The sequence below is a fragment of the Choloepus didactylus genome, chromosome 3 (genome assembly GCF_015220235.1).
Source record: "Choloepus didactylus isolate mChoDid1 chromosome 3, mChoDid1.pri, whole genome shotgun sequence".
In the NCBI taxonomy this organism is placed as follows: Eukaryota; Metazoa; Chordata; class Mammalia; order Pilosa; family Megalonychidae; genus Choloepus; species Choloepus didactylus.
Window position 1 is genome coordinate 215,115,278 of NC_051309.1, and position 144,179 is coordinate 215,259,456.

General features: G+C 41.1%; 2 protein-coding genes and 2 pseudogenes across 2 annotated transcripts; 3 read left to right on the forward strand and 1 right to left on the reverse strand.

The window, feature by feature from the left end:
- Positions 1 to 5,324: 5,324 nt before the first annotated feature.
- On the forward strand, positions 5,325 to 52,180 carry LOC119530643. Its single transcript, XM_037831533.1, has 6 exons — positions 5,325 to 5,570; positions 20,908 to 20,948; positions 23,474 to 23,588; positions 49,645 to 49,742; positions 50,276 to 50,507; positions 52,162 to 52,180. The coding sequence occupies exons 1-6, from the start codon at positions 5,325 to 5,327 to the stop codon at positions 52,162 to 52,164; spliced, it is 735 nt and encodes a 244-aa protein (XP_037687461.1). The 3' UTR covers positions 52,165 to 52,180.
- A 338-nt stretch (positions 52,181 to 52,518) lies between these two features.
- Positions 52,519 to 71,885, forward strand: LOC119530644 (serine/threonine-protein kinase MARK2-like). The gene is made up of 4 exons (XM_037831535.1): positions 52,519 to 52,624; positions 70,785 to 71,050; positions 71,154 to 71,270; positions 71,376 to 71,885. Exons 1-4 carry the CDS (start codon positions 52,519 to 52,521, stop codon positions 71,883 to 71,885), a joined length of 999 nt encoding a protein of 332 aa, XP_037687463.1.
- Positions 71,886 to 92,659: 20,774 nt separating this feature from the next.
- Positions 92,660 to 94,163, reverse strand: LOC119530645 (annotated as a pseudogene).
- Positions 94,164 to 135,748: 41,585 nt separating this feature from the next.
- LOC119530748 lies at positions 135,749 to 135,867 on the forward strand (annotated as a pseudogene).
- The last annotated feature ends 8,312 nt before the right edge of the window (positions 135,868 to 144,179 follow it).

Here is a 144,179-nt window from a genome sequence, read left to right on the forward strand (position 1 = left end):
TAACCTTCTGCCTGTTATTTATTTCCAACTTCATTCCATTATGATCTGAGAAAGTGTTTTGTATAATATCAATATTTTTAAATTTGTTGAGACTTATTTTGTGACCCAACATGTGAACCTAGATAATATTTCATGAGCTGTTGTGAGGCATAGTGTTCTATAAATGTCTGTCAAGTCTAATTCATTTTTCATGCAGTTTAACATCTCTGTTTCCTTGCTGATCCTCTGTCTAGCTGTTCTATCCATTGATGAGAGCAGTGTATTGAAGCTTCCTGCTATTATTGTAGAGGTGTCTATTTCTCCCGTTAGTGGTGCCAGTGTTTGCCTATGAATTTTGGGGCATTTTGACTTGGTGCATAAATGTTTATTATTGTTATGTTTTCTGGATGTATTGTCCCTTTTATTAATACACAGTGTCCTTTGTCTCTGCTAATTGTTTTATTTTTGAAGTCTAATTTTTCTGATATTAATATAGCTACTCCCATTTTTTTCTCACTGTTGTTTGCCTGGTAAAACTTTTCCCCACCTTTCACTTTCAGTCTATTTTTTGCTTTGTGTCTAAATTGAGTTTCTTGTAGAAACATATAGATGGGTCCTGTTTTTTAATCCACTATTCTAGTCAGTGTCTTTTTATTGGGGAGTTTATTCCATTAACATTTAGTGTTATTACTCTAATGGCAGTAATTTCTTCTACCATTTTCTTTTGGATTTTATGTCATATCTTATTTTTCTCTCTCTCTCTCCTTTTACCCTTCTTGATAGTCTTCATTTCTACTCTCCTACAAACCTCTGTCTCCTGTCATTTCCTATCAGCCTGTAGCACTCCATTTAGTATTTCTTGTAGCACCAGTCTCTTATTCAAAATCACTCTTAGTGTCTGTTTGTCTGAAAATATTTTAACCTCACCCTCATTTTTGAAGGGCAGTTTTGCTGGATATACAACTCTTGGTTGGCAGTGTTTCTCTTTCATTATCTTAAATATATCATCCTGCTGCCTTCTCACCTCCATAGTTTCTGTGGAGAAACCTGTACATAGTTTTATCGAGCTTCCCTTGTGTCTGATGGACCACTTTCCTCTTGCTGCTTTCAGGATTCTGTCTTTGTCTTTGACATTGGGCAACTGCTCGGTAAGTGTCTTGGAGTACATCTATTGGGATCTCTTCTGTTTGGGATACACCATACCACATTTTGTGTATCCACTCATCTGTTGAAGCACACTTGGGTTGTTTCCATCTCTTGGCAATTGTGAACAATAACCCTATGAAATTTGGTGGGCAATGTCTGTTTGTGTCATTGTTTCTGCTTATTGTGGATATATACCAGAATATATATACCAGATCTTAAATTGCCAGACCATAGGTTAACACGATATCTATTTTTCTGAGGAATCACCAAACTGTCTTCCACAGTGGCTATACCATTATACATTCCCACCAGCAATGAACAAGAGTTTTAATTTATCCACAACCTCTCCAGTATTTGTAGTTTCCTGTTCCTTTAATGGCAGCCATTCTTACTGGTGTGAGATGATATCCCATTGTGGTTTTGATTTGCATTTCCATAATAACTACCGAAGATGCACATTTTTTCAGGTTTTGTTTTTTGTTTTTTGTTTTTTTTTTTTAGCCATTTGTATTTCCTATTGGGACAAATATCTTTTCAAAGCTTTTGCTCATTTTATAATTGGGCTGTTTATAATATTGTCATTGAGTTGTAGGATTTCTTTATATATGCTGGATATCAGTCTCTTATCAGATATATGTTTTCCAAATATTTTCTTCCATTGAAGTGGCTGCCTCTTCACTTTCTTGACAAAGTCCTTTGAGGCACAGAAGCTTCTAATTTTGAGGAGTTCACATGTATCTATTTTTTTCTTTCATTGTGCATTGGGTGTAAGGTCTAAGAAGCTACCTTCCTAGTACAAGGTCTTGAAGATGTTTCCCTATATCATCTTCTAGGAGTTTTATCATACTGACACTTATATTTAGGCCTTTGAGCCACTTTGAGTTAATTTTCTATACAGTGTGAGGTAGGGGTCCTCTTTCGTTGTTTTAATATGGATATCAAATTCTCCCAGCCCCATTTGTTGAAGAGAATGTTCTGTCCAAGATCAGTGAATATTGGGACCTTGTCAAAATCAGTCAATCATAAATCTGGGGGTTTATTTCCAAACTCTTGATTTGATTCCATGGAGCAATATGACTATCTTTGTACCAGTTCCATGCTGTTTTGACTACTTTGGCTTCCAAGTACTCTTTAATGTCAGGAAGTGTAAGTACTCCCACTTTGCTCATTTTTAGAATCTTCTTGACAATTTGAGGCCCTTTCCCTTCCAAATAAATTTTATAACTACCTTTTCCAAGTCTACAAATTAGGTTGCTGGAATGTTGATTGGAATGGTGTTGGATCTCTAGATCGGTTTGGGTAGAATTTACATCTTAATGGCTGGGGATACACTTCCCCAGGCCCTAGTGCTCCAATTTATTTCGTGAGCTCAAGAGAGCCTGGGTCCAAAACCACTGTGGCTGCAGAGCCTAGAGGGGGTGGTGCGGGTTGGCGCCCGGAGGTGGGGAGCCGGGGTGGAGAGGGCGGGCGAGGGCTAGAGGGGGGCTGGGGCGGTGGAGCCACACCGGACGCTCATCCTGCCTCAAGAAACCGGGCGGCAGCTCCTCTGCTGCCGGGGCCTTTCACGAGTCTGCAGGCACACCCGCGCCCCGGGGGCGGGACTGGCGGCGGAGGCTCCGCCAACTCTCCCGCAGGGTTACTCCCAGCAGCTGCAGGTGCAGCGACTCCGCTGAGGCTGCCTCTGCTGGAGGCTCGGAAACCTCACCCGGATTCAGGATCCCCACGTCTCCTCGCAGAGCCACGCCCTCTGCCCGGCCAAGATCGCTGCCAGTTGCCCGCTCCGAGGACATCTAGGAGGCCACCAGAGGATGCCTGCGCAGAGGGTGCCCCCAAGCCTCCGACACGGTGGCCTCCGTTTAGGGCCCAGCCCGATGTCCCCCGTGTGTGCGGACAGGATCACAGGCGCAGCACTTCGCGGAAACCTCGGGGGGACCGGCTCTTTCGCGCCCCAAGTGGTCACCATCCGGGCACGATGGCTCCCCAAGGGGAAGGTGCAGGTCTCATGCCAGCACGGCCAGTGGCAGGTGCAGCACCGGTAGCAGGTGGCGCGGAGCACCGCGGAGAAGGCGGGACAGGCTGGGCGGGGGGGAGAAGCAATGGATCGTCTCTAGCGAGGAGACGCGCCTGTGTCTCGGGCTGCCAAGCCCTCCGCCGGCTTGCTCGTCACCCTTGCCTGCCCTGGCGCGCTCAGTGCCCTGCAGTGTGTGGGCGGGATCCTGGCGGGGATCGGGGACCCGCGCGGGCTTCAGGGGAGGGGCTGGACGGGAGGGTGGCTGCTTGATGCCAGAGTTGCCGGGATGGCACCGCGCCCTGGCGATTCCGCTCAGCGGGATGTGCAAACATGTTCCGGTCAGGGGCAGGCACCAGGGTGGGAACGGTGTTGTGCCGGGCGGTACAACCCAGCCGCTGGCCCTCTGAGGCTGCCCTGCGGGAGGCAGAACTTCCTCTTGAGGCCCCTGGCGCAGCCCCGCCCCCTCCGCGGCTCTCCCAGCCTGAAGGGGCCGGCTCGCGTCTGCCTTCGGAAGCTAAGCGGGGTCGGGCCCGGTTCACACCGGGATGGGAGACCGCCCGGGAATACCGGGTGCCGGCAGCTTTTGCTGTGCACCTCGCGTCCCCTTGCCTCCTTCCGTTCATGTTTCGGTCGCGCATCCGACCAGGGCTCCATCACCGAACGCCAGGCGCCCCCCTACCGCAGAACCCCGCCCTCAACTTTACCTCCGCTGCCCCAACTCCTACACCCGCGCCAGAGGCAGGAAGACGGCTGCGTTCCTGCTCTCCATGTCCATCGGTCCCCGAAGAAACCCCGGCGTGGCAGGGGTCGGGGACTGTGCGACCCCTGGGACAAGGGCAAAACTCGTACCCAGTACACTCCTTCTCCGCCTTGGGCCCCGAGTCATTTGCAACTGCCTTCAAACCGTGCCCTCCAAGGCTGCTCCCATCCTCGCCTGCAGAGGCCGTCGGCGCCATCCACGTTCACTTCCCGGAAAATATTGCACTAAAATCCAATCAAAGAGAAGTGAAAAATGGAAGTCCATGTTTCATGGTTTCACAAAAGTAAATAGAATTTAGTACTTAGACTTGCTTTTCCCAGCCTCGTGCCTCTACATTTTATTGAAATTCTCTGTTGCACTGTGTTTGAAATGGCCAGTATTTAGCTTGGTTATTTACGGAAGAGTTCATTGTTATTCAGACCACTGTCTGGTAAGACTGTGTTCACTCAAGTGGGTCTGCTTGCTTAGATTTTGGTAACAAATAAAAGTTCATAATAAACATAAGTAAATTAACCAAACTCTTGCTGCGTCGTGTAATAGGATGGAAATAGAAGACAAATTCTCCTCTGGCTTCTAAATGTGCAGCTATGTGGTCTTTTCCTGAGTATGTCATCTGCCCAGTCGACCAGTTTTTCCAAATTTGTGTAATAACGTATCCTTTCCTGAAAATAATGAATGCATGCAATGAAAATATTCTCTTCTCCAAAAATGCAAGGACTAAAAACATAAATCGACAACTTCGGTGAATCTGCTTGGTAGGGTAGTGCCTTCCCCAAAAGCCTCCAGCCCTGTCACCAGCTCCCCTCTTGCCAGGGCCTCTCCCAGCTACAGCGCTCTTTCCTTGCGCACCGGCAGGACACCGGATCAGAGACCGCCCTCGGAAGCCTTGGGCCGGCCCCATATCTGTCCGCATCCCTAGACTTCATTGCTTTGGACTGGGAGAGACCCTACTGGGTGAACGTCTACCATGGGCGCTGATCTCCTGTCTGCGAGAGCGTTGTGGGCTGAATCAGTGCTTCCCACGCGCCTGCTAGGCGACTAGGTGGACTTGGACTGATCCAGGGGATCAGGGAGACAGTAGAGCCCGAGGTTGGCAGAGGGGTGGCTCCCCTGCCGCGGTGATCGGTAAGGCGCACTCTAAGGGCACTCCCCACCAAACCCGGAAGTGACAGCCCAGTTGAGGGAGCTACAAGCGCCTGTGACTCTAGGGGCCTGGACCATTTCGCCAAGCTTGGAAATGCCCGGGAAACACTTCCCCTGGCCCTGGTGCTCCCATTGATTTCGCGAGTGCAAGAGAGCCTAGGTCCAAAACCTAAGTGGCTGCAGAGCCTAGAGGGGGTGGTGCGGGTTGGCGCCCGGAGGTGGGGAGCCGGTGCGGGGAGGGCGGGCGAGGGCTAGAGCGGGGCTGGGGTGGTGGAGCCTCACGGGATGCTCAGCCTACTCAAGAAAGGTTTGGAGGCTCCTAAGCTGCCGGGGCCTTTCACGAGTCTGCAGGCACACCCGCGCCCCGGGGGCGGGGTTGGCGGCGGAAGCTCTGCCCACTCTCCCCCAGCCTTCCTGCCAGCAGCTGCTGGGCCCGGGCCTCTGCTGAGGCAGTCTCTACTCCCCGCTGGGAAATCCCACCCGGATTTAGGATCCCCGCGTCTCCTCACAGAACCCGCGCCCTCTGCCCGGGTTGAGCTGCACACCAAGGAACAGATAGAGAACAAAACCAATGAACAAGAAAACCGTGGGTAAAAGAGGGAAAACAAACTCCACAATAAACTAATCAAGAAAATCAGAAAATAAGCAATGACTGCCCTTACAGTAATAATATTAAATGATAATGGATTAAGCTTCTCAATAAAAAGACATAGACTGGCAGAATGGATTAAAAAACAAGACCCATTTATTAAGTCTACAAGAAATTCACTTCAGACACCAGGAGAAACTTTAATTCTTAACTCTTCCCTTGCTCAGGACAGTGCTGAAGAGGAGCAAAAAAAGCATAAAAAATCCTTTTCATGGCCAGACCCCAGCTCCCCAGGTTTGGAAGCCAGAGCCCGATTTGCTAACCATGTCTATGTTCTGCCTTTTCTTGGAGCCCAGCCCTTTTCCAGGATTCTGAAGACCTCTGACTCCAAAAGTCTCTGGTGGTGGTGGTGGTGGTCGTGGTGGTGCTGGTGGTGCTGGTGTCCGCCCCACCTCGTCTGTGACAGACAGATTCCTCCTGGCTCCGTTGATGCCCACTCCTGTTTTATCTGGGCTTGGAACTTTTATTCAGTCATCTGGATTTGTTAATTCTGCAATTGGGGCTGGGTTGAGCCCTCCTCCTTGCTCCCAGCACAAATTTCTTTCTCCCTTTAGGGAACTAGCTCCATGACAGTTTGCCGTATTGGGGGTGGGGGTTCCAGTGCCATGGCCAGTGAAACTGAACAGTTTTTGCTGCAATCTCAGCCATTCCACCCATTCCACTCATTCCACATTGTTGTATAATGTATAACCTGTCACTGAAGTCCCTGAAGTGGCTGTTCCATACAGTCCCTGGATATTTGCCAGCTGGCCTAGAGAAGTAACTCGATTCCACAGCTCACTAGGCTGACATTTGCCCCATCTTTTTCTCCCTGATTTTTGAAGGATGACTTTGCCAGATATAGAATTATTGGTTGGCAGTTTTTCTCCTTCAGTATCTTAAGTGTGTAATATCACTGCCTTCTTGCCTCCATGGTTTCTGCAGAGAAATCTGTACATGGTCTTATCAAGCTTCCCTTGTATGTCATGAATCACTTTTCTCTTGCTGCTTTCAGAATTGTCTCTTTGTCTTTGACATTGGACAATGCGATCAGTAAGCATCTTGGACCATGTCTGTTGGGATCCATTCTATTTGGGGTAGGCTGTACTTCTGGCATCTGCAATTTTATGTCTCTTGTAAGAGATGGGAAATTTTCAGTGATTATTTCCTCCATTATTGTTTCTGCCCTTTTCCCCTTCTCTTCCCCTTCTGGGACAGCCATGACACATATAATAATGTGCTTCATGTTGTTATTTAGTTCCCTGAGATGCTGCTCATAAGTTTCCATTCTTTTCCCTATTTGTTCTTTGTGTGTAGGATTTCAGATGCTCTGTCCTCTAGCTCATGAATCCTTTTCTCTGCCTCTTCAAATCTGCTTTTGTACATCTCCATTGTGTTTTTCTTCTATTGTGTCTTTCATTCCCACAAGTTCTGCCAATTGTTTTTTCAAACTTTCAAGTTCTTCCTTATGTTTGCCCAATGTCTTCTTTGTATCCTTCATTTCTTTTGCCATATCTTACCTCAGTTTCTTGATTTGGTTGTTGAGTTGATTTACCATATTTGTTTGAGCATCTTTAATTAGGTGTTTCAACTCCTGTTTCTCATTTGAAGTGTGAGTTTGTTCCTTTGACTGTGCCATATCTTTGTTTTTCCTATGTGAGTCATAATTTTTGTTGTCTAGGCATCAGATTTCCTTGATTATCCAAATCAGAATTTCCCAGACTAGATGGTCCCAGGTCTTAGAAGGAGGGTGTAATTTGTATCATGTATCCCTGAGGATGAAACCCAACAGACTGTCAGGCTTTCCAATGAGGCCTATACTTTGTTATTTTCCTATCCTGCTCAGTATGTTTGCTTCTCAGCCTGCAGCTCCCCACTGTCGTAAAGATGTGCATATCCTTTAATTCTCAGCAGACACAGTTCCTGCCATGGAACAAGGATGAGTCAGAAGCCAAGCTTGAGCTGCTTATGTTTATTCCCCCAGTCCCTTGGGTCTGAATTCTCTGAAGGAGAGCAGTCACTAAAGCTGGGTCCTGCCTCCTCCTCATTCCCGAGGAAAGCTAAGCCCTTTAGGGAATCATCTCCTTCACTTGACTTCTTCTTTTGTCTCTCTGCCTCTTTTAACTCCACCCTTGCCATTATTTCTTTGACTATTCCTTCTGCCCTTTTCTCTCTTTCTTTTTCTTCTGGGACTCCCATAATGGTATGTTTGGTGGTGTCCCTCCGGTCTCTTGGGTTCTGTTCACTCTTTTTTATTCTTTTATTTTTCTGCTCCTCAGCCTGAATCATTTCAGTTGTCTTGTCTTTAAGTTCACTGATTCTTTACTCTGCTAATTCCAATCAGCTGTTGAAACTGTGCATCTAGGGAATTTTTCATTTCAGTTATTGTTTTCTTCAATTTCATTATTTCCTTGGAGAGACTCCCATATTATTCATTCCTTATTTTCCTGATAGCATTTATTTCTTTTTCCATGTTTTCCTTTATATCCTTGACCATATTGAGGATCATTACTTTGAAGTCTGTGCCAAGTAAGTCCAAAGACTGATCCTCTTCATTGATGGTTTCTGGATTTTCATCTTGTGGGATGGGCCATCATTTCCTGTTTCTTTGTTTGCCTTGCAATCTTTTGCGGCACACTGTACCTTTTAATATTTTAAAGTGTTAACTCTTGGATTTATTCCCTGGGCTGTCCCTTAAGTTTGTATCCAGCTGGTGATTTGACAGATATTTTCTTGCATGCCAGACACCAGTCAGATCAAACAAACCAAGGGAAAAAAGCACCTTTAACTCTCTTTCAAAACTGGCTCTGCTTTGTCTGGTTGTCTCCTTCAGAACTTAGCCCTCCTATCAAGCATAACAGCGTGAGGCAAATGGGAAGTGCCTTATTTGAGCCTGCATGGAGCTTTCTGGGCCTGTGCTCACTGCAGGCCGGGTCTTACCCCTTACAGTGCACAGGAATTTAAGGAAACTTTTGGAATAGACCTCCTCCCCCACCTGGGTTTCTAATACAGGTAGGACTTTGCCCTAATCTTTCGCAACTTAACTGGTTCTCATGCTGTCCCAGCTGTCTGCAAGGGGCATTCCTGCTCTATAGGTGAACTCTGGGAGGGCCAGCCCAAGAATTATTCCCTGACTCAGTCTCTCAGACTTCTACCTGATAGATTGGCACTGACATATGTGCACCCCAGGATGCACACGGGCCCCTCTGCTCCCTCAGGAACAGGGCCAGTGACCACAATGGGAGCACAAGGTGATTCCACTGTGTTGTGGAGGGGGTGGGGCTCAGCAAGGGAACCGAGATCTATGGCTTTTGAAGCTGTGTTTTCTCACTTCAGCACTCACCCAGCGAATGCAGCTCTTTTACTGTTTTCTGTACTTTTGCGGAAGGTTACTGTCTTCTAGATTCCTCTGCTGCCTTTCCCCAGGGGCTTTGAACAATGGGTGCCTCAGAGCTGGCTGTCAGTAATCTGAAATAGCTGATCACAGGTAGAGACTTGGGATCAGATACACATCCCTGGAGTTTGGAGGACTAACACTTTATGTCCCGCCTTGGCACCAGTAAGCTGAGTCAGGAGCAGGAGCTCCAGTCCCCACTGCTGCTGGGATGAGGCTGGGGAAGGGGAGTGTAGCTGTTGCACACAGGGTGGGACTCACCACTATTTCTCACAATTTACCAGCCTCTTTGTCCTGCTCCTCCTTGGAGGCTGCACAGTGTTCCACTAGAGCCCAGAGTTTCAAGGTGGTTGTCAGACAGTTCCTGCCACTTCAGTAGTTGTTTCAGTAGCTGGACTGATTCCTGAAGCTCCTACTCTGCCATCTTCCTACAGTCCTCTGTATATGTACTTTTTGAAACCTACTTTTTTCTGTAGGATCATATCTTGTAATATATTGTATCAGCTGTATGCATAATTAAATTTATAATTACTTTTACTGATGTAATGCTTAAATTAGTTATTTAATTGAAGAAATATTTTAAACCAGATTACTTTAAACTCAAAATATTTCTGTTATTATTTAGAGTTTGTTGTGAGACAGCCTTACAAATGGGACAAGCCTTATATCTTTTGAAATAACTAATTATTCCTGGGAAAGATACAAGCAAGTCCTGCCTTATGTTAAATTCCACTTTCTAGTAATTAGAGTTAAGAGAAGCTTTCACTACATTTCTTGTTTTTAACAGAATGAAGGGGTTTGACTTATTAATCTCTTGGGTTCCAACTCTAAAATTTGCTGGTTTATATAATTTCTCATGCATAATAACAAATAGGAAAGATTAAAGGTTTGGCCCTAAAGACCTAGCTGGCATGTTTTGTGATGGTACTATAGCTTTAAAAAAGCATTTGTGGTGAATTAACAAAGCCCCATTCAGCCATCATTTCAGCAGACTGGGAGCCTCCCTACATAGCCCAGCAGCCCAGAACTGCCCTGGGGGGACGGCACGCACCTGTGACATAGCACAGTCATCCCTCAACAGAGGACCCGGGGTGCACAGCCTGGAAGAGGGGCCCACTTGCAAGTCTCAGGAGCCATATGCCAATACCAAGGACTTGTGGGTCAGTGGCAGACACAAACTGTGGCAGGACTGAACTGAAGGATTAGACTATTGCAGCAGCTTTAAAACTCTAGGATCACCAGGGAGATTTGATTGCTAGGGCCACCCCACCTCCCTGACTGCCCAGAAACACGCCCCATATACAGGGCAGGCAACACCAACTATACACGCAAGCTTGGTACACCAATTGGACCCCACAAGACTCACTCCCCCACTCACCAAAAAGGCTAAGCAGGGGAGAACTGGCTTGTGGAGAACAGGTGACTCGTGGACGCCACCTGCTGGTTAGTTAGAGAAAGTGTACTCCACGAAGCTGTAGATCTGATAAATTAGAGATAAGGACTTCAATTGGTCTACAAATCCTAAAAGAACCCTATCAAGTTCAGCAAATGCCACGAGGCCAAAAACAACAGAAAATTATAAAGCACATGAAAAAAACAGATGATATGGATAACCCAAGCCCAAGCACCCAAATCAAAAGATCAGAAGAGACACAGCACCTACAGCAGCTACTCAAAGAACTAAAGATGAACAATGAGACCATAGTACGGGATACAAAGGAAATCAAGAAGACCCTAGAAGAGCATAAAGAAGACATTGCAAGACTAAATAAAAAAAATGGATGATCTTATGGAAATTAAAGAAACTGTTGACCAAATTAAAAAGATTCTGGACACTCATAGTACAAGACTAGAGGAAGTTGAACAATGAATCAGTGACCTGGAAGATGACAGAATGGAAAATGAAAGCATAAAAGAAAGAATGGGGAAAAAAATTGAAAAAATCGAAATGGACCTCAGGGATATGATAGATAATATGAAACGTCCGAATATAAGACTCATTGGTGTCCCAGAAGGGGAAGAAAAAGGTAAAGGTCTAGGAAGAGTATTCAAAGAAATTGTTGGGGAAAACTTCCCAAATCTTCTAAACAACATAAATACACAAATCATAAATGCTCAGCGAACTCCAAATAGAATAAATCCAAATAAACCCAATCCGAGACATATACTGATGACACTGTCAAACACAGAAGAGAAGGAGCAAGTTCTGAAAGCAGCAAGAGAAAAGCAACTCACCACATACAAAGGAAACAGCATAAGACTAAGTAGTGACTACTCAGCAGCCACCATGGAGGCAAGAAGGCAGTGGCACGATATATTTAAAATTCTGAGTGAGAAAAATTTCCAGCCAAGAATACTTTATCCAGCAAAGCTCTCCTTCAAATTTGAGGGAGAGCTTAAATTTTTCACAGACAAATAAATGCTGAGAGAATTTGCTAACAAGAGACCTGCCCTACTGGAGATACTAAAGGGAGCCCTACAGACAGAGAAACAAAGAAAGGACAGAGAGACTTGGAGAAAGGTTCAGTACTAAAGAGATCTGGTATGGGTACAATAAAGGATATTAATAGACAGAGGGGAAAAATATGACAAACATAAACCAAAGGATAAGATGTCTGATTCAAGAAATGCCTTCATGGTTATAACGTTGAATGTAAATGGATTAAACTCCCCAATTAAAGGCTATAGATTTGCATAATGGATCAAAAAAAATGAACCATCAATATGTTGCATACAAGAGACTCATCTTAGACACAGGGACACAAAGAAACTGAAAGTGAAAGGATGGAAAAAAATATTTCATGCAAGCCACAGCCAAAAGAAAGCAGATGTAGCAATATTAATCTCAGATAAAATAGACTTCAAATGCAGGGATGTTTTGAGAGACAAAGAAGGCCACTACATACTAATAAAAGGGGCAATTCAGCAAGAAGAAATAACAATCGTAACTGTCTATGCACCCAATCAAGGTGCCACAAAATACATGAGAGAAACACTGGCAAAACTAAAGGAAGCAATTGATGTTTCCACAATAATTGTGGGAGACTTCAACACATCACTCTCTCCTATAGATAGATCAACCAGACAGAAGACCAATAAGGAAATTGAAAACCTAAACAATCTGATAAATGAATTAGATTTAACAGACATATACAGGACATTACATCCCAAATCACCAGGATACACATACTTTTCTAGTGCTCATGGAACTTTCTCCAGAATAGATCATATGCTGGGACATAAAACAAGCCTCAATAAATTTAAAAAGATTGAAATTATTCAAAGCACATTCTCTGACCACAATGGAATACAATTAGAAGTCAATAACCATCAGAGATTTAGAAAATTCACAAATACCTGGAGGTTAAACAACACACTCCTAAACAATCAGTGGGTTCAAGAAGAAATAGCAAGAGAAATTGCTAAATATATAGAGCCAAATGAAAATGAGAACACAACATACCAAATCCTATGGGATGCAGCAAAAGCAGTGCTAAGGGGGAAATTTATAGCACTAAACGCATATATTAAAAAGGAAGAAAGAGCCAAAATCAAAGAACTAATGAATCAACTGAAGAAGCTAGAAAATGAACAGCAAACCAATCCTAAACCAAGTAGAAGAAAAGAAATAACAAGGATTAAAGCTGAAATAAATGACATAGAGAACAAAAAAACAACAGGGAGGATAAATATCACCAAAAGTTGGTTCTTTGAGAAGATCAACAAGATTGACAAGCCCCTAGCTAGACTGACAAAATCAAAAAGAGAGAAGACCCATATAAACAAAATAATGAATGAAAAAGGTGACATAACTGCAGATCCTGAAGAAATTAAAAAAATTATAAGAGGATACTATGAACAACTGTATGGCAACAAACTGGATAATGTACAGGAAATGGACAATTTCCTGGAAACATATGAACAACCTAGACTGACCAGAGAAGAAATAGAAGACCTCAACCAACCCATCACAAGCAAAGAGATCCAATCAGTCATCAAAAAGCTTCCCACAAATAAATGCCCAGGGCCAGATGGCTTCACAGGGGAATTCTACCAAACTTTCCAGAAAGAACTGACACCAATCTTACTCAAACTCTTTCAAAACATTGAAGAAAATGGAACACTACCTAACTCATTTTATGAAGCTAACATCAATCTAATACCAAAACCAGGCAAAGATGCTACAAAAAAGGAAAACTACCGGCCAATCTCCCTAATGAATATAGATGCAAAAATCCTCAACAAAATACTTGCAAATCGAATCCAAAGACACATTAAAAAAATCATACACCATGACCAAGTGGGGTTCATTCCAGGCATGCAAGGACGGTTCAACATAAGAAAATCAATCAATGTATTACAACCCATTAACAAGTCAAAAGGGAAAAATCAATTGATCATCTCAATAGATGCTGATAAAGCATTTGACAAAATCCAACATCCCTTTTTGATAAAAACACTTCAAAAGGTAGGAATTGAAGGAAACTTCCTCAACATGATAAAGAGCATATATGAAAAACCCACAGCCAGCATAGTACTCAATGGTGAGAGACCGAAAGCCTTCCCTCTAAGATCAGGAACAAGACAAGGATGCCCGCTGTCACCACTGTTATTCAACATTGTGCTGGAAGTCCTAGCCAGGGCAATCCGGCAAGACAAAGAAATAAAAGGCATCCAAATTGGAAAAGAAGAAGTAAAACTGTCATTGTTTGCAGATGATATGATCTATATCTAGAAAACCCTGAGAAATCAACGATACAGCTACTAGAGCTAATAAATTTAGCAAAGTAGCTGGGATACAAGATTAATGCACATAAGTCAGTAATGTTTCTATATGCTAGAAATGAACAAACTGAAGAGACACTCAAGAAAAAGATACCATTTTCAATAGCAACTAAAAAAATCAAGTACCTAGGAATAAACTTAACCAAAGATGTAAAAGACCTATACAAAGAAAACCATGTAACTCTACTAAAAGAAATAGAAGGGGACCTTAAACGATGGAAAAAATATTCCATGTTAATGGTTAGGAAGGCTAAATGTCATTAAGATGTCAATTCTACCCAAACTCATCTACAGATTCAATGCAATCCCAATCAAAATTCCAACAACCTACTTTGCAGACTTGGAAAAGCTAGTTATCAAATTTATTTGGAAAGGGAAGATGCCTCGAATTGCTAAAGACACTCTAAAAAAGAAAAACGAAGTGGGAGGACTTACACTCCCTGACTTTGAAGCTTATTATAAAGCCACAGTTGCCAAAACAGCATGGTACTGGCACAAAGATAGACATATAGATCAATGGAATCGAATTGAGAATTCGGAGATAGACCCTCAGATCTATGGCCGACTGATCTTTGATAAGGCCCCCAAAGTCACTGAACTGAGTCATAATGGTCTTTTCAACAAATGGGGCTGGGAGAGTTGGATATCCATATCCAAAAGAATGAAAGAGGACCCCTATCTCCCCCCCTACACAAAAATTAACTCAAAATGGACCAAAGATCTCAATATAAAAGAAAGTACCATAAAACTCCTAGAAGATAATGTAGGAAAACATCTTCAAGACCTTGTATTAGGCGGCCACTTCCTAGACTTTACACCCAAAGCACAAGCAACAAAAGAGAAAATAGATAAATGGGAACTCCTCAAGCTTAGAAGTTTCTGCACCTCAAAGGAATTTCTCAAAAAGTTGAAGAGGCAGCTAACTCAATGGGAAAAAATTTTTGGAAACCATGTATCTGACAAAAGACTGATATCTTGCATATATAAAGAAATCCTACAACTGAATGACAATAGTACAGACAGCCCAATTATAAAATGGGCAAAAGATATGAAAAGACAGTTCTCTGAAGAGGAAATACAAATGGCCAAGAAACACATGAAAAAATGTTCAGCTTCACTAGCTATTAGAGAGATGCAAATTAAGAGCACAATGAGATACCATCTAACACCGGTTAGAATGGCTGCCATTAAACAAACAGGAAACTACAAATGCTGGAGGGGATGTGGAGAAATTGGAACTCTTATTCATTGTTGGTGGGACTGTATCATGGTTCAGCCACTCTGGAAGTCAGTCTGGCAGTTCCTTAGAAAACTAGATATAGAGTTCCCATTCGATCCAGCGATTGCACTTCTCGGTATATACCCGGAAGATCGGAAAGCAGTGACACGAACAGATATCTGCACGCCAATGTTCATAGCAGCATTATTCACAATTGCCAAGAGATGGAAACAACCCAAACATCCTTCAACAGATGAGTGGATAAATAAAATGTGGTATATACACACGATGGAATACTACGTGGCAGTAAGAAGGAACGATCTCGTGAAACATATGACAACATGGATGAACCTTGAAGACATAATGCTGAGTGAAATAAGCCAGGCACAAAAAGAGAAATATTATATGCTACCACTAATGTGAACTTTGAAAAATGTAAAACAAATGGTTTATAATGTAGAATGTAGGGGAACTAGCAATAGAGAGCAATTAAGGAAGGGGGAACAATAATCCAAGAAGAACAGATAAGCTATTTAACGTTCTGGGGATGCCCAGGAATGACTATGGTCTGTTAATTTCTGATGGATATAGTAGGAACAAGTTCACAGAAATGTTGCTATATTAGGTAACTTTCTTGGGGTAAAGTAGGAACATGTTGGAATTTAAGCAGTTATCTTAGGTTAGTTGTCTTTTTCTTACTCCCTTGTTATGGTCTCTTTGAAATGTTCTTTTATTGTATGTTTGTTTTCTTTTTAACTTTTTTTTCATACAGTTGATTTAAAAAAGAAGGGAAAGTTAAAAAAAAAAAAAAGAAAAACAAGGAAAAAAAAAGATGTAGTGCCCCCTTGAGGAGCCTGTGGAGAATGCAGGGGTATTCGCCAACCCCACCTCCATGGTTGCTAACATGACCACAGACATAGGGGACTGGTGGTTTGATGGGTTGAGCCCTCTACCATAGGTTTTACCCTCGGGAAGACGGTTGCTGCAAAGGAGAGGCTAGGCCTCCCTATGGCTGTGCCTAAGAGCCTCCTCCCGAATGCTCTTTGTTGCTCAGATGTGGCCCTCTCTCTCTGGCTAAGCCAACTTGAAAGGTGAAATCACTGCCCTCCCCTCTATGTGGGATCAGACACCCAGGGGAGTGAATCTCCCTGGCAACGTGGAATATGACTCCCGGGGAGGAATGTAGACCTGGCATCGTGGGATGGAGAACATCTTCTTGACCAAAAGGGGGATGTGAAAGGAAATGAAATAAGCTTCAGTGGCAGAGAGATTCCAAAAGGAGCCGAGAGGTCACTCTGGTGGGCACTCTTACGCACACTTTAGACAATCCTTTTTAGGTTCTAAAGAATTGGGGTAGCTAGTGGTGGATACCTGAAACTATCAAACTACAACCCAGAACCCATGAATCTCAAAGACAGTTGTATAAAAATGTGGCTTATGAGGGGTGACAATGGGATTGGGAAAGCCATAAGGACCACACTCCACTTTGTCTAGTTTATGGATGGATGAGTAGAAAAATAGGGGAAGGAAACAAACAGACAAAGGTGCCCAGTGTTCTTTTTTACTTCAATTGCTCTTTTTCACTCTAATTATTATTCTTGTTATTTTTGTGTGTGTGCTAATGAAGGTGTCAGGGATTGATTTAGGTGATGAATGTACAACTATGTAATGGTACTGTAAACAATCGAAAGTACGATTTGTTTTGTATGACTGCGTGGTATGTGAATATATCTCAATAAAATGAAGATTAAAAAATAAAAAAGCATTTGTAAGTTTATATATTGAGTAGGTGAAGCAGCCTTCTGATACAAAATTCAAAGAACCCAAAGAATATAAAATTAAAAGTTTCCTCCTACCCTTGTCTCCTAGTCGCCCAGTTCCCCTTTAGAGGAAATTAGTGTATCATTCTAGAGAGCTGTGCATATGTATGCAGTAGGCATTTGTGTGAAATACTTTGTCTTTTCTTTTTTAAAGTACACATTTGTAACCTACAGTGCATGCTGTTCAAAACCTTGCTTTTTTCACTTAATCTAATCAGGAGTATACACCATATTTCTTTGATTTTAAGGGCACATTTTTTTCCTCACCTTATACCAACTCTGAAATTAAATATTAAATCCATCTAGAATTAGTTTTGGAGCAACGAGTTAGGTATAAATCCAAGTTAATTTTTTTCCCACCTGGCAACCCGGTCGTTCCAGCATCATATATTGAATCTCCATACAGATTTATTCTTGCACATATTTGTAACTATTTCTTGTTTTTCTTGCCATTTAAAAAATATTTTTAAAAATTATACAGATGTTACACATGAATACAACCACACTGTGAAAAAGTTCAGTCAATACTGATGTGTACAGAATAAAAAAGGGCCCTTTGCTCCTTTTACTTTCCTTCCTCCCATTTCCTTATTGTTTTTCTGAGATAATCATTGTAACAAATCACTGTGTGTTCCTTTTAGCCCTTTTTTCCTATTAGTTCTGTATAGATTCATATATATAACATCATTGATGTAGTTTAGGGGGATATATGTAAATATGTATACATGTATGCATGTACATTATACAATCACATTATATGCAAATTACTTTTTTCCCAGCATGTCTTGGAGTTCTAAGATAGTCCATCCAGCTCTACCTCATTATTCTTTTTACCCTCTGCATGGATTTCATAGTATGGAGGTATACTTTATCTAACCACTCCTCTGTTAATGCAGGTGTAGGTTGTTTCCAGTTTTTTCTTACTCCTATCACGTTGGGGTAGCTTACATTTATGAAGTGCATAGCATTGCTTCTCTTTACATTGTGATTTGCTTCTCTTTAATTTGTAATCAACTTAATCATATTGATTCATATGATTAACAGTGTTGTATAGTTCATGAGAAAGAAAATCTGAGCAGCATTCAGTAACATGTTATTAATATTTTGTGGTGTTCTTATCTGTCTAGATAAAATTTGATGCCTGGGCCATCCGTCTCAGTACATGTAGACTCATTTTGGGAGATCTGAAAAATCATGTAAGATACAGCCTTTTTGCATCTGTTCTAGGTTTTAAATCACTTAAGATTTTCTTTCTGTCTTTCTTTTTTCCTTTCTGGCCAAACTACAAATAGATGCAATATGTTTTTATTTTCAGAATGTTGTATGTCCCGTTTGATCTCTTTGAATGGAATGCAAATAGGGTAAGTAGGGTGTTGTCCCTCATTCAATTCTGGAAAAGTCTGTGTAGCTACTGGATTGGAGAATCACGTTTTTCAACACCAGTCAAACCCTGCTCTATACCCAAATGTTCTGCATGTAATATGGGAGTAGTTCTCCCATCAGTTGTAAGGGATCCTTGAAAGTGTCTTTTACATTTTCAAAACAACCCTTTCTCTCAGGTTGTTGGTAGTCAAGTGGATATGTCTGCTATGCAGTGCACACTTTTGCCCACATGTTAGGGAGAAGTGCCTTTATATGTATATATAAAATTCATTGTTGCCACTAAGATAAACTTTATCTTCTGCATTTTAATTTTCCTAAGTACCCCCTATTCCCATGAAAATTTAATACCACAAATATATATATACTGTACTGTGGCCCTCTGAAAGGGCCACAAACCATTTGAGACCTTTTTTCACCAAAGAACCAATTTTTGCCCACTTGGGAGTACCATTACCCCCATTGAGAATGCTTGCCTTAGACTGTTAACATTGTTTAATTCTTTAAATATATATACATTCAGGAAAGAAAACTTTTTTTAGGATGGGTTGGGTTATCATTTTTCCCCCTTTTTATGTATGTATGTATGTATTTATTTATTTAAATTGAATATTTATTTTAAGTGAATTGTTTTATTGAAATATATTCACATACCATACAATCATCCATGGTATACAATCAACTATTCACACTACAATTATATAGTTATGCATTCATCACCACAATCTATTTGTTAACATTTTCCTTACATCAGAAAGAATCAGAATAAAAAATAAAAGTGAAAAAGAACACCCAAACCATCCCCCCATCCCATGCTATTTTTCATTTAGTTTTTGTCTCCATTTTTCTACTCCTCCACCCATACACTAGATAAAGGGAGTGTGACCCACAAGTTTTTCACAATCACACTGTCACCCCTTGTATCTACGCTATTATACAATCATCTTCAGGAATCCAGACTACTGGTTTGGAGTTTGATAGATTCAGGTGTTTACTTCTAGCTATTCCAACACATTAAAACCTAAGAGGTGTTATCTATATAGTGCATAAGAATGTCCACCAGAGTGACCTCTGGATTCCATTTGAAATCTCTCAGCCACTGAAACTATTTTGTTTCATTTCACTTTCCCCTTTTGGTCAAGAAGATGTTCTCAATCCCATGATGCCAGGTCCAGATTCATCCCCGGGAGTCATATACTGCATTGCCAGGGAGATTTACACCCCTGGGAGTTGGGACCCATGTAGGGGGGAGGGCAGTGAGTTCACCTGCTGAAATGGCTCAGTTAGAGAAAGAGACAGAGGGCCACATCTGAGCAACAAATAGGTACTCAGGGGGAGATCCTTAGGCACAATTATATGCAAGTTTAGCCTCTCCTTTGCAGTAACAAGCATCATAAGGGCAAGTCCCATGATACAGGGCTCAGCACATCAAACCTCCAGTCCCAATGTTTGTGACATCAACACCAGTCCAGGTGAGGAAATCCAACACTTCCACATCTTCCCCCAGCTCCTTGGGGGGGGGGGGGCTGTGAATATATTTTGTATTCTATACCCAGATTACTTTGGGATGTGTCACTATTTCACTCTAACCTATAGTAACCTACTGTATCTCACTTCCTATTCAAAGTTCCATGTAATTGTGGTGTTTGAACAAACCAACTGTAGAGTTATACCGTTTAGAAAATATAGATCCTGCACCAAATAGACATGTCTTCCCTGGGTCTCACATGGAAGTTGAAGTTTTAAAACACAGTAAGTTTTGACTTTTACCCTTTGGCCCAGTTTGCCCTAGTCTTAACCAGATCTGCTTCATTCATATCACTAATTGAAGTTTGGGCTCTTTTTCCACTTTTTTTTTTTAACAGTTGCTGAATGTGCTAATACTGATATTCATATCTGCTGAGGTCTAGCTCTAAGTTTCAGGTGTCTCAGAGATACCCACTGTTCCAGAGACCAATCAGTCATACACTAAGGGATCAGCATCTCTAAGTTTAGGGATAGCTGTTACAATTCAGGAATAGAGTTGACTGCTGTAAGAGCTTACAATCTAGGGACTATTACAATAATCATTTGGGGTTGGGTTATCTTTAAGCCATGTATTTATAAATTATTTAATCTTAATATAATTTTTTACTGCCATATTATGAGGCAAATTTGGATAAACCCTTAGACCCATTACATGCAGTCATGTATAATTTTTAAAATTAGATTTAGAAATAAGGGGAAAATATCTCAGTATTTTCTTTTAAAAATCGTGTGTTTGTGTATGGGTGAAGAACAATTATAAAGAAGAAAAACCACCCCATAATACTCCTTAACATTGTTTTGATTTCTCTGTTTCATTTTTGTTTTCTGTATAAGTTAATATTGTATGTAAAAAGTTTTCATATAAATATTTTTTAAAATACACCCACTATGAAATTAAAGGTAGTTAAACTTTTAAACCTTTAATGATCTTCCACACAGCAAAATGACATCACAGTATTATTTAATTATTCTTTAATTATTTTCATTATTAAGTACTTGATAGGTATAAAACACTGTATTAAATGTGATAAAGCAGGCATTTCTGACAAGTCTCAGAAGTCCTGTTTTCTGTTGAATTCATCCTAGGAATGCTGCATGGCCATTCCTCTTTCCAGATTGTGTTCATTGAAGAACAGGCAGCTGGCATTGGGAAAAGGTAAGGGCCATAGATTACAGTCTTTATTCACAGTCAAAACACATTTCCAATCATGCTTAACTTAGCTGTCTTATTGCTATGCCATGACTGCATACGTGGGAATGAATCTAATATTAATGTTTTGGGGTTTTATAAATAGTCCATGATCAGGAAGAAAATAACTTTAAGAAGGTGTCTTCATACATTTAGATTCATTGGGGTATGAAGTCCTTCTTAAAGAATGAATAAAATACTAAGGTTTGCTGTAATATATTCTTGGGTTATTATAAAGAAATATGGACTAGCTATCCTTGTATATATTTCCACAGACACCTGTTTTCACATCTGTGTACCTGTTGTTCAGTATATAAAATCAGAAATTATCCATCTAAGAGAAATAGTTTCTAATTTAGCATTAAGTTTATTTCTCAACTTTGACATTTTCAGCTATCGGCGTGAAATAGATATCATAATAGTTATGGTCCAAGCTGGGACATGAATAAGAATAATATGAAGATTGGATTATATGAATAATAGAATATTATATGAATAATATATATTAATATCATCTATATAACATATATGAATATTACATGAATACTGGGGCAACAAGTCTAGAATGGGACTGTTCCCAGCAAACCGGGTGCTGTGGTCACCCTGATATAAAGCCATAGGTTCACATGTTTTTGTTTATTCAAGTGTACCCCAAATTTGGGCTTGTATTTTAAGTGCATGTAATTCAGGGAGCTATATGAACAAATACTGCTGGTATGAGATCTTTTCCTGCATAGATACTTCTTTAAGTTTAGCATAATTGTACACTTTAATAGAAGTTAAATAAAGATTGTACTTCACTGGCAATGCAATGCATGCCTTAAATCTAATGTTATAACCACCATAAAATATTGCTTGTTTGGCATAAAAGAAACTAACCAACATGTTGAAAAGATTAATAAACCATATATTTTTAGAGCTAATGGTTCCTATAATTTATGTTTTCTGCCATGTTACTTTCCTCTAACTTATTAAGTTATAGAAAGTAAAATTTAAAGGCGTTCCAATCATTTGAATTCTTTCTCTGCTATGTTCCTAGGAAATATAAGCTGAATAACAAAAAAATACTTTAAATATTTATCTTCACATTGATGTCTTATTTTTAAAAATATCTCCAGTGAGGAGGAATTTAATGCGATTCCAGTTTAACTTTTCTCAGACTTCTCTTTAGTTTCCAACCCTGCCTCTTCAATTACCATATCTTATTGATTCTGCAACATATGTATTTTTCCACCTTCTAACATCTCTGAACTCAGATGCTTCTTTCATTTGGTGGATTTTAAGTTTGATAAATATGATAATTGAATGATTCAATAAATGAATGTAGGAAAAACTGGCATGGATCTTTTAATGCTTACTGTGGAATTTTAAAATGTTATTTTGTATCATTTAGCTTTTCATTGGACTTCTTTTGGCAGAATCTGATAGTAGGGCTTAGGTTATTTAGCTTTCCAGACCATGTGACCCTATCCTAATTGTTGTTTTTTGCTTTATTTGGTGATTTATTTCCAACTGTCCTGTGATTCTGCTTATGCTGCTAATTTGCTCACCTCACTTACTGATGCTTACCACAAAGTAATAGAGGAAGAGTCCTTACAAGGCTGGCCAGAGTTCACTAACCAAAGCATGTGTTACATTGAAAAGACCTAAAACTTGTGGTTTCCTTCTGACAGTGATATTTAGGCAAACATGTGGGTCTAAACAACGGAAAGTAGAACTTAGTAATAGGCTTATCTATAATTGATCATGAAGAAAATGCTATAAACTAGATATTCAGAATATTTTGAATTATGAGTTTCATGATTTCTCTAATCTTTATAGAGCACTGTGTATTCAATATATAGGGAAAAAAGGGAAGAAAACAGATTTATAAAGCTGAATAAATATGGTGGCATTTTTAATAGCATAGCAGGGAATGGTAATCCTAAAGATAATGGTGGTTTGTTTTCCAAGAGCAGCAGCATTTTGAGAATTGCTTTTGCTACTGGGTATCTTTCTAAATCATGCTGTTGACTTAGTGAATTTTCCAACAAATGACATTGTAGAATGTTAGTCTTGAAGGGAATTTTAATGAATTGTCAGCTGGCCGTTTAAACACAGATAAGTTTTTACATTTTGTTTTCAAAATGACTATGGTAGTATGATTTGGCAGAAGTTACAGGCCCCTTTATAACTTCTGGCAATGACTCTCTAGAAGGAAAACCCTAATCATACACCACCCAAAATTTAGCTGGCTTTCTTTGAACTTATTTTCTAAAATCACATTTTTATTTAATCCATAGAGCTAGTAACTTGAAACTTTATGGTTCATAACTTGTAAGTGTTATGTAGAGATCTTTTCAAATTAATACAGTTTAAAAAGGATGCTTTTCAGGATGGTCTTTGTTTCTACAAGAACTTTAAAAGTGATATACAGGATATTATAATTTATAATAATAGAATTAATGATTTTTAAAAGGCAACAAAATGCATTCAATTTGTTCTTTCTTTAGTGCCACAATAGTGGTTCATCTTCACCCAGCACCTCCTAACAAAGAACCAGGTCCTTTCCAAAGTAGTGAGAATTCCTATATCAAACTCTCCTTCAAAGAACATGGCCAGATTGAGGTAAGTTTCTTTATGAATAAAATTGGACTTAGGAATATGTGTATTTTTTGTTGTTTCTTAATATGATAGAGGACAATATTGTACAGTATACAATGTTTTGCCCTATATATTTTTTTTACTTAGAGAATTTGTGGGTTTACGGAACAGTCATGCATTACAATACTGGCTTCCCATATACTGCTCCTCCACTAACAACTGGCACTGCTTTGGACCATTTGTTACAATTGATAGCACATTTTTATGATTGTACTATTAATTAAAGTCAGTGGATTAACTTGGGGTTCACTGCTAGTAGTAGTAGTATAGTTCCAAGGATTTTTTTCTTTGAATTTTTTTTCTTTTACCAAATGTAACATTTCTCCTTTTAATCATATTCAGATATATATTTGAGTGCTGTTAATTGCATTGTTAATGTTGTGCTGCCATCATCACCATCCATTACCGAAACATTTCCATCATTCCAGATAGAACTCTGAACATTTTAAGCCTTAACTTCCCATTCTCTATCCCCACTCCATCCCCTAGTAACCTATATTCTAGACTCTAACCCCATGAGTTTGCTTATGCTAATTGTTTCAGAACAATGAGATCATGCTAGATTTCTCCTTTTCTGTCTGGCTTATTTTACTCAACATGATGCCTTCAAGGTTCATCCATTTTGTTGCATATATCAGGACTTCATTTCTTTTTATGACTGAATAATATTCCATTGTATATGTATACCACATTTAATTTATCTATTCATCAGTTGATGGACACTTGGGTTGCTCCCATCTTTTGGCACTTACGAATAATGCTACTGTGAACATTGGTGTGCAAATATCTGTTCTAGTTCCTTTTTCTTTTGGGTATATACCTAGTAGTGAGATTTCTTGGTCATATAGTAGTTCTATACTTAGCTTTCTGAGGAACCACCAAACTGTCTTCCTCAGCAGCTGCACCATTTTACTTTGCCACCAGCAATGAAGGAGTGTTCCTATTTCTTCACATCATCTCCAATACTTATTTTCCATTTTTTAAAATAGCAGCCATTCTAATGGGTATGCAATGGCACCTGATTGTAGTTTTGAATTACATTTCCATGATGGCAAATGATGTTGAGCATCTTGTCATGTACTTTTTTGCCATTTGTGTATCTTCTTTGGAGAGATGTCTGTTCAAGTCTTTTGCCCATTTTTAATTGGTTGGTTTACATGGGTCTTCTCTCTTTTTGATTTTGTCTGTCTAGCTAGTGGCTTGTCAATCTTGTTGACCTCAGAGAATCAACTCTTGGTGTTATTGATTCAATTTTTTTTTTTTTTTTTTTTTTTTGGTTCTCTATGTCATGTATTTCTGCTTTAATCCTTGCTTTTCTTTTTTCTTCTACTTGGTTTAGGATTAGTTTGCTGTCATTTTCTAGCTTCTTCAGTTGCTCCATTAGTTCTGTGATTTTAGTTCTTTCTTCCTTTTTGATGTATGCATTTAGTGCTATAAACTTCCCCCTCAGGAGCAATTTGCTGTATCCCATAGGTTTTGATATATTGTGTCCTCATTTTCATTCATTTCTATATATTTAGCAATTTCTCCTGTTATTTCTTTTTTAACCCACTGATTGTTAAGGAGTGTGTTGTTTAACCTCCAAGTATTTGTTAATTTTCTGTCTCTGATGGCTGTTTACTTCTAATTGTATTCCATTGTGGTCAGAGAATGTGCTTTGAGTAATTTCAATTTTTTAAAATTTATTGAGGCTTGTTTTATGACCCAGCATATGGTCTATCCTGGAGAAAGTTCTGTGAGCAATAGAGAAGAATGTGTATCCTGGTGATTTGGGATGTAATGTTCTATACATGTCTGTTATATCCAATTCATTTATCAGATTGTTTAGGTTTTCAGTTTCCTTTTGGTCTTCTGTTTGGTTGATCTATCTATAGGAGAGAATGATGTGTCAAAGTCTCCCACAATTGCTTCCTTTAGTTTTGCCAGTGTTTGTCTCATATATTTTGTGGCACCATGATTGGGTGCATAAACATTTATGATTGTTAATTCTTCTTGTTGAATTGCCTCTTTTATTATTATGTAGTGGCCACCTTTTTCTCTCATAACATCCTTGCATTTAAAGTCTATTTCATCTGAGATTAATATTGCTACTCCTGCTTCCTTTTGGCTGTAGCTTCCATGAAATATTTTTTTCCATCCTTTCACTTTCAATTTCTTTGTGTCCTTGTGTCTAAGATGAGACTCTTGTATGCAACATATTGATGGTTCATATTTTTGATCCATTCTGCCAATCTATATCTTTTAATTGGGGAATTTAATCCATTTACATTCAACATTACTGTGAAGGCATTTCTTGAATCAGCCATCCTATCTTTTGGTTTATGTTTGTCAGATATATTTTTTCTCTCTTTCTCTTATTGTCCTTGAATGAACCAATGTTAAAACTCTTTATTACTGAACCTTTCTCCATCTCTCCCTCTCCTTTCTTTGTTTGTCTGACAGTAGGTCAGCCTTTAGTATCTGAAGTATGGGAGGTCTTTTATTAGCAAAATCTCTCAGCATTTGTTTGTCTGTGAAAAATTTAAGCTCTCCCTCAAATTTGAAGGAGAACTTTGCTGGATAAAGAATTCTTGATTGGCAATTTTTCTCTCTCAGAATTTTAACTATGTAATGCCACTGCCTTCTCACCTCCATGGTGGCACTGAGTAGTCACTACTTCATCTTAAGCTGTTTCCTTTGTATGTGGTGAATTGCTTTTCTCTTGCTGCTTTTAGAACTTGCTCCTCTTCAGTATTTGACAGTGTGATCAGAATATGTCTTGGAGTGTGTTTATTTGGATTTATTCTATTTGGAGTTCACTGGGCATTTATGCTTTGTGTAGTAGGTTTTGGAAGTTTTCACCATCAATTTCTTTGAATACTCTTTCTAGACCTTTATCCTTCTCTTCCCCTTCTGGGACACCAATTAGTCTTATATTTGGATGTTTTATTTTATCTATCATATCCCTGAAGTCCATTTTGATTTCTTTGATTTTTTTCCCATTCTTTCCTTTGTTCTTTTTGTTTTTGTTTTTTTAATAATTCAATTTTATTGATATGTATTCACATGCAGTCATACAAAGCATGCAATTGTACACAATAACACCATATAGTTGTGCATCCATCACCAAAATTAATTTTTGAACATTTTCATTACCACACACACAAAAGTAATAAGAATAAAAATTAAAGTGAAAAAGAACAATTAAAGTAAAATGAACACTGGGTGTTTTGTTTTGTTTTGTTTTTGTTTCTGTTTTGTTTTTTGTCCCCATTTTTCTACTCATCCATCCATAAACTGGAGAAAGGGGAGTGTGATCCACATGGCTTTCCCAATCACATTGTCACCCCTCATAAGCTACACCTTTATACAATTGTCTTCAAGATTCAAGGGTGCTGGGTTGCAGTTTGATAGTTTCAGGTAATCACTGCTAGCTATTCCAATTCATTAGAACCTAAAAAGGGTTATCCATATTGTGTGTAAGAGTGCCCACCAGAGTGACCTCTCAGCTCCTTTTGGAATCTCTCAGTCACTGAAACATTTCATTTCACATCCCCCTCTTGGTCAAGATGTTCTCCATCCCATGATGCTCGGTCTAGAGTCCTTCCCCAGAGTCATATTCCAAATTGCCAGGGGAATTCAGCCCCCTGGGTGTCAGATCCCATGTATGGGGGAGGGCAGTGCTTTCACCTGCCAAGTTGGCTTAGCTAGAGAGAGAGGGCAACATCTGAGCAACAAAGAGGCATTTGGGAAGAGGCTCTTTGGCACAATTTTAGGCAGGCCTGGCCTCTCCTTTGTAGCAAGAAATGGCCAAACTGTCTGAAAATGACTGTACCATTTCACATTCCCAGCAGTGAATGTGTGTTTCTGTTGCTCCTCATACTCCCCTATATTTGGAGTTCTAAGATTTTGGGATTTTAACCATTTGAGTAGGTTTGTAGTGGTAACCCATTTCTTTAAATTTTCATTTTGCTAATGACATGATGAGAATCTAATCATGTTATTTGTCATCTGTATATCTGCTTGTGGGGGTATCTCTTCAGAGCTTTTGTACATTTTAAAATCGGGTGGTTTGTTTTGCTATTCTTGAGTTTTAAGTGTTCCTTGTGTATTTTGGATACAAATCTTTATGGGATATATGCTTTGATTATATTTCCTCCCAGTATGTATATTATCTTCCATTTCTTACAGTTTCTTTTGTAGAACAGCTTTAATAATAAATAAGTCCAACTTCTGTTTTCTTACACAAATCTTCTGATGTTTTTTATGTTGTGTATAAAAAGGTATTACCAAACTCAAGGTTCCTTAGTTTTTCTCCTATGTTTTACCTTGTGAGTCTGAAAGACTTCCTTTGGCATTTCTTGTAGGGAAGGAATGCTAGCACCAAACTCATTCACCTTTGTTTATCTATGAATATTTTAAGTCCTCTTTTATATTGTAGAATTTTCTTTTTCCTGGATGTAAAATTTTTGTTTGATAGTTTTATGCTGTTCTACTTTGTATGTTACTGCTGTGAAATCAGCTGCTAATGTTATCAAGGAACCCAATAATCTGATGAGACACTGCCCTCTTGTTTCTTTCAAAATTCTCTTTGACTTTGTCTTGTAACATTTTGATTATAATACATCTGAATATTATTGAATTCATCATCCTTGAAGTTCATTCGGCTTCTTCAATGTATAGATACTGGCTTTCATTGAATTTGGGATGTTTTGTTCATTTTCCCACATATTCTGTCTACCTCTTAATTTCCTGTTTTTCTTGCACATGTGTATGCAAATTTTGTAAGCTTGATGATATCCCACAGGCTGTACTTTTCTTCCTTCATTTTTGAGCCTCACATTAGACAATATTGTCTCCAAATATTCTGAATTGCTTTTGTTTGCTTTTATTTTGAATGCTCTAATCTTTTCTTGTAGGTCTCTAGTGAAATGTTAATTTCAGTTACTGTACTCCTCTGCATCAGAGTTTTTTTTCTTTTTATGATTTCTTTCCCTTTATAGATATTCCCTATTGAGTAAAACACTCTTGTTCTGGTTTCTTTTATTTCTTTGCCTATGATTTCACTAGATCTGTTAGAATATTTCAGAGATAAATTTAGTAATTGTCTAGTAAATCCAGTGTCTGTGCTTCTTTGTAGACAGTGTCTGTTAGTTCCTTCTTAGTCTTCCTAAAAATTGGCCATACCTTCTTATTTCTTTGCATGGCTCCTAATTATTTTTGAAAACTGAAAATTTTGATTATTATAATGGGGGAATCTGTTTATCTCCCCTCCCTATGTTTCTGTTGCTGCTTGTCTGTAGTTGTTCGTGACTTTTCTAAACTATTTTTAGAAACATATACATCATGTGTGGTCATTGAATTTTTTGTCAGATTTCCTTACTGGGTAGCAATTATTAGAAAGATATTTCCATAAATGTCTAGATCCAAAACCAAAATGAAATAAAACAAACCAAGAGAAATATTCTCCTGGTATTTTCTGAGCATATATATAGCCCTGGACATGTACTTTCTTCCTTATTTCCCTGATTTATAGAGAAGCTTGGCAAGACCTTAATCCCTCCATCTATTTTTTGCACCAGGCTCTTCCATCTAAGGCATTCAGTTCTCTCTTCTCCTTTCCCTGTTAACCTTCACCTCAGTTGGCTATGGCTAGGATATGACTTTATTTCTTTTCCACAACAACCGTCTAGCAGGTGCCACCAACCATTTGGAAACAAACTTTCAAAAGCTAATAAAATATTACAAAATGAGTTTGTCAGTGCATAAAAAGTAGAATGCCTCTTAACCAATTATGTTTCTCTCAGGTACACAAAGATAATTTAATAGCAGAAAATCAATATGTTATTACTGCGAAAACATTTAAAAAAGGAAAAATACTAATACATTTAACTCAATAAGAGTCAATAAAACATTCTGATAAAATTGAACATCAATTTAGTTTGAAAAACACGTCTTAGTAAATTAGGAAACAAAGGTTACTACTTTGATTTAAAGATAAATATCTACAGAAAACACAATCCTAGACCATTGACCATATTCTCTTTAATGCCAGGGACAAGATATAAGAATAGGATGCTCTGTAAGAAATCTATTCAACATTATATTGTCAGTCCTTAGGGAGAGCAAAAAAGATTAGAAAAAGAAAGTAAAGGCATAAGATTTGGGGAGGAAGAAATAAATTTGTTTATTATATTTTAATTTACACGGAGAACTCAAAAGAATCTACTGGAAAATATTAGGATACAAAGTAAGTGACTATAAGAATAATATAGACAATCATTTGCATTTCTGTATCTTGATGTCACAAACTAGAAAATGTATATGCTTTCAAAATATAGCAAATATATACAGATTAATGTAACCAAAGTTATGCAAGACCTCTTAGGAACAAAATTGTAAAATATTAAGAGAGATGAAGGAGGTCAACAGTAAATAGAGATACATGATTTCATGATTAGGAAAGAATATGTTGTGTCAGAGAAGAAACATCCAGGCCTCAGTGCCTGAAGAGAATGGTTGGTGATGACATGTGTCCTCAGCCTGGCCACAGAGGTCTCTCCAGACGAGTGCACCTGTGGTCCCTTCAGGCCTGAGGCAGTTGGATCTGCTGTCCTCTCCCCACAGTCTCTGCTCTCACCTGCTTCTCTTTCCTATCCTGTAACCCAGGCAGGGTTCCCACCTTGGGTACTTCTTTTTTGTCCCCTCTGTGGGTACTGTGTATGACATCACATGCCTCATCTTTATACCATGAGCTACACACATGCATACGCACCACCTTTATTCCCCATCTCTTTCCCACACAGTTATTCTCCCAGCATTTCATTTTGAAAAATTTCAAATGCAGAAAAGATGAAAAGATCCTACAGAAAAGAACCATAGACCCACCACTTGTAGTCTGTAGTGGCTGGGGTTTGCCCTGTTTCCTCATTTTTGAAGGACATTTTTGCCAGATATAGAATTCTTGATTGGCAGTTTTTCTCTTTCAGTATCTTAAATATATCATACCACTGTCTTACCTTCATGGTTTCTCTTAACAAATCTGTACATAGTCTTATCAAGCTTCTCTTGTGTGTGATGGATTGCTTTTCTCTTGCTGCTTTCAGAATTCTCTTTGTCTTTGACATTCACAATCCTATCAGTAAGTTTCTTTGAGTAGGTCTATTGGGATCTATTCTGTTTGGGGTAAGCTGTACTTCTTGAATCTGTAATTTTCTGTCTTTCATAAGAGTTGGGAAATTTTCAGTGAGTATTTTTTCTGTTATTCTTTCTGCCCCTGTTCTCTTCTCTTGTCCTTCTGGGACACTTGTAACACTTTCTGCACTTCTGCTCATTAATCTCCCTGACACCATGCTTGTATTTTTCCATTCTTTTTACTATCTGTTCTTTTATGTTTATGAATTCAAATGTCTTGTCTTCCAGTTCACTGACCCTATCCACTGTGTGTTGAAATCTACTGTTGTGCCCTCCATTGTGTTTTTCATCTCTTCTATTGTGCTTTTCAGTCCCTTAAGTTCTGCCATTTGTTTTTTCAAGCTTATGAATTCTTTATATCCTTCATCTCTTTTGCCATATCTTCCCTAAATTCATTGAGTTGATTTTTTTGAATTTATTTAGATTTGTTTGAACATCTTTAATTAGTTGCCTCAATTGAACTATTGTTCCTTTGGCTGGTCCATATTTTCATGTTTCCTAGTATGGCTCTTTACATTAAGTTGTCTAGGCATCTGATTTCCTTGATTAGTTTATTCTGGTACTCATTCTCACTCTCTTAACTAGGGATTTCTTCTTGGTTGGCTTTTTTCTCTATCCTTTGGTGTTCAGTTCAACTTATTCTGGACCTCTAACTTAGGTTCTATTTTGTTGATCAGTATTTTCACCTCTTGGTTTTCTGTTTCTTGCCCTGCCTATATGTAGCCTTTTTGTGACATGGTCTCCTCAGATATGGTTGACTCCAGTCAGTTTTTCCCAATCCCTAGAGGCCCTGGCCTCAGGAGGAGGATATGGAGTTTCCCTGAGGATGAGACCCTCCTGTGAGGGTTAGGCTCTGTGTTTTTCCTATCCTGTCCAGCAGTTGGTGCTTGCCAGCCCGCAACTTCCCCACCAGCAGAAAGAGTTGCAGGGCCTTTAGTTTTCCAGCTGACTCTGTTACTACTGGGAGCCTTGTTGACTGAAGGTGGTTTCTGATTTGCAGATCCTGGGATCTGAGTTCTTGGAGGGCTGCCTATTGAGCTGGACCACATCCCCTTTTCCTTGGGGAAGGTATCCCCTTCAGGGAACTGTCTCCCCCACTGGGTACATTGCTTTTTTATTTTATTTTATTTTACTTCATTTTGAAATAAATTCACAGTTATAGGAACAGTTGCAAAAACAATACTAACCCCATACAAAGAATTCCATCATACCCTGACCCCCCTCCCCCAATAGCTCAATCCACCAACCTTAACATGCTGTCACATCACTATTTCTTTCCCTCCCTCCTTATCATCCATCATCTATTGCTCTGTCTTCTGAACATATGAGAGCTAGCTGCATACATCCTTGAACATACACTATAATTAATGTATACACTTCCCATGAACAAGAACATTCTTTTATGCAATCCCATTAAGTGCAGCTCAGAAGTACAAAAGATTCAACAATGACACAAAGCTTACATTTTATATTTCCTTTACCTATGTCTCAACTGTGTCCCTTTGAGCCACCTGTCCGCTATCCTCTAATTCCATCCAAGTTCATCCTTGGCATCCAATAATCTATTTAGACTTTTTTTTAGTTGTGGAAACATATATACAGCCCAAATCTTCCCATTCCACCCCCTCCCTAGCCTTCCATTAGTGGGGTTAATCACCTTTAGAATGTTGTAATGCTCTTTCCCACCACCCATTACTAGAAATTTCCCTTCACCTCAAACAGCAACTCCACCCTCATTTCTTAACTCCCCATTGCCCCTTCCCCCATTTATCTTAACCCAAACTCTACATTTCAACTCTATGGTTATATTCTCTGATAATTTCTTCGTGTTTGCTGTGGAGGTTAAAATTAACCTCTTAAATCCATATAAATCTTGTTTTTCTTTGATACCACTTTCACTTCAATAGGACACATAAACTATGATCCTATACTCCTCCATTCCCCTACCTTTATATAGTTGTCTAAAATTGCATATTTTACATTGAGTTCAAAACCACTGATTTGTCATTAGAGTTTGTGTAATTTATATCATGTAGGAAGTAAATAGTGGAGTTACAGTTCAAAAATTATTGACTTCTATTTGTATTCCATTGTGGTTGAAGAATGTGCTTTGAGGATATTCAAATTTTTTTCTTTTTAATTTCTTGAGGCTTGTTTTGTGTCTCAGCTTATGGTCCCTTCTGGAGAAAGAGCCGTGATCACTAGAGGAAAATGAGTGTCCTTGTGCTTTGGGATGTAAGGTACTATATATTTCTGTTAAAATTCTCTACATCTCTTTCTCCTTTCTGTTGTTTCTCTGTTGGTAGGGCTTCCTTTAGAAACTGAAGTAGGGCAGGTCTTTTATTGGCAAAGTTTCTCAGGATTTGTTTGTGAAAAATTCTCCTCTCAAATTTGAAGGAGAATTTTGCTGGATAAAAAGTATTCTTGGTTGGAAATTTTTCTCTCTCAGAATTTTAAATATGTCATGCCACTGCCTTCTTGCCTCCATGGTGGCCACTGAGTAGTCACAACTTAGTCTTCTGTTGTTTCCTTTGTATGTGGTGAATTGCTTTTCTCTTGCTGCTTTCAGAATTTGCTCCTTCTCTTCAGTATTTGAGAATCTGATCACAATATGTCTTGGAGTGGGTTTATTTGGATTTATTATATTTGGAGTTCATGGGGCATTTATGCTTTTTGTATTTATATTGTGTAGAAAGTTGGGGAAGTTTTCCCCAACAATTTCTTTGAATACTCTTTCTAGACCTTTACCCTTCTCTTCCCCTTCTGGGACGACGAGTCTTAGGTTTGGACACTTTATTTTATCTATCATTTCCCTGAGCTCCATTTTGATTTTTTCAATTTTTTTCTCCATTCTTTCTTTTGTACTTTCATTTTCTGTTCTGTGGACTTCTAGGACACTGAGATGTTGTTCAGCTTCCTCCAGTCTTGTATTGTGAAAATCCAGTCTTTTTAATTTGGCCAACAGTTTCTTTTATTTCCATGAGATCTTCTATTTTTTTATTTACTCTTGCAATGTCTTCTTTATGCTCTTCTAGGGTCTTCTTTATGTAGCTTATATCCTGGGCCATGGTCTTCTTGATGTCCTTTAAATCCTTTGCCATGTTTTTGTTCCTTGATTGCATTTCTTTTGATTAATTCTGTGAGGAACTTTGTTTCTTCTGATAACTTGATTTGTATGTTTGGAGTTGGATTCTCCATATTGTCTATTTTTTTCATATGCATTGAGATTTTCTGTTGTTTTTGGCCTCTTGGCATTTGCTCTGCTAGACAGGGTTCTTTCAATTTGTGAACAAAAAAAAAAACCCTAATTTTTCAGAAACACTGGTGATGTACACTTTCTCTAACCAGCAGATGGCATCTGTGAGTCACCTATACCTCTCAAGTCAGTTCTCCACCTTGTCCCTGCAGTATGTGGGGAAATGATTCTTGTGGGGTCCAGCCGGAGAACTCAGCCTGGGTGTGTTGCTGGAGCCATCCTCCCTGAAAGCAGGGTTCTTGTACACGTGGCCAGGGAGGAAGGACAACCTCAATATTCAAATCCCCCCGGTTCCCAGAGATTCAAGGCAGGAGTTCAAGCCTTCATTTCATTTCAGCCCCAGCCCCTCTCTCTCACTGTCCCACAAACCACCGGACTTTGTGTAGTGTCCCTGGAATCTCCAAGTGGGTCACCCCGCCCAGCTGCAATCCTCCAGGACCTCTGGAGGGAATGCTGTGCTACGTCATCAGTGCGCGCCATCCCTCAAGGGAAGCCCCAGGCCGCCGGGCCCAGCTGGCTTGCTTTCAGCCTGATGCAAAAATGTCCAAATGGGGTGTCTCCACACCCCCCTCCTTGCACAGTTCCTCCTTCCCAGCTCCGGGACAACTGGCGGGGCTCTGGGCTGTGGGCACGGCCTCAAGCAGGAGTTTATCCAGCCCTCCCTGGAGCGAGCTGCTAGTCGCAGGGTTTCATTCGGCTTCTGGCACTTACCTCCATTCCCCCGGTCTCAGAGATATCTGCAGCGGGCTATCTTCCAGGCCAGACACTGAGAGGCCGGCCCAGCCCCCTCTTGCTGTGTTTTACTGTGTGGTTCCCACAATTGCACCTGCAGCTGCTCCTGGGTTTTTCCCTTTTATTTATCTTTTTTTTTTTTTTAATTAAAAGAGCCCTTTGGTCTCCAGACGCCAAACCCTGGCTTCCCCAGATTGCCACATGGCTGTGGGACTTCCAGCCAGCTTACTCACTTGTTTCAGAATGCAGACTCGCAGTTTCACCAAGTATACAGCCCCTGGGAACTAGCAGATCTTGTCCAGCTGGCACATCACTGTAACCGGTACTCTGGGTCACTCTCTGGTCCTTATCTAGTGTTTTCCATGGAGGTGTTCCTTAGCCCTGTCTCACCTAGCCTCCATGTTGGTTTTTTGGTACATTGCTTTTTATGTCAGACCTTTCTCAGCTCCCCCTTGCAGAGGTCAGTTGCAAATACCTGATGCTTTCTGTATCATGCTTAGAATATTTTTTTAAAATAAAAGGGAGAGAGAAAAAAAAATAAGAAATCCCCTTTTAAGGCTCTTCCCCTGACCTCAAGCCTTGCCTAGTGCTTTAAGCTGTATAGTTACTGTCCAAGAGCTTTAATTCCACCCTTTCCAGGGGGCTATTGAAGTGTAAAAAGATAATGGAGTCAGAGACTGATAAAGGAAAATAAACAAGATGCAGAAAAAATACCAAGCCTTTTTGGAGCCATCTAATGGGTGCCCCTTTTTTTGTGCTCCTCCCCTTCCAGGAGCTCAGCTTTCTGTAAAAAGCTACTTGAAATAGGTATTTTCACAAAAAAGAGGAAGAAAAGGGAAAGGAAAAAAAAATCCATTTTTAAGGCTCTTCCCCAGCTCCCTAGCTTTGCCTAGTGCTTTAGGCTGTTGTCTGGATAGTTACTCTCCAACACTTTTCATTGGCCCTTACCAGGGGACTATTGAAGTGTTAAATGATAAGGGGTCAGAGAGCAAGTAAAGAAAAGGGACAAATTGTAGAAAAAAAGAACAAGAAGTGTTGGTGCGAAGGAAAGGGTGTCCACTTCTATGTGCCCCCCCTTCCCAGAGCCTAGCCCTTCTCTAGCACCCTGAAGTCCCCCAACTTCAAAAGCTAATTAATTAATTTGTTAATTCTGGGCAGCGAGAGACATGAGACCCGTGGCCAGGGAACTTACAAGTTTGGGATCTCAGCTGTTCCACCCATTCCAGTCTGTTGTCTGATGCGTGACTCATCCCGGGAGACCCTGAAAATGCTGTTTCATGCAGTTCCTGGCTAATTACCATCTTCCCTAGAGGAGTGATTAACTCCACAGCTCACCGCTCCACCATCTTGCCCTGCCCATTCTGTTAATTTTTTTAATTAAGTTTTATTGAGATACACTCACACACCGTGCAGTCATCCATGGCGTGCAATCAACTGTTCACAGCACCACCACATAGTTGTGCATTTATCACCCCAATCCATCTTTGAACACTTTCCTTACACCAGAAAGAATCAGAATAAGAATAAAAAATAAACGTAAAAAAGAACACCCAAACCATCCCCCCATCCCAGCCAATTTAAGTTTTTGTCCCCATTTTTCTACTCATCCATCCATACATTGGATAAATGGTGGGCAATCCACAAGGCTTTCACAATCACACAATCACCCCTTGAAAGCTACATTGTTATGCAATCATCTTCAAGGGTCAAGGCTACTGGGTTGGACTTTGGTAGTTTCAGGTATTTACCTCTAGCTCTTCCAATACATTAAAGCCTAAAAAGGGTTATCTATATAGTGCATAAGAATGTCCACCAGGGCGGCAATCCAGTGAGGAAGTCCAATACCTCCGCATCCTCCCCAACTCCTCAGGGGGACCCCAAATATATACTTTTATTATCCACTCAAATTACTTTGGGATGTGCTGCTATTTCACTTTAACCTATACAGACTTACCATATCTCACTTCCTAGTCAAACTTCCATGTAAAATGTGTTTGAACAAACTGACTGTAGAAGTTATATAGTTTAGAAAATATAGATCCTACAGCAAGTAAACATCTCTTTCCTTGGTCTCACATGGAAGTTGAAGTTTTCACACACAGCTTCAACCTTTACCTTTTGGCCCTATTTGCCCTAGTCTTAACCAGATCTGCTTCATTCATATCTCTAATTGAAGTCTGGGCTCTTTTTCAGCTTTTTTTTTTTAACAGTTACTGTATGCATTAACACTGACATTCATACCTGCTGAGCTCTAGCTCTTAGTTTCAGGTGTGACACAGATACCCAATAATCCAGAGACTAATCAGGTTATACACCAAGGGATCAACATCTCAGAGTTTGGAGACAGCCATTATAATTCAGGAATAGATTTGACTGCTGTAAGAATTTACAATCTAGGGACCATTACAATAATCATTTCCCTGTTAGGCTGTGCCTTGAGATTCAATTCTGAGTTTGTACACTGTAGTTAGTCCATATTGCTGACGCATTATAGTGTTTGCCTTTGTTTCTGGCTTACTTCATTCAAAATGCTGCCTACAGTTGCCATTCACCTTGTTACCTGTCTCACAACTTCACTCCTTCTCACAGTTGCTCAATATTCCATTGTATGCATACACCACAGTTCACCATTCTGTTCCTCATTCAGTGTACCCTTAGGCCACCTCAATCCACTGCAAATCATGAATACTGCCTCCATAAACATCAATGTGCAAACATCCATTCATGTCTCTGTCTTCGGATCTTCCAAGTACATACCCCATAATGAGGTTGCAGGATCTTATGACCCCACAAACTTAGCTTTTTGTGGCACCACCACAGTGACCTCCAGGAAGTCTATACCATTCTGCCTCAACAACATTAAATAGGTACATCCCTCTCTCCATGTTTTCTTCAGCACTTTTACCCCATTTATATTTTTTCCTACAATTTTATATTTATATTCACATAACTTACAATAATCCACCATGTACAATCAGTTGTTCAAGGTATCATCATATAGTTGTGCATTTATCACCAAAGTCAGCACTTGAACATACTATTATGAAAAAGTTGTGTTTTTTATCTTTGGTGACTAATAAAGATAATAAAAAGAAAAAATAAAATGTCATACAATATAATAGTAAGGACAGAAAACACCACCACTAGCAAGAATCCCATAGCCATCCCTTATTTCCCCCTTTCATACACATTTAGCTTTGGTATATTGCCTTGGTTACATTTAATGGAAGCATATTACAATGTTACTGTTGACCATAGACTCCAGTTTGCTTTGATTATTTTTTTCCCAAATACCATCCCTTTTCCAACACTCTGCATGGTTGACATTTATTTGTTCTCCCACATGTGAGAATATTTTTATATTTGTTCATTTACTACTGTTGATTGTTAATGGCAGTTTTTCTGCAACATTGTTAGTTGAAATTTATTGAAACATTGAGAACTAAGTGAAATTAGAAATAAAACATTTCAAGTTTATAATTGTATTTATTACAAATCCTGTATTTATTGTAATGTTAATTTCTTGCGCTTAGTGAAAATTAACTTCTCAAAAATATTTTTAAATTTTCTTATTTTTGCTCATGTTTTCAGTGGGCATAACCATAATGTTTAAAAATTTCTCATGAACCAGTAATGGTGGTAAATATGTTTTCATTCATATTAGCTTCCTAAAATGTCTTCTGAAGGTCCCCTTCCTTTTAGGTATCTCAGCAAAATTTTAGTTTTCAGGTTACAAAGGTTGCACATCTTTCATTAGATTTCTTCCTAACTATTTTGCTCTTTCTTATGCTATTGTAAAAGTAGTTTTTATTCATTTCCCTTTAAGATTATTTGCTGTTGTAGTAGAGAAATAACAGATTTTTGTGCAACTTTGGTGACATTTTTTATTATAACTAATTGTATTTTTGTGAATTGTGGAGGGTTTTTACAAAAACAGGTTTTTCTTAGTGAACAAAAAAGAGAATAGAAAGAAAACTAAAATGTCATAAATACAGCATGATAGTAACAACAGAAAACAACACCACTTCCAAGAATCCCGTATCCCTTCCTTATATCCCCCTCTCAGGCACATTTAGCTCTGGTATATTCCCTTTGTTACATTTAATGGAAGCATATTGCAAAGTTACTGTTGACCATAGACCCAGTTTGCTTTATGTTTTTTCCCAAACACCATCCCTTTTTTCAACACTCTGCATGGGTTGACATATATTTGCTCTACCACATGTAAAAACATGTTCATAGTTGTACATTTAGTGACAGTCATTGGCCATTCCAGTTTTTTCCAAGTTACACAATCCCAGTCTTTATCATCTGTCTTTACCTCTGGTGTCATACATTCTCCTATCCCAGCTATTTCAGCTTTATTCACAGATGTCTTTGTTCAGTGTACTTCTAATATTGTGCTACCATCACACTGTATTATGCTATTTCTGGATCTCTACAATCAATCCTGCTGAACATTCTGTAGTCTTTCAGCCTCAAATGCCTGATCTCTACCCTTTTTCTATCTCCTGGTAACATGTGTTATCAGCTTTTAAGTCTCAAAGTTTACTCATTAATTTTAGTTCATATTAGTGAGACCATACAGTATTTGTCCTTTTGTTTTTGGCTAACTTTGTTCAACATAATGTTCTCCACATTATTGTGTTCCATGTCTTTGTTCTGTCTTACAGCTGCATAACATTCCATCATGTGTATATAATGCAGTTTGTTTATCCACTTGTCCACTGATGGACAGTTGGGCTGTTTCCATCTCTTGGGAATCTTGAGTAATGCCACAATAAACACTGATTAACAAATGTCCATTTGTGTCTTAACTGTCAGTTCCTCTGAGTATATACTTAGCAATGGAATAACTGGGTCATGTGGCAAATCTACACTCAGCTTCCTGAGGAACCTCCACACTGTCTTTCAGAGTGGTTCTACCTTTCTACATTGCCACCAACAATGAATAAGTTTGCCTCTTTCTTGTGGTGGGTTTTTAATATATAAATCATGTCATCTGCATATAGCGTTTAATTCTTCCTTTCCAATCTGGATGCTTTTTCTTTTTCTTGCCAAATTGCTCTGGCCAGAACATCCAAGACAATGATGAATAGCAGTGATGAAAGTAGGCATCTTTGATTTATCCCTGATATTATCATGAAAGCATTTATTCTTTCACCATTGAGTATGATGCTTGCTATGCATTCTTTGCTTTGTTTGTTTGCTTTTAATCGTGAAAGTGTATTGGATTTTCTCAAAAGGAGTATCTGCAGCAATTCATGGGATTACATTTGTTTTTCATTCTTGAACTAATGTTGCATGTTACTTTGCTTTTTTATAGAGTATTTTCAAACATTTTCATTAGAGAACTTCTAGTTTATAGAAAACTTATGCACATATTTCATCCCAGGCTGTAGCTTATCTCTTCATTTTCTTAACAGTGTCTATTGCAGAACAAAGTGTTCTCTTTTTTTTATTTTAATAAAGTCAAATTTATCTTTTTTTTAAAAAAACACAAATCATGCTTTTGGTATGTGGTATAAAATGTTATTGCCATATTCATCATCACCTAAATTTTCTCCCATGATTTATGTGGTAGAAGTTGTGCTCTTTTTTAATTCTAGATTTATGATAGTTTTTGAGTGAATTTTTGTGAAAGTTGTAAAGTCTATGTTCGAGTTCCATTTTTTTACATTTTGCGTTGCATTTTCTAGCACCGTTTGTTTTAAAAACTATGCTTCCTCCCTTGAATTGCCTTTGGTCCATTTCAAAGATTATTTGACTATTGACTGTATATTCTTTGCTCTCTTTCTTTTCCAATTTTCTCCTTGTCTGGTGTTTCACTACTACCATAGAGTTTTAATCCCTAAAGCTTTATAGTGAGTCATTACTGGTTAATTTTTTCATATTGAACCATTCTTGCATTCTTGGGTTAAATCTTCCTTGGCCCTGTTGTATAAGAATTTAAATATGCCATTGGATTTTTTTGCTGGTGTGTTCTTCAAGATTTTGCATCAACTTCAAATTTACTATAGGTCTTTTCTAGGCATGCCCTGCACCCTGTGGCCTCTGGGGATGTCTGACAAACTGACTTGAAAGCGCACATGCCCACCACCCCCCTCAACGTGGCTGGAAGTGTCCAGGCTCCTTCCACCAGCATGGCAGCATCCTCACATTACCCCCAGCTGCTGAGTGGGAGCTCCCTTGGTGGCCCCCTCTTGTCCAGAAAGACTGCCACTCTCCCCACATGGACGTTTCACAGATTCCCCCCATTACTGCTGGCAGTTCCTTGGTCTCCCAGCTGGCACACCAAATCTGCCAACCCAGATTAGACCCAAGACCAGAGAACACACCTGGCATGGAGTTACCCATAAGTTTAGTTAGGGGCTTACAAACAAGGAGACGATTTTTCCAGATGGCAGTGGGCTGGGAAAGTGCAGTCAGTGTTCCACCATTCTGTGCAGAGAGAGAGAGAGAGGAGAGAGAGGAGTGCCAAGGAGAGGGGTCTTATAAAGTTCATGACAGTGGAGTTTCTTGCAAGATTTAGTTACAACAGTTTCTTTTAAAATTTGGTTATAGGCCCTGGGTCCTGATGTTACCTAAATTGTTCTTTGTTCCATTTCACAATCTAATATAACTTTAAGGATTCTGTTTTTAGTAAACACTGTCAACATACTTTACTTAGTAACTGGTTCCAGTTTTGCAGTACAATGCAGAGTCTCCTTAATAGAGATTCTTCTTTGCTTAAGCATATGCATAAGTATTAGTACTTTGAAGTCAATTAAAAAGTGCACACATTATAAATACAGGAGAAAGAGCATCCTACCATAGGTAAAAAGGATCCCTGAAAATTTTCATACTGAGACTGTATGTAGATTTCTGTTCTGTGTTTCCTGTAAGTTCATCAAAATGTCCAGGAAAAAATGACTAAAACTCTTTGGATCTTTGTCTTTATTACTAGATATAATAAAGCTTATGTTCATAAACAAAAAAAAAAAAAGTGTCAAGGGTTTTTGAGACCAAAAAGTAAGGAGAAGCCAGTGTGGTTGATCCACAGACTGGACTGGTCCACTGGTTATGATATCCTCACAAGGAGCCATTGTTAGAGAGCTCTGAGCCCCTATATAAGGCCCTGCATCTTTGGTTCATGGTCCGCTCACCCAGGAAGCTGTTTTTGGTGACCTGTGGGACTAGGACTAATCATAGTTTGTTTATATCTTGTTCTTGTGGTTTTCTGTTTATTTTGGGTTTTTTTTGTTTGTTTTCCTTAGTCTTTTTGTTTTCCTTATTCTTTCCATCTTCTTTATTTTTCCATTACTTATTTTTCCTCAGATTTTCTTTTTTTCCTTTTTGTTATTTTTTAAATTCCTTTACATTTTCACTTTTTCTTTTATTTTAAAAAGTTTCCTTTTCCTTTTTCAATCCTGTTTTTTTCTGTTCTATTTTTATTTATTTTATTTTTTAATATTGTTCTTTTTCTCTTCTATTTGGTTTCATTGTTTATCAGTTCATCTAGTAGACTTTGGAAGAGTTGTGTTTTTGGTGATTTTTACCAACTTGTCACCACCTCTTCCCATTTGAAAGTCTACCTAGAGCTACCGGGTCCTCAGCCAGGCAGTAGCTCACTACGCTGCAGGCTCTTTCAGCCATGTATGCTGAGGAGGAGACTCACATTGGGAAATATGGGTTCCTGACAACCATCAGAAAGGGTGGCTTTTCTGAAGTCAAACTGACAGGGCACCTGCTCACCGGCCATGCGGTCACTGTGAAAATCATCCAGTAAAACAAAGCTGACTCCACCAGCCTCTGCTTGCTTTCCCTAGAGGTGAGCATCTTAAAGACCTTAAAACATCCAAATGTGACCCAATTATTTGAAGTCATCGAGAATGACAAGACCCTGTACCTCTTCATGGAGTACGCTAGAGGAGAAGAGCTCTTTGAATACATAGTGGACCAAGGCCCTCTGGGAGAACAAGAAGCCAAAGCCAAATTTAGGCAAATACTATCTGCTCTGTATGACTGCCACAAAAAGGGTATTGCCCACTGGGACCTGAAAACAGAAAACTTGCTCCTGGATGCCAACAGGAATGTAAAACTAGCAGATTTCAGGTTAAACAGCCCATTCACCAGTAGCCAGATGCTGAAAACCTTGTGTGGCAGTCTCCTTTATACTGCTCCTGAAATAATCCAGGGAAAGAAGTATGACGGCCCCATGATCAATGTGTGGAGCTTGGGGGTGATACTCTACACCATGGTGAGCAGGGATTTGCCCTCTGATTCTGACAACTTCCATGACCTGCGGGATCAGGTACTGAGTGGGCAGTTCTGTGTCCCCTCATACATTTCCATGGACTGTGTAGGCCTGATAAAATAACATCTTACAGTAGATGCCTGTAAGAGAGCTACCCTCCAGATCATAGTCAGTGATCTTTGGGTAAATCTGGGCTATGAAGAAGAGTTAATGCCCTATGTGGAGCCCTTCCCAGATTATGAAGATGCACAGTGCACCGCACTGCTATCAATGGGGTACACTAACGACGAAATTAGGGAATCCCTAAGCAAACAGCACGACAATATTATGGGCACGTATCTGCTGTTGGGCAGTCAGAAGCAGGAGGACTCTGCCATCCCCCTGCAGCCCCAGCCCTCACCTGTTCAGAAGCACAGTGGCTCTCCATCCCCACACCACAAGGAACAGCATGGTGTGTCTGCCAAGCCCATGCAGCAGATACAGCGAGCCCATAATCCTTCCCTCAGATTCCTTCGTGAAAAACGGACAGGAGTACATGCAGTTCAAGTCCAGGAGGAAGGCCTGGAGCACAGCCAACATTCCTGCCAGCCCCCTTCCAGGCCAGGATGGGGGGAAGCCCACCACTGTCTCCTGCACACACAACCTCTCCCCCAGAACCAGTCAACCCTGTGATACCCTCTTCTAGAGAGAGGATCAGCCTTGAGCAGGCCCTCATTGATGAGGTTAGGGAAAGATAAAAGACACCAGAGGCAGGAACCTTCAAAACTGCTGCATCTGTGGAAGGCCTGGTCCTGCCCCACCTGCACCAGGAATCCCTGATGGACACGGTGCAGCCCAGCCCAGCATCAGGGCTCAGCCCCGGGGAGAATCCCTCGGAAGGGCCCCAGCCCAGCACAGGTCCCCAGCTTGGCCCTGTGGCCTCACCCCCTGCCCACAGCAGCTGCAGTGGGGAGGGCCACCCTGAGAGAACTAATTCCCCCCTAGGTGTTTCCTGGGAAAACTGTTTTTGTGGGGCAGTGCCACTTGGGTGAGCAGCAGAATTTTCCCCATGAGATACGGCCAGTCTCTCCTTCCGGTAACAACCAGGGCAGGCGAGGGACTATGAGGCAGTTCTTGGAATATATCTGCAGCAATGTTTGCTTAGGATGTGCTGGGGGAAGCAAGAGAGAGGGGAGAGGAAATACAAAAAAAAGAGATTCTATCGTGAGGAGGATCAGCCACTGTCAAGGTACTTTAAATTAGGGATGAAGATCATGAGCTCCCTGGATCCACACTGGGCCGGGAGGACTTTGTTCACTGGAGGGTGGAGGTCTGCAGACTGCCATGGTGGGGTCTTCAAGGGATCCAAGTGAAGAAAATATCTGGGACCTCCAGGGCCTTCAAAAACATTTTCACCAACCTAGAGAAATGGCTCCAGGTTTAAAGGGTGGGGGACGACTGGGAGACAAGAGGAGGGGCCTGTGGGCCATTGCTGCCACGTGTCCACTCCACACACCACCTGGCTGGAACTCTAGAGACTGGATACAGGTCTTTAATCTCCTTGGCAAAATTTGTCCCCTAGGACTTTATTCTTCCAGATGATACTGTACATGCAATTGCTTCCTTAATTTCCTTTTTGGACTGTTCATTGAAGGTTTATGGAAAAAAAAAACAGATTTTTTTTTTTCCTCCCAGACCCACTCACCAGCCCCCACTCACCAGCATATAAACTGAAAGACAAATCATGTTCATGTGTGGGAAGACTTCTTATGGTGCAATGTCTGTAGAACGTAGCGCAATCTACTTACTCAATACCGTCTCAAATTTATCAAAAGCATTATTTTTAAGAATTGGAAAAGTGGATCTTTAAATTCATACGAAATTGCAAAAGACTGCATAGATAAGACCATTTTTCAAAAGAAGTAAGCAGGAGAACTCACACCTCCTGGGTCTGTTCTTTTGTTCTTCCAGCATGGTGGCGAGGGCCAGTGGCCCTCATCTTGTCTCTCACGTCGTCTCCTGGGAGCCTGTTAAAGCAGAAGCTCCTTAGTGATTTGGTGGCAGTGTTTCCGAAGGCTCTGGAAGTTGTGAATTCCTTCTCGGTGGAACCCCGCTGAGACCCCACCAGTGCATCTTCACACTTCCATCCTGCCCTGCAAAACTTCCTGCAGCCCAGCATGACACATGTCACAGCAGCATGTGGTGGTGGTTCAGGTCCCACTCATGGCTGTTTGTGTTCAGCCACTGTCAATCTCCCAGAACATCTCTTTGGGTTCTGTGGGGCTCATGAGACCTTCATCCTCAATGGTAAGTCTAGTGAGTGTACCTTGGCCTCCTGTGGATTGAATATCTCCTGTAGGTATTTCCTTTGAATTTCCTTCTGGTCAACTTGAGATGCATATTTCTGTGGATAACCTGAAAGAAAATCCCATCAGCCCTATGCCTGGCTGTTGGTAGAGCAAGAAGCTGGGTTCCCACTGCAGGGGAAACACTCCTGTCCCCTGTACCTGTGGGAGCTGCCCAGCACAGACAGGGCTCGCTTGCAGCTCAGCCCAGGGAACAGTGGTCTTCTTTCAGGTTCCATTCCTGCTGTTGCTGTTGTGGACGGGTGGGAGGCCACAGGACCATGCTCCAGGCTTCCTTGGATTACAGCTCTTCCTTGTATTATGGTGCCATCCAGAGTCTCCGATGCGGTGTTGTGAGCTCTGCTGCCACCTGTCTCCATTTCCTGGTGCTGGTGAGTGGGTCTGGGAGAAAAAAAAAATCTGTTTTGTTTCTATACACCTGCAATGAACAGTCCAAAATGGAAATTAAGGAAGCAGTTGCGTGTACAGTATCATCTGGAAGAATAAAGTCCTAGGGGATAAATTTTGACAAGGAGCTTAAAGACCTACATGCTGAATACTACAAAGCATTGCTATATGAAATTAAAGACATACATACATAAACTGAAGGACAAATTGTGTTCATGGGTGGGGAGACTTCTTATGGTGTAATGCATACAGAACATAGAACAATCTACTTACTAAACACCGTCTCAAATTTCTCAGAAGCATTATTTTTAAGAACTGGAAAAGGAGATCTTCAAATTCATATGAAATTGCAAGAGACTCTGCATAGGTAAGATCATTTTTCAAAAGAAGCAACTAGGAGAACTCACACCTCTGTATTTCAAAACTTTCTACAAAGCTACTGTAATCTTACAATATTGCACTGGCCTAAGGACAAGCATATAGTTCAAAGGAATAGAATTGACAGCCTAGAGATCAATTCAGACATCTATGAGTAATTGTTATTTGAAAAGGATTCCAAGTCCATTCAGTGGGACAACTGCATGTCTACATGCAAAAAATGAAGATGGATACCTCCTTTAAGCTATGAACAAAAATTAACTCAAAATAGATTGTTGACTGAATATAAGACCTTTGTCAAAAAGACTCTTAGTTTGAAATGTAGGAATAAATCTCAATGACCTTGTATTAAACAATGAATGTATTATCAAAACCACAAGCCACAAAAAATGTAACTAAATGGTACTTTATCCAAACTAAAACATTAATAATTCCAGGGAGTATCAAAATGTGAGAAGACAAGCTACAGTGTTGGAGAAAATAACTGTAAATTGTATATCTGATAAGAGTTTAGTTTCCAAACTATATGAAGAACTTCAACAACTGAACAAGATGATGTGGAAGAGAAAAAAAAAATGAAAATGGCCCCAGTCCTTCCCCAGGCAACAAGGGACAGCATAGCATCTCTGCCAAGACTGAGCCAGATCAGTCGACATCTCTAATCAATATGCTAATAATACTGAGAAGTACACAGGAAACAAGTCACCTGTGGAGGGCCAGAGATGAGGTCAGTAGGCCTGGAGCCCAAGCTATGTGCCTGCAAAGCCCCTCCTTTTCATGGAGAGGAAGACCACCACCCCTCTTTCCTCAGGGAACAGTGACCTCAACACCTGCACAAATCAAAGGAAATCCCCACTTGGACTCCATCCAGAAGACATTCCAATGCAGCCTGTGGCCAGGGCTCTAGAGCTTCTGGTTTTGAATCTGAAAGCAACAAGTGAGAAGAGATGTTCCCTCCACATTTGGTGGGCAGCAGAGGCAGTGACTAAAAGATAAAACCACATCAAGAGGTCAGGCTGTGCTCACTAGACCTTCCATGGACTACAAGGACCACAGGCTCCACAGAGCACAAAAAGGTGATGCCAGAGATTGGAAGGTGCTGGATGCACAGCTGTAGGTTGGAGCCAAATAAAGTCTGTCTGCTGGGCATGTGCAGCACACCCATCTGCAGGACTTGGGGCACTGGAGATTGGAGATGAGCAGATGCTGTGGAAACCTCCATAGTCTTGGAAAGCATTGACTCCAAAGTATGCAAGAGCCTTCAACTTTCAGTTTGTGAGGAAGCATCTGGGAGACCAGAGGAGGGGACTGCAGACACCAGCTGCCATGTGGACACTCACTCCACCGGGGGGGCTGCAGAGACTGTCCTGGTGTGTTTCCCCTGCTGCCTACTCCCCTCCTGATTTTCTGCATCTTTTTGTCTTTTTCTAGGAGAATGGAGTTGGACAGGGAGACATAAATTGAATTCAAATGAGAACAGAATCTTTTCTTCAAATCTACCTTTAGCAAGGGGGTCAGCCACAATCTGATGCATTTGGAGAGAACCCAAGGTCAGCAGGACCAAAGGAACACTTTTTAGCGAGCAGCAATAAGGCTCAGGTATGCTCCCATGGAAAGGTGTTGGCAAGGAATCCGGAGGAGGGCTAACTAAAAGGCATCTTCTGCGATGGCTTGGGGAGCTTGAGTTGCCGTGACAGGCCCTCATTTGGAATAGTGGGTGGGTGCTGCATGGCAGAAACAGGGAGGCTACTTGTCATACAGCAGTTTGCTCCCCTCCTGGTCCTGAGGCTTACAGAGGTTTGGGGTCTCTCCCTTCTCTTCCCCTGCCCAGAAATGCCCTCTCCCATCCCGTCCCCTATGACCATCCAAGGAAGTGGAAGAGGGGAAGGGGTTTCAGGGCTCTCCCACAAAACCGGTTTTACAGAGAATTTCCTCTGATAAAAAATAATTAAGAATAAAACACCTTTTCAGGGCCACTTCTTTCTGGCTCCAGGGAGAAAGTGGAGACTGTATCTCTGGGTTTCCTGTGAGGCTGGCTCAGGGTGGAGCACTGTCAGTTCTAGTGATGGAGTTCCCTGTCGGTCCCCTCCAGCTCCCTTAGGCTTCTACCCTGTCCTCCTTCCCTCCCCTCCACATGAACCATCAGCCTGGCCTGTCCTGACCTCAGGACCCTCGGCTCCATGCCTGGGCACCTGTGGACTTGGCCCAGTGCAGTCCTGAGCAGGTGGGGCTGGCAGGTGCTCTGGGCTTCAGAGGTGAGGGTGAGGGGCTCTGACCACCCTCCATACTGAACCCCGTGTCCTGCCTCCTTCCCCAGACCTGGGCATGTTCTTGCCCAAGCCTCTGAGCCTGGGTTCTTGTCCTCTAAGGATCCTGTGCCCTCACCTCCCACAGCCCTCCTGGGTAGATGGTGGTGGCCCAGGCTGGGAGTGGGCAGGGGCTGCAGGGCTGATGGGCTCCTCTAGTCCCCCAGGAGGCTGCTCGGGTTGCTTCTCTCCCTGGTGCAGGGACACTGAGTGTCTCCTCTTCCGGGAGACTCTCTGCCTGGGACACCCCGTCCTCCTCTTCTCCAGGGGATGTCTGCAGTGGTTATTCCAGCGCACTCCACACAGTGGCTTCCCCCCACCCCCACCCCACTGTCCCCTCTCTCCGTTTCCTTCCTTCCCTTCCTGACTGGGGTCCTCCCGTGGGCTGGCTCACAGGCGGGATGAAGTAGCTCCCACCTGCTCCCCTCGGGGCCACTGTGGCAGTGGGTGGTTGTGGGCACTCAGCTGGCAGAAACCACAGGGTCCTTGCTTATTTCTCTGGTATTTTGGTTTTGAGGTGTTGGGGAAGGAAGCCGTACACCGACATGCTCCCACCCTCACCTGGACTGTACATTTATTTTTGAGAGATTATTTTTTTCCTTTAATAATATTTTATTTGACAAGCCCTAACCCGTTCATCACACGCCCTCTCCCCTGCTCTCAGTCCAGGCTCTGAGGAAGGTCAAGCTGCTGGGAACGTGAAGGGGCCTCGCCACCCCCAGCCGTCAGCTCCATCCCCACCCTAGACATGCCCTCCCGCCCTCCCTTCCTGCCCCGTGGAAGTGCCCAATGCTCCGAGGGTCCCGGAGGGCACAGCTTGTCTCCTGAAGTGGGCGGGGGCCAGGGGTACCCCAGCAAGGTAGAGAGTCAGCATCGGCTTCCCATCCTGCCCTAGCTTCTCGGGGCTTCAGACATACAATATGGATTTTTTGGAAAGAAAAACGTTGGACTTTAGACCTCATGGAGACTTTTTTTAAAATTGTTACATGTATTTATTAAAGGAGTACTTCAGGTAAAAGGAATAGGTTTACTGATACTTATAATCCCATTAACAAATCATCACCCCTGTCCGTTCCTATACCCTTAAGTCCCCCCTCATCATCATGCCTGTCCACATTAGGTCATCAGTCCCCCTTCCCTAGCTTCTGTCTATATCTAGGCTCCCTGTATTCTGCAGTATAAGATGTTTATTTTTCGTTGTTCACAGAGTTTACATCAGAAAACTCACAGCTTCCCGCCCGGCGCTCCCCTGTCTCTACCTGCTCATGATCCAGCCATAAGGTCCTGTATGGTGCTGCTTGAGAGGTGCGGGTCTTTGGTCCTCAGCTGGGTGTCAGTGCGGCTGGGGCGCAGTCAGCTGTGGCACCTGCATCAGGGTGGGGCCTGTGCCTGTCAGCTGGTGGGACCGAGAGCCTTCCGTTGCGGGAGCCGAGTCCTGCCCGTTGAAGGCCCCTGTGTCCACGTGGCTTCTCCTTGGTGACCGCAGCTGGAGCTGCTCCCACCACTAGCCCGAGAGCCCTGTCTGCCCTGTGCCCGGCCTGTGCCATGGTTGTGCTCCCTTCCCCTGGCACAGGATTCTTGTGGCTTTATCCACACGTGTCTTTAATGATGTTGTAGCTCGCAAGGCTCTTATCACCTTCTTTCCCTAAAATTGGCTGAAATGTTAAGTGAGATGTGAAAAATATGGAATGTCAGCTTGGCTTTCCCTTGCTCTTCCTTTATTCATTTTAATGAAACCGTCTTGTTTGTTATGTGACAACCAGGAAGGATGCTGTGAGGAGGGGAGGGTTGGAGGCCGCCTTTCTGCCTCTCCTTCCAGTGCTCTCCGTGTCTTCCAGGTGGAGGCTGACAGAGGAGGCAGGAGGAGGGGAGGAGCCCGGACGCTGCTGCTCTCCCAGTGCTCCCGGCCTTGCAGCTGCGTGTGTGAGCCCGAAGGGAAGGCCTGCAGCTGGGGGACAGGCTGCGGAGGGGCCCACGCTGGTGCTGCTGGAGGACGCGGCCACCGAGATCTCAGACTGGATGAGAAGTTCCCTCCCAGGCAGCAGTGTGGGCTGGGCCTCCCACAAAGAGGTGACGTTTCTCCCAAAGTGAGGTCTGCTGATCCAGTGAGGTCTTTTTTTCTAGCCAGTGACAAGTTTCTTTCAGCTTCTCTTTAAAACAGTCTCAAACTTTGGAAAGGTTGCTGGTACAGAATATTTGAGAGTAAGTTGGGGACCAGCTCCCCATCAGCTTTAAATACCTCATTGTGTATTTTTGAAACACCAGGTCATTTGCCAGCCCAGCCCCAGCACAGCCATCCAAGTCAGGAGGGCAAACACTGCTGCCTTACTCCCAGCTAGTCTCCACACCCCACTGCAGTTTTCCCATTTGCCCTGGAAGGTGCTTCATCACAGGAGAGCCTGGTTCAGAACTGTGCGTAGCTTTCGGTCTGCCCCAGGCAGGGTCTGATCCTCCAGCTCATGTGGCCATATTAAATGTCCATCGCATGCCAGGCATCATGCCTCCCCCTTTCCTGGGGCAGTGGGGTGAGTCCCGCTGGCAGGAACATCATAGTGTGGGGCTGCATCTTCCTCCTGGCACCTGCAAGTGGTCAGAGCTGCTGTCCTGAGTGCTCCACTGGGTCAGTGATCCGGCGTGTCTGGCTTGGGTCAGTGATCTGGGGTGTCTGCCCTGCAGGCTCCTCCAGTGGGAAGTCCATCCTCAGGCCCCACACACATGCACCACACACAGACTCCTGCATGAAACTGAGGTATGTACATGCTCTCACACACACACACTACACACATCGGGCAGCTGGGTGGGTGTGCACACACTGTAGACGAGGAGGGATGTGAACATTCGCACACACACCCCACTTCCATGAACATACATGGTAGAGTGAGGAGAGATGTGTATCCCTGCACACTGTGGTGGCTTGAAGTTGTTTGTACCCAAGAAAGTCATGTTCTTATATCATGTCCTTTCTTAAGGGTGTGTACATATTTGTTTTCTTTGCTTTTGTTTTTCTTTTCTAGTTCTGTTACATAGATGTATGGTTTAGAGATGCTTGTATAAGTGGTAGACTAGATATTAGGAAAAGGAAAGAAATTCTTCTCACATATCCACTATACCTGATGTTACCACCAGGTGAGGAAGGAGAGGAAGGGAATAGGGAGTGGGGGTGGGCAGAAAGCTGACACCTGGACAAAGATGGAAGGGACCCTCCAGGAAGCATGGAGGCCTCAGGTTTCTTATGTATTAGGGGTGGTGATCAGCTGGGTTTTCAGTTGGTTTTTGTTATTGTAAATGAATGTTTTATCCATTCTTCTGCATATAAGATATATTTCACACTAGGAATATCAGAAAATAACCTATGTGTAGTCAATAAAGTAATTTCTACACTTTCTGGCAGCTGGAGCAAAGTGGATCAGGTCTGTGTAGGAGGGTCGCCTTGCTGGCGGTGAGGGGGCAATCTGAGAACTGGCTGTGAATGGGGGCTCCCTGCCTGAACCCATGCGTTCCATCCAGAAACCAGCTCCATCAATTTCCCCCAGCAAAGTGACAGCAGCCATCCCAAGGTGCACCTTGATAAGCTTCTCTGTGCACCCCAGCCACATCCTGGGCTCCCTCACAAATGGATTAAGCTCCACCTGTGGTCTGAGGGACCTGGGGTGCTTGAAAGACACAGCCCCTCTTCTGTAGACTTTCCTCGTAGCATGTTACTGTGTTTTCTTTTTTTTTGCAGTAGGACAGCCGCTCTGCCTGCCAGGTGTTCAATGTTGCCCTCTGGGACCTTCAACCTGCAGGCCTTGCTGCTGTCCTCCAAGGAAACCTTGCCTGAGGATTCAGCCCTGTAGAGACCCTGATGTTGAACTTGCTGAACTCTGGCAGCCCCAATGTTTTGCCACTAAAGCATCAGGATGCCATCCAGAGTAATCAGATTCCCCACAGTTTGGGGTTGACATTAGCATCGGCAAGAAGCAGAGGAGTGACAAGTTGTCCAGGCAGGCAGCTGTCAGCAGGACCAAATGCCAAAGACTAAAGAGGATGCAGCTCCGAGCAGGGAGTAAGCATCAGGTGAGGACATTCTCCAGATGCTGACATGACTATGAATGTGGTCACCACTGCAGATGGGTACTTGGGACCAGATGGGGATGGGGCACATCTGAATGTGGTTGAGGCCTCTGGTGGCCTTGAGGATGTTGATGGTGACATGGCTGTGGCTGAGTTTTGGCCAAGGATGGGGACATGCCATCCAGCTAGAAGACCAAAGGTCCCCCTGGTATGCAAAGTGGGGTCAGGATTGACTTGTTCTCTCTCCAAGGCTAGGAGGATGGTGGACTTTCCCAAGACACCCTGGAGCCAGGGTCAGACATGCCAATGCTCTCTGTGTTCATTCCAATGGGTGATGACTTAGGAATGTGAGAAACAGTTTTGCCAATTTTTCAAATTTAAGGGCATCTTCAAGGATCTCTAAGGTGCTCAGCCTTCCCTCCCTGGAGTAATTGCAGGCACCCATGGGAGGGAGCCTGGGCACCCCATGGTCCTTGACCTGATCTCCTGGGCTTAGAACAGGCCTGTTTCTTTTCATAAATGAAGACTGGGGGAAAGAAGGAGCCATCACTTTGTCTTTTGTGTCTTTGTCTACTTTGGAAGATTTTAATAAGCTTTATGTTTTACATAGCTTAGGGCCAAGTTTTATTTTTGGATGTTAATTACAATTTTCTAAACATATGTCCATTGTGAAGCTCTTTAGATAGGTGGAACAAGGATGAGCAACACTAGAGATTTGTTAAAGAAAAGTTTTTTAAACCTCAAAGGTCCTAGAACATGAAGGAGTGGTGTGCCCTGCAGGACTGTACAGGGAAACACATCAGGAGTGTGGTCTCCACCAAGTTTGTGGGGACCATAAGGTTACAGTGGTCCTGGGCCTGTGCTTCTAGTGTTATAGTCACAGCAGTTGATCAAGCAAGAGTGGGGACTGGGGAGTTTGCATTTGATTTTTGCAGGGGCTCAACCCACGTGGGATGTGACAAGGAGAGGAAGATATTTGTCTTGTTTAAGCAGGTGTCAGGGGTGGTCACTGAGGATTCTAGGATGCAAGCGAACATTGCTTCAGTCAGCCACGCCCCCGACAGGATCAGAGTCACCAGGAGAACTAAAGGCTCCACACCTCCTTACACTGGTGGGGGAGCTGCGGGCTGGCCAGCGCCACCTGCTGGACAGGAGAGGAAAAGCACCAATTCTAAAGGCCTCATAGGAGGGTCTCATTCTCAGGAAAACTCCATACCCTCCCACTGAGACCTGGGCCTCACTAGACTGGGAAAATCTGACTAGGGTCGACCATATCTGAGGAGACCCACTCACAAAAAGGTTACATAGAGGCAGAGCAAGAAACAGAAAAAACAAGAGGGGGAAAAATTCTGATCAACTAAATAGAACCTAAGTTAGAGGTCTAGAATAAGCTGAACTGAATAACAGAGGCCAGAAAACAAAGCCAACCAACAAGAAAACCACTAGGTAAAAGACAGAAAACAAGCTCCAAAATAAACTAATCAAGAGAATCAGATGCCTAGACAACTTAAGATAACAAGCCATACCAGGAAACACGAAAACATGGACCAGCCAAAGGAACAAACTTATAGCTCAGCTGAGACACAGGAGTGGAGGCAACTAATGCTAAATAAATTTGATGAAATGAAGGAAGATATAGCAAAAGAGCTGAAGGATATAAAGAAGACACTGGCTGACCATAAAGAAGAATTCATAAACTTAAAAAAACAAATGGCAGAACTCATGGGAATGAAGGCCACAATGGAGGAGATGAAAAACACAATGAAGGGACACAACAGTAGATTTGAACAGGCAGAAGAAAGGATCAGTGAACTGGAAGACAGGTCATTCGAATTCATACACACAAAAGAAAAGATGGTGAAAAAAAATGGAAAAATATGAGCAGGGTCTTAGGGAGCTCAGTGACAACATGAAACGCACAAATATACGTGTTATGGGTATCCCAGAAGGAGAAGAGAGGGGAAAAGGGGCAGAAAGAGTAATAGAAGACATATTCACTGAAAACTTCCCAACTCTTATAAAAGACAGAAAATTAGAGATTCAAGAAGTACAACGTACCCCAAATAGAATAGATCCCAATAGACCTACTCCAAGACACTTACTGGTCAGATTGTCCAATGTCAAAGACAAAGAGAGGATTCTGAAAGCAGCAAGAGAAAAGCAATCCATCACATACAAGGGAAAGTCAATAAGACTATGTACAGATTTCTCTGCAGAAACCATGGAGGCAAGAAGACAGTGGCATGATATATTTAAGATACTGAAAGAGAAAAACTGCCAACCAAGAATTCTATACCCAGCAAAACTTTCCTTCAAAAATGAGGGAGAGATTAAAACATTTTCAGACAAACAGACACCGAGAGAGTTTGTGAATAAGAGACTGGCACTACAAGAAATACTAAAGGGAGCGCTACAGGCTGATAGGAAAAGACAGGAGAGAGTGAGTTGGAGAAGAGTGCAGAAATGAAGATTATCAGGAAAGGTAAAAGGAGAGGAAAAAATAGGATATGACATATAAGTTCCAAAAAACAAAATGGTAGTAGAAAGTACTGCCCTTACAGTAATAACACTAAATGTAAATGGATTAAACTCCCCAATAAAAAGACACAGACTGGCAGAATGGATTAAAAACAGGACCCATCTATATGCTCTCTACAAGAAACTCACTTTAGACACAAGGACAAACATAGACTGAAAGTGAAAGGTTGGAAAAAGATATTTCATGCAAACAACAACCAGAAAAAAGCGGGAGTAGCTATATTAATATCAGACAAGTTAGACTTCAAAAGCGAAACAATTAAAAGAGACAAAGAAGGACACTATATATTAATAAAAGGGTCAATTGATCAAGAAAACATAACAGTCATAAATATTTATGCACCAAACCAGAATGCCCCAAGATTCATGAGCCAAACACTGCGATCACTGAAAGGAGAAATAGATACCTCTACAATAATAGTTGGAGACTTCAATACACCACTCTCATCAATGGATAGAACATCTAGACAGAGGATCACTAAAGAAACAGAAATGTTGAATTGTATGATAAATGAACTAGACTTGACAGACATTTATAGAACACTACATCCAACAACAGCAGGATACACTTTTTTCTCAAGTGCTCATGGAACATTCTCTAGGATAGACCACGTTGGGTCACAAAGCAAGTCTCAACAAATTTAAAAATATTGATATTATACAAAACACTTTCTCAGACCACAATGGAATGAAGTTGGAAATAAATAAAAGGCAGAAGGTCATAAAATTCACAAACATATGGAGGCTAAACAACACCCTCTTAGAAAACCAGTGGGTAAAGGAAGAAATTACAAGAGAAATTAGTAAATACCGCGAGGCAAATGACAATGAAAACACAACTTATCAAAACTTATGGGATGCAGCAAAGGTGGTGCTGAGAGGGAAATTTATTGCCCTAAATGCCTATATTAAAAGAGAAGAGAGAGCAAAAATTGAAGAGTTCACTGCTCACCTGGAGGAATTAGAGAAAGAACAGCAAACTAACCCCAAAGCAAGCAGAAGGGAAGAAATAACAAAGATTAGAGCAGAAATAAATGCAATTGAGAACAGGAAAACAATAGAGAGAATCAACAAAACCAGAAGTTGGTTCTTTGAGAAAATCAATAAAATCGATGGACCACTGGCTAGGCTAACAAAAAAAAAAAAAGAGAGAGCAGATGCAAATAAATGCAATCAGAAATGGGAAAGGAAATATAACTACCGACCCTGCAGAAATTAAGGAGATAATGAGAAGATACTATGAGCAACTATATGCTAATAAACTAGACAACTTACATGAAATGGACAACTTCCTAGAAAAGCATAAACAACCAACATTAACTCAAGAAGAAATAGATGACCTCAACAAACCAATCACAAGTAAAGAGATTGAGTCAGTCATCAAAAAGCTCCCAAAAAGGAAAAGCCCAGGACCAGATGGTTTCACATGTGAATTCTACCAAGCATTCAAGAAAGAATTAGTACCAATCCTGTTCAATCTCTTCAAAAAAATTGAACAAGAGGGAAAGCTACCTAACTCTTTCTATGAAGCCATCATCACCCTAATACCAAAACCAGGCAAAGATACTACAAAAAAACGAAAATTATAGACCAATTTCTTTAATGAATATAGACGCAAAAATCCTCAACAAAATACTCGCAAATCGAATCTAGCAGCACATTAAAAGAATTATACACCACGACCAGGTGGGATTTATTCCAGGTATGCAAGGCTGGTTCAACACAAGAAAATCAATTAATGTAATACACCACATCAATAAATCAAAGCAGAAGAACCACATGATCATCTCGCTTGATGCAGAAAAGGCATTTGACAAAATTCAACATCCTTTCCTGATGAAAACACTTCAAAGGATAGGAATAGAAGGGAACTTTTTCAATATGATAAAGGCAATATATGAAAAAACCCACAGCTAACATCACACTCAATGGGGAGAGACTGAAAGCTTTTCCTCTAGGATCAGGAACAAGACAGGGATGCCCACTATCACCATTGTTGTTCAACATTGTGTTGGTAGTTTGAGCTTTAGCAATTAGGCAAGAAAAAGAAATAAAAGGCATCCAAATTGGAGAGGAAGAAGAAATGCTTTCACTGTTTGTGGATGACATGATTCTATATGTAGGAAATCCAGAAAAATCTACAGCAAAGCTACTAGAACTAGTCAATGAATACAGCAAAGTAGCAGGCTACAAGATCAAAAATCTGTAGTGTTCCTATACACAAGTAATGTGCAACAAGAGGAGGAAATCAAGAAAAAAATCCCATTTACAATAGCAACCAAAAGAATCAAGTATTTAGGAATAAACTTAACCAAGGACACAAAAGACCTTTACATAGAAAACTATAAGAAACTGCAAAAAGAAATTGAACAAGACCTGAAACAATGGAAGAACATACCATGTTCATGGATTGGAAGACTAAATATAGTTAAGATGGCAATTTTACCTAAACTGATTTACAGATTCAATGCAATACCAATTCAAATCCCAACAACTTACTTTACAGAAATAGAAAAACCAATAACTAAATTTATTTGGAAGGGTAAGGTGCCCCGAATAGCCAAAAATGTCTTGAGAAGAGGAGTGAAGTGGGAGGTCTCACACTACCTGACTTTGAAGCATATTACAAAGCTACAGTGCTCAAAACAGCATGGTACTGGCATAAGGACAGATATACTGATCAATGGAATCGAATTGAGTGTTCAGAAGTAGACCCTCACATCTATGGACAACTGATATTTGATAAGGCAGTGAAGCCGAAGCAACTGGGAAAGAGCAGCCTGTTAATAAATGGTGTTTGGAGAACTGGATATCCATTTCCAAAAGAATGAAAGAGGATGTCCATCTCACACCTTATAACAAAATTAACTCAAAGTGGATCGAAAGACCTAAACATTAGCACCAAGACCATAAAACTCTTAGAAGAAAATGTAGGGCAATATCTTAAAGATCTTGTGAAAGGAGGTAGGGTTTCTTAGACCTCACACCCAAGGCACGAACAACCAAAGAACAAATAGACAAATGGGATCTCCTCAAAATTAAACACTTTTGTACATCAAAGGACTTTGTCAGAAAAGTCAAAAGGCAACCTACACAATGGGAGATGATATTTGGAAACCACATATCAGATAAGGGTTTAATATCCAGAATATATAAAGGAATCCTGCATCTCAATAACAGAAAGAACAAACAATCCAATTAAAAATGGGCCAAAGACATGAACAGACATTTTTCTGAAGAGGAAATACAAATGGCTCAAAAGCATATGAAAAATGCTCAACTTCACTGGCTATTAAGGAAATGCAAATCAAAACCACAATGAGATATCATCTCACACCTACCAGAATGGCCATGATCCAAAAAACAGAAAATGACAAGTGCTGGAGAGGATGTGGAGAAAGAGGCACACTTATTCATTGTTGGTGGGAATGTAGAATGGTGCAACCACTCTGGAAGACAGTATGGAGGTTCCTCAGGAAGCTAAATATAGATTTGCCATATGACCCAGCTATTCCATTGCTGGGTATATACTCAGAGGAACTGAAACTTAAGACACAAACAGACATTTGTAAACCAATGTTTATTGCAGCATTATTCACAATTGCCAAGAGATGGAAACAGCCCAAATGTCCATCAAAGGACGAGTGGATAAACAAACTGTGGTATATACACATGATGGAATATTATGCAGCTGTAAGACAGAACAAAGACATGGATCATGTAATAATGTGGATGAACCTTGAGGACATCATGTTGAGTGAAGTTAGCCAGAAACAAAAGGACAGATTCTGTATGGTCTCACTAATATGAACAGACATTAATGAACAAACTTTGGGAGTTAAAAGCTGACAAACACAGGTGACCAGGAGATAGAAAGAGGGCAGAGATCAGCCATTTGATGCTGAAGGACTACAGAATGTTTAGGATTGATTGCATAGATCCAGAAATAGACAGGATAATACTGTGTGATGGTAGCACGGTATTGTAAGTACACTGAACAAAGATGTCTGTGAGTAAAGCTGAAAGAGGTGGGATAGGAGAATGTATGACACCAGAGGTAAAGATACATGATAAAGACTGGGAGTGTATAACATGGCAAAAACTGGAATGGCCAATGACTGTTTACTAAATATACAAATATAAAAATGTTTTTGCATGTGGGAAAGCAAATGAATGTCAACCATGTAGAAATTTGAAAAAGGGATGGTATTCAGGAAAAAACATAATCAAAGCAAACTGGAGTCTATGGTCAACAGTAGCATTGTAATATACCTCCATTAAATGTAACAAAGGCAATACACCAATGCTAAATGTATATGAGAAGGGGATATAGGGGGAGTAATATGGGATTCTTGGTAGTGGTGTTATTTGCTGTCCTTAGTAGTATATTGTATTGTATGACATGTTATTTTTCTTTTTATCATTTTTTCTTATTGCTAAAAAAAAAACAAAAAACAAAAAAAAATTTTTTTCTTGTAGTAATAAGTATGTTCAAATGCTGATTGTGGTGATAAGTGTACAACTTTATGATGATACCATGAACAACTGATTGTACACTGTGGATAAATGTATGGTATGTGAATATAACTCTATAAAATTGTAGGAAAATATATATATAGGAGTAAAGTGTTGGAGGAAAACATGGTGAGAGGGATGATGCCTCACCAATATGGACTAACTACAATGTGTAAACTCAGAATTGAATCTTAGAACATAGCCTAACGTGGACACAATAATTGTAATAGTCCCTAGATTGTAAGCTCTTACAGCAGTTAACTCTATCCCTGAAGTGTAAGGCCTATCTCTAAACTTTGAGATGCTGATCCCCTAGCATATGTTGTCACAAACATTGGGACTGGCGGTTTGATGTGCTGAGCCCTCGAGCATGGGACTTGCCCTTATGAAGCTCATTACCACAAAGGAGAGTCTAAACTTGTATGTAATGGTGCCTAAGAGTCTCCCCCTGAGTACCTCTTTGTTGCTCAGATGTGGCCCTCTCTCTCTCTAACTGAGCCATCTCGACAGGTGAACTCGCTGCCCTCCCCCCAACGTTGGACCCGACTCCCAGGGGTGTAATCTCCCTGGCAACACAGAGTATGACTCCCGGGGATGAATGTGGACCCGGCATCGTGGGACTGAGAGTATCTTCTTGACCAAAAGGGGGATGCAAAATGAGACGAAATAGTTTCAGTGGCTGAGAGATTCCAAATGGAGTCGAGAGGTCACTCTGGTGGACATTCTTATGCACTATATAGATAACACCTCTCAGGCTTTAATGTATTGGAATAGCTAGAAGTAAATACCTGAAACTACCAAACTCCAACCCAGCAGTCTGGACTCCTGAAGACAATTATATAATAATGTAGATTACAAGGGGTGACAGTGTGATTGTGAAGACCTTGTGGACCACACCCCCTTTATCTAGTGTATGGATGAGTGGAGGAATGGGGATAAAAACTAAGGACAAATGGGGTGGGGATGGGGGGATGATTTGGGTGGTTTTTTTCACTTTTATTTTTTATTCTTGTTCTGGTTCTTTCTGATGTAAGGAAAATGTTCAGAGACAGATTGTGGTGATGAACACATAACTATGTTATCATACTGTGGACAGTGGATTATATATCATGGATGATTGTATGGTGTGTAAATGTATTTCAATAAAACTGAATTTAATAAAAAAAAAAAGAAATTAACAAAAAAAAAAAAAAAAGATTACAAGGCAAACAAAGAAACAGGAAGCAATGACCCATACAACAAGATGAAAATCCAGAAAGAAACCATCAATGAAGAGGATTCAACTTTGGACTCAATGGATAGAGACTTTAAAGTAATGTTCCTCAACATGGACTAGGTGATTAAGTAAAACATGGAGAAAGAACTAAAGGATATGAGGAAAACAATGAATAAATAATATGGGAGTCTTTCCAGAGAAATAATGAAATTGAAGAACACAATAAGTGATATGAAAAAATTCCCCAGATGAACAGTTTCAACAACACATTGGAGTTAGCAGAGGAAAGAATCAGTAAACTTGAAGACAAGACAATCAAAATGATTCAGGTTGAGCAGAAAAATAAAATAAAAAGGAATGAACAGAGCCTAAGAGGCCTGTGTGACACCATCAAACATACCATTATGTGCTTTATGCCAGTCCCAGAAGGAAAAGAGAGAAAGAGGCAGAAGGAATATTCTAAGAAATGATGACAGAAAATTTCCCCAAATTTAATGAAAGACACGATCATGCACATTCAAGGAGGCCAGAGAATGCCAAGTAGTATAAATTCAAAGAAATCTAAGTCCAGACTCATAGAAGGGAAATTGTCTAATGCCAAGGCCAAGAAGAGAGTTCTGACAACCGCAAGAGAAAAGCAAGCTATGTTGTACAAGGGATTCCCAATAAGATTAATGTCTATATCTCATCAGAACCATAGAGACCAGAAAGCAGAGGCACAAAGTATTTAAAATGCTGACAGAAAATTGTCAACCAAGAATTTTGTATTTGACAAGATTTTCTTTAGGTCTTGCTGCTTTCAGAATTGCTCCTTCTCTTCAGTATTTGAGAATCTGATCACAATATGTCTTGGAGTGGGTTTATTTGGATTTATTATATTTGGAGTTCCTGGGGCATTTATGCTTTTTGTATTTATATTGTGTAGAAAGTTGGGGAAGGTTTTCCCCAACAATTTCTTGAATACTCTTTCTAGACCTTTACCCTTCTCTTCCCCTTCTGGGACGACGAGTCTTAGGTTTGGACACTTATTTATCTATCATTTCCCTGAGCTCCATTTTGATTTTTTCAATTTTTTTCTCCATTCTTTCTTTTGTACTTTCATTTCTGTTCTGTGGACTTCTAGGACACTGAGATGTTGTTCAGCTTCCTCCAGTCTTGTATTGTGAAAATCCAGTCTTTTAATTTGGCCAACAGTTTCTTTTATTTCCATGAGATCTTCTATTTTTTTATCTACTCTTGCAATGTCTTCTTTATGCTCTTCTAGGGTCTTCTTTATGTAGCTTATATCCTGGGCCATGGTCTTCTTGATGTCCTTTAAATCCTTTGCCATGTTTTTGTTCCTTGATTGCATTTCTTTTGATTAATTCTGTGAGGAACTTTGTTTCTTCTGATAACTTGATTTGTATGTTTGGGAGTTGGATTCTCCATATTGTCTATTTTTTTCATATGCATTGAGATTTCTGTTGTTTTGGCCTCTTGGCATTTGCTCTGCTAGACAGGGTTCTTTCAATTTGTGAACAAAAAAAAAAACCCTAATTTTTCAGAAACACTGGTGATGTACACTTTCTCTAACCAGCAGATGGCATCTGTGAGTCACCTATACCTCTCAAGTCAGTTCTCCACCTTGTCCCTGCAGTATGTGGGGAAATGATTCTTGTGGGGTCCAGCCGGAGAACTCAGCCTGGGGTGTTGCTGGAGCCATCCTCCCTGAAAGCAGGGTTCTTGTACACGTGGCCAGGGAGGAAGGACAACCTCAATATTCAAATCCCCCCGGTTCCCAGAGATTCAAGGCAGGAGTTCAAGCCTTCATTTCATTTCAGCCCCAGCCCCTCTCTCTCACTGTCCCACAAACCCACCGGACTTTGTGTAGTGTCCCTGGAATCTCCAAGTGGGTCACCCCGCCCAGCTGCAATCCTCCAGGACCTCTGGAGGGAATGCTGTGCTACGTCATCAGTGCGCGCCATCCCTCAAGGGAAGCCCCAGGCCGCCGGGCCCAGCTGGCTTGCTTTCAGCCTGATGCAAAAATGTCCAAATGGGGTGTCTCCACACCCCCCTCCTTGCACAGTTCCTCCTTCCCAGCTCCGGGACAACTGGCGGGGGCTCTGGGCTGTGGGCACAGGCCTCAAGCAGGAGTTTATCCAGCCCTCCCTGGAGCGAGCTGCTAGTCGCAGGGTTTCATTCGGCTTCTGGCACTTACCTCCATTCCCCCGGTCTCAGAGATATCTGCAGCGGGCTATCTTCCAGGCCAGACACTGAGAGGCCAGCCCAGCCCCCTCTTGCTGTGTTTTACTGTGTGGTTCCCACAATTGCACCTGCAGCTGCTCCTGGGTTTTTTCCCTTTTATTTATCTTTTTTTTTTTTAATTAAAAGAGCCCTTTGGTCTCCAGACGCCAAACCCTGGCTTCCCCAGATTGCCACATGGCTGTGGGACTTCCAGCCAGCTTACTCACTTGTTTCAGAATGCAGACTCGCAGTTTCACCAAGTATACAGCCCTGGGAACTAGCAGATCTTGTCCAGCTGGCACATCACTGTAACCGGTACTCTGGGTCACTCTCTGGTCCTTATCTAGTGTTTTCCATGGAGGTGTTCCTTAGCCCTGTCTCACCTAGCCCTCCATGTTGGTTTTTTGGTACATTGCTTTTTATGTCAGACCTTTCTCAGCTCCCCCTTGCAGAGGTCAGTTGCAAATACCTGATGCTTTCTGTATCATGCTTAGAATATTTTTTTAAAATAAAAGGGAGAGAGAAAAAAAAAATAAGAAATCCCCTTTTAAGGCTCTTCCCCTGACCTCAAGCCTTGCCTAGTGCTTTAAGCTGTATAGTTACTGTCCAAGAGCTTTAATTCCACCCTTTCCAGGGGGCTATTGAAGTGTAAAAAGATAATGGAGTCAGAGACTGATAAAGGAAAATAAACAAGATGCAGAAAAATTACCAAGCCTTTTTGGAGCCATCTAATGGGTGCCCCTTTTTTTGTGCTCCTCCCCTTCCAGGAGCTCAGCTTTCTGTAAAAAGCTACTTGAAATAGGTATTTTCACAAAAAAGAGGAAGAAAAGGGAAAGGAAAAAAAAATCCATTTTTAAGGCTCTTCCCCAGCTCCCTAGCTTTGCCTAGTGCTTTAGGCTGTTGTCTGGATAGTTACTCTCCAACACTTTTCATTGGCCCTTACCAGGGGACTATTGAAGTGTTAAATGATAAGGGGTCAGAGAGCAAGTAAAGAAAAGGGACAAATTGTAGAAAAAAAGAACAAGAAGTGTTGGTGCGAAGGAAAGGGTGTCCACTTCTATGTGCCCCCCCTTCCCAGAGCCTAGCCCTTCTCTAGCACCCTGAAGTCCCCCAACTTCAAAAGCTAATTAATTAATTTGTTAATTCTGGGCAGCAAGAGACATGAGACCCGTGGCCAGGGAACTTACAAGTTTGGGATCTCAGCTGTTCCAACCCATTCCAGTCTGTGTCTGATGCGTGACTCTTCCCGGGAGACCCTGGAAATGCTGTTTCATGCAGTTCCTGGCTAATTACCATCTTCCCTAGAGGAGTGATTAACTCCACAGCTCACCGCTCCACCATCTTGCCCTGCCCATTCTGTTAATTTTTTTAATTAAGTTTTATTGAGATACACTCACACACCGTGCAGTCATCCATGGCGTGCAATCAACTGTTCACAGCACCACCACACAGTTGTGCATTTATCACCCCAATCCATCTTTGAACACTTTCCTTACACCAGAAAGAATCAGAATAAGAATAAAAAATAAACGTAAAAAGAACACCCAAACCATCCCCCCATCCCAGCCAATTAAGTTTTTGTCCCCATTTTTCTACTCATCCATCCATACATTGGATAAATGGTGGGCAATCCATGAGGCTTTCACAATCACACAATCACCCCTTGAAAGCTACATTGTTATGCAATCATCTTCAAGGGTCAAGGCTACTGGGTTGGACTTTGGTAGTTTCAGGTATTTACCTCTAGCTCTTCCAATACATTAAAGCCTAAAAAGGGTTATCTATATAGTGCATAAGAATGTCCACCAGGGCGGCAATCCAGTGAGGAAGTCCAATACCTCCGCATCCTCCCCAACTCCTCAGGGGGACCCCAAATATATACTTTTATTATCCACTCAAATTACTTTGGGATGTGCTGCTATTTCACTTTAACCTATACAGACTTACCATATCTCACTTCCTAGTCAAACTTCCATGTAAAATGTGTTTGAACAAACTGACTGTAGAAGTTATATAGTTTAGAAAATATAGATCCTACAGCAAGTAAACATCTCTTTCCTTGGTCTCACATGGAAGTTGAAGTTTTCACACACAGCTTCAACCTTTACCTTTTGGCCCTATTTGCCCTAGTCTTAACCAGATCTGCTTCATTCATATCTCTAATTGAAGTCTGGGCTCTTTTTCAGCTTTTTTTTTTTAACAGTTACTGTATGCATTAACACTGACATTCATACCTGCTGAGCTCTAGCTCTTAGTTTCAGGTGTGACACAGATACCCAATAATCCAGAGACTAATCAGGTTATACACCAAGGGATCAACATCTCAGAGTTTGGAGACAGCCATTATAATTCAGGAATAGATTTGACTGCTGTAAGAATTTACAATCTAGGGACCATTACAATAATCATTTCCCTGTTAGGCTGTGCCTTGAGATTCAATTCTGAGTTTGTACACTGTAGTTAGTCCATATTGCTGACGCATTATAGTGTTTGCCTTTGTTTCTGGCTTACTTCATTCAAAATGCTGCCTACAGTTGCCATTCACCTTGTTACCTGTCTCACAACTTCACTCCTTCTCACAGTTGCTCAATATTCCATTGTATGCATACACCACAGTTCACCATTCTGTTCCTCATTCAGTGTACCCTTAGGCCACCTCAATCCACTGCAAATCATGAATACTGCCTCCATAAACATCAATGTGCAAACATCCATTCATGTCTCTGTCTTCGGATCTTCCAAGTACATACCCCATAATGAGGTTGCAGGATCTTATGACCCCACAAACTTAGCTTTTTGTGGCACCACCACAGTGACCTCCAGGAAGTCTATACCATTCTGCCTCAACAACATTAAATAGGTACATCCCTCTCTCCATGTTTTCTTCAGCACTTTTACCCCCATTTATATTTTTTCCTACAATTTTATATTTATATTCACATAACTTACAATAATCCACCATGTACAATCAGTTGTTCAAGGTATCATCATATAGTTGTGCATTTATCACCAAAGTCAGCACTTGAACATACTATTATGAAAAAGTTGTGTTTTTTATCTTTGGTGACTAATAAAGATAATAAAAAGAAAAAATAAAATGTCATACAATATAATAGTAAGGACAGAAAACACCACCACTAGCAAGAATCCCATAGCCATCCCTTATTTCCCCCTTTCATACACATTTAGCTTTGGTATATTGCCTTGGTTACATTTAATGGAAGCATATTACAATGTTACTGTTGACCATAGACTCCAGTTTGCTTTGATTATTTTTTTCCCAAATACCATCCCTTTTCCAACACTCTGCATGGTTGACATTTATTTGTTCTCCCACATGTGAGAATATTTTTATATTTGTTCATTTACTACTGTTGATTGTTAATGGCAGTTTTTCTGCAACATTGTTAGTTGAAATTTATTGAAACATTGAGAACTAAGTGAAATTAGAAATAAAACATTTCAAGTTTATAATTGTATTTATTACAAATCCTGTATTTATTGTAATGTTAATTTCTTGCGCTTAGTGAAAATTAACTTCTCAAAAATATTTTTAAATTTTCTTATTTTTGCTCATGTTTTCAGTGGGCATAACCATAATGTTTAAAAATTTCTCATGAACCAGTAATGGTGGTAAATATGTTTTCATTCATATTAGCTTCCTAAAATGTCTTCTGAAGGTCCCCTTCCTTTTAGGTATCTCAGCAAAATTTTAGTTTTCAGGTTACAAAGGTTGCACATCTTTCATTAGATTTCTTCCTAACTATTTTGCTCTTTCTTATGCTATTGTAAAAGTAGTTTTTATTCATTTCCCTTTAAGATTATTTGCTGTTGTAGTAGAGAAATAACAGATTTTTGTGCAACTTTGGTGACATTTTTTATTATAACTAATTGTATTTTGTGAATTGTGGAGGGTTTTTACAAAAACAGGTTTTTCTTAGTGAACAAAAAAGAGAATAGAAAGAAAACTAAAATGTCATAAATACAGCATGATAGTAACAACAGAAAACAACACCACTTCCAAGAATCCCGTATCCCTTCCTTATATCCCCCTCTCAGGCACATTTAGCTCTGGTATATTCCCTTTGTTACATTTAATGGAAGCATATTGCAAAGTTACTGTTGACCATAGACCCAGTTTGCTTTATGTTTTTTCCCAAACACCATCCCTTTTTTCAACACTCTGCATGGGTTGACATATATTTGCTCTACCACATGTAAAAACATGTTCATAGTTGTACATTTAGTGACAGTCATTGGCCATTCCAGTTTTTTCCAAGTTACACAATCCCAGTCTTTATCATCTGTCTTTACCTCTGGTGTCATACATTCTCCTATCCCAGCTATTTCAGCTTTATTCACAGATGTCTTTGTTCAGTGTACTTCTAATATTGTGCTACCATCACACTGTATTATGCTATTTCTGGATCTCTACAATCAATCCTGCTGAACATTCTGTAGTCTTTCAGCCTCAAATGCCTGATCTCTACCCTTTTTCTATCTCCTGGTAACATGTGTTATCAGCTTTTAAGTCTCAAAGTTTACTCATTAATTTTAGTTCATATTAGTGAGACCATACAGTATTTGTCCTTTTGTTTTTGGCTAACTTTGTTCAACATAATGTTCTCCACATTATTGTGTTCCATGTCTTTGTTCTGTCTTACAGCTGCATAACATTCCATCATGTGTATATAATGCAGTTTGTTTATCCACTTGTCCACTGATGGACAGTTGGGCTGTTTCCATCTCTTGGGAATCTTGAGTAATGCCACAATAAACACTGATTAACAAATGTCCATTTGTGTCTTAACTGTCAGTTCCTCTGAGTATATACTTAGCAATGGAATAACTGGGTCATGTGGCAAATCTACACTCAGCTTCCTGAGGAACCTCCACACTGTCTTTCAGAGTGGTTCTACCTTTCTACATTGCCACCAACAATGAATAAGTTTGCCTCTTTCTTGTGGTGGGTTTTTAATATATAAATCATGTCATCTGCATATAGCGTTTAATTCTTCCTTTCCAATCTGGATGCTTTTTCTTTTTCTTGCCAAATTGCTCTGGCCAGAACATCCAAGACAATGATGAATAGCAGTGATGAAAGTAGGCATCTTTGATTTATCCCTGATATTATCATGAAAGCATTTATTCTTTCACCATTGAGTATGATGCTTGCTATGCATTCTTTGCTTTGTTTGTTTGCTTTTAATCGTGAAAGTGTATTGGATTTTCTCAAAAGGAGTATCTGCAGCAATTCATGGGATTACATTTGTTTTTCATTCTTGAACTAATGTTGCATGTTACTTTGCTTTTTTATAGAGTATTTTCAAACATTTTCATTAGAGAACTTCTAGTTTATAGAAAACTTATGCACATATTTCATCCCAGGCTGTAGCTTATCTCTTCATTTTCTTAACAGTGTCTATTGCAGAACAAAGTGTTCTCTTTTTTTTATTTTAATAAAGTCAAATTTATCTTTTTTTTAAAAAAACACAAATCATGCTTTTGGTATGTGGTATAAAATGTTATTGCCATATTCATCATCACCTAAATTTTCTCCCATGATTTATGTGGTAGAAGTTGTGCTCTTTTTTAATTCTAGATTTATGATAGTTTTTGAGTGAATTTTTGTGAAAGTTGTAAAGTCTATGTTCGAGTTCCATTTTTTTACATTTTGCGTTGCATTTTCTAGCACCGTTTGTTTTAAAAACTATGCTTCCTCCCTTGAATTGCCTTTGGTCCATTTCAAAGATTATTTGACTATTGACTGTATATTCTTTGCTCTCTTTCTTTTCCAATTTTCTCCTTGTCTGGTGTTTCACTACTACCATAGAGTTTTAATCCCTAAAGCTTTATAGTGAGTCATTACTGGTTAATTTTTTCATATTGAACCATTCTTGCATTCTTGGGTTAAATCTTCCTTGGCCCTGTTGTATAAGAATTTAAATATGCCATTGGATTTTTTTGCTGGTGTGTTCTTCAAGATTTTGCATCAACTTCAAATTTACTATAGGTCTTTTCTAGGCATGCCCTGCACCCTGTGGCCTCTGGGGATGTCTGACAAACTGACTTGAAAGCGCACATGCCCACCACCCCCCCTCAACGTGGCTGGAAGTGTCCAGGCTCCTTCCACCAGCATGGCAGCATCCTCACATTACCCCCAGCTGCTGAGTGGGAGCTCCCTTGGTGGCCCCCTCTTGTCCAGAAAGACTGCCACTCTCCCCACATGGACGTTTCACAGATTCCCCCCATTACTGCTGGCAGTTCCTTGGTCTCCCAGCTGGCACACCAAATCTGCCAACCCAGATTAGACCCAAGACCAGAGAACACACCTGGCATGGAGTTACCCATAAGTTTAGTTAGGGGCTTACAAACAAGGAGACGATTTTTCCAGATGGCAGTGGGCTGGGAAAGTGCAGTCAGTGTTCCACCATTCTGTGCAGAGAGAGAGAGAGAGGAGAGAGAGGAGTGCCAAGGAGAGGGGTCTTATAAAGTTCATGACAGTGGAGTTTCTTGCAAGATTTAGTTACAACAGTTTCTTTTAAAATTTGGTTATAGGCCCTGGGTCCTGATGTTACCTAAATTGTTCTTTGTTCCATTTCACAATCTAATATAACTTTAAGGATTCTGTTTTTAGTAAACACTGTCAACATACTTTACTTAGTAACTGGTTCCAGTTTTGCAGTACAATGCAGAGTCTCCTTAATAGAGATTCTTCTTTGCTTAAGCATATGCATAAGTATTAGTACTTTGAAGTCAATTAAAAAGTGCACACATTATAAATACAGGAGAAAGAGCATCCTACCATAGGTAAAAAGGATCCCTGAAAATTTTCATACTGAGACTGTATGTAGATTTCTGTTCTGTGTTTCCTGTAAGTTCATCAAAATGTCCAGGAAAAAATGACTAAAACTCTTTGGATCTTTGTCTTTATTACTAGATATAATAAAGCTTATGTTCATAAACAAAAAAAAAAAAAAGTGTCAAGGGTTTTTGAGACCAAAAAGTAAGGAGAAGCCAGTGTGGTTGATCCACAGACTGGACTGGTCCACTGGTTATGATATCCTCACAAGGAGCCATTGTTAGAGAGCTCTGAGCCCCTATATAAGGCCCTGCATCTTTGGTTCATGGTCCGCTCACCCAGGAAGCTGTTTTTGGTGACCTGTGGGACTAGGACTAATCATAGTTTGTTTATATCTTGTTCTTGTGGTTTTCTGTTTATTTTGGGTTTTTTTGTTTGTTTTCCTTAGTCTTTTTGTTTTCCTTATTCTTTCCATCTTCTTTATTTTTCCATTACTTATTTTTCCTCAGATTTTCTTTTTTTCCTTTTTGTTATTTTTTAAATTCCTTTACATTTTCACTTTTTCTTTTATTTTAAAAAGTTTCCTTTTCCTTTTTCAATCCTGTTTTTTTCTGTTCTATTTTTATTTATTTTATTTTTTAATATTGTTCTTTTTCTCTTCTATTTGGTTTCATTGTTTATCAGTTCATCTAGTAGACTTTGGAAGAGTTGTGTTTTTGGTGATTTTTACCAACTTGTCACCACCTCTTCCCATTTGAAAGTCTACCTAGAGCTACCGGGTCCTCAGCCAGGCAGTAGCTCACTACGCTGCAGGCTCTTTCAGCCATGTATGCTGAGGAGGAGACTCACATTGGGAAATATGGGTTCCTGACAACCATCAGAAAGGGTGGCTTTTCTGAAGTCAAACTGACAGGGCACCTGCTCACCGGCCATGCGGTCACTGTGAAAATCATCCAGTAAAACAAAGCTGACTCCACCAGCCTCTGCTTGCTTTCCCTAGAGGTGAGCATCTTAAAGACCTTAAAACATCCAAATGTGACCCAATTATTTGAAGTCATCGAGAATGACAAGACCCTGTACCTCTTCATGGAGTACGCTAGAGGAGAAGAGCTCTTTGAATACATAGTGGACCAAGGCCCTCTGGGAGAACAAGAAGCCAAAGCCAAATTTAGGCAAATACTATCTGCTCTGTATGACTGCCACAAAAAGGGTATTGCCCACTGGGACCTGAAAACAGAAAACTTGCTCCTGGATGCCAACAGGAATGTAAAACTAGCAGATTTCAGGTTAAACAGCCCATTCACCAGTAGCCAGATGCTTAAAAACCTTGTGTGGCAGTCTCCTTTATACTGCTCCTGAAATAATCCAGGGAAAGAAGTATGACGGCCCCATGATCAATGTGTGGAGCTTGGGGGTGATACTCTACACCATGGTGAGCAGGGATTTGCCCTCTGATTCTGACAACTTCCATGACCTGCGGGATCAGGTACTGAGTGGGCAGTTCTGTGTCCCCTCATACATTTCCATGGACTGTGTAGGCCTGATAAAATAACATCTTACAGTAGATGCCTGTAAGAGAGCTACCCTCCAGATCATAGTCAGTGATCTTTGGGTAAATCTGGGCTATGAAGAAGAGTTAATGCCCTATGTGGAGCCCTTCCCAGATTATGAAGATGCACAGTGCACCGCACTGCTATCAATGGGGTACACTAACGACGAAATTAGGGAATCCCTAAGCAAACAGCACGACAATATTATGGGCACGTATCTGCTGTTGGGCAGTCAGAAGCAGGAGGACTCTGCCATCCCCCTGCAGCCCCAGCCCTCACCTGTTCAGAAGCACAGTGGCTCTCCATCCCCACACCACAAGGAACAGCATGGTGTGTCTGCCAAGCCCATGCAGCAGATACAGCGAGCCCATAATCCTTCCCTCAGATTCCTTCGTGAAAAACGGACAGGAGTACATGCAGTTCAAGTCCAGGAGGAAGGCCTGGAGCACAGCCAACATTCCTGCCAGCCCCCTTCCAGGCCAGGATGGGGGGAAGCCCACCACTGTCTCCTGCACACACAACCTCTCCCCCAGAACCAGTCAACCCTGTGATACCCTCTTCTAGAGAGAGGATCAGCCTTGAGCAGGCCCTCATTGATGAGGTTAGGGAAAGATAAAAGACACCAGAGGCAGGAACCTTCAAAACTGCTGCATCTGTGGAAGGCCTGGTCCTGCCCCACCTGCACCAGGAATCCCTGATGGACACGGTGCAGCCCAGCCCAGCATCAGGGCTCAGCCCCGGGGAGAATCCCTCGGAAGGGCCCCAGCCCAGCACAGGTCCCCAGCTTGGCCCTGTGGCCTCACCCCCTGCCCACAGCAGCTGCAGTGGGGAGGGCCACCCTGAGAGAACTAATTCCCCCCTAGGTGTTTCCTGGGAAAACTGTTTTTGTGGGGCAGTGCCACTTGGGTGAGCAGCAGAATTTTCCCCATGAGATACGGCCAGTCTCTCCTTCCGGTAACAACCAGGGCAGGCGAGGGACTATGAGGCAGTTCTTGGAATATATCTGCAGCAATGTTTGCTTAGGATGTGCTGGGGGAAGCAAGAGAGAGGGGAGAGGAAATACAAAAAAAAGAGATTCTATCGTGAGGAGGATCAGCCACTGTCAAGGTACTTTAAATTAGGGATGAAGATCATGAGCTCCCTGGATCCACACTGGGCCGGGAGGACTTTGTTCACTGGAGGGTGGAGGTCTGCAGACTGCCATGGTGGGGTCTTCAAGGGATCCAAGTGAAGAAAATATCTGGGACCTCCAGGGCCTTCAAAAACATTTTCACCAACCTAGAGAAATGGCTCCAGGTTTAAAGGGTGGGGGACGACTGGGAGACAAGAGGAGGGGCCTGTGGGCCATTGCTGCCACGTGTCCACTCCACACACCACCTGGCTGGAACTCTAGAGACTGGATACAGGTCTTTAATCTCCTTGGCAAAATTTGTCCCCTAGGACTTTATTCTTCCAGATGATACTGTACATGCAATTGCTTCCTTAATTTCCTTTTTGGACTGTTCATTGAAGGTTTATGGAAAAAAAAACCAGTTTTTTTTTTTCTCCCAGACCCACTCACCAGCCCCCACTCACCAGCATATAAACTGAAAGACAAATCATGTTCATGTGTGGGAAGACTTCTTATGGTGCAATGTCTGTAGAACGTAGCGCAATCTACTTACTCAATACCGTCTCAAATTTATCAAAAGCATTATTTTTAAGAATTGGAAAAGTGGATCTTTAAATTCATACGAAATTGCAAAAGACTGCATAGATAAGACCATTTTTCAAAAGAAGTAAGCAGGAGAACTCACACCTCCTGGGTCTGTTCTTTTGTTCTTCCAGCATGGTGGCGAGGGCCAGTGGCCCTCATCTTGTCTCTCACGTCGTCTCCTGGGAGCCTGTTAAAGCAGAAGCTCCTTAGTGATTTGGTGGCAGTGTTTCCGAAGGCTCTGGAAGTTGTGAATTCCTTCTCGGTGGAACCCCGCTGAGACCCCACCAGTGCATCTTCACACTTCCATCCTGCCCTGCAAAACTTCCTGCAGCCCAGCATGACACATGTCACAGCAGCATGTGGTGGTGGTTCAGGTCCCACTCATGGCTGTTTGTGTTCAGCCACTGTCAATCTCCCAGAACATCTCTTTGGGTTCTGTGGGGCTCATGAGACCTTCATCCTCAATGGTAAGTCTAGTGAGTGTACCTTGGCCTCCTGTGGATTGAATATCTCCTGTAGGTATTTCCTTTGAATTTCCTTCTGGTCAACTTGAGATGCATATTTCTGTGGATAACCTGAAAGAAAATCCCATCAGCCCTATGCCTGGCTGTTGGTAGAGCAAGAAGCTGGGTTCCCACTGCAGGGGAAACACTCCTGTCCCCTGTACCTGTGGGAGCTGCCCAGCACAGACAGGGCTCGCTTGCAGCTCAGCCCAGGGAACAGTGGTCTTCTTTCAGGTTCCATTCCTGCTGTTGCTGTTGTGGACGGGTGGGAGGCCACAGGACCATGCTCCAGGCTTCCTTGGATTACAGCTCTTCCTTGTATTATGGTGCCATCCAGAGTCTCCGATGCGGTGTTGTGAGCTCTGCTGCCACCTGTCTCCATTTCCTGGTGCTGGTGAGTGGGTCTGGGAGAAAAAAAAAATCTGTTTTGTTTCTATACACCTGCAATGAACAGTCCAAAATGGAAATTAAGGAAGCAGTTGCGTGTACAGTATCATCTGGAAGAATAAAGTCCTAGGGGATAAATTTTGACAAGGAGCTTAAAGACCTACATGCTGAATACTACAAAGCATTGCTATATGAAATTAAAGACATACATACATAAACTGAAGGACAAATTGTGTTCATGGGTGGGGAGACTTCTTATGGTGTAATGCATACAGAACATAGAACAATCTACTTACTAAACACCGTCTCAAATTTCTCAGAAGCATTATTTTTAAGAACTGGAAAAGGAGATCTTCAAATTCATATGAAATTGCAAGAGACTCTGCATAGGTAAGATCATTTTTCAAAAGAAGCAACTAGGAGAACTCACACCTCTGTATTTCAAAACTTTCTACAAAGCTACTGTAATCTTACAATATTGCACTGGCCTAAGGACAAGCATATAGTTCAAAGGAATAGAATTGACAGCCTAGAGATCAATTCAGACATCTATGAGTAATTGTTATTTGAAAAGGATTCCAAGTCCATTCAGTGGGACAACTGCATGTCTACATGCAAAAAATGAAGATGGATACCTCCTTTAAGCTATGAACAAAAATTAACTCAAAATAGATTGTTGACTGAATATAAGACCTTTGTCAAAAAGACTCTTAGTTTGAAATGTAGGAATAAATCTCAATGACCTTGTATTAAACAATGAATGTATTATCAAAACCACAAGCCACAAAAAATGTAACTAAATGGTACTTTATCCAAACTAAAACATTAATAATTCCAGGGAGTATCAAAATGTGAGAAGACAAGCTACAGTGTTGGAGAAAATAACTGTAAATTGTATATCTGATAAGAGTTTAGTTTCCAAACTATATGAAGAACTTCAACAACTGAACAAGATGATGTGGAAGAGAAAAAAAAAATGAAAATGGCCCCAGTCCTTCCCCAGGCAACAAGGGACAGCATAGCATCTCTGCCAAGACTGAGCCAGATCAGTCGACATCTCTAATCAATATGCTAATAATACTGAGAAGTACACAGGAAACAAGTCACCTGTGGAGGGCCAGAGATGAGGTCAGTAGGCCTGGAGCCCAAGCTATGTGCCTGCAAAGCCCCTCCTTTTCATGGAGAGGAAGACCACCACCCCTCTTTCCTCAGGGAACAGTGACCTCAACACCTGCACAAATCAAAGGAAATCCCCACTTGGACTCCATCCAGAAGACATTCCAATGCAGCCTGTGGCCAGGGCTCTAGAGCTTCTGGTTTTGAATCTGAAAGCAACAAGTGAGAAGAGATGTTCCCTCCACATTTGGTGGGCAGCAGAGGCAGTGACTAAAAGATAAAACCACATCAAGAGGTCAGGCTGTGCTCACTAGACCTTCCATGGACTACAAGGACCACAGGCTCCACAGAGCACAAAAAGGTGATGCCAGAGATTGGAAGGTGCTGGATGCACAGCTGTAGGTTGGAGCCAAATAAAGTCTGTCTGCTGGGCATGTGCAGCACACCCATCTGCAGGACTTGGGGCACTGGAGATTGGAGATGAGCAGATGCTGTGGAAACCTCCATAGTCTTGGAAAGCATTGACTCCAAAGTATGCAAGAGCCTTCAACTTTCAGTTTGTGAGGAAGCATCTGGGAGACCAGAGGAGGGGACTGCAGACACCAGCTGCCATGTGGACACTCACTCCACCGGGGGGGCTGCAGAGACTGTCCTGGTGTGTTTCCCCTGCTGCCTACTCCCCTCCTGATTTTCTGCATCTTTTTGTCTTTTTCTAGGAGAATGGAGTTGGACAGGGAGACATAAATTGAATTCAAATGAGAACAGAATCTTTTCTTCAAATCTACCTTTAGCAAGGGGGTCAGCCACAATCTGATGCATTTGGAGAGAACCCAAGGTCAGCAGGACCAAAGGAACACTTTTTAGCGAGCAGCAATAAGGCTCAGGTATGCTCCCATGGAAAGGTGTTGGCAAGGAATCCGGAGGAGGGCTAACTAAAAGGCATCTTCTGCGATGGCTTGGGGAGCTTGAGTTGCCGTGACAGGCCCTCATTTGGAATAGTGGGTGGGCGCTGCATGGCAGAAACAGGGAGGCTACTTGTCATACAGCAGTTTGCTCCCCTCCTGGTCCTGAGGCTTACAGAGGTTTGGGGTCTCTCCCTTCTCTTCCCCTGCCCAGAAATGCCCTCTCCCATCCCGTCCCCTATGACCATCCAAGGAAGTGGAAGAGGGGAAGGGGTTTCAGGGCTCTCCCACAAAACCGGTTTTACAGAGAATTTCCTCTGATAAAAAATAATTAAGAATAAAACACCACTTCAGGGCCACTTTTTCTCTGGCTCCAGGGAGAAAGTGGAGACTGTATCTCTGGGTTTCCTGTGAGGCTGGCTCAGGGTGGAGCACTGTCAGTTCTAGTGATGGAGTTCCCTGTCGGTCCCCTCCAGCTCCCTTAGGCTTCTACCCTGTCCTCCTTCCCTCCCCTCCACATGAACCATCAGCCTGGCCTGTCCTGACCTCAGGACCCTCGGCTCCATGCCTGGGCACCTGTGGACTTGGCCCAGTGCAGTCCTGAGCAGGTGGGGCTGGCAGGTGCTCTGGGCTTCAGAGGTGAGGGTGAGGGGCTCTGACCACCCTCCATACTGAGCCCTGTGTCCTGCCTCCTTCCCCAGACCTGGGCATGTTCTTGCCCAAGCCTCTGAGCCTGGGTTCTTGTCCTCTAAGGATCCTGTGCCCTCACCTCCCACAGCCCTCCTGGGTAGATGGTGGTGGCCCAGGCTGGGAGTGGGCAGGGGCTGCAGGGCTGATGGGCTCCTCTAGTCCCCCAGGAGGCTGCTCGGGTTGCTTCTCTCCCTGGTGCAGGGACACTGAGTGTTTCCTCTTCCGGGAGACTCTCTGCCTGGGACACCCCGTCCTCCTCTTCTCCAGGGGATGTCTGCAGTGGTTATTCCAGCGCTCCACACAGTGGCTTCCCCCCACCCCCACCCCACTGTCCCCTCTCTCCGTTTCCTTCCTTCCCTTCCTGACTGGGGTCCTCCCGTGGGCTGGCTCACAGGCGGGATGAAGTAGCTCCCACCTGCTCCCCTCGGGGCCACTGTGGCAGTGGGTGGTTGTGGGCACTTAGCTGGCAGAAACCACAGGGTCCTTGCTTATTTCTCTGGTATTTTGGTTTTGAGGTGTTGGGGAAGGAAGCCGTACACCGACATGCTCCCACCCTCACCTGGACTGTACATTTATTTTTGAGAGATTATTTTTTTCCTTTAATAATATTTTATTTGACAAGCCCTAACCCGTTCATCACACGCCCTCTCCCCTGCTCTCAGTCCAGGCTCTGAGGAAGGTCAAGCTGCTGGGAACGTGAAGGGGCCTCGCCACCCCCAGCCGTCAGCTCCATCCCCACCCTAGACATGCCCTCCCGCCCTCCCTTCCTGCCCCGTGGAAGTGCCCAATGCTCCGAGGGTCCCGGAGGGCACAGCTTGTCTCCTGAAGTGGGCGGGGGCCAGGGGTACCCCAGCAAGGTACAGAGTCAGCATCGGCTTCCCATCCTGCCCTAGCTTCTCGGGGCTTCAGACATACAATATGGATTTTTTGGAAAGAAAAACGTTGGACTTTAGACCTCATGGAGACTTTTTTTAAAATTGTTACATGTATTTATTAAAGGAGTACTTCAGGTAAAAGGAATAGGTTTACTGATACTTATAATCCCATTAACAAATCATCACCCCTGTCCGTTCCTATACCCTTAAGTCCCCCCTCATCATCATGCCTGTCCACATTAGGTCATCAGTCCCCCTTCCCTAGCTTCTGTCTATATCTAGGCTCCCTGTATTCTGCAGTATAAGATGTTTATTTTTCGTTGTTCACAGAGTTTACATCAGAAAACTCACAGCTTCCCGCCCGGCGCTCCCCTGTCTCTACCTGCTCATGATCCAGCCATAAGGTCCTGTATGGTGCTGCTTGAGAGGTGCGGGTCTTTGGTCCTCAGCTGGGTGTCAGTGCGGCTGGGGCGCAGTCAGCTGTGGCACCTGCATCAGGGTGGGGCCTGTGCCTGTCAGCTGGTGGGACCGAGAGCCTTCCGTTGCGGGAGCCGAGTCCTGCCCGTTGAAGGCCCCTGTGTCCACGTGGCTTCTCCTTGGTGACCGCAGCTGGAGCTGCTCCCACCACTAGCCCGAGAGCCCTGTCTGCCCTCTGCCCGGCTTTGCCATGGTTGTGCTCCCTTCCCCTGGCACAGGATTCTTGTGGCTTTATCCACACGTGTCTTTAATGATGTTGTAGCTCGCAAGGCTCTTATCACCTTCTTTCCCTAAAATTGGCTGAAATGTTAAGTGAGATGTGAAAAATATGGAATGTCAGCTTGGCTTTCCCTTGCTCTTCCTTTATTCATTTTAATGAAACCGTCTTGTTTGTTATGTGACAACCAGGAAGGATGCTGTGAGGAGGGGAGGGTTGGAGGCCGCCTTTCTGCCTCTCCTTCCAGTGCTCTCCGTGTCTTCCAGGTGGAGGCTGACAGAGGAGGCAGGAGGAGGGGAGGAGCCCGGACGCTGCTGCTCTCCCAGTGCTCCCGGCCTTGCAGCTGCGTGTGTGAGCCCGAAGGGAAGGCCTGCAGCTGGGGGACAGGCTGCGGAGGGGCCCACGCTGGTGCTGCTGGAGGACGCGGCCACCGAGATCTCAGACTGGATGAGAAGTTCCCTCCCAGGCAGCAGTGTGGGCTGGGCCTCCCACAAAGAGGTGACGTTTCTCCCAAAGTGAGGTCTGCTGATCCAGTGAGGTCTTTTTTTCTAGCCAGTGACAAGTTTCTTTCAGCTTCTCTTTAAAACAGTCTCAAACTTTGGAAAGGTTGCTGGTACAGAATATTTGAGAGTAAGTTGGGGACCAGCTCCCCATCAGCTTTAAATACCTCATTGTGTATTTTTGAAACACCAGGTCATTTGCCAGCCCAGCCCCAGCACAGCCATCCAAGTCAGGAGGGCAAACACTGCTGCCTTACTCCCAGCTAGTCTCCACACCCCACTGCAGTTTTCCCATTTGCCCTGGAAGGTGCTTCATCACAGGAGAGCCTGGTTCAGAACTGTGCGTAGCTTTCGGTCTGCCCCAGGCAGGGTCTGATCCTCCAGCTCATGTGGCCATATTAAATGTCCATCGCATGCCAGGCATCATGCCTCCCCCTTTCCTGGGGCAGTGGGGTGAGTCCCGCTGGCAGGAACATCATAGTGTGGGGCTGCATCTTCCTCCTGGCACCTGCAAGTGGTCAGAGCTGCTGTCCTGAGTGCTCCACTGGGTCAGTGATCCGGCGTGTCTGGCTTGGGTCAGTGATCTGGGGTGTCTGCCCTGCAGGCTCCTCCAGTGGGAAGTCCATCCTCAGGCCCCACACACATGCACCACACACAGACTCCTGCATGAAACTGAGGTATGTACATGCTCTCACACACACACACTACACACATCGGGCAGCTGGGTGGGTGTGCACACACTGTAGACGAGGAGGGATGTGAACATTCGCACACACACCCCACTTCCATGAACATACATGGTAGAGTGAGGAGAGATGTGTATCCCTGCACACTGTGGTGGCTTGAAGTTGTTTGTACCCAAGAAAGTCATGTTCTTATATCATGTCCTTTCTTAAGGGTGTGTACATATTTTGTTTTCTTTGCTTTTGTTTTTCTTTTCTAGTTCTGTTACATAGATGTATGGTTTAGAGATGCTTGTATAAGTGGTAGACTAGATATTAGGAAAAGGAAAGAAATTCTTCTCACATATCCACTATACCTGATGTTACCACCAGGTGAGGAAGGAGAGGAAGGGAATAGGGAGTGGGGGTGGGCAGAAAGCTGACACCTGGACAAAGATGGAAGGGACCCTCCAGGAAGCATGGAGGCCTCAGGTTTCTTATGTATTAGGGGTGGTGATCAGCTGGGTTTTCAGTTGGTTTTTGTTATTGTAAATGAATGTTTTATCCATTCTTCTGCATATAAGATATATTTCACACTAGGAATATCAGAAAATAACCTATGTGTAGTCAATAAAGTAATTTCTACACTTTCTGGCAGCTGGAGCAAAGTGGATCAGGTCTGTGTAGGAGGGTCGCCTTGGTGGCGGTGAGGGGGCAATCTGAGAACTGGCTGTGAATGGGGGCTCCCTGCCTGAACCCATGTGTTCCATCCAGAAACCAGCTCCATCAATTTCCCCCAGCAAAGTGACAGCAGCCATCCCAAGGTGCACCTTGATAAGCTTCTCTGTGCACCCCAGCCACATCCTGGGCTCCCTCACAAATGGATTAAGCTCCACCTGTGGTCTGAGGGACCTGGGGTGCTTGAAAGACACAGCCCCTCTTCTGTAGACTTTCCTCATAGCATGTTACTGTGTTTTCTTTTTTTTTGCAGTAGGACAGCCGCTCTGCCTGCCAGGTGTTCAATGTTGCCCTCTGGGACCTTCAACCTGCAGGCCTTGCTGCTGTCCTCCAAGGAAACCTTGCCTGAGGATTCAGCCCTGTAGAGACCCTGATGTTGAACTTGCTGAACTCTGGCAGCCCCAATGTTTTGCCACTAAAGCATCAGGATGCCATCCAGAGTAATCAGATTCCCCACAGTTTGGGGTTGACATTAGCATCGGCAAGAAGCAGAGGAGTGACAAGTTGTCCAGGCAGGCAGCTGTCAGCAGGACCAAATGCCAAAGACTAAAGAGGATGCAGCTCCGAGCAGGGAGTAAGCATCAGGTGAGGACATTCTCCAGATGCTGACATGACTATGAATGTGGTCACCACTGCAGATGGGTACTTGGGACCAGATGGGGATGGGGCACATCTGAATGTGGTTGAGGCCTCTGGTGGCCTTGAGGATGTTGATGGTGACATGGCTGTGGCTGAGTTTTGGCCAAGGATGGGGACATGCCATCCAGCTAGAAGACCAAAGGTCCCCCTGGTATGCAAAGTGGGGTCAGGATTGACTTGTTCTCTCTCCAAGGCTAGGAGGATGGTGGACTTTCCCAAGACACCCTGGAGCCAGGGTCAGACATGCCAATGCTCTCTGTGTTCATTCCAATGGGTGATGACTTAGGAATGTGAGAAACAGTTTTGCCAATTTTTCAAATTTAAGGGCATCTTCAAGGATCTCTAAGGTGCTCAGCCTTCCCTCCCTGGAGTAATTGCAGGCACCCATGGGAGGGAGCCTGGGCACCCCATGGTCCTTGACCTGATCTCCTGGGCTTAGAACAGGCCTGTTTCTTTTCATAAATGAAGACTGGGGGAAAGAAGGAGCCATCACTTTGTCTTTTGTGTCTTTGTCTACTTTGGAAGATTTTAATAAGCTTTATGTTTTACATAGCTTAGGGCCAAGTTTTATTTTTGGATGTTAATTACAATTTTCTAAACATATGTCCATTGTGAAGCTCTTTAGATAGGTGGAACAAGGATGAGCAACACTAGAGATTTGTTAAAGAAAAGTTTTTTAAACCTCAAAGGTCCTAGAACATGAAGGAGTGGTGTGCCCTGCAGGACTGTACAGGGAAACACATCAGGAGTGTGGTCTCCACCAAGTTTGTGGGGACCATAAGGTTACAGTGGTCCTGGGCCTGTGCTTCTAGTGTTATAGTCACAGCAGTTGATCAAGCAAGAGTGGGGACTGGGGAGTTTGCATTTGATTTTTGCAGGGGCTCAACCCACGTGGGATGTGACAAGGAGAGGAAGATATTTGTCTTGTTTAAGCAGGTGTCAGGGGTGGTCACTGAGGATTCTAGGATGCAAGCGAACATTGCTTCAGTCAGCCACGCCCCCGACAGGATCAGAGTCACCAGGAGAACTAAAGGCTCCACACCTCCTTACACTGGTGGGGGAGCTGCGGGCTGGCCAGCGCCACCTGCTGGACAGGAGAGGAAAAGCACCAATTCTAAAGGCCTCATAGGAGGGTCTCATTCTCAGGAAAACTCCATACCCTCCCACTGAGACCTGGGCCTCACTAGACTGGGAAAATCTGACTAGGGTCGACCATATCTGAGGAGACCCACTCACAAAAAGGTTACATAGAGGCAGAGCAAGAAACAGAAAAAACAAGAGGGGAAAAATTCTGATCAACTAAATAGAACCTAAGTTAGAGGTCTAGAATAAGCTGAACTGAATAACAGAGGCCAGAAAACAAAGCCAACCAACAAGAAAACCACTAGGTAAAAGACAGAAAACAAGCTCCAAAATAAACTAATCAAGAGAATCAGATGCCTAGACAACTTAAGATAACAAGCCATACCAGGAAACACGAAAACATGGACCAGCCAAAGGAACAAACTTATAGCTCAGCTGAGACACAGGAGTGGAGGCAACTAATGCTAAATAAATTTGATGAAATGAAGGAAGATATAGCAAAAGAGCTGAAGGATATAAAGAAGACACTGGCTGACCATAAAGAAGAATTCATAAACTTAAAAAAACAAATGGCAGAACTCATGGGAATGAAGGCCACAATGGAGGAGATGAAAAACACAATGAAGGGACACAACAGTAGATTTGAACAGGCAGAAGAAAGGATCAGTGAACTGGAAGACAGGTCATTCGAATTCATACACACAAAAGAAAAGATGGTGAAAAAAAATGGAAAAATATGAGCAGGGTCTTAGGGAGATCAGTGACAACATGAAACGCACAAATATACGTGTTATGGGTATCCCAGAAGGAGAAGAGAGGGGAAAAGGGGCAGAAAGAGTAATAGAAGACATATTCACTGAAAACTTCCCAACTCTTATAAAAGACAGAAAATTAGAGATTCAAGAAGTACAACGTACCCCAAATAGAATAGATCCCAATAGACCTACTCCAAGACACTTACTGGTCAGATTGTCCAATGTCAAAGACAAAGAGAGGATTCTGAAAGCAGCAAGAGAAAAGCAATCCATCACATACAAGGGAAAGTCAATAAGACTATGTACAGATTTCTCTGCAGAAACCATGGAGGCAAGAAGACAGTGGCATGATATATTTAAGATACTGAAAGAGAAAAACTGCCAACCAAGAATTCTATACCCAGCAAAACTTTCCTTCAAAAATGAGGGAGAGATTAAAACATTTTCAGACAAACAGACACCGAGAGAGTTTGTGAATAAGAGACTGGCACTACAAGAAATACTAAAGGGAGCGCTACAGGCTGATAGGAAAAGACAGGAGAGAGTGAGTTGGAGAAGAGTGCAGAAATGAAGATTATCAGGAAAGGTAAAAGGAGAGGAAAAAATAGGATATGACATATAAGTTCCAAAAAACAAAATGGTAGTAGAAAGTACTGCCCTTACAGTAATAACACTAAATGTAAATGGATTAAACTCCCCAATAAAAAGACACAGACTGGCAGAATGGATTAAAAAACAGGACCCATCTATATGCTCTCTACAAGAAACTCACTTTAGACACAAGGACAAACATAGACTGAAAGTGAAAGGTTGGAAAAAGATATTTCATGCAAACAACAACCAGAAAAAAGCGGGAGTAGCTATATTAATATCAGACAAGTTAGACTTCAAAAGCGAAACAATTAAAAGAGACAAAGAAGGACACTATATATTAATAAAAGGGTCAATTGATCAAGAAAACATAACAGTCATAAATATTTATGCACCAAACCAGAATGCCCCAAGATTCATGAGCCAAACACTGCGATCACTGAAAGGAGAAATAGATACCTCTACAATAATAGTTGGAGACTTCAATACACCACTCTCATCAATGGATAGAACATCTAGACAGAGGATCACTAAAGAAACAGAAATGTTGAATTGTATGATAAATGAACTAGACTTGACAGACATTTATAGAACACTACATCCAACAACAGCAGGATACACTTTTTTCTCAAGTGCTCATGGAACATTCTCTAGGATAGACCACGTTGGGTCACAAAGCAAGTCTCAACAAATTTAAAAATATTGATATTATACAAAACACTTTCTCAGACCACAATGGAATGAAGTTGGAAATAAATAAAAGGCAGAAGGTCATAAAATTCACAAACATATGGAGGCTAAACAACACCCTCTTAGAAAACCAGTGGGTAAAGGAAGAAATTACAAGAGAAATTAGTAAATACCGCGAGGCAAATGACAATGAAAACACAACTTATCAAAACTTATGGGATGCAGCAAAGGTGGTGCTGAGAGGGAAATTTATTGCCCTAAATGCCTATATTAAAAGAGAAGAGAGAGCAAAAATTGAAGAGTTCACTGCTCACCTGGAGGAATTAGAGAAAGAACAGCAAACTAACCCCAAAGCAAGCAGAAGGGAAGAAATAACAAAGATTAGAGCAGAAATAAATGCAATTGAGAACAGGAAAACAATAGAGAGAATCAACAAAACCAGAAGTTGGTTCTTTGAGAAAATCAATAAAATCGATGGACCACTGGCTAGGCTAACAAAAAAAAAAAAGAGAGAGCAGATGCAAATAAATGCAATCAGAAATGGGAAAGGAAATATAACTACCGACCCTGCAGAAATTAAGGAGATAATGAGAAGATACTATGAGCAACTATATGCTAATAAACTAGACAACTTAGATGAAATGGACAACTTCCTAGAAAAGCATAAACAACCAACATTAACTCAAGAAGAAATAGATGACCTCAACAAACCAATCACAAGTAAAGAGATTGAGTCAGTCATCAAAAAGCTCCCAAAAAGGAAAAGCCCAGGACCAGATGGTTTCACATGTGAATTCTACCAAGCATTCAAGAAAGAATTAGTACCAATCCTGTTCAATCTCTTCAAAAAAATTGAACAAGAGGGAAAGCTACCTAACTCTTTCTATGAAGCCATCATCACCCTAATACCAAAACCAGGCAAAGATACTACAAAAAACGAAAATTATAGACCAATTTCTTTAATGAATATAGACGCAAAAATCCTCAACAAAATACTCGCAAATCGAATCTAGCAGCACATTAAAAGAATTATACACCACGACCAGGTGGGATTTATTCCAGGTATGCAAGGCTGGTTCAACACAAGAAAATCAATTAATGTAATACACCACATCAATAAATCAAAGCAGAAGAACCACATGATCATCTCGCTTGATGCAGAAAAGGCATTTGACAAAATTCAACATCCTTTCCTGATGAAAACACTTCAAAGGATAGGAATAGAAGGGAACTTTTTCAATATGATAAAGGCAATATATGAAAAACCCACAGCTAACATCACACTCAATGGGGAGAGACTGAAAGCTTTTCCTCTAGGATCAGGAACAAGACAGGGATGCCCACTATCACCATTGTTGTTCAACATTGTGCTGGAAGTTTTAGCTAGAGCAATTAGGCAAGAAAAAGAAATAAAAGGCATCCAAATTGGAGAGGAAGAAGTAAAACTTTCACTGTTTGCAGATGACATGATTCTATATGTAGGAAATCCAGAAAAATCTACAGCAAAGCTACTAGAACTAGTCAATGAATACAGCAAAGTAGCAGGCTACAAGATCAAAAATCTGTAGTGTTCCTATACACAAGTAATGTGCAACAAGAGGAGGAAATCAAGAAAAAAATCCCATTTACAATAGCAACCAAAAGAATCAAGTATTTAGGAATAAACTTAACCAAGGACACAAAAGACCTTTACATAGAAAACTATAAGAAACTGCAAAAAGAAATTGAACAAGACCTGAAACAATGGAAGAACATACCATGTTCATGGATTGGAAGACTAAATATAGTTAAGATGGCAATTTTACCTAAACTGATTTACAGATTCAATGCAATACCAATTCAAATCCCAACAACTTACTTTACAGAAATAGAAAAACCAATAACTAAATTTATTTGGAAGGGTAAGGTGCCCCGAATAGCCAAAAATGTCTTGAGAAAGAGGAGTGAAGTGGGAGGTCTCACACTACCTGACTTTGAAGCATATTACAAAGCTACAGTGCTCAAAACAGCATGGTACTGGCATAAGGACAGATATACTGATCAATGGAATCGAATTGAGTGTTCAGAAGTAGACCCTCACATCTATGGACAACTGATCTTTGATAAGGCAGTGAAGCCGAAGCAACTGGGAAAGAGCAGCCTGTTAATAAATGGTGTTTGGAGAACTGGATATCCATTTCCAAAAGAATGAAAGAGGATGTCCATCTCACACCTTATAACAAAATTAACTCAAAGTGGATCGAAGACCTAAACATTAGCACCAAGACCATAAAACTCTTAGAAGAAAATGTAGGGCAATATCTTAAAGATCTTGTGAAAGGAGGTGGTTTCTTAGACCTCACACCCAAGGCACGAGCAACCAAAGAACAAATAGACAAATGGGATCTCCTCAAAATTAAACACTTTTGTACATCAAAGGACTTTGTCAGAAAAGTCAAAAGGCAACCTACACAATGGGAGATGATATTTGGAAACCACATATCAGATAAGGGTTTAATATCCAGAATATATAAAGGAATCCTGCATCTCAATAACAGAAAGACAAACAATCCAATTAAAAAATGGGCCAAAGACATGAACAGACATTTTTCTGAAGAGGAAATACAAATGGCTCAAAAGCATATGAAAAAATGCTCAACTTCACTGGCTATTAAGGAAATGCAAATCAAAACCACAATGAGATATCATCTCACACCTACCAGAATGGCCATTATCCAAAAAACAGAAAATGACAAGTGCTGGAGAGGATGTGGAGAAAGAGGCACACTTATTCATTGTTGGTGGGAATGTAGAATGGTGCAACCACTCTGGAAGACAGTATGGAGGTTCCTCAGGAAGCTAAATATAGATTTGCCATATGACCCAGCTATTCCATTGCTGGGTATATACTCAGAGGAACTGAAACTTAAGACACAAACAGACATTTGTAAACCAATGTTTATTGCAGCATTATTCACAATTGCCAAGAGATGGAAACAGCCCAAATGTCCATCAAAGGACGAGTGGATAAACAAACTGTGGTATATACACATGATGGAATATTATGCAGCTGTAAGACAGAACAAAGACATGGATCATGTAATAATGTGGATGAACCTTGAGGACATCATGTTGAGTGAAGTTAGCCAGAAACAAAAGGACAGATTCTGTATGGTCTCACTAATATGAACAGACATTAATGAACAAACTTTGGGAGTTAAAAGCTGACAACACAGGTGACCAGGAGATAGAAAGAGGGCAGAGATCAGCCATTTGATGCTGAAGGACTACAGAATGTTTAGGATTGATTGCATAGATCCAGAAATAGACAGGATAATACTGTGTGATGGTAGCACGGTATTGTAAGTACACTGAACAAAGATGTCTGTGAGTAAAGCTGAAAGAGGTGGGATAGGAGAATGTATGACACCAGAGGTAAAGATAGATGATAAAGACTGGGAGTGTATAACGTGGCAAAAACTGGAATGGCCAATGACTGTTACTAAATATACAAATATAAAAATGTTTTTGCATGTGGGAAAGCAAATGAATGTCAACCATGTAGAAATTTGAAAAAGGGATGGTATTCAGGAAAAAACATAATCAAAGCAAACTGGAGTCTATGGTCAACAGTAGCATTGTAATATACCTCCATTAAATGTAACAAAGGCAATACACCAATGCTAAATGTATATGAGAAGGGGATATAGGGGAGTAATATGGGATTCTTGGTAGTGGTGTTATTTGCTGTCCTTAGTAGTATATTGTATTGTATGACATGTTATTTTTCTTTTTATCATTTTTTCTTATTGCTAAAAAAAAAACAAAAAACAAAAAAAAATTTTTTTCTTGTAGTAATAAGTATGTTCAAATGCTGATTGTGGTGATAAGTGTACAACTTTATGATGATACCATGAACAACTGATTGTACACTGTGGATAAATGTATGGTATGTGAATATAACTCTATAAAATTGTAGGAAAATATATATATAGGAGTAAAAGTGTTGGAGAAAACATGGTGAGAGGGATGATGCCTCACCAATATGGACTAACTACAATGTGTAAACTCAGAATTGAATCTTAGAACATAGCCTAACGTGGACACAATAATTGTAATAGTCCCTAGATTGTAAGCTCTTACAGCAGTTAACTCTATCCCTGAAGTGTAAGGCCTATCTCTAAACTTTGAGATGCTGATCCCCTAGCATATGTTGTCACAAACATTGGGACTGGCGGTTTGATGTGCTGAGCCCTCGAGCATGGGACTTGCCCTTATGAAGCTCATTACCACAAAGGAGAGTCTAAACTTGTATGTAATGGTGCCTAAGAGTCTCCCCCTGAGTACCTCTTTGTTGCTCAGATGTGGCCCTCTCTCTCTCTAACTGAGCCATCTCGACAGGTGAACTCGCTGCCCTCCCGCCTACGTGGGACCCGACTCCCAGGGGTGTAAATCTCCCTGGCAACACAGAGTATGACTCCCGGGGATGAATGTGGACCCGGCATCGTGGGACTGAGAGTATCTTCTTGACCAAAAGGGGGATGCAAAATGAGACGAAATAGTTTCAGTGGCTGAGAGATTCCAAATGGAGTCGAGAGGTCACTCTGGTGGACATTCTTATGCACTATATAGATAACACCTCTCAGGCTTTAATGTATTGGAATAGCTAGAAGTAAATACCTGAAACTACCAAACTCCAACCCAGCAGTCTGGACTCCTGAAGACAATTATATAATAATGTAGATTACAAGGGGTGACAGTGTGATTGTGAAGACCTTGTGGACCACACCCCCTTTATCTAGTGTATGGATGAGTGGAGGAATGGGGATAAAAACTAAAGGACAAATGGGGTGGGATGGGGGGATGATTTGGGTGGTTTTTTTCACTTTTATTTTTTATTCTTGTTCTGGTTCTTTCTGATGTAAGGAAAATGTTCAGAGACAGATTGTGGTGATGAACACATAACTATGTTATCATACTGTGGACAGTGGATTATATATCATGGATGATTGTATGGTGTGTAAATGTATTTCAATAAAACTGAATTTAATAAAAAAAAAAAAGAAATTAACAAAAAAAAAAAAAAAGATTACAAGGCAAACAAAGAAACAGGAAGCAATGACCCATACAACAAGATGAAAATCCAGAAAGAAACCATCAATGAAGAGGATTCAACTTTGGACTCAATGGATAGAGACTTTAAAGTAATGTTCCTCAACATGGACTAGGTGATTAAGTAAAACATGGAGAAAGAACTAAAGGATATGAGGAAAACAATGAATAAATAATATGGGAGTCTTTCCAGAGAAATAATGAAATTGAAGAACACAATAAGTGATATGAAAAAATTCCCCAGATGAACAGTTTCAACAACACATTGGAGTTAGCAGAGGAAAGAATCAGTAAACTTGAAGACAAGACAATCAAAATGATTCAGGTTGAGCAGAAAAATAAAATAAAAAGGAATGAACAGAGCCTAAGAGGCCTGTGTGACACCATCAAACATACCATTATGTGCTTTATGCCAGTCCCAGAAGGAAAAGAGAGAAAGAGGCAGAAGGAATATTCTAAGAAATGATGACAGAAAATTTCCCAAATTTAATGAAAGACACGATCATGCACATTCAAGGAGGCCAGAGAATGCCAAGTAGTATAAATTCAAAGAAATCTAAGTCCAGACTCATAGAAGGGAAATTGTCTAATGCCAAGGCCAAGAAGAGAGTTCTGACAACCGCAAGAGAAAAGCAAGCTATGTTGTACAAGGGATTCCCAATAAGATTAAATGTCTATATCTCATCAGAAACCATAGAGACCAGAAAGCAGAGGCACAAAGTATTTAAAATGCTGACAGAAAATTGTCAACCAAGAATTTTGTATTTGACAAGATTTTCTTTAGGAAATGAGGCAGAGATTAAGATATACCCAGATAAACAAAAACTGAGGGAATTCGTTACCACTAGACCAGTCCTACAAGCTATGCTAAAGGAAGCTTTTCAGACTGAAAGGAAAGGACACCAGACAGTGGATCAAAGCAGCATAAAGAAGTAAAGACCTCTGGTAAAGGCAACCGTTTGGGTAATGATCAATTCCAGTATTACTGTATTGTTTGTTATGTAACTCCACTTCCTGCTTCATACAGGCGCTAAAATGCAAATGCATATAAAGTATGATAAATTGATGACTTTGGACATACAGTGATAATTTGTGTAACACATACATGATAATACATAATTTGTAACAAGTATCAAAAAACTGGGGGGATGGAGGGGTTTAGGAACAGTGTATATGTGTGTTATTGAAAATATGTTGGTGTGATGGCTCAGAGTTGTACTTATCCAAGAAAAAACATGTTCTTAAACTTAATCTATTTCTGTGGGTGTGAACCTATTGTAAACAGGACCTTTTGATGAGGCTACTTCAGTTAAGGAGTTGCAAACTTCAATCAGAATGGATCTTAATCCTACTACTTGAGTCATTTATGAGCAGAATGAAATTCAGACAGAAATGGAGAAAGACACAAAGGGAGCAGTTAGCAGCTGAACATCAACAGAAGCCAGAAGAGAATGGAGAGGAAGGGTGACACTGCAATGTGTCTTGCTATGTGACAAGCTTAGGACCAAGCAACACCAGCAGCCAGCCCCAGAATGCCACACTCTTTGGGGAGAAAGCATCATCTTCATGGTGGCTCGATTTGGACTTTTTCCTAATCATTGGAGCTCACAGAAGAAAGAATCAGTGACCTCAAAAGACAAAACAACTGAAATTAGTCAAACTGAAAGCAGAAATAAAAAAAATAATTAGAAAAGGTAAGAAGTGGCCCAATGCCAGGACCCCTCCTAAAAGCCCATAACAAACCTGCTGCACTAAGGGGTCATGATTAGCCCTTCATCCCTGGCTCCTGCAACAAAAACTACTCCAGGGCAGAAAGCTTCAGGGTGTCCCATCCCTAGTAGGTGGGCATCTGCAGAATGAGAGGGCCACGAAGGTCCAAATTCCCACAAACAGGGCAGGACACAGTCTAGCACTGTTCCAGCTATTGGCCAGCAAATTTGGAGTGTTGCAATATGAGGTTTCAACCCACCTGACCCGGCACTGTTATGTGATTGCCTGGAATTAGCAGAGAGCTTAGAATAACCAGCCTGCTGAGGGCTGAGGGTAACAGAATGCCAAACAGCACCATCTGCTGCAGGAAAGGAAGTGCACCTTCTGCAAGACATCCAAAGGCTTTTTACCTGACCCTGTCTCCCCAGGGTACTATGGAGCTACACCCCCTTCATGGGCCCCATGCCCTGCCCTGGTTGGGTAATACTGATAACACAAGTGTCAAAGAAGATCATTAACAGAAAGCCAACCAATCACAAACCTTAGAAAAGAGAGAATCTGGTCTTCAGAGTAGACTTACCAAGACAACCTGATGTCCAAGCCACACTAAGAAATAGGAAGATATGGTTCAGTCAAAAGAGGAAATTAAAAAGTTAGAGGAGACACATAATTTGGAACAACCAATCAATGATGTTCAAACAATCTCCTAAATCAATTCAAGGGACTGATTTGGGATGCAATGATTTATATATGTCTGGTAGGTGTAATTCTTTTATCATATTATTTAGGATCACTATTTCCTTGATCCTCTGTCTAGCTGTTCTATCTCTTGAAGACAGTAGTGTATCAAAGTCTCTCAGTGTTAATGTACAAACATCTATTGCTGCCTTCAGTTCTGCCGGTGTTTCCCTCATGTACTTTGGCGCACCTTGACTGGGTGCATGGACACTTAGGATTCTATCTTCTTGGTGGGTTATTCCTTTTATCAATATATAGTGTCCTTCTTTGTCTTATGACATCTTTGCATTTCAAGTCTATTTTATCTGACAGTACAGCTACTCCTGCGTTTTTTTTTTTGTTTGTTTGTTTGTTTGGTTGGTACTTGAATGGAATATATTTTTCCTTCCATTCACTTTCAACCTATTTGTATCTTTGGGTCGATAGTGAGTATCTTGTATATAGCATAAAGATGGATCATATTTTTTGTCCATTCTGCAAATCAGTGTCTTTCTTTTTATTGGGGAGTTTAATCCATTAACATTCAATGTTATTACTGTAAAAGATGTCCTTGCTTCATCCATTTTATCCCTTGGCTTTTATCTGTCAGATCTAGTATTTTCCTCTCTTTTTATACTTCGGTTACCATTACTGGTAATCATCTTTTCTATTTTCTCTGCCAAGTCTCTCTTCTGTCTTTCATTTTTCAGGCAACAGAATTCCCTTTAGTATTTCTTGCAAGGAAGTCTCTTGTTAACAAATACCATCAGATGTGTTTATCTGTGAAGATTTTAAATGCACCATCACTTTTGAAGGACAGCTTTGCTGGACAGTAATTCCTGGCTGGCAATTTTTCTGCTTGAAAACATTAAAAATATATATATACCATATCACTACCTTCTTGCCTCCATGGTGCCCAATGAGTTGTCAGTGCTTGGTCTTATGTGACTTCCCTTCTAAGTTGTGAATCACTTTTCCCTTTTTTTTCAATTTCAAAATAGCATTATTATATAAAAAAGTAAAAATCCAGCAAAACTAGAAATAGGATATATTTTCCTGGGCTTTCACATTTGTTGATTTTTATTTACAAACTCTTTTTCAACACAACTTATAACCTCATCCTCATTTCCAGTCTGATTATACAAGTGCTAAGTGGCAGAAAGGTCTGAAATAAATACCTCAAAAGAGAGGGGAAAAAAGACAAAGCTGTGAAGCTAAATGCATGCAAAAGTTTCTATGAAGGTGGGGGAAAGTGTCTTAGAAATAAACTAGAGGAAGACAAAGTAACTGGAAGGTTTTATCTGAAGTTCTTTCAGTCATCCTTGTCCTTTGCTTTGTGTTTAAGGATGCACGTGAACTCAATGTAGTTGAAGGTCCCCATTTTGTTGCTCAGCACTTCTCGGTACAGCTCATCCACTTCCTCATCTGTAAACCAATCCCCCAGGGTTGTCAGCAGTTCTCTCAGGTAATCCTCCTGGGTGGTGCCTGCTGCTTCTTCATCAAAGCACACAAAAGCATTTCAGATGACATTCTCTGGGTCTGTGCCATTTCACTTCTCACCAAACATAGTGAGGAACATGGTAAAATGTATGGTCCCTGGAGCCTCATTCATCATAGCCTCAAGGTGTGCATCCACTGGATTCTTTCCCAGAGAAGCAAGCATGTCACGCAAATCTTCCTTGGTGATGAAACAGTCTCTGTTCTATTCGATCATGTTGAAAGCATCTTTGAACTCCTGAATCTGTGACTGGTCCAACATGGCAAACACCTTGGATGCTGTGCGCTGAGGGTGGTTCTTGGTGGTCTTGTTTTTTGCCTTTTTGCTCAATATGGTGGCTGCTTAATTCTGTTACAGAGTCCAGAACCAGGCTGCCCTGTGTGAGTCCACTGTTGGTGGCAAGTGAAGTGGGGGGAGCTCCCAGCACTTCCGGTCCTGGGGATGGGTCAGAAGTCACGGTGGATCCAACTCAGAGCTAGAGGAATGGTGTTAGTTTTCTCACTCCACACTGATACCAGGTGTGTCCACCGAGGAACTGGGCTAAATGAACCGAGCGAACAAAGCACAGGTTTCAGTTTCTGTGGTTTTACTTTCTTTGCTTGTTGGCACCCTGTTCCCCCACACTCCCCTCCCCCCCAGGATTGTCCTGGTGGTAGATCTTGCAGCCCTTCCATTAATCGCTTTTCTCTTAGAGCTCTAGGAGTCTCTTCAGTGTTCGATATTCTAATTACTAAATGTATGGAGTGTATTTATTTGGATTTATTCGATTCTATTTGGACTTCATTAGGCTTCTTTGATTTGCATATTTATGTCTTTAATAAGAGTTGGGAAATTTTCACCGATTATCACCTGAAATAATCATCCTAGACCTTTACTCCTCACTTCTTCTGGGGCACCAATGATTCTTGTAATTGTGTGCTTTGTGTTGGCCATCATTTCCTGAGATCCAATTCAATTTTTCCCATCTTTTTCACCATTTGTTCTTTTGTGCACTCAAATTCAGGTGCGGCTTTCCAGTTTGCTGATTCTTTCTTCTGCCTGCTCAAATGCTGTCGTGTGTCTCTAGTACATTTTTAAGTTGATCTACAGTATCTTTCATGTTTGTAAGATTTGCTATTTTTCTATTTATTCTCTCAAATTCTTCTTAATGCTCATCTAACATTTTCCTGATATCCTTTTTCTCTGTAGCCAGCTCACTGAAATTATTTTAGAAATTTGTCTGAACATCTTTTATTAGTTTTTCCAAATTCTATCTTATCTGGCTTTTTACTTTGATCATTTGGCTTGGCCATATCTTCTTTCTTCTTCACATGGTGTGTGATTTTTTGTTGGTTTCTTGGCATTTGATTATCTTGATAAAGTTATTTTGAAAGTTGGTGAAACCACTTATTAATGTCAGGTTAGGTGTGAGGGAAGGAAAAACTCTCTGGCAAGGATTCAGTATCAGCCTTGATCATGAACATGTACTTTTCTCTCTCGGTCTCCTTCTTCCATGGACAAGGCCAAGAATCCCAGAAGTGATTTCTCAGTACAAAGGGGCCGGTTCTGCTCCCTATTACCCCAAGAAATGCAGTTTCTGCATGTGGTGGCAATTTCTGGTATCAGAAGATCAAAATTGCAATGGAGGAAGGTAATTCCATTTGTCCTATAATCCATGCTTCTTCACCATTCTCCATAGTGCTGGGAAAAGATGCTGCTTTCTTCATCCACAGTAACCGGATATTCTTTCAGACTCAGGCTGGGTATTTTTAAAGGAAAGCTGTCCCACAAATGAGATGTAAATTGTTTCTGTGAGTCTCCAAGATGGAGGAAGGATATGACTTCCAGCTGCTGAGAAAGACACAAGGAAACATGGCAGCCTGATGATAAAAAAATGGAAAAGTCTCCTCACCCAGTCTTGAGGAAATAGAGTCTGCAAAAAGTATATCAGTAATCAAGTTTTATATACAAAATGAAATGCATGAATAATGAAAGAAAAAAAGTTGAATTCCATTAAATAATTTCAAAAAACCTTCTCTTCTTCAAAAGACAAATCACAGACTGGGAGGAAATATATTAAAAACACTTACGCGATAAATAATTTGTATCCTAAATATCCAAGGAAACTTAAAACTCAACAAAAAGGAACAAACAACACAATTAAGAAATCAGTAAAAGGTCTGAACAGACACTTCACCCAGGATGATATCCATGTGGAAAATAAGCACAGCAAAAAATTCTCATCATATGTCATTGGTGAAATGCAATTTTCAAAAAAATGAGGTAGTAGAGTACTCCTAATTGAATGGAAATCCCCAAAACTGTCAAATCCAAATGCTGGCAAGGATGTGGAGAACAGGTACTCTCATTCACTGCTGGTGGGAATGCAAAATAGTAAGCCACTTTGAAAGACTGTCTTGCTAAACACAGGCCAACCGCACTACCCCAACATGTGTGCTCCTAACTTTTTACCTATATGAGTGGTAATCATATGTCCATATGAAAAACTGCACAAAAATGTTTGCAGAAGCATATTCTTAATTGCTGAAAATTGGAAGTAATGGATATGCCCCTCAGTGAATGCATGGATAAACAACCTGTGGTACATCCTTACAATGGAGCATTAAGCAGTGATGAAGAACAGAAAAAGCCCTCCAGTTCCTCTTTTAGTTCCTCTTCCTTTTTCACACAGCCATATTGATGCCCAGGAAGAAGGTGGCAGCAACAGTCAAGGAGGGGCTGAGCTAAGGCAAAGACATGGATTGGGCTGGGCCATAGAAGCATGAGCAGCCCACACCCTGCAGGAACAGGAGTAGAGGTGACAGCAGAGTTGACCAGGCTGGTCAGGGACTCGATGTGGCCACAGCACGGGAAAGGTGGGTGGCTTGGCTCTGGTCATCACTGAGCCTGAGCACACCAAGGAGTGCATCACATTGAAGGGTCTAAGTGTCAGGGGCAGCTTTTGATTTTTGGGGCAACCAATGGGGACTTGATCAGTTGAAAAGAAGTGCCACATCAACAAGCTGCTTACTGCAATCTTGGTCAAAATTTTGGGGAACCCCAAAGATATGGGTTACTTGTGGGGATCCAGGTGCAGACAGTGCTTTTGGATTTGTTTTCTACCAAGTCTCCTCATCAGCACAGAAGGGAAGCTGTTGAACTGGAATTGAAATGAGAATGGGCACCTGAATCATGGTGATATCAAGAGAGATGAAGCCCCCGAAATCATCCAGAATCTCAGACATAAGGTGTTTCGAGAAAAAGATCCTGACCTTGACAAAAGGGCTCTACATTATCATTTTGAGAGAAAAAGTTGGGCATCTGGGTCTCAGAAATCAGACAGATGCCAACCCAGCCCTGCATAATGTACAAGGGTCTGCCACTTACAAAAATGGCCTCCGGGTCTGAACTCAGAATGACAGTGGACTGCAAATGAAACCTCTATCTCCTTTGGAGGCACTGAATATGGCCAGATAGGACCCAAATCTGATAGGAAGTTCATCATGCAGGTGCAGGAAACAGAATAGGATTGCAATGGTTCCCAGTGAGTAGCCATCTTCATCCAGGAGACAAAACATCAAATTTTTCCATTCCCAGTTGGAGGGCAAAATGTGGCCACTGGTCCCAATCACACACAAGTGCTATATCCTCAGACATTATGTCTTATCCTGGGTGTTTGGTGGCTATGGATGCCTGGGCCACACAGAGAAGGCAGAGATGGACCTAGACCTAGTAAATTTGTTTGACTTTGCTGTTCCTGGGGAAGCCCAAGTCTATGCTGGCTACACCTGCCCCAGTCAGTAAAATGGGGGGTCCATTTTCCTGGGAAGCCATGAGCACCACTCATGAGTCCACAGTGCTCCCAAAAGTAAGGCAGGACATTTGTGCTAGAAAATACAACACCTTGTTGCAGGAAGAGCAGAATTCAGGCTGTCAATGAGGGCACAATCAGCTGGGCCCTCTCCAACATTTGGGGAGCTGGGTTAGGGGATCACAACCCCAACTCTGCCATCATAGCCCAAGAGGGGATGACACCCGACAGCATTTTCACAGAGCAGGCTGCCATGGGCTACTCACACTCCTTGGTGGTAGTGAGAGATGAAAATGAAACTGAGAAGGAGAACATCAGAAAATACCAGAGCAGAACCCTCAAATCCTCTGATTCTCCCTCCCAGAGTCTTCCTCCAACCCCACACCTCAGCAATTCTCATGTCCATGTGCATTGTGTGGGAAGAGAGACAAGAAACTTTAAAAAGCAAATGTCAATTGAACATACATGTTTGTTAAGACATCCTTAGGTTCCATATATAAATGGCACAACCTTCACTATCTTTTAAAGACAACTAATGTTAGAGAGCCAGAAAACACCTATGCCAAGGGAAAGGGAGCCCTGAAGACCAGCTGCTGTCTCTGCCAGATGAGCAAAACTGGGGGGCTGTGGACTTGCTCAGAAAGGGGGCTTTCTTTCCCTTTTTCCCTCTCTAACCCTGAGTGGCTCAGTGGGGAAAGCCTCAGCCATTTTCATTTCTCAGCCCTCTGACCCACACAAGGGTGGAATTAATAGCCAGAGAGACAAAGGAATAATTCAAATGCAGAAGATAGTCCCCTAGAGAATGCATCTACCCTAAGAGGAAGGAGGTGGGGCCCAACTCAGACCCCAGGGCCTGAGGGAAACAATCGAAACACCCCAAGCAGAGAATTATAGGGGCTACACTTCCTTATACCAGTTGGGAGCAACAGGCTGACAGGCACCACTGATGGGCAGGTTAGGAAAAGAACAGTGGCTACAGACCCCACAGAGAAGTCTGTCAATCTTCTAAGACATATCTCATGGAAACTAGACACTGAATCTAGCCCGCTTTTGAGACACGAACTAGTTCTGGTTTGGGAAAATATGATTGGGGTAACCAAAGAAACCAGATGCCTAGACAACAGAAAACTACAAATTATACTAGGAAAAATGAAGACATGGCCCAGGCAAAGGAAGAAACTTACACCTCAATTAAGATGCAGTTGTGAATACTATTCACTTTAATGAAACAATCAATTAAAGATCTTCAAAGAACTATGCTAAATCAATTCAAAAACTAAGTCAGTGACTTCAGGGAAGATATGGCAAAAGTGATGGAGGATATTAAAAAAACACTGGGTGAACATGAGGTAGAAATCAAAAGTTTGAAAAAAATAACTGGCAGAATCAATGGAAATGAAAAGCACAACACAAGAGATGAAAAGCACAATGAAGATATACAACAGCAGATTTCAAGAGGCAGAAGAAAATGCTCAGGAACTGGAGAAGATGACACCTGAAATCTTACACACTAAAGAACAGATAGGGAAATGAATGGAAAAATATGAGCAATGTCTCAGGAAACTGAAGGACAACATGAAGCACATGAATGTACATACCATGGGTGTCCCAGAAGGAGAACAGAAGGGAAAAGGGACAGGAGCAATAATGGAGGAAACAATCAATGAAAATTTCCCATCTCTTATGAAAGACATAAAATTACAGATCCATGAAGCACAGCATACCCCAAACAGAATAAATCTGAATACACCTACATCAAGACACTCAATAATCAGATTATCAAATGTAAAAGACAGGAGGCGGGGCAAGATGGCAGACTGGTGAGCTGTATGTTTTAGTTACTCCTCCAGGAAAGTAGGTAAAAAGCCAGGAACTGCGTGGACTGGACACCACAGAGCAATCTGTCTTTGGGCATACTTCATACAACACTCATGAAAACGTGGAACTGCTGAGATCAGCGAAATCTGTAAGTTTTTGCGGCCAGGGGACCCGCGCCCCTCCCTGCCAGGCTCAGTCCCGGGGGAGGAGGGGCTGTCAGCTCCAGGAAGGAGAAGGGAGAATTGCAGTGGCTGCTCTCATCGGAAACTCATTCTACTGATTCAAACTCCAACCATAGATAGACTGAGGCCAGACACCAGAGACTCTGAGAGCAGCCAGCCCAGCAGAGAGGAGACGGGCATAGAAGGAAAACAACACGAGAAGCTCCAAAGTAAAAGCAGAGGATTTTTGGAGTTCTGGTGAACACAGAAAGGGGAAGGGCGGAGATCAGGCCTTGAGGCGCATATGCAAATCCCGAAGCAAGGCTGATCTCTCTGCCCAGGGCACCTTTCCTTAATGGCCCTGGTTGCTTTGTCTATTAGCATTTCAATAACCCATTAGATCTCTGAGGAGGGCCGTTTTTTTTTTTTTTTTTTTTTTTTTAAATCCTTTTTGCTTTTTCTAAAACAATTACTCTAAGAAGCTCAATACAGAAAGCTTCAAAGAATTGAAATTTGGGCACGTCAAGTCAAGAGCAGAAATAAGAGAGCTCTGAGACAAAAGGCAATAATCCAGTGGCTGAGAAAATTCACTAAACAACACAACTTCCCAAGAAAAGGGGGGTGTCCGCTCACAGCCACCATCCTGGTGGACAGGAAACACTCCTGCCCATCGCCAGCCCCATAGCCCAGAGCTGCCCCAGACAACCCAGTGTGACGGAAGTGCTTCAAATAACAGGCACACACCACAAAACTGGGCGTGGACATTAGCCTTCCCTGCAACCTCAGCTGAATGTCCCAGAGCTGGGAAGGGGGAGCAGTGTGAATTAACAGAGCCCCATTCAGCCATCATTTGAGCAGACTGGGAGCCTCCCAACACAGCCCAGCAGCCCAGAACTGCCCTGGGGGGACGGCACTCACCTGTGACATAGCACAGTCATCCCTCAACAGAGGACCCGGGGTGCACAGCCTGGAAGAGGGGCCCACTTGCAAGTCTCAGGAGCCATACGCCAATACCAAAGACTTGTGGGTCAGTGGCAGAGACAAACTGTGGCAGGACTGAACTGAAGGATTAGACTATTGCAGTAGCTTTAAAACTCTAGGATCATCAGGGAGATTTGATTGTTAGGGCCACCCCCCCTCCCCGACTGCCCAGAAACACGCCCCACATACAGGGCAGGCAACACCAACTACACACGCAAGCTTGGGACACCAATTGGGCCCCACAAGACTCACTCCCCCCAAAAAGGCTAAGCAGGGGAGATCTGGCTTGTGGAGAACAGGTGGCTCGTGGACGCCACCTGCTGGTTAGTTAGAGAAAGTGTACTCCACGAAGCTGTAGATCTGATAAATTAGAGATAAGGACTTCAACTGGTCTACAAACCCTAAAAGAACCCTATCAAGGACAGCAAATGCCACGAGGCCAAAAACAACAGAAAATTATAAAGCATATGAAAAAACCAGACGATATGGATAACCCAAGCCCAAGCACCCAAATCAAAAGACCAGAAGAGACACACCTAGAGCAGCTACTCAAAGAACTAAAGATGAACAATGAGACCCTAGTACGGGATATGAAGGAAATCAAGAAGACCCTAGAAGAGCATAAAGAAGACATTGCAAGACTAAATAAAAAAATGGATGATCTTATGGAAATTAAAGAAACTGTTGACCAAATTAAAAAGATTCTGGACACTCATAGTACAAGACTAGAGGAAGTTGAACAACGAATCAGTGACCTGGAAGATGACAGAATGGAAAATGAAAGCATAAAAGAAAGAATGGGGAAAAAAATTGAAAAACTCGAAATGGACCTCAGGGATATGATAGATAATATGAAGCGTCCGAATATAAGACTCATTGGTGTCCCAGAAGGGGAAGAAAAGGGTAAAGGTCTAGGAAGAGTATTCAAAGAAATTGTTGGGGAAAACTTCCCAAATCTTCTAAACAACATAAATACACAAATCATAAATGCTCAGCGAACTCCAAATAGAATAAATCCAAAAAAACCCAATCCGAGACATATACTGATCACACTGTCAAACATAGAAGAGAAGGAGCAAGTTCTGAAAGCAGCAAGAGAAAAGCAATTCACCACATACAAAGGAAACAGCATAAGACTAAGTAGTGACTACTCAGCAGCCACCATGGAGGCGAGAAGGCAATGGCACGATATATTTAAAATTCTGAGAGAGAGGAATTTCCAGCCAAGAATACTTTATCCAGCAAAGCTCTCCTTCAAATTTGAGGGAGAGCTTAAATTTTTCACAGACAAAGAAATGCTGAGAGAATTTGCTAACAAGAGACCTGCCCTACTGGAGATACTAAAGGGAGCCCTACAGACAGAGAAACAAAGACAGGACAGAGAGACTTGGAGAAAGGTTCAGTACTAAAGAGATTCGGTATGGGTACAATAAAGGATATTAATAGAGAGAGGGAAAAATATGGCAAACATAATCCAAAGGATAAGATTGCCGATTCAAGAAATGCCTTCACGGTTTTAACGTTGAATGTAAATGGATTAAACTCCCCAATTAAAAGATATAGATTCGCAGAATGGATCAAAAAAAATGAACCATCAATATGTTGCATACAAGAGACTCATCTTAGACACAGGGACACAAAGAAATTGAAAGTGAAAGGATGGAAAAAAATATTTCATGCAAGCTACAGCCAAAAGAAAGCAGGTGTAGCAATATTAATCTCAGATAAAATAGACTTCAAATGCAGGGATGTTTTGAGAGACAAAGAAGGCCACTACATACTAATAAAAGGGGCAATTCAGCAAGAAGAAATAACAATCGTAAATGTCTATGCACCCAATCAAGGTGCCACAAAATACATGAGAGAAACATTGGCAAAACTAAAGGAAGCAATTGATGTTTCCACAATAATTGTGGGAGACTTCAACACATCACTCTCTCCTATAGATAGATCAACCAGACAGAAGACCAATAAGGAAATTGAAAACCTAAACAATCTGATAAATGAATTAGATTTAACAGACATCTACAGGACATTACATCCCAAATCACCAGGATACACATACTTTTCTAGTGCTCACGGAACTTTCTCCAGAATAGATCATATGCTGGGACATAAAACAAGCCTCAATAAATTTAAAAAGATTGAAATTATTCAAAGCACATTCTCTGACCACAATGGAATACAATTAGAAGTCAATAACCATCAGAGACTTAGAAAATTCACAAATACCTGGAGGTTAAACAACACACTCCTAAACAATCAGTGGGTTAAAGAAGAAATAGCAAGAGAAATTGCTAAATATATAGAGATGAATGAAAATGAGAACACAACATACCAAAACCTATGGGATGCAGCAAAAGCAGTGCTAAGGGGGAAATTTATAGCACTAAACGCATATATTAAAAAGGAAGAAAGAGCCAAAATCAAAGAACTAATGGATCAACTGAAGAAGCTAGAAAATGAACAGCAAACCAATCCTAAACCAAGTAGAAGAAAAGAAATAACAAGGATTAAAGCAGAAATAAATGACATAGAGAACAAAAAAACAATAGAAAGGATAAATATCACCAAAAGTTGGTTCTTTGAGAAGATCAACAAGATTGACAAGCCCCTAGCTAGACTGACAAAATCAAAAAGAGAGAAGACCCATATAAACAAAATAATGAATGAAAAAGGTGACATAACTGCAGATCCTGAAGAAATTAAAAAAATTATAAGAGGATATTATGAACAACTGTATGGCAACAAACTGGATAATGTAGAAGAAATGGACAATTTCCTGGAAACATATGAACAACCTAGACTGACCAGAGAAGAAATAGAAGACCTCAACCAACCCATCACAAGCAAAGAGATCCAATCAGTCATCAAAAATCTTCCCACAAATAAATGCCCAGGGCCAGATGGCTTCACAGGGGAATTCTACCAAACTTTCCAGAAAGAACTGACACCAATCTTACTCAAACTCTTTCAAAACATTGAAAAAAATGGAACACTACCTAACTCATTTTATGAAGCTAACATCAATCTAATACCAAAACCAGGCAAAGATGCTACAAAAAAGGAAAACTACCGGCCAATCTCCCTAATGAATATAGATGCAAAAATCCTCAACAAAATACTTGCAAATCGAATCCAAAGACACATTAAAAAAATCATACACCATGACCAAGTGGGGTTCATTCCAGGCATGCAAGGATGGTTCAACATCAGAAAAACAATCAATGTATTACAACACATTAAAAACTCGAAAGGGAAAAATCAATTGATCATCTCAATAGATGCTGAAAAAGCATTTGACAAAATCCAACATCCCTTTTTGATAAAAACACTTCAAAAGGTAGGAATTGAAGGAAACTTCCTCAACATGATAAAGAGCATATATGAAAAACCCACAGCCAGCATAGTACTCAATGGTGAGAGACTGAAAGCCTTCCCTCTAAGATCAGGAACAAGACAAGGATGCCCGCTGTCACCACTGTTATTCAACATTGTGCTGGAAGTGCTAGCCAGGGCAATCCGGCAAGACAAAGAAATAAAAGGCATCCAAATTGGAAAAGAAGAAGTAAAACTGTCATTGTTTGCAGATGATATGATCTTATATCTAGAAAACCCTGAGAAATCAACGATACACCTACTAGAGCTAATAAACAAATTTAGCAAAGTAGCGGGATACAAGATTAATGCACATAAGTCAGTAATGTTTCTATATGCTAGAAATGAACAAACTGAAGAGACACTCAAGAAAAAGATACCATTTTCAATAGCAACTAAAAAAATCAAGTACCTAGGAATCAACTTAACCAAAGATGTAAAAGACCTATACAAAGAAAACTACATAACTCTACTAAAAGAAATAGAAGGGGACCTTAAAAGATGGAAAAATATTCCATGTTCATGGATAGGAAGGCTAAATGTCATTAAGATGTCAATTCTACCCAAACTCATCTACAGATTCAATGCAATCCCAATCAAAATTCCAACAACCTACTTTGCAGACTTGGAAAAGCTAGTTATCAAATTTATTTGGAAAGGGAAGATGCCTCGAATTGCTAAAGACACTCTAAAAAAGAAAAACGAAGTGGGAGGACTTACACTCCCTGACTTTGAAGCTTATTATAAAGCCACAGTTGCCAAGACAGCATGGTACTGGCACAAAGATAGACATATAGATCAATGGAATCGAATTGAGAATTCAGAGATAGACCCTCAGATCTATGGCCGACTGATCTTTGATAAGGCCCCCAAAGTCACCGAACTGAGCCATAATGGTCTTTTCAACAAATGGGGCTGGGAGAGTTGGATATCCATATCCAAAGAATGAAAGAGGACCCCTACCTCACCCCCTACACAAAAATTAACTCAAAATGGACCAAAGATCTCAATATAAAAGAAAGTACCATAAAACTCCTAGAAGATAATGTAGGAAAACATCTTCAAGACCTTGTATTAGGAGGCCACTTCCTAGACTTTACACCCAAAGCACAAGCAACAAAAGAGAAAATAGATAAATGGGAACTCCTCAAGCTTAGAAGTTTCTGCACCTCAAAGGAATTTCTCAAAAAGGTAAAGAGGCAGCCAACTCAATGGGAAAAAATTTTTGGAAACCATGTATCTGACAAAAGACTGATATCTTGCATATACAAAGAAATCCTACAACTCAATGACAATAGTACAGACAGCCCAATTATAAAATGGGCAAAAGATATGAAAAGACAGTTCTCTGAAGAGGAAATACAAATGACCAAGAAACACATGAAAAAATGTTCAGCTTCACTAGCTATTAGAGAGATGCAAATTAAGACCACAATGAGATACCATCTAACACCGGTTAGAATGGCTGCCATTAAACAAACAGGAAACTACAAATGCTGGAGGGGATGTGGAGAAATTGGAACTCTTATTCATTGTTGGTGGGACTGTATAATGGTTCAGCCACTCTGGAAGTCAGTCTGGCAGTTCCTTAGAAAACTAGATATAGAGCTACCATTCGATCCAGCGATTGCACTCCTCGGTATATACCCGGAAGATCGGAAAGCAGTGACACGAACAGATATCTGCACGCCAATGTTCATAGCAGCATTATTCACAATTGCCAAGAGATGGAAACAACCCAAATGTCCTTCAACAGATGAGTGGATAAATAAAATGTGGTATATACACACGATGGAATACTACGCGGCAGTAAGAAGGAACGATCTGGTGAAACATATGACAACATGGATGAACCTTGAAGACATAATGCTGAGCGAAATAAGCCAGGCACAAAAAGAGAAATATTATATGCTACCACTAATGTGAACTTTGAAAAATGTAAAACAAATGGTTTATAATGTAGAATGTAGGGGAACTAGCAGTAGAGAGCAATTAAGGAAGGGGGAACAATAATCCAGGAAGAACAGATAAGCTATTTAACGTTCTGGGGATGCCCAGAAATGACTATGGTCTGTTAATTTCTGATGGTTGTAGTAGGAACAAGTTCACTGAAATGTTGCTATATTATGTAACTTTCTTGGGGTAAAGTAGGAACATGTTGGAAGTTAAGTAGTTATCTTAGGTTAGTTGTCTTTTTCTTACTCCCTTGCTATGGTCTCTTTGAAATGCTCTTTTATTGTATGTTTGTTTTCTTTTTAACTTTTTTTTTCATACAGGTGATTTGAAAAAAGAAGGGAAAGTTAAAAAAAAAAAAAAAAGAAAAAAAAGAAAAAAAAAAAACAAGGGGTAAAAAAAAAAAAAAAAAAAAGATGTAGTGCCCCCTTGGGGAGCCTGTGGAGAATGCAGGGGTGTTCGCCTACCCCGCCTCCATGGTTGCTAGCATGACCACAGACATGGGGGACTGGTGGTTTGATGGGTTGAGCCCTCTACCATAAGTTTTACCCTTGGGAAGACGGTTGCTGCAAAGGAGAGGCTAGGCCTCCCTGTATTTGTGCCTGGGAGTCTCCTCCTGAATGCCTCTTTGTTGCTCAGATGTGGCCCTCTCTCTCTGGCTAAGCCAACTTGAAAGGTGGAATCACTGCCCTCCCCCCTACGTGGGATCAGACACCCAGGGAAGTGAATCTCCCTGGCAACGTGGAATATGACTCCCAGGGAGGAATGTAGACCTGGCACCGTGGGACGGAGAACATCTTCTTGACCAGGGGGGGGATGTGAAAGGAGATGAAGTAAGCTTCAGTGGCAGAGAGATTCCAGGGGGAGCCGAGAGGTCACTCTGGTGGGCACTCTTACGCACAATATAGACAACCCTTTTTAGGTTCTCAAGAATTGGGGTAGCTGGTGGTGGATACCTGAAACTATCAAACTACAACCCAGAACCCATGAATCTCGAAGACAGTTGTATAAAAATGTAGCTTATGAGGGGTGACAATGGGATTGGGAAAGCCATAAGGACCCCACTCCACTTTGTCTAGTTTATGGATGGATGAGTAGAAAAATAGGGGAAGGAAACAAACAGACAAAGGTACCCAGTGTTCTTTTTTACTTCAATTGCTCTTTTTCACTCTAATTATTATTCTTGTTATTTTTGTGTGTGTGCTAATGAAGGTGTCAGGGATTGATTTAGGTGATGAATGTACAACTATGTAATGGTACTGTGAACAATCGAAGGTACGATTTGTTTTGTATGACTACGTGGTATGTGAATATATCTCAATAAAATGAAGATAAAAAAAAAAAAAAAAAAAAAAAAATGTAAAAGACAAAGAGAGAATCCTGAAAGCAGCAACAGAAAAGTGATTCATCACATACAAAGGAAATGTGATAAGACTTGATGTGGATTTCTCAGTAGAAACCATGGAGGCAAGAAGGAAGTGGTGTGCTATATTTAAGATACTGAAAGAGAAAAGCCACCAACCAAGAATCTTATATCCAGCAAAACTTTCTTTCAAATATGAGGGAGAGTTCAAAATATTCTCTGACAGACAAGGAGAGAGTCTGTGAACAAGATACCTGCTCTACAGGAAATACTAAAGTGAGCACTACAGACTAATAGGTAAAGATGGGAGTGACAGGTTTGGAACACAATTTTGGGTGATGATAGCACAACAATGTAAGTACACTGAACAAACATGACTGTGAGTATGGTTGAAAGCGGAAGGTTAGGAGCATGTGGGACACCAGCAGGAAAGAGGAAGGATAAAGACTGGGATTGTATAGACCAGTGAAACCTAGAATTCTCAACAATTGTGATAAAATGTACAAATATGTTTTCACATGAAGGAGAACAAATGAATGTCAACTTTGCAAGGTGTTAAACATGGGGTGGTACTGGGGAAAAATATAATCAATGCAAACTGGAGACTACCGTTAACAGAAACATTGTAATATGCTTCCTTTAATGTAACAAAGACAATATAACAAAGCTAAATGCCTATAAGAGGGGGATATGAGGGAGGGATATGGGACTCTTGGCATTGGTGATGTCTGACTTTTTATGTACTTTAGTCTTACTCTATGTTTCCTTTTGTTGCTTTTTAGCTGTCACTTTTCTTTCTTTTTCTTTTATCTTTCTACCTTCTTTGACTCTTCCTCCTTCTTTGTGGAAGAAATGTAGATGCCTTTATACAAATAGTGGTGATGGTTGTGAATGCATACATACATGATTATACAGGGAACCAGAGTGTTCACTTAGGATGGAATGTATGGTGGGGAAACAAAACTGTCTTTAAAAAAAAAAGCTGATGAAGAAACCTTAAGGGCACTATATTGAGGTAAATGTCAGACACAAGAGGACAAATATTGTATGGTGTCACTAATATGAACTAATTATAATATGTAAACTCATAGACATGTACTATAAGTCATCAGAACAAAGAACAAGGCTAAAAAAGGGGGATCAGTTGCTTATTATGAGCAGAACGTTTAGGTTGAACTTAAGTGTTTAGAAATGGACACAGGTGACAGTAGCATATTATTGTGAGAATAACTAACAGTGCTAAGTGGTGTGTGAATGTGGTGGAAAGGGGAAGCTCAGAGTCACATATGTCACCAGAAGGAAAGTTGGAGGGTAAAATATGGGAATGCATAAAACAGTGAATCTTGTGGTGGATAATGTCCATGATTACATGTACAAATATTAGAAATCTCTTTCATGAACTAGAACAAATGTATGACACTGTAAGTAGAAGTTAAACATAGAGGGGTATATAGGGAAAAATATACATATTGCAAACTGTGTAGTAGTCAGTAGTTTAACATTCTTTCATCGAAAGTAACAAACATACTATACCAATACTATGAGTCAGTAATGGAGGGGGGTGGTTAGGGGTATGGGAGGATTTTCAGCTTTCTTTTTTGTTTCTATTTATTTTCTGGAGTAATAAAAAAAGTTAAATTTGGTGATGGATGCACAGCCATATAATGGTCTTGTCGGCAACTGTAAACTATGGATGATTGTATGGTGTGTGAACAATCTCAATAAAATTGAAAAAAAAAAGCCAATGCCCACTGAAGGTGCATTTTTCTTAGACTCCCTGAGGTTCCATATTATAAATGGCACAAACTTCACTACTGTTTTCTGTATGCTTTCTAAAGTGTTTTTCTCCTCCTAATGGTTAACTAAAATATTTACACATAAAAAAAGTGATCAAAAGGTATGAGCTACTGAGACATGAAAAAGCACGGAGAATCATTAAATGCATATCACTAACTGAAGGAAGGCAGTCTGCAAAAGCCTACATTCCGTCTAATTCCAACCACATGACACTCTGGAAGGGGCACTACTATGGGCACAGGTGAAACTTCAGTGGCTGCCGAGGTTTACAGGGGAGAGAGGGGGGATGGACTGGGGGAGCACTTGGCATTTTGAGGAGACTGAAACTGTTCTGTAAGATGGTATAATGGACTCATGAACTCAGGGATTTGTCAAAACTCACAGAACTGTACAACACAAAGAGGAACTCGAATAAAAACTGTGCATTTTAGTTGATAAAATGCATCAATATTCATTCATCAACTGTGAAAAGTGCACCACACTAATGCAAAGCATTAATAAAAAGAGAACCTTGTGAAGAGGCTGCAGAAAGGGATATGAGAACTAACTGTACTTTCCGCATAGTTTCTCCATAAACCTAGGAGTGATTTAAAAAGTAGTGTCTATTTTCAGAAACTAGAATATCGGTTATAGTGGGCTGGGGTAAGTGTAGGAAGTGGGGAGTTAGTGCTTAATTGGTAGAGAGTGTCCGTTTAGTGTGAGGAATAAATTGGGGTATGGATGGCAGGGACGACAGTATGAATGTAATTGACACCACTGAATTGTATATTTGAAAGTGGTTTAAATGGAAAATTTTAGGCTGTGTATATGTTACCAGAACAAAAACTTTAAAAATCAAAAAACTTTACATCACAAGCAGTGAATTCCAATGTACTATAAACTACTGTTAACAGTATGATTATAAGAATACCGTAACAATTGTACTACATTAAAGCAAACTGTTAATAATAGGGAAAATGAGTGGGTGGGATGCATATAAGGGAACTCTCCATTATGCATGATTTTTCTGTAAATCCTCAACTCAACTACTCAAGCCTCAACTACTTCTTAATAGAAGGTAGTCTATTAAGAAGGTAAAGTAACATGTAACCTCAATTTGACAAAGATAGAAAAAATAAATGACCATGTTGTAATACTTAGGGTTCTCTAGGGAAACACAACCAACAAGAGATATCTATAAATAAAAGATTTTATAAAAGTGTCTCACACAACTGTGGGGATGCACAAGGCCAGATTCTGTAGGGCAGGCAGTGAAGTGTCAACTCTGATGAAGGTGTTTGATGAACTACCCAACAGACCCTGGCTAGAAGGAGTGAAGGTTTTCTCTCTTCTTCCTCAAAAGTCTTCAACTGATTAGATTAAGTCCAGCTGATTGAATTCTCTCATTGTGGAAGACAAGCCCTCCAGTGATGTAACCAGTCAGTTGACTGAGGATTTAATAAACCAGCTTTCTGGTTTATTAACCAGCCACAAAACTCCTTGCAATAATGCTTACGCCAGTGCTGTTTGCCTCGTTTGATGAGACACCTGCGCACTACCACCTGTCAAATTTAATACATTAACATAATCACACATGTCATTGACAGAGAAAAACTACTTGACAAAAAACAATACCTTTTCATGATTGAAAATCAAAAAGACAAGTCAATAAAACTAGGACACATAGTTAACATCATACTCAAGGATGAAAGACAAACTTTTATCAACAGGCTGAGGAATAAATCAAAGAAGGCTGCCTTTGTGATTGATATTCATCATTGTCATGGATGTCCAAGACAGGACAATGACTCAAGAAAAGGAAAGAAAAGGCATCCAAATTGGAAAGGAAGAAGTAAATCACTATTACAAAATGGCATGATTTATCTATAAAAATTCTCCAAAATTCACAAATATACTGTTAAAGCTAATAAATGATGTTAGCAAAATTACACAAAATTGTATTTCTATACTCTTAACAACCCACATCTGAAACAAGAAAGTGATAAAGCAATTTCTTTTACAAACCACCAAAAGGAAGAAAATACTCAGGAAGAAATATTACCAAGGAGGTACAAGATTTGTAACCTGAAATCTACTGAACATTGCTGAAAAACATTAATGGAGGGTGGGCCGGTAAGACATTTTGGGAATCTAACATTAATGAAAACTTATTTAAACCCATTTCTGGTTGAAGAGAAATTGTTAAACATTGCAAGCATGCCAATTGAGAAGAAGATGCACAAAATTGTAAAATTAAATTTTTTTATAAGTTCATTTTCATTAAACTCAAAAGAAAAATTAAAATAAATTTTGGATTTATTTCAATTGAAGTTTTAAAATTAAAATGTTTTATTTTAAATTACACCTAGTTCTCAATTTTTCAATATTTCCAACTATTTTAGTGTTGCAGGAAAAACTGCCCATTAAAAACTAATGGAAGCATGTAAACAGGGACACACACTTTTCCTTTCTCCATGGCTTCATTGTGGGTCAACTTACCCAAATGGATGCTCCCACCATTTTGCACATTTGCAATAGGATTGTATGTATTTTCCCACTCTCTGAATCATTCAGAATTTTTCACCAGATCAATTCTGAATCAGTAAAACATGTTGCAGCATGTCAAAATTTCCAGCCATGAAAGCCCTGAATGAATGGCAATTTGCCTGAGTCTTGCTAAATTATTCCATTAAAACTAAAAAAGAAAGTAAATGGGTCAAGGGGAGAAAATGAAATGTTCTGTGCTCCCTGTTCAAGAAAAATCACTTCAGTTCAAATTTGGGTATGGCAAATCCCCAGCTCAACATTAGGGATCAGTACGAGTATCCTTACTCACTGTGTCCACTGCCCAAATCCTCCCAGAGCCATGGGCATCTGCATGTCACTCCCGGGGGAAGAATAACTCATCTTCAATGTGGACACAGCATTACAGTCCACAGGGCCCAACAGGGGGGGCTTTGCAACATAGTCAGAGGGTTGTTCTGTCAAAGAAAAACAAAGGAAAGAAAGAAAGCGGGTCAGTCACCCTCTCCTGACCCAATGGTGCAGCACAGGAAGCTTGGTGCTGAAGGTTTAGCTGTGGAAAATGCAACTGTCTACAGGCCTCTCCCTGAATCACTGAAATTATGTTTTTATATTAAAAAGTGCCACAAATTTGGAAGTTAGAGAAAATAGTACTTTCAAGAGCCTTGATAAGAATGCCGTGGAGATAGTAAGATGCAAAGCACTAAATCAACATAGAAAAGTCAATTGATTTACCCTTCCCAGCAATGAAAAATTAAGTAAAAAACAAACAAATGCATTTAGGATAGTTAACATATGCAATGCAATGAGTTCTACTGGATCTCCATGCCAACAGTTCTATGGGGCATCTCCATGTCACTCCCGGGGGAGGAATATCTTGTCTTCATTGTGGACATAGCATCACAGTCCACAGGGGCCAACAAACTAATATGTAAATATCTTAATCTTGTAAACTATGAAAAACTTGAGAAACCAAACAAAATCAAAATAAATTGAGCAATATTCCTTTTCCATGGTGGAGTGCCATCATATTTTTAAGATCTCAACTGTTCCAAACTTGATCTCCACACTCAATGCAATCTCAATAAAAATCCAAATATCTTATGGTAGATGCTGACAAACTGTTTTTACTCCTAGACACATGCACAAATTGCTTAAGAAGAACAATGTCAAAGAACTCACATCTCCTGATTCCAATATCTTATGAAATATTTTATAATTAAACCTGTATAAATAGAGTATAACCTTGGGGAAGCAGGGCAAGATGGCCGTATAGTTAGGTGTTGGACTTAGTCCCCTACAGCAACTAGTAAACAGCCAGGAACAACTAGAAAACTCTGGAACAAATGATGGGGGACATCTGTGACTGGACAACGTAGGACATGAGTCAAGAATGGTTGAACGGCTGAGACTGCAGCATAGAACTGTAAGCAAAGCTCCCCAAACTGCAGAGCTTGTGCCTCTCCCCATGGGCATGGCAGGCTGAATTGCAAAACCTCACTGTGGGAAAAAGCAGCAGTCCCTGCCAGGAGTAAGAGAATGTAGCTCAACCAAGTTCCAATCATGGTTTTAATTAAGAAATTTGAACTACTGAATACATGCCATGAGCACAGACAAACCTGGAGCAAGCAGGAAAGGAACCCAGAGGTTTATCATGGCAGAGAGGAGGCAAGGCTGATGGAAAAATTAAATAAAAACAGAGGCTTTTGAAGTCTGCTGAGCTCAGAATATTGAAAAAGGGCTGTGTCCCAAGAAAAGGGGCACACAGAAATGCGTATCAACTCTGGTCCTCACATGGTGAACTGGAGGGCTGGGGATTGGCTCTGAAAAGGGGAATTCTTGCTTCTATTTATTCTGTCATTCTAAGTGGCTCATTAGACAAAGGCTCAGGCATTTTCAATTATCATTGACCGAGGGAGGGGTGCAGTCAAGATGGTCCAGTGAGTCAAAAGAAAATCTCAAGTGTAGGAGAAAATTCCCTAAATGGCTTGTCTTCTCTAAGGAAAGGTGGGAGGATTCAGAACCCAGGGCCTTGGGGGAAAAAAAACAGAAACAGCTTAAGCTTCATTTCTGAAGCCCTCCGTCCCTGGCTGGGGCAGGGTCCCCTGAGAATTAAATACACCACATGTCTTTAGGCCAGTGAGGAGCTGTAGAACAAGAAGCACCACCTGTTGGGCAGGATAGGAAATGCACAGGGTCTAGAGGCCTCACAGAAAAGTCTGACAATCTTCTGGGTCTCACACTCAGGAAAACCTTATAATTAAAACATCCTGCTTATAATTGTGCCTAAGTGTCTCCTCCTGAATGCCTCTTTGTTGCTCAGATGTGGCGCTCTCTCTCTAGCTGGGCCAACTTGGCAGTTGAAATCACTGTCCTCCCCGCTACACATGATCTGACACCCAGGGGAGTGAATCTCCCAGGCAACTTGGAATATGATTCCCGGGGAGGAATCTGGACTCTGCATTGTGGGATGGACAACATCTTCTTGACCAAAAGGGGGATGTGAAAGGAAATGAAATAAGCTTCAGTGGCAGAGAGATTCCAAAAGGAGCTGAGAGGTCACTGTGGTGGGCACTCTCATACACAATATAGACAACCCTTTTAAGGTTCTAATGAATTGGAATAGCTAGCAGTAAATACCTGAAACTATCAAACTACAACCAAGTACCCATGAATCTTAAAGATGATTGTATGAAAATATAGCTTATGGGGGTTGACAATGTGATTGGGAAAGCCATGTGGATCACACTCCCCTTTGTCTAGTTTATGGATGGATGAGTAGAAAAATGAGGGAAGAAAAAAAAAACAGCAAAAAAGGCACCCAGTGTTATATTTTACTTTAATTGCTCTTTTTCACTTTAATTTTTATTCTGATTATTCTTGGGTGTATGGTAATGAAAATGTCAAACATTAATTTTGACTATGTAACTATATAATGGTACTGTAAACAACTGAATGTACGCTTTGTTTTGTACGACTGCATGGTATGTCAATATATCTCAATAAAATGAAAACAAACAAACAAACAAATTCTCGTCCTTGAAGACCAAGAGTGTGCTACTAGCCAAGAAACATGAAGAATCTTACTGGTCAGAAATGGAAAAGAAACTTTGTGAAGTGTACAGAAACACGAACTTCTCATATCAGTAGCACACCTTCTATGACAAGATGGCTCAAGAAGTGAAAAAAGAATTGGAAAGAACCACCTCCTCCTATTACAACCAAAATAAATACCATGAAAAGAAAGCTCAAGAAAGGTAGCTTGAAACAGTGGGCACTCAGAGAAAGATCAGCAAACTAAGAAAGGAAAATGATTACAACAGGATCATACTGGCAAAGGTAGAGTTGCAGCTCCATTTATTCTGTGGTGGCCCTTTTGCCACCTGGGCCAGTCTCCCCTGGTTGTCATCAACCATTTCCCTTTTCCTTAATGCACAGTTAAGATTAAGTCCACTTTTTAATTGTACAGTGGTAAGAGCAATGTTAGAGGACCCTGTTTAATAGAAACTTGCTGTCCTGCCCTTACCCCTGCCAAATTAGCAGTGTTTCTTGGTTGCCAGGCACTTGTTTGCACCCTCCACACCTGATATGTAATACTATGGTTGTTCCTATTGTGTACTGTCAATATACTATCAGGAGGCAAAAACAGCAAAAATTTGTTCTGTGCTGAAGAACATCAAAAAGACTGTGAGAAGACATACCTGATGACATCAGCCTACAAAGCCCTTGAGTCCTCCATGGTAGACGCCTATCCTCTGACACTGCAGACTCCATGTATGGCACTGCTCAATACAAATCTGAACACAACAAGAAATAGAAGACCTCAAAAAACCAATCACAAGTAAAGAGACTGAATCAGTCCTCAAAAAACTCACAAATGTTTTGAGTTCTCTTTTTTACTTTTATTTTCTACAGTAATGCAAATGTTCTAAAATTGATTACAGTGATGAATGCTCAACTACATGATGACACAATGAGCCACACATGGTGTACGTGGGATGCATTATACAGTGTATGAATATATCTTAATAAAATTGCATCAAAAAAGGAAAACTCCCAAAAAAGAAAAGTCCAGTACAAGATGGCTTCACATGTGAATTCTATTAAACATTTAAGATAGAATTACGGAGGTGAGGAAAGATGGCAGATTAGGAGAGACAGGGCAAAAAAAGTCCCCATGAAAAATACTAGACACAAGACAGAAAGTGCTCCAGAATACCAGTTCCAGTGACCCACAAGCTGGTCAAGGTCTGTTAAATCCACAGGGCCTGTGCACTTGGTGAAACTGAGAGTCTGCATTCTGAAATGAGTGAGTGATAGGAGAAACTGGGGATTCGCATTTGGAAAGATTAGTTTAAAAACCCAAAAGCAGCTGTAGATCTGACAGCAAGAGCCACACAACTATGCACAGCTGGAACCCTTTCCACAAATGCACACAGCTCAGTAGCTGGTATGGATGACAGCCTTTCGCACATCTGCAGTCACTTCTCCCAGAGCTAGGAAGCCAGAGGTCCATGAAAAGGGGGAAATTACCATGCTCCATGAAGCCATCTTTTTGGTGGGCTGGGAATGCCTTTGCAGGGTGCCTTGGGCCACACCAGTGCCTCAGGAGTGCTTTCAACAAAATGCATGAATGCCACAGTATCTGTCATGGGTGACAGCCTTTCACACACTCGCAGCTAAATGTCCAGGAGTTCAGAAGGTGGAGGTCCATGAAAAGGGGGAAATTACCACACCCCATACAGCATCTTTTCAGTGGGCTGGGAATGCCCCTGAGCAATGTAGTGGCCCAGAGCTTCCCTTGCAGACCACACTTACCTGTGATGTGTTGATAAACGACCAGGAACAACTAGTAAATAATCTGGAACTGCTGGGGGACAGCCATGACTGCCCACATAGCATACACCAACCTGGAATGGGTGTAATGGCTGAGATTGCAGCATGAAAGCTGTATGTACAAACTGCCATACTGTGCTGGGATCCCCTTCCCCACCATGGCAGGCTGAGCTGCAAGACCTCACTGTGGGAGAAGGCAGCAGTCCAAGAGCAAGGAAATATAACTCAATTAATTCCAACTGGGGTTTTAATTAACAAATGTGGATTGCTGAATACAAGCTACAAACAGAAAAACCACTAAGCAATGAAGTACTACTCTGAATTCCTCCCACTGGAGAGAAGGTGGGGTTAACAGAAAAATAAATACAGAGGCTTTTAGAGATGGGTGACTTTAAGAGAACCAGGAAACATCTGTGTGCCAGGAAAGGAGCCCAGAAGACTGGGTGCTCCCTCTGGCTAACGGGCAAAACTGGGAACCATAGACTGACTCTGAAAAGGGTTTTCTTTCCCTTTTTGTCTCTCTCAATCTGAGTGGCTCAGTGGAAAAAGCCTCAGCTATTTTCAGTTCACAGAACTCTGACCCAGACAGAGGTGGACTTAATGGAGTCAGAAAGACAAAGGAGTAACTTACCTGCAGAAGGTATCTCCCTTGGGTGGTGTATCTTCACTAACAGGAAAGAGGTGGGGTCAGCTCTAGTTCCTACCTGCCCTTTAGAACTCAGACCCCAGGGTCTGGGAAAAACACTCAAAACTGAAACAACTTAAGCTGAGAATTAAAGGGACCACACCTCTTTACACCAGTGGGGAGCAACAGGCTGACAGGAGCCACCTGGGCAGGTTAGGAAAAGCACAGTGGCTAGAGGCCTCACAGGGAAGTTTGTTAATCTGTTAAGATACACCTTCAGGGAAACCTGACACTGAATATAGTCCCATTGTTAGACCTGAACCCATCTGGTCCGGGAAATTCTGATTGGGGTAACCAAGGAAACCAGATGCCTACGTAAAAGAAAACTGCAAATCACACTAGGGAAAAAAAAAAAGATATGGCCCAGTCAAAGGAACAAATCTACACCTCAACTGAGTTACAGACAAGATACTGTTTCACTTTAATGAAACAATTAATTAAAGATTTTCAAATAAATACGCTAAATAAATTGAAAGACCAGGTCAATGAGTTTAGGGAAGACATGGCAAAAGAGACAAAGGATATAAAGAAAACACTTGACAAACATAAGGTAGAAATCAAAAGTTTGAAAAAACAACAGGTAGAATCTATGGAAATGAAAGGCACAATATAAAAGATGAAAAAGCAATGGAGACATACAACAGATTTCAAGAGGCAGAAAACAATGTTCAGGGACTGCAGAGTGAAACACCTGAAATCCCCCACACAAAAGAACAGATGTGGAAAGGAATGGAAAAATATGAGCCACATCTCAGGTAACTGAATGAAAACATGAAGCACATGAATGTACATGTCATAGGTGTCCCAGAAGGAGAAGAGAAAGGAAAAGGGGCAGAAGCAATAATAGAGGAAATAATCAATGAAAATTTCTCATCTCTTATGAAAGACATAAAATTACAGATCCAAAAAGCACAGCGTACCCCAAACAGAATAGATCTGAATAGACCTATGCCAAGACACTTAATCAGATCATCAAATGCAAAGACAGAGAATCCTGAAGGCAGCAAGAGAAAAGCGATCCATCACATATGAGGGACGCTAGATAACGATGTGTGGATTTCTCAGCAGAAACCATGGAGGCAAGAAGGAAGTGGTGTGATATATTCAAGATACTGAAAGAGAATAACTGCCAACCAAGAATCCTGTATCTGTCAAAACTGTCCTTCAAATATGAGGAAGAATTTAAGATATTCTCTGACAGACAATGACAGAGTTTGTGAACAAATGCCTGCTCTACAGGAAATAATAAAGAGGGCACTACAGACAGAAAGACAGGAGTGAGAGGTTTGGAAAACAATTTTGGGTGATGATAGCACAACAATGTAAGCACACTGAACAAAGACGACTGTGAGTATGGTTGAAAGAGGAAAATTAGGGGCATGTGGGACACTAGAAGGAATGAGGAAAATAAAGACTGGGATTGTATAAATTAGTGAAACCTAGAGTGCTCAACAATTGTGATAAAATGTACAAATATGTTTTTACATTAGTGAAAACAAATGAATGTCAACCTTGCAAAATGTTAAAAATGGGGTGGTATTGGGGAAACAATACGATCAATGCAAACTGGAGACTATCGTTAACAGAAACATTGTATTATGCTTCCTCTAATGTAACAAAGGTAATATATTGAAGCTAAATGCCTACAAGAGGGGCATACAAGGGAAGGGTATGAGACTCTTGGCATTGGTGCATCTTTTATTGCACTTTAATTCTATATTTCCTCTTGTTGCTTTTTAGCTGTCATTTTTTCTTTCTTCTTTTTTTTCTTTTATCTCTCTACCTTCTTTGACTCTTCCTCCTTTGTGGAAGAAATGGAGATGTCCTTATACACAGTGGTGATGGTGGTGAATGCATAAATGCATGATTATACAGGGAACCATTGACTGTTGACTTAGGATGGAATGTATGGTGGGTGAACAAAACCATTTTAAAAAAAAGGGTTGATGAAGAAACCTTGAGGGCACTACATTGAGTGAAATAAGTCAGACACAAGGACAAATATTGTACGGTTTCACTGATATGAACTAATTATAATATGTAAACTCATAGACATGAAATATAGATTATCAGGATATAGAATGAGACTGAATAACAGTGAGTAGTTGCATATTATGAGCAGAACATTTAACTAGGATGAATTTAAGTGTTTGTAAATGGACAGAGGCAATGGTAGCACATTATTATGTGAATAACTAACATGTTGAATAGTGTGTGAATGTGGTGGAAAGGTGAAGCTTAGAGTCACATGTGTCATGAGAAGGAAAGTTGGAAGTTAAACTACTGGAATGTATAAAACAGTGAATCTTGTGGTGGACAATGTCTGTGATTAAATTTACAAATATTAGAAATCTCTTTCATGAACTAGAAAAAATGTATGGCACTTAACTAGAAGTTTTAAAAGAGGGGTATATAAGGAAGAAAATACACATATTGCAAGGTATGTACTACAGTTAGTAGGATTTTAACATTCTCTCATCAACAGAAACAAATGTACCATACCAACACCATGAGTCAGTAATGGAGGGGGGCAGTTAGAAGTATGGCAGGATTTCAGTTCTTTTTTATTTTTATTTCTTTTCGGGATTAATGAAAATGATCTAAAAATTGAAACCAAAATTAATTGTGACAAACACACAACTATATAATGGTACTGTGAACAACTGAATGTACCATTTGGAAGACTGCATGGTATGTGAACAATCTCAGTAAAATTGAATTAATAAAAAGACTTATCTTTTAGTGTTGCATACTAAAAGCTTCAAGAAAGAAGTTATATGATCTTTGTGACTTGTTTCAAAAGAATACGGGAGAGAAGGATTTCAGTCAGGGTACAGACAAAAAAAACACTGACTCAGGGTTGATAACTGTTGAAGCTTGGAAAATGGTACATGGAAACTCATGTTACTATTTTTCTACTTTTATATGTTTGATATTTTTCATAGTGAAAGATACAAGATAAAATTTTTTAGATTGGACTAAATTTTTTTCTATTTATGATTTTGTTTGTCACATTTTCTTTGTTATTTCACTTTATATATTTCAAGGATATGTTATCTCATATTTTCAATGATCATAAGCGTAGAATTAAACTATGACTAATAAAAAAAAACATGTTATCAGGAGATAGAGGGACAGCAGAGATTGGGAATTTGATCCTGAAGGAGCACAGAATATTCAATAGGATTGACTGTAAAGATCCAGAAATGGATAGCACAATATTATCTGATGGTAGCACAATATTGTAAAGTATAATTAAAGTTGAGTGTGAATGTGGTTGAAAGAGGAAGGCTAGGGGCATGTAGGACACCAGAAGGAAAGACAGAGGATAAAAACTGAGATTGTAAAACTTAGCGAAACCTTGAGTGGACAATTATGGTGATTAAATGAACAAATATAAGGAAGTTATGATGTGAGGGAGAACAAATGAATGTCAACATTACAAGGTGTTAAAAATAGTATGGTATTTTGAAAAATACAATTAATGCAAATTGTTCTAGTTTACTAATGCTGTCGGAAGGCAAAACACCAGAAATGGATTGCCTTTTATAAAGGGAGTTTATTTGGCTACAAAGTTACAGTCTTAAGTCATCAACAATTGGGTACCTTCACTGGAAGATGGCCAATGGTGTCCAGAAAACCTGTTAGCAGGCTGGCATCTGCTCCAAAGTTCTGGTTTCAAAATGGCTTTCTCCCAGGACATTCCTCTCTAGGCTGCAGCTCCTCAAAAATGTCACTCTTAGTTGCTCTTGGGATATGTGTCCTCTCTCAGCTTCTCCAGAGCAAGGGTCTGCTTTGAACCACCATCTTCAAACTGTCTCTCATCTGCAGCTACTCTCTCAGCTTCTGGGCATTCTTCAAAGTGTCCCTCTTGGCTGTAGCAGCTTGCTCCTTCTGTCTGATCTTATATAGTGCTCCAGTAATTTAATTCACACCCACCCTGAATGGGCGGGCCAATACCTCCATGGAAATTATCCAATCAGAGTCATCACCCACAGTTGGATGGGGCACAAAGAATTACAGTCTAACATTGATAGGTCTGCCCATACAAGATTATATCAAAGATAATTGCATTTGTGGGGACATAATACATTCAAACTGGCACATTCCACACCCAGGACCCCAAAATGACATTATCTTTCCATATACAAAATACATTCATCCCATAACAATATCACAGAAACTTAAAAAATTTCAGTAACAGTAGTTAAGTACAACATCCCATCAAAATCAATTATGGGTGTGGTCAGTCCTAAGGCACAATTTTCCTTTAGCTGTGCATCTGTGAACTTAGAACAAGTTATGTGCTTCCAATATACAAAGGAGGGACATTCATAGGATAAACATCCCATTGCCATAGGAGAAAGAGTAAGGAAAACAGGGTTAACAGGACCAAAAAAGGTCCTAAATCCTGCAGGACAAATTCCATTAGATTTCAAAGTCTGAGAGTCATTAACAGAATGAAGTTGCATCTTTGGGGCTTGAGAGAGTGGGAGTCTAACCCTTGTAAGGGTCTTTTTAGCAGCCCTTTCCTCTCCAAATGCTGGGGTGAGTTCTCCAACATACCTACACATTGGGGAGACCACCTTCTCGGCCCCACCCTCCTCAAACATTGGGGAAGCACCTGGAGTCCCTTCCATCTCTGAGAAACACACTCAACCCCTTCAGAACTGTGGGGTGGCAGCCAGGCTTTCCCCAATTCCCTGGGAATGTGCTCCACCCTCTTTGGGGCCTGGGGTGGCAAAACTCTCCTGGAGCATTGAGGCAGGAGGCCCACCCTTGACCTCAGGGGCAAACTCACCCTTTCCATGTATGTGGGCCACTCTGCTCTCCCAGTCCAAGGCCTCTTGATTCTAGACTTCAACCTTCATGGCTCTGTCTTTCAAGAAATTCTTCCTTCAATTCATTCCTTGTCTTTCTCCTCCAGTTCCAGCTGGCAGTGGCTCTGTCTACAAAGACCTCGCAAAAATTCTGTTCGCTTTGCATGAAGCACACATGGGTCAAAGCCGTCAGACAATAGGACTTTCCACAAATCCTTTCTGCATAACTCCTTTTCCAATCCTGGCTTGGACTGAAATAGTGGCTGGGTTCCATGTTTGGTTGCATCCTCACATTGGGCTGTAGCTTCTGGGATTCCACCCCCTGGATGCCCATAATTTTCCAAGCCAACAGCTTCTGGTTTCTTTGAACCCAAGAGTTCAGCTCTAAGTTTATATCTCTCCACTCGCATTTTGCTATAAGCTGCAAGGAGAAGCCAGGGTACATCCTCTACATACAGTCTGGAGATCCCCTCAGCTAAGTATTCCAGGTTGTCACTTTCAAATTCTTCCTTCCATCTGACCCCAGGTTTCAATTTTGCCAAATTCTCCATCACTTTAAAACAAGAATCACCTCTCTTCCAGTTGGCAACAACACATTCATCATTTTTGTTCAAGTCCTCATCAGAAGTATCTTTAGAGTCCATATTTCCATAAACAGTCTCTTCAAAGCAGTTTAGGCCTTTTCTATCAAGCTCCTCACAATTCTTCCAGAATCTTCCTTTATTCATTTAAAAAGCCGTTCCAACATTTTTGGTATTTGCAAACACAGCAGCACCAGCATCCCACTCCTGGTACCAAAATCTGTTCTAGTTTGCTAATGCTGCCAGAATGCAACACACCAGAAATGGATTGCCTTTTATTAAGGGGGTTTACTTGGTTACACAGTTACAGTCTTAAGGCCATAAAGTGTCCAAGGTAAGTCATCAACAATTGGGTACTTTCACTGGAAGATGCCCAATGGTGTCCAGAAAATCTGTTAGCAGGCTGCTCCAAAGTTCTGGTTTTAAAATGGCTTTCTCCCAGGACATTCCTCTCTAGGGTGCAGTTCTTCAAAAATGTCACCCTTAGTTGCTCCTGGAGTGTGTGTCCTCTCTCAGCTTCTCCAGAGCAAGAGTCTGCTTTGAACGGCCATCTTCAAACTGTCTCTCATCTGTAGCTAGTCTCTCAGCTTCTGGGCATTCTTCAAAGTGTCCCTCTTGGCTGTAGCAGCTTGCTCCTTCTGTCTGATCTTATATACTGCCCCAGTAATTTAATTCACACCCACCCTGAATGGGCGGGCCAATACCTCCATGGAAATTATCCAATCAGAGTCATCACCCATGGTTGGGTGGGGTGCAAAGAATTACAATCTAATTAACACTGATAGGCCTGCCCACACAAGATTATGTCAAAGATAATGACATTTGGGGGAACATAATATATTCAAACTGGCACACAAATGATGGTATATAGTTAACCATAACATTGTAATGTTCCTTAATTAATTGTAACAAAGGCAATACACCAAAGTGAAATGTCAATAAGGGAGGAGTGTGGGACTCTTTTTCTTTCTCCTTTTGTTTTTTTTTTCCTTTTTTCCTCTTCTTTCTTTGTGGAAGAAATGGAAACGTTCTCATATAGATTGTGGTGGTGAACACATAAATACGTGATTGTACTGGCAGACATTGATATTACATTTAGAATGCATTGTAGATGTGTAAATAAAACTCTTTAAAAAATAAACAAAAAAAACACAAGTGCCAGAGAAGATGTGGGGAGAGAGAGATATATCCATTTGCTGTTGGTATGGAAGTAGTACGGTGCAGCCCCTCTATAGGGCCATGAAGTGGTTTCACAGAAGGCTAAATATATATTTGCCAAATGATCCCGCAACCCTATTATTAGGTATATGCTTGGAAGAACTCAAAGCAGGGACATGAGCAGACATTTTCACACTGGTTTTTATGGCAGATTATTCAAAATTTGCAGTAGGTGGATGTGGGCTAAGGGTACATCAACTGATGAACGGAAGGGTGAACTGGGGTGTGTACATATGATGGGATGGAGTGGCTGCAAGAAAGAATTAAGTGGTGAGGCATGCAACTATGTGAATGAACCCTGAGGGCATTATTGAATGAAATAAGCCAGAAACAAAAGGACAAATATTGTGTGGTCTCACTAATATAAACTAATTATAATGAGCAAACAATGAGAATTGGATCGGAGAGCATAGCTTTTCAGGGGATACAAAGTGGGCAGACATAGGGCAACTGATGGTTACATAGTACAAAATGTCCAATAAGGCTCATTGTAAAGGTTCCTGGATTGTAAGCTCTTACAGCACTGACATCATTTCCTCAGTTTTAGCTATTTCTATATTCTGAGATGCATTATATAGATACTCCTTTTTATTTTCTAGTGTATTAAAATAGTTAGAAGTAAATACCTGAATCTGTTGAATAGTAATCCAGAAGACTTGATTCTTGATGGTAATTGGTAACTATGTAGCTTATATCATGTGACCATGTGATAGTGAAAACCTGCTGACTGACACTCCCCTGAACCAGTGTATGGCTGATGACTAATAAAATAATGACAAAAATGTACAAATGATAGGAGGGATAGGGGGTATGCGGTGGGTTTAGTGATTTTAATTTCTTTTTCATTTTCTTATATTTTTTCTTCATTTTGGAGTAATGAAATTATTTGGAAATTGTGCCAATGAATACACAACTATACCTTGATACTATGTGCCTCTGATTGTATACTATGGATGGATTATATGGATAAAATTCCATTAAGATAAATAAATAAATAAAAATGACTGTAAGGAAACAGTATCTGGATGCTCTCACTAACAGAAACAATAAAATAAAATAATATATTTAAAAAAGTGTAAAGAGTTCCTTTTTGGTATGATGAAAATGTTTTGGTAATGGACAGTGGGGATGGTAGCACAACACTGTGAATACAATTAACATTCAAATATATATATGAATATGATTAAAAGGGGAAATTAATGTTAGAGTTGGTAACAGGAAAAAAATACAAAAAACTCTATGGAATGACACTACAGAAACAGTGAACCCCAAATTAAACCATGTACTTTAATAGTACAATTATAAAAATGTGCTATTATCAATTTTAACAAATGTAGCATACCAGTGCCATGTGTTTATGGCAGGGTGGTATGTGGGAAACCTATATTCCATGCATGATTGTTCTGTAAACCCACAAGTCTCTAATTTAAAAACTATATATGGTAAAACCTGGTATAATGTACAATATTGTCTTCTATCATATTAACAAACAACAAAAAACACACACGCTTTTCCAAGTTGAGTTTCATTCATAAGAAACTTACTTCAGTCTGGCCAAGTTCTTTGAAGGAGAGTTTGATGTAGGAATTCTTACTGCTTTGGAATGGACCAGGTTCTTGGTTAGGAGGTGCTGAGTGAAGATGAACCACTATTTCTGCCCTGAAGAAAGAACAAATGTAATGCATTTAGCTGCCCTAAAAATCATGAATTCTATTATAAACTTTAATGTATTATATATCACTTTTAAAGTTCTGGTAAGAAACAATGACCATTCTGTAAAGCATCCTTTTAAAAACCATTAATTTTAAAACTTTTCTTAACACTTACAAGCTATGAACCAAAAAGTTTCAAGTTACTAGCTCTATGGATTAAACAAAAATCTGGTTTTAAAAAATAAATTCAAAGTTAATTGGCTAAATTTTGGGTGGTGTATGATTAGGGTTTTCCATCTACAGAGCCCTCACCAGAGGTTGTAAAGGATCCTGTAACTAATGCCAAATCATACTACTGTACTAATTTTGAAAACAAAATGTGAAAAATCTGTTTAACTGGCCAGCTGACACTTTATTAAAATTCCATCCAAAACTAACATTCTACAGTGTCATTTGTTGGAAAATGCCACTAAGTCAACAGCATGATTTAGAAAGATACAAAACAGCAAAAGCAATTCTCAAAATGCTGCTGCTCTTAGAAAATAAACTACCATTATCTTTATGACTACCGTTATCTCCTATGCTATTAAAAATGCCACCATAATTATTCAGCTTTATAAATGTTTTCTTCCTGTTTTCCCATCTACTCAATACACAGAGCTCTACAAAGATTACAGAAGCTATAAAATTGGTAATAAAAATATTATGACTACCTAATTACAGCATTTCCTTTATGATCACATTATAAATACACCTATCACCAAATTATACTTTTTGTTGTTTAGGTCCACATGGGTGCCTAAATATAACTGTAAAACTGACATACCATGTTTTAGGATTTCTCAATGTAATGAAGGCTTTGGTTAGTGAACTCTGGCCACCCTCATAAGGACTCTTCATCTATTACTCTGTGGTAAATATCAGTAAGTGAAGGAAGTAAATTAGCTTCACAAGCAGAATCACAGGACCCTATGAAATAAATCATCAGGTAAAGCAAACAAACAACAATTACAATAGGGTCACATAATCTGTAAAGCTGAAAACCCTAAGCCCTACTGTAAGATTCTGCCAAAGGAAGTCCAATGAAAAGCTAAATGATAAAAAATAGCATTTAAAAATTCCAGAATAAGCATAAAAGATCCATGCCAGGTTTTCCTTACATTTATTTATGGGATCATAAAATTGCCATATTTTATCAAATTTAAAATCCACCAAATGAAAGAAGCATCTTGATTTCAGTGTTTACAGAAGGGGAAAAAATGCATATCTTAGTATCAATGAGATATGGTAATTGTTTGGGGAGACAAGGCTGGAAACTAAAAAGAAGTCTGAGAAAAGTCAGCCTGGCACAGTACTAAGGCCTCCTCAGTATAGATATTTGAAAAAGTATGATAACAGGGTGAAAATAAATATTTAAAGTACTTTTGTTACAGAGCTTAGATTTCCCTGGAACACAGCACAGGAGAATTCAAATGATTGCAACACTTTTAAATTTTACTTTCTATAACTTAGTAGAGAAAAGTAAAAAGGTGGAAAACAAATTACAGGAAACATTTGCTCTAAAAATCTATGGCTTATTAATCTTTTCAAAATGTTGGTTAGTTTCATTTATGTCAAACAAGCAGTCGTTTGTGGTACATAACATTAGAACTAAGGCATGCATTACATTTCCAGTGAAGTATAACATTTATTCAACTTCTATTAATGTGTACAATTATGCTAAACACAAAGATGGTCATATATGGGGGAAAATTTCCAGACCACAAATATTTGTTCATATATCTCGCTCAATGACATGCATTTAAAATATAAGCCAAAATTTGGGGTACACTTGAATAAACAGAAACATGTGAACCTATGGCTTCAAACCAGGGTGACCACACCAACTGGTTTGCTGGGGACACTCCAACCTTAAAACTTCTGACCCCAATCTTCCTATTATTCATATAATATTCATATATGTTATATATAATAGTCATATATTTTACACTAGTCATATATATAACATTCATTTATATTATTCATGTAAATGCATTATGCATATAATCCAATCTTCATATTTTTCTTATAAATGACCCAGCTTGGACACGATATCTATTTACCACTGCTACCTGAAAACATCACTGTTGAGGAATAAAATTTTTCATCAGTTAGAAACTGGACCAAAGTCAGTTCTTTTCCTCAAATGGGTCATTTCTAATTTTATATACTAAACAACAGGCACACAGACATGAAAGCAGGTGTCTGTGGAATATATACAGGGATAGCTCTTCCATATTTATTTATAATGACCCAAGAATATACTACAGAAAATGTTAGTACTTTATTCATTCCTTAAGAAGGATTTCACATACCAATGAATCAAAATGTATTAAAACACCTTAAGATATTTTCTTCCTAATCACTGACCCCCTAAAAAACATTTCATTCCTCAATGTATATTTACATAAATAAGAGTCTAAGCATGCAATCTCAATTGGTAATATCACCACTAAGGGAGGAAAAATTGGCTAAAATAAACTATTATGCAATTAGTAATTATTAATTATTGTTTGTTATTAATGAATTATTCCAGTAATTCTTTAAAATAATTTTTAAATAAGAAAATCCAGTAATAGATACAAACAAATGCAGGAATAGGTGTGGATGGAGATTCAATAAATGGCACTGGGATGACTGGGTTACCAGGTAGGAAAAAATGAAGTGGGATTTATACCTAATTCATGGCTCCAAGATGAATTCTAGATGGATTCAATATTTAAGAAAAAAAAAAAGAATTATAAAAGGACTAAAAAAATATGAGAAAGTAGGTTATTTCGAAGACAACAGTCAAACCCATTAGCATCAGAAGAAAACATGGATACATTCAATTGTACACTCACCAACAAATTCCTCCTGGGAAAAATCCCCAGAGATAAAGACAATATGAGATGGCAGACTGGGAAATATAACTGTAATTCACATAGAAGCTAAAAGGCTAATTTTCATTTTAAGTATTATTACAAATCAATGAGAAAATAGCCTGTAATCTACTAGAGAAATGGAAAAGATTAACAGAAAGTTCACAAAAAAAGGAACTACAAATGGCTCTTCAACACATTAATAAATGTCCAACCTTGCTGATAAGAGAAGGGCAAATTAAGAGAACATCAAGACACTCCACGAGACCCAAATGTCTGTCACGACTGTGCTGAGATGTGGGAAAGAACTATTTTCATACATTCATGGAGGGGCCTCAATAAAGGACAATTTATTAATACCTCCCCAAATTACAAATACACTTTGGGCCAATAATTAACTGCACTTCTAGGACTTTATCCCACAGATAAAGTCACACATGTGCAAGATGATCTAGTACTAGGTAACTGACTGCTGTTTGTAAAAGCAAAAGATAGGAAACAATTTAAAGGTCCATCAATAGTGAAATGAAAATTAACTTTCTTTAAAAAAGAATGAGATCTTTTGAGTACTATGTTTGATAAAATCTAACATGACATCTAAGGTGCAGAATACACATTCTTCTCTGGTGCACATGGACCGCTCTCTAGGATAAACCATATGGCAGTCACAAGCCTCAATAAATTATGAAACATTGAAATCATAGAATGTTTCTTCTCCATTCACAATAAAATGAAAGTAGAAAACAATAACAGAAAGACAAATGGGAATTTTAAAATACATGGAAATTTAACAATGTACTCTAATTTTTTAGAGAAAATAGGATGTCTATTCTCCTATATACTTTTATTTCCAGCAATTTTATTGAGATACAGTCGCATACCATACAATCTTCCAAGTGTACAATCAATTGTTCACAGTATCGCATTGTGAAAACAATGTATTTTTAAAACAAGTGTGAGTCAAAGAATAAATCCCAAGGGGAAATTAGAAAATAAATCTTGAGGCAAATGAAAATAACATTCTAAAACTCATGGGATGTAGTGAAAGTAGTGCCAAGAGAGAAATTTATAGCTCTAAAGAACAAAAAAAAAATTACAAAAATAGATCACAAAGGAGCAAACTAACCTCAAAACTAGAGGATCTACAGAAAAAAAGAAACTCAATAAGAAGTGAGTAGAAGGTGGGAAAATAAGATTATAATGGATTTAAAAGTGATAAAGATGAAAAACAGAGGAACAACAAAACCAAATTTGGCTCTTTGAAAAGACCAGTAAAATCGGCAAATCTTTATTTAGTGAGACAAAGAAAAAACAGGGAAGACACAATAAAAATGAAAAATGAAAAGGGGGACAAAATCGCTGGCCCCCTAAAAATAAAAAGGACTGGAAGAAGATGCTATGGAACCACTGAGCGCTTGTGCTGTGGATCTAAGGACGTCACAGACCTGCTATTGCTCAGTCTCGGGTGGCTGAGCACCACTCGTCCCTCTGAGAAGTTGGGGGACACCTACCGCTTGGGGGTCGCATAACTAATTAACATACCAGAGCCCCGTTCATTATCAGAATTAACCATCAATTAAGAACGGCCCTGCACCACCACCCACATTTAAATAGGACTTTTTGAAGACATTATTTTTAGTTAAGACACGACCAGCTGAGTTTCTGTTGTAATTCAATTACTCTAGTCCTTTAAAAGCATAATGAAATTCAGACAGAGAAAAGCCACAGAAGAAGCTGGAGATAAGGGGACCCACAGTAGAAAGCAGAATGACATCACTTGCACAACGCCACGCGGCCAAACAGCCAAAGATGAAGGATCACAGGCACCCAGACCCAGAACACTGCAGATGTTGGGGGAAAATAACCTCCTGGTCATGCAAGTTGGAATTCTATTAAGTCTCAAACCTGTCAGCCAGTAAATTCCTACTGTTTAAGCCTAGCCATTTCACGCTATTTGCTTTAGCAGCCAGGAAAGTAAGGCAAATTCCCAGAGGGAAAACATGTTAGCCAACGCTTCCTTGGCATTTATACCAAAAGCCAGGAACAAAAGAGAAAAAAATAGATAAATGGGACTTCATAAAAATTACTCTCATGGAAAAAGGCTTTATCAGTAAACTGTAAAAAATTTTCTAAATGGTAGAAGATATTTGAAAACTATGTACTTTTTTAGGTGGTGTATACAAAAAGGAATTTTATGTCACCATCAAAAGGAATAAGGTTTTCATACTGACAACAGAATGCAAGGAATTGAAGACTTCATTTTGAGTGAAATAAGACCCAAAAGGACACCTATTGTATGATTTCACTGATAAATAACTAGAATAAACCAAGTCATAGAATCAGAAACTCAAATATATTTTACCAAGATCAGGGTTCAGGGTAGGGAAAACGGAGTTAATGCTGAATCGCTACAGGGTTTCTATTTAGGGTGATGGAAAAGTTTTGCCAAGGCATGTTGTTACAAAGTGATGAATACTGACACCATTAAATTCTACATTTCCAAGGGTGTAAAATGGAAATTGGAGATTGTATATATTACAGAACAAACTTTTTAAAACTATAGAAGTGTACACCACCACTGTTTACCTACTCCAATGTAATCTATGGAGAACCATTAATAGTTTATAATTATGTTGTTCTAATAATTTTAACAAAAGCTTCACACTAAAACAAAATGTGAATGAGGAAAACCATGTTTACGAGGGAGTACATAGGATCTCTCCATTTTCTGCGTGACTTTTCTGTAAATCTACAGCGTTTTTTAATAAAAATAAGCAAACATTATGCACCTTTTTGTTACCACCTACTGGATAAGGCCGAGCTCCCACCAGAGTCGAAAGGAATTCACAGACGAAACAGCACAGCGGCAACATAACGAGCCGTTATCCGAAACGTCTCAAAGAGCACCCAGACGCTAGAGCCTTCCCGACCGCTACCGACGGTTGCTTCTGAGACATCTTGATTGGTCCATCAGGGGTGGTTCAGGATTGGCTCAGATAGACCAGTCAAGATAGCCCAGAGTGCAAGCCCTAATTTACATATCTGCAAGCACCAATCAAAATGGCTCTCAAATGAACCAATCACAGATTGCTCTTAGCTATTCCCCGCCCCCCCACAAGAGCAATCCCTTATTGGCATAAAAATCAGCCAATCGTAAAACACCAAGGGTTTAAGCCCACCCCCTCTAACCAATAAAAGGCCAAGACCAAGTTACTCTGGGTTACTGTCTTTTGTCGTGTTCTTCGTGGGGAAGACTTCGTGAGCTGTAACACTGAAGTTTAACTGTGGCCTACTGGGCGCGATCTAGAAGGCTGGAGTCTCTTGGTGCTCTGTGCAGCATTTCAAATAAAGGCTTGTTAAGTTACCGCTGGGCTGGTTTTGTGAACTCCTTTTGACTCTTGTGGGAGCTCATCCAGTAAGCCGGTAACAAAAAGGTACAGTAATGCTTGCTTCATTTTTTTAAATCGATTTACAGAAAAGGCATGCAGAAAGTGGAGAGATCCTGTGTACTCCCTGGTAAACACAGTTTTCCTTTTTGAGTTTTTGACCCTTTTTGAGTTAATCTTTGTATATGGCGAGAGGCAGGGTTACACTTTTCATTCTTTTGTATATAGCTTCCAGTTTTCTCAACAGTGTAAGTCAAAGAGACCATTCTTTCCCCACTGACTGGATTTGGTACCCTTTTCAAAAATCAGTGGGCTGTAGATATGGTTTATTTCTGAACTCCTATTTCAATTTCCACTTTGTATTCTTTTGTTTCTTTTTCTTGCCTAGTTACGCAGGCTAGAACTTCTGCTATAATGTTGAATAATACTGGTGACAGTGGACATCCTTGTCTTCACCTTGAATATGATGTTAGCTGTGGCTTTTCATAAATGATCTTTATCAGTTTAATTCCCTACTATTCATTGATTTTTTTTTTTTTTTGGTGTTTTTACAAGAAGATTGCTGGATTTTTGCAAATCAGTTTTCTGCATCAATTTAGATGGTTGTGTTTTTATTTTCTTTTCTTTTTACTTCATTTTATTAATGTGGTATATTACATTAATTCATATTCGTATGTTGAACCTCCACTGCACATTTAGGATAAATTTCATTTGATCTTGATGTATAGTTCTTTCATCCTGTTGGATTCTATTTGATAGAGTTTATTTAAAATATTTTTGCTTCAATATTTGTAAGGGATAGTGCTGCATAATTTTATTGATGTATCTTAACTGGCTTTGGTATTAGGGCTATACTCAGCATTTAGAATGAGTTAGGAAGTGTTCCTTCCAATTCAAATTTTTGGAGAGATTTGACAAATGTAGGATTGGTGTTTTGGGAAGATTTGGTAATGTTCACCACTGAACTTATCTGTCCTGTGATTCTCTTTTTTAGGAAATTTTGATTACTGATTTGATCTCATTACTTACTGGTGATTGAAATCCTCTATTTCTTCTTTAATGTGGGCAATTTGTATGTTTCTAGGAATTTCCTCATTTCATCTAGCTTATCTATTTAGATGAGGCACAATTGCTTATAGCACACGTTTATACTCCCTTTTATTAATAAGTGGTGTGTGATAATGTCCCTCTTTCATGTCTAATTTTAAGTTATTTCTGTCCTATTTTTTTATTTGTCAGTCAACTAAACTTCTGTAGATTTGATTGTTTTTACAAAGAAATAACTTCTGTTTTTGTTGATCATCTCTGTGTTTTTACTCTCTATTTCATTTGTCTCCACTTTAACCTTTATTTCCTTCCAAATTCTCCCTTTGGGTTTATTATCCTCTTTTTCTGGTATCTTGAGTTGTGGGATTAGGTTTCATATTTGAGACTTCTCCCTTTTTGTTGTTGTAAGAATTCAGAGTTATAAATTTCTCTCACACAAGTGCCTTTGCTGTAACTGTAAGATGTGGTATGTGTTTTCGTTGTTCATTAATCTCAAGGTATTTCCTAATCACCTTTGTGATTTCTTCTTTAATCATTGGTTGTTTAAGAGTGTAATGTTTAATTTCCTCATATCAGTAAATTTTCCAGTTAGTCCTATTAGTGATTTCTATATCATTTCAGCATTGTCAGAGAAAATTCATTTCATGATTTCAATCTTGTTAACTGTATCAAGTCTTGTTCTGTATAGTCTATTTTCTGGAATGACTCGTGTTCTAGTAAATGTGTATTCCACTCTTGCGCGTGAAGTGTTCTCTATGTCTTTTGGCTCTAGCCTATCTATGGTATTGCTCAGGTGTTCCATTTACTTATCATTCTTACACCTAGATGTTTTATCCGTTTTTTAAACTTAATTTTATTGTGATGTATTCCCATACCATACAATCCATCTAAAGAATACAATTCAGTGGTTCACAGTATTTGTGTATTCATCACCATGATCATTTTTGGAACATTTGCATTACTCCAGAAAAATGAATGAAAAGATAAAAAAGACCCTAAACACCCCATACCCCTAAGCCCACTCCCTTATTGACCATTACTATTGCACTGTACCCAATTTTAAGACTTACAATGGAGGCAGATTTAACTAGGACAGTGTAGTTTGTCAGAGATAGAGATATAGATCAGTGGAAAACAACAAAATATCCAGAAGTAGATCCAACAAACACAGGCAATGGATTTTTTTTTACTGTATAGTTATACAGTCATTACCAAAGATCAAGGCTACTGGATTACAGGTCAACCATGTAAGGTTTTATTTCCTGGTGGCTATTCTAAAACACTAGATGCTAAAAAGAAACATCTATATGATGAGTCAGTATTCACAGTCATTTGTTAGATCCAAATTTTTGTTACATCTCCTCCCTCACAATTGATCTTTCTCCCGATGTTCAGGGATGTGTGGGGAATGAGCAATTTAACCTATTCATGATGAAAAGGGGTGTTTACCTTATGGGGAAGAGGGATGAAAATGACTGATGTTCTTGGACAGTCTGGTACCTCTGGGTTTCAGAGATTCTCTTGCATAGGCTTAAGCTGGAGACCTTAAGTTTCTGGAAAAATAAACATACTAAGGACAACAATTATAGAAACTTAGAGCCCAGTACACTCCCTATAGTTATTTTTGTTTTACTTATTTTTTTATTGAGATTGCTCACATACCATACAATTATCCAAAGATCCAAAGTGTACAATCAGTTGCCCACAGTATCATCATACAGCTGTGCATCCATCACCACAATTTTTATGTTCAATTTTTTAGAACATTTTCATTACTCCAGAAAAGAAAAAGAGACAAAAGAAGGAAACTCATATCTTCCCATACCCCTAACCACCCCCCCTCCATTATTGATTCATAGTATTGGTAAAGGACATTTCTTACTGTTGATGAAAGAACGTTAAAAAACTACTAACTGCAGTATATAGTTTGCAATAGGTATATTTGTTCCTGTCTGCTCCTCACTTATTAACTTCTAGTTATAATATCATACATTTGTTATAGTTCATGAGAGAGATTTCTAATATTTGTACAGTTAATCACGGACATTGTCCACCACAAGATTCAGTTTTATGCATTCTCATCTTTTAACCTCCAACTTTCCTTCTGGAGATCTACGTGACTCTGAGCTTACCCTTTCCACCACATTCACACACCATTCAGAACTGTTAGTGATTCTCTTACAATGTGCTATGATCACCTCTGTCCATTTCCAAACGTTTAAGTTCACCCTAGTTGAACATTCTGCTTGTAATAAGCAACTGCTCCTCATTCGTTAGCCTTCCTCTATATCCTGGTAATTTATATTTCATGTTTATGAGTTTACATATTATAATTAGTTCATATCAGTGAGACCCTGCAATATTTGTCCTTATATGTCTCTTATTTCACTCATTATAGTGTCCTCAAGGTTTTTCCTCAACCCATTTTTGTTAAGATGGTTTTGTTCACACACCATGCATTCCATCCTAAATAAACAATCAGTGGTTTCCTGTATAGTCACGTGTTTCTATATTCACCACCTCCACCACTATCTACATAAGGACATCTCCATTTCTCCACCAAGAAGGAGGAAGAGTGAAAGAAGTCAGAGACAAAAGAGAAAGAAAAAATAAAGAGAAAAAGTAAACATAACAGCTAGGAAGCACCAAAAGGAAAGATAGCATTAAACTAAAATAGAATAAAGAGTCAGACAACATCACCAATGCCAAGAGTCCCATACTCTTCCCCCATCTCCCCCTCAAATGCATTTAGCTTTGGTACATTGCCTTTGTTATAGTAAAGGAAACATAATACAATGTTTCTGTTAATTATTCCCTTTAGTTTGCATTGCTTGTATTTTCCCCCAATCCCACCATATTTTTAACACTTTGCAGTGGTGACATTCATTTGTTCTACCTCACGGAAAAACCTATTTGTACCTTTTATCACAATCATTGAGCACCCTATGTTTTACTGAGTTATAAATTCCAGTCACTATCTTTCCTCTTTCCTTCTGGTTTTCCACATGATCCTAACCTTCCTCCTTCCACCATACTCACAGTCATCTTTGGTCAGTTTACCCACATTGTGTGCTATTATCTCTCAAAATTGTTTTCCAGACCTTTCACTCCTGTCTTTTCCCTTTGGTCTGTTCTGTTCCCTTTAGTGTTTCCTGTAAAGCAGGTATCTTTTCCACAAACTCTCTCATTGTCTGTTTGTCAGAGAGTATTTTAAGCTCTCCCTCATATTTGAAGGACATTTTTGCGTGATATAGGATTCTTGGTTGGTGGGTTTTCTTTTTCAGTATCTTAGAAATGTCACACCACTTCCTTCTTGCCTCCATGGTTTCTATTGAGAAACCCACAAATAATCTTATCAAGCTTCCTTTGTATGTGATGGATGGCTTTTCTCTTACTGCTTGCAGGATTCTCTCTTTATCTTTGATGTTTGATAATCTGATTATGTGTGTTGGCATAGGACTGTTCAGATCTATTCTGTTTGGGGTATGCTGCATTTCTTAGATCCATAATTTTATGTATTTCATAAGAGATGAGAAATTTTCATTCTTTCCTCTATTATTGTTTCTGCCCCCTTTCCCTTCTCTCCTCCTGGGAAACCCATGACACACACATTCCAGTGATTCATGTAGTCATTCAGTTCCCAGAGATGTTGCTCATATTTTTCCATTCTTTTCTCTGTTATTTTGTGTGTAGGCTTTCAGGTGTCTTTTTCTCCAGTTCCTGAATATTTTCTTCTCCTTCTTGAGATCTGCTGTTGCATGTCTCCATTGTCTTTCATCTCGTGTTGTGCCTTTCATTTCCATAGATTCTGCCAGTTGTTGTTTCAGACTTTTCACTTTCTTTCTTATGTTTGCCCAGTGTTTTCATTATAGACTTCATCTCCTTTGCCATAACTTCCCAAAACTTTTTGAACTGATTTAGTTTCAGTTGTTTAAATTCCTGTATCTCAAGGCTGAGCAGCCAATGGCAGGACTGGCTCTTGAGGCTCCTGTCATCACCAGAAGGTGACGTTTATGGCCATAGCAGCTTGAATGTGTCTGATTTCATCTGATCTCAGAAGCTAAGCAGGGTCGGGCCTCAGTAGTACTTGGATGGGAGACCGCCTGGGAATACCCAGTGCTGTAGAATTTTGCCTGGCAGGTTGTGTCCCCTTTCCTCCCTCCTGTCTACTTTAGGTCACCCATCAGACCACAGGTCCCCACAGTGAATGCCAGGTGACCCCTACTGCAGGTGAGTGCCTTACTGATGTCTCCGCAGCCCCAACTCCTGCCACCTGCAACACAGGCAGGCAGGTGGTTGTGTCCCAGCTCCTCCATGTGAGTCTGGTCCCCACAGAACCCCTGACCTGGCCGGGGTTGGGGCATGTGCAACCCCCAAGACAAGGACAAGGCCTGTGCCTGCTAGACTTCTTCTCGGCCACCTGCCTCCAAACCTGCACTCCAAAGGGGCAACCACCATGGCCAGCACAGTCCTTCGGGCCCTTCAAAGTTTTCTTCCCAGATAATGTCACACTGAAATTCTCATCAAAGAGAAACGGTTTCACAGAAGTAAATTTAATTTAATACTTTGATTTTAGTTTGCCAGCAGGGTGGCTCTGAATTGTACTGAAATTCTGTATTACACTGTATATGAAATGGCAGGTATTTAACTTGGTTGTGTTTTGGAGAATTCATTATAATTCAGACCACTGCATTAAGGTGGTGTTCACCTAGTAATGCTCTGCCTGTTTCAATTCTGGAAACAAAAAACTTAATGTTAAATATGCATAAATTAACAAAACTCTTGCTGCCTCTGGTAAAAGGATGGAAATAGAAGACAAGTTCTGCTCTGGCCTTTATTTTCACAGCTAGGGGATTTTTCTAGTTTGCTAATGCTGCTGGAATGCAAAACGCCAGAGTTGGATTGGCTTTTATAAAAGGGGTTTATTTGGTCACACAGTTACAGTCTTAAGGCCATAAAGTGTCCAAGGTAAGGCATCAACAATTGGGTACCTTCACTGGAGGATGGCCAATGGTGTCCAGAAAACTTCTGTTAGCTGGGAAGGTACAAGGCTAGTGTCTGCTCCAAAGTTCTGGTTTCAAAATGGCTTTCTCCCAGGATGTTCCTCTCTAGGCTGTGGTTCCTCAAAAATGTCACTCTTAGTTGCACTTGGGATATTTGTCCTCTCCTAGTTGCACTTGGGGTATTTGTCCTCTCTTAGCTTCTCCGGAGCAAGAGTCTGCTTTCAACAGCTGTCTTCAAACTGTCTCTCATCTGTGGCTACTCTGTCAGCTTCTGTGCATTCTTCAAAGTGTCCCTCTTGGTTGTAGCTCCTCTTCAAAATGTCACTCTCAGCTGCACTGAGTTCCTTCTGTTTGCCAACTCATTTATATGGCTCCATTGATCAAGGCCCACCCTGAATGTGTGGGGCCATGCCTCCATGGAAATTATTTCATCAGAGTTATCACCTGCAGTTGGGAGGGGTGCATTTCCATGCAAACTACCTAATCCAAATATTCCAACTTAATCCCCACTGATATGTCTGCCCCACAAGACTGCAGCAAAGAATATGGCTTTTTCTGGGGGACATAATACACTCAAACTGGCACAGAGATCTTTTCCTGATCATTTCATCTGCCCAGGCAACCAGTTTGTAATAAGTTATGAAATAACATCTTTTATTGAAACTAAAGAATGACTTCAATTCAAATTTTCTTTTCTCCAAAAGAAAAAAAAAAGGACTAGAAATATAGATGAACATCTTGTGGCCACCTTGGCTGATTCCATTCAGCAAGGCTGGGGTTTCCCCAACAGCCACCAGCCCTGGCAGGAGCTCCAGACTCTCTAGCAACTCTCCCAGCATGAGTGTTCTTTCCTTGTGCACAGGCAGCCACCAGATCAGAGAGCCCACCTACCCAGCCTTGGGCACCGACCGTATCTGGCTGCATTCCTGGTCCTCATTGCTTCAGATTGGGAGGGCCCAGTCTGTCTGAGGGTCTTCCATGGGCCCCAATCTCCTGTCAGGGATGATAGTGTCGTGGGCTGAATCAGCGGTTCCCATGCACCTGCAAGGCGATTGGGTGGACTTCGACTGGCCAAACAGATCAGGGAGTCGCTAGACAGGGAGGTTTGCAGAGGGAGGGCTCGCCTGCTGCAGTGATCTGTAAGGTCACTCCATGTGCACAATGCACCAAACCCCCAAGTTTGAGCTCAGTTGAGGAAGATAGACTGTTACTCTACAGGCCTGGACGATTCGCCAAGCTTGGAAGTCCTGGGATCCACATCCCCTGGCCCTGATGCTCCCATTTTCTCGGAAGTTCAGCGAAGATCTGGGTCAGAAACCACCGAGGCCCCAGAGCCGAGAGGGGGTGGTACACTTTGGCGGTTGGGGGTGGGGAGCGTGTGCGGAGAGGGCGGGCGAGGGCTCCAGGGGGTCAGGGGTGGCGGAGAAGCCCCCGCTGCTAAGCACACCTCAAGAAAGTGGGCAGCAGCTTCTTTGCTGCAGGGGCCTTTGGAAGGAGTCTGCGGGCAGTCCGACCCGGGGGCGGGATTTGCGCCGGAGACTCCGCCCGCTGTCCCGCAGGTTTCCTGCCAGCAGCTGGTCCTCCAGCGCTGCCAGAGCCGCAGCTGCCCCTTGCCACTCCCTCGGGAATCTCACCCGGATTCAGGATCCCCACCTCTCCTCCCAGAGCCCCCGCCATCTGCCCTGCCGAGACCTATGCCAATTGCCAACTCAAGGGCATCTAGGGGCCACGGGAGGATGCTTCCGGACAGGCTGTCCTTAAGCCTCTGGCGTCCTGGCCAGGGTTTCGGGCCCAGCCTGGGGATCCCGGTGAGTTCGGACAGGGTCAGAGGCGCGGTGCTTCTCCAAATACTCATGGGGACAGGATACCTACTGCACAGCCAGTGTTTGTGTCCTGAAAACGCACACAGACGTGCCAGGCGGGACACTTTCATGCCCCAAGAGGTCGGCATCTGGTGAGATGGCTCCTAGTTGGCTCTATCGGGCGAGGCACAGGTGCTGGGCTGCCGCCAGTTTGGCCAGTGTAAGGAATAGCACGGGTCCCGGGTCGGAGGGCCAGAGGGACGGCTGGACATGCTGGGAAGGGACGCCAGGTGATGTGACTGCTCTAGTGGGGAGACGTGTCTGTGCCTTGGGCTGCCAAACCCTCTTGGGGCTTCCTCGTCATCCTGCCCTGGCCTGGCGCTCTCAAGGCCGTGCAACGGGTCGACGGAGCGCTGGCGCAGCCTGGGGACGCGCACTTTCAGAGGAATGGCTGAGCGGGAGGGTGGCCGCTTGCTGGCAGAGGTGGTGGGCTGCCAGGGCGAGCTGGCGGTTCCGCTTAGCAGCATGGGGAAAGCTTGGTCGGGTCAGGGGCGGGCACTGGGTTGGGAACCGCGTTGTACGGGATGGTGCAACTCCTGCCTCTTGCCCGGCGAGGCCACACAGCCGATGGGTCAGGTTCTAGTGCCGCCAGGAACCATCCGTGGCTATACGAGTACGAATGCGCCTGATCGCGTCAGATTTCGGAAGCTATGCAGGGTCGGGGCTTGGTAGTACTGGGTGGGAGACCGCCTGGGAATACCGGGTGTGTAGTGTTTTGCCAGGCACATCGCGTCCCCTTGCCTACTTCCCTTCTTTTGGTCACCGGTGAGCCTTACAGATCACTCCACGGACCCCCACTGCGAATGCCAGGAGCCCCCCTACTTCAGGCGGACGCCCTGATCTGTGTCTCCGCAGCCCCAGCTCCTGCCACTCAAGCCACAGGCTGGCCGATGGCTGCGTTCTGACTCCTCCATGTGGGCCGAGTCCCCACAGAATCCCTGGCCCGGCAGGGGTTGGGGAGTGGGCGACCCCCAAGACGAGGACCGGATCCGTACCGGCAAGACTCCTCGGCCATCCGCCTTCAAAAGTGCGCTGTAAGGGAGCAGTCGCCACCACCAGCCCAGTCCCTCAGACCCTCCAAAGTCTTCTTCCCGGATAATGTGACACTAAAACTCTCATCAAAGAGAAATGACATATTTCTTGGTTTCAGAAAAGTAAATATAATTTAGTATTTGGACTTTAGTTTGCCAGTGGGGTGGCTCTGAATTACATTGAAATTCTGTTTTGCACGGTGTTCGAAATAGCCAGTATTTAACTTGGTTATGTTTTGGAGAGTTCCTTATTATTCAGACACGTTTTGATAAGACGGTGTTCACCTAGTAATGATCTGTTTGTTTCAACTTTGGAAACAAATGAAACTACAATAAACATGCTTAAAGTAACCAAACTCTTTCTGCCACTGGTAATAGGATGGAAATAGAAGACATGGTTGCCTCTAGCCTTTAGGAGATGGCAGCTAGATCTTTTCCTGGTAATTTCATCTGCCCAGGCAACCGGTTTGTAATTAGTTATGAAATAAGGTATCGTTTATTGAAACTAATGAATTACCTCAATTCAAATTTTTTTCTCAAAAAAATTTTTTTTGACTAAAAACTAGTTGAGCATCCTGTGGCCACCGTAGCTGACTCCAACATGCAGGGCACTGGGTCCCCCAACAGCCATCAGCCCTGGCAGGAGCTCCAAGCTCGCCAACACCTCTCCATGCACCAGCGCTCTTCCCTTGTGCACTGGCAGGACACCAGATCAGAGAGCCCAGCCCCGAAGTCTTGGGCTCCAGCTACATCTGGCCACTTCCCTGGACTTCATTGCTTCGGACTAGGAAGGCCCAGGCTGGCTGAGGGTCTGCCATGAGCCCCCGATCTCCTGTCATGGATGAGGGTGCTGTGGGCTAAATCAGCGGTTCTTAGGCACCTGTGAGGCTACTTGGTGGACTCCGACTGACCAAACCAATCAAGGAGTCACTAAACGGGGAAGGCTGGGAAGGAGGGCTCACCTGCCGAGGTGATCTGTGAGTAGCAATCTCCCCCACACCTCACCAAACCTCCAAGTGATAGGTCGGTTGAAGGAGCTACAACCAACTGTGGCTCTAGGGGCCTGGACCATTTCACCCAGCTCGGAAACCTCGGAGATCCGCTTCCCCTGGCCTTGGTGCTTGCCTTTTTTCAGGAGTTCAGCGAAGGCATGGGTCAGAAAGCACTGAGGCCCCAGGGCATAAGTGGTGGTTCTGGGTGGCGGCTGGGCTGGGGATCCGATGTGGAGAGGGTCGGCCAGGGCTAGAGGGGACTGGGGTGGTGGAGCAGCACCCACCACTAACGCGGCCGCAAGAAAGTGGGCGGCGGCTGCTTTGCTGCCACACGTTTCCTAAGGGGTCTGCCCGAGACCGCCCCTGGGCGGGGTTTGCACCCCGGACTCCGCCCGCGGACACACAGGCTTCCTGCCCGGAGCGGCTCCTCTCACGCCTCCGCGCCGATGCCGCCTTTTCCGCTTGGGAACCTCACCCGGATTCAGGATCCTCTACTCTCCTCGAGGAGCCCGCGCCATCTCCCCTGCTAAGATCTATGCCAGTGGCTGGCCCCAGGGCATCCGTGAGGCCACTGGAGGAGGCCTCCGGACAGACTGTCCCAAAGCCTCCGACCTGCTGGCCTCCTGTGCAGGCCCAGCGTGGGGCCCCGGTGAGTGCGGACAGGATCACAGGCGCGGGAGTTCGCGGAACACTCGAGGGGACCGGACCTCTCGGGCCCGAGTGGTCGTCATGCGGGCACCATGGCTCCCCAAGGGGCGAGCGCGGGTCGTGGGCCAGCAGGGCCGGGGGCGGGTGCAGCGCGGGTGGCGGGCGCGGCGGAGCTCCGCGGAGCCGGCGGGGCGGGCTGTGGGTCGGCTCCGGGGGGAGACGTGCCTGCGCCTCGGGCTGCCGAGCCCTCCTCCGGATTTCAGAGGTTAAATGTAAGCCCCAAGGTAAAACACAAAGAAGTTATCAGAGAATATGACCACAGAGATGAAAAGTAGAGCATGGGTTACGAGAAGTGCGGGAAGGGGCAATGGGGAGTTAGGAAGTGAGTGTAGGGTTGCTGTTGGGGGTGAAGGGAAATTTCTAGTAATGGACGGTGGGAAGGTGAGAGTATTACGATATTCTAAATGTGATTAATCCCACTAATGGAATGCAAGGAAGGGATTGGAATGGGAAGATTTAGGCTATATATATATGTTAACACATTCTATTTTTTTCTAGACTAAAGTTATTATAGCAGCATTTATCATATATTTTTATTTTTATTTTTATCAGGAATATCTCTGTAACTTTGCCTTTGATTTCCTGAGAAGCAGGGAAATATTCATGATTTGTAATTGTCTAAGAATTCTCTGTCATTAATATCTCTAATGAAAATTGAAATGCAGTTTCATTGGAAAATACTGTCTCCCTTTCCCATTCATTCATTTGAAGCCTCATAGCCTGGTTTTTTTCTTTTAATGAGAAAAGTTTGAATTACCACCATATGAAGAGTTTCTCTGTGCCAAGCACATGCAGTCTGAGTCGAGAAAGGAAGTTTTGAAGCAATGATCATCTTAAGTTTGCTTCTGTGTTTAAAATCACAGAACTATAAATGACCTCAAGATTTTTTTAATCTTTATTGTCTTCTTCCCTTAGGAAAGATTTTTTTTTTTCCTTTATCATCTTAGGTGTGCCACTGAGAAATAAAAATATTTCTCAGAGCAATTTCTTGCTGTGGCACCAAATATTTTACATTTGGTAGGCTTTATTATAAAACTGAACTGATCATGACATGATGGTGCATTTTTAAAATGAGGATTTTATTTTCCATGTTTTATACATAAGGCAGTGAGCTTATTGTTTCTGAGGGAGAAAAGCAAACTTAGTTGAACTTATGATTCTTTAAAAAAAGAAAAGCTAATAGCGATAAACAACCCCTAGTTAAAAAATTGGCAAAGGTTTTGAATAGAAATTTCTCCAAAGATATATAAAAGATTAATAAGCATACTAACAGTTGCTCAACATCATTAACCATTAGGGAAATAAAGATCAAAAGCACAGTGAATTCCATCTCACTCCAACTAAGATGGCTGTTATTAATAAAGAAAAACAGAAAATAACAAGTGTAGACAAAAGTGTGGTGAAATTGGAACCCTCTTGCATTGCTTAAATGTAAGATAGTGATGCTGCTGTAGAAAAGAGTTTGCCAGTTCTTCACAAAATTACACATAGAATTACCATGTGACTGAGCAATCCTGCTCCTAGGTATATACCCAAAAGAATTGAAAGCAGGGAATCACACACTAGTGTATGTCTGTACACCCATGTTCATAGAAGCATTATTCATAATAGCTGAAAGGTGGAAACAAGTCACGTGTCCATTGAGAGACACATGAATGAGGAAAGAAAGTGTGGTATATGCATACAATGGAATATTATTGACACAAAAGGAGCGAAGTGCTGACACGTTACAACATGGATGAACCTTGAAAACATTAAGCTAAGTGAAATAAGCCAAACATAAAAGGATAAATATTGTATGATTCCACTTACATGAAATATCTAGAATAAGAAAATTCATAGAGACAGAAAGTAGATTAGAGGTTACCTGGGGCAAGGAGGGAGAGGAAATGGGGAGTTATTGCATAATGGGAACAGAGTTTTTGTTTGGGGTGATGGGAGTGTTTTGGTAATGGATGTTAGTGATGGTAACACCATGTTGTGATTAATTATTAGTAATTAATGCCACTGAATTGTTCACTTAAAAATGGTCAGCATGGCAAATGATATATTACATGTTACCACAATTAAAAAGTTTTTTTTTTTTTTAAAGAACAAAGCATGAGGGGGAGAAAAGCTAACAGACATTACACAGGTATAAATATATATACTCAAAGCACTCAAGGTGAGAGGTTCCTTCTCTGTACTTTATTCAATGAAAAGCAACATTGTAGAACACAAAATTACATTGTTTTCAAAGGAATGTCATGCTTAAGGGCATGGCTCAATGCTTTCTTGGCACTGTTTATAGAGAAAGAATGTCTCAGATTTAATAGTATGTTCTTCAGTTAGGTGGGCATGAAGTTTTTCATACTATGATTGCATATCAATTTTTAATGGAATAAAGGAGTAGAAGCTCTGAACTAAACCTCTGTTTGTGCATTAATGAATTCTGTTAGCACCTATGGTTTTACTAGTTCTGTTAACAGAGCAAACAAAGGATGTGGTAAGGTCTACAATCTAAGTCCATAATAAACCAGAAGGAAAATAGTCTCAAGGTTTTTCATGGAAAGTCAGTTTTTAGGCAAGTTGCAAATATCTGTTCATATCTGATTTCGTGGTAAATAAAAAATATAATTTGTTTTTAAATTTCCTTTGTTTCTGAAGTGTGTGTCGGCATTTGCTCCAATTTGCAACCCAGTGCTCTGTCCTTGGGGCAAAAAAAAGCCTTTAGTGGATATTTGGGGTCAGATCAAAGTAAATGGAAGGTAAGTATTGGATGTTTGTATTAATAGTCATTCTTAAGTTTTCAAATTTGTTAAAAAGCCATATACATCACAGAAATATTCTACCAAAAATTTGAAT

What these genes read in the sequence shown, in the direction of transcription:
- LOC119530643 (XM_037831533.1), top strand. Translation starts at nt 5,325, where the DNA reads ATGCTCAGCCTACTCAAGAAAGGTTTGGAGGCTCCTAAGCTGCCGGGG. An exon ending in AACCCGCGCCCTCTGCCCGG is followed by an intron (nt 5,571 to 20,907) that starts GTTGAGCTGCAC and finishes TCCTCTTTCCAG; the next exon opens with ATTGTGTTCATTGAAGAACA. An exon ending in GCAGCTGGCATTGGGAAAAG is followed by an intron (nt 20,949 to 23,473) that starts GTAAGGGCCATA and finishes TTCTTTCTTTAG; the next exon opens with TGCCACAATAGTGGTTCATC.
- LOC119530644 (XM_037831535.1), top strand. Translation starts at nt 52,519, where the DNA reads ATGACTATGAATGTGGTCACCACTGCAGATGGGTACTTGGGACCAGAT. An exon ending in TGGCCTTGAGGATGTTGATG is followed by an intron (nt 52,625 to 70,784) that starts GTGACATGGCTG and finishes TGCTTTCCCTAG; the next exon opens with AGGTGAGCATCTTAAAGACC. An exon ending in TCCATGACCTGCGGGATCAG is followed by an intron (nt 71,271 to 71,375) that starts GTACTGAGTGGG and finishes GCTACCCTCCAG; the next exon opens with ATCATAGTCAGTGATCTTTG.